This window comes from Chiroxiphia lanceolata, chromosome 1 (assembly GCF_009829145.1).
Source record: "Chiroxiphia lanceolata isolate bChiLan1 chromosome 1, bChiLan1.pri, whole genome shotgun sequence".
In the NCBI taxonomy this organism is placed as follows: domain Eukaryota; kingdom Metazoa; phylum Chordata; class Aves; order Passeriformes; family Pipridae; genus Chiroxiphia; species Chiroxiphia lanceolata.
The window spans coordinates 112,579,294-112,723,125 of NC_045637.1; the positions used below are offsets into that span (position 1 = coordinate 112,579,294).

The 143,832-nt window shown below is 41.0% G+C and overlaps 3 protein-coding genes and 1 long non-coding RNA gene across 13 annotated transcripts; 1 reads left to right on the forward strand and 3 right to left on the reverse strand.

The window, feature by feature from the left end:
- Positions 1–7,640: 7,640 nt before the first annotated feature.
- Positions 7,641–38,908, reverse strand: LOC116783122. 4 transcript variants are annotated; one of them, XR_004355484.1, is made up of 7 exons: positions 38,759–38,906; positions 30,738–30,890; positions 29,450–29,524; positions 25,152–25,206; positions 24,701–24,874; positions 16,468–16,589; positions 14,074–15,812 (listed from the first exon to the last, which is right to left on the reverse strand). It is a non-coding gene; the product is annotated as an uncharacterized LOC116783122 (long non-coding RNA). The 4 variants fall into 4 exon arrangements; XR_004355486.1 differs by lacking the exons at positions 14,074–15,812; positions 16,468–16,589; positions 25,152–25,206 and adding exons at positions 7,641–7,781; positions 8,010–8,083 and having other exon boundaries at positions 38,759–38,905; XR_004355483.1 differs by lacking the exon at positions 25,152–25,206 and having other exon boundaries at positions 38,796–38,908.
- Positions 38,588–90,555, forward strand: ZNRF2 (zinc and ring finger 2). Of its 3 annotated transcripts, XR_004355479.1 has the most exons (6): positions 38,948–39,976; positions 71,120–71,215; positions 87,202–87,307; positions 88,021–88,098; positions 89,236–89,865; positions 90,142–90,555. XR_004355479.1 is itself a non-coding variant. In XM_032680394.1 (5 exons), the coding sequence occupies exons 1-4, from the start codon at positions 39,229–39,231 to the stop codon at positions 88,076–88,078; spliced, it is 1,008 nt and encodes a 335-aa protein (XP_032536285.1). In that variant the 5' UTR covers positions 38,948–39,228; the 3' UTR covers positions 88,079–88,098; positions 89,236–90,555. The 3 variants fall into 3 exon arrangements, 1 of the variants encoding a protein (XP_032536285.1); XR_004355481.1 differs by having other exon boundaries at positions 38,588–39,976; positions 71,120–71,226; positions 89,236–90,555; XM_032680394.1 differs by having other exon boundaries at positions 89,236–90,555.
- Positions 90,556–101,355: 10,800 nt separating this feature from the next.
- Positions 101,356–127,211, reverse strand: NOD1 (nucleotide binding oligomerization domain containing 1). 5 transcript variants are annotated; one of them, XM_032680354.1, is made up of 16 exons: positions 126,867–127,211; positions 126,031–126,147; positions 125,773–125,865; positions 124,302–124,344; positions 122,006–122,057; positions 121,107–121,445; positions 119,086–119,260; positions 116,466–118,269; positions 114,323–114,406; positions 113,207–113,290; positions 111,612–111,695; positions 109,493–109,576; positions 107,336–107,419; positions 106,636–106,719; positions 104,486–104,569; positions 101,356–103,042 (listed from the first exon to the last, which is right to left on the reverse strand). In XM_032680354.1, the coding sequence occupies exons 6-16, from the start codon at positions 121,320–121,322 to the stop codon at positions 102,970–102,972; spliced, it is 2,856 nt and encodes a 951-aa protein (XP_032536245.1). In that variant the 5' UTR covers positions 121,323–121,445; positions 122,006–122,057; positions 124,302–124,344; positions 125,773–125,865; positions 126,031–126,147; positions 126,867–127,211; the 3' UTR covers positions 101,356–102,969. The 5 variants fall into 5 exon arrangements, with proteins under 5 accessions (XP_032536245.1, XP_032536256.1, XP_032536248.1 ...); XM_032680365.1 differs by lacking the exons at positions 124,302–124,344; positions 125,773–125,865; XM_032680357.1 differs by lacking the exons at positions 124,302–124,344; positions 125,773–125,865; positions 126,031–126,147; positions 126,867–127,211 and having other exon boundaries at positions 122,006–122,272.
- Positions 127,212–129,635: 2,424 nt separating this feature from the next.
- GGCT (gamma-glutamylcyclotransferase) lies at positions 129,636–140,306 on the reverse strand. Its single transcript, XM_032707722.1, has 4 exons — positions 140,102–140,306; positions 136,335–136,480; positions 133,017–133,152; positions 129,636–131,099 (listed from the first exon to the last, which is right to left on the reverse strand). Exons 1-4 carry the CDS (start codon positions 140,240–140,242, stop codon positions 130,950–130,952), a joined length of 573 nt encoding a protein of 190 aa, XP_032563613.1. The 5' UTR covers positions 140,243–140,306; the 3' UTR covers positions 129,636–130,949.
- Positions 140,307–143,832: the final 3,526 nt, after the last annotated feature.

Below are 143,832 nucleotides of genomic sequence, written 5' to 3' on the forward strand. Positions count from 1 at the left end.
GCTACTAGGGTTTTAAGGCTTTTAAATACCACAGACTGGTGGCAGAGCAGAAAGACGCCCCTTTCCTCTGAAAGGCAGGACCCTGTGTGCCTCACATAGCTCAACCTCTGCACTATAGCAGGGTAGAACATGTATCCATGTGTATCAGTCAATACCCCGCACCTCTCCCAAAGGCAGCAGTTGCCAGGAGTGGGTCCTCTCTGTTTTGAGGCAGGAGTGGCTCCTCTCTGTTTTGAGGCTCGAAGTTCAGCCAGCAGACTGGGGCTAACTGCTTCTGAAATATTTAGGAATTTCTGTTCAGAAGAGTTATAAATTAAGCTCTCCTTGGAGACATCATAAATCAGATCTAAGGCTGCCTGCTTTGAAGCAGCTTTCCAACACAGCAGAAAGACTCTCACTCATGGTGTATGTGAGCTATTGCTCCAGGATATACCCATTCTTCATCTGTGAAAGTTCAAGTTAATAGATGTAATAAAATAAATTAATAGGTGTAGTAAAATCAAAGCCAAATGCAAAGAGTTGCAAAGGGAATGGGCAATAAAATGGCATATAAAACTTAACACAGATAAATGCTTCTGGAACTCTTTTTCTGTGAAAGTTCAGAGAGGGATGCTAAAGGTCTATAAAGTCATGAGTGATGTGAAGGTGGAGAACAGGAAAAAGGTTTTAACTTTCTCTTCCGATACAGAAAGTAGGGGCCATCAAACAAAACTAGCAGAAGGTTCAGTTTAGTTCTTCACACAAAATGTACTCAAGTGGTGGAATATGTTACTTAACACAGGATGTAGGTGCCCACAGTTTAGCTCAGCTAAGCAAATTCATGGAAGAACAGATCTCTGGGGGGACTAGAAATGGCTGTAGTGCACCCCATCCTCTCCCCCAGCTCCTTCTCTTTTTAGTCTGTTGTCTTTCTAGTAGAAGAGGAGAAGCTGCATGTGGCCATCAGAACAGGAGTTACATCGAGTTCTGAACTGGAGAGACCTGTCAGCCAGAGGAAAAAAAAAAATCACTGTTCATATAATAAAAGTGATGGACTTACAACATACATCTCTATCACATATTGAAACCTCTGTTGTCAACACTTACCACACAATAGAAGACAAGTTGCTGGATCACTGTCCCCTCCTTATCCATCCTCATTCTCTCATATCTTCATCAGGGCACTGATCGCATCACATCAGGTGTCTAGGATATATGAGTGATAGGAGATACAGGTTTGAGTTGGCAATATCACTCACCAGCCTCAGCCTTCCACAGAAGTGTGGATCAGTGAGCAAGGTACTGATAGCAGTGCTGCAAGACACTGGGTAAATGTTGCTCCTGCTTTTTTAGAGTGCAAATATTGCAAAATATTGCAAATACAGAGTGATTAGCCTCTCTCCTGCTCCTGACCAAAGGTGCTGGCCTGTGAAATCACAGACTGGGAGCAGGTCTATGACACTGAGGTGCAGCAAAGGGGGCAGTAAGGCAGGGTCTATCTATCAGGACCCGATGTGAAGGGAACCAGCTACTTGGCTTGGTGTAAGGTTTCCTTACACATCTGTACTGAGCTGTCATCTCTGTGATTCCTGGTGAGATCCACCTACCACCATAGGACCTGCCTGCCCACTGCCTCTCACCATGCAGGAGATACTCCAGATATCCTTATCACCTTTCTCTGATACCTGTGTGCACATGCCAGTGTGTCTGCATTAACTACAGCCGTGTAAATACACCTATGCATGTATTTTTATACAGATATAAACAGCGTTTTTGAATCTACTGTTTTCAAAGAAGCTGAGGATTTGGAAAGAGTCTTTTCTTCCAGAGGAGGCAATTAAGTAGTCTACTTATTTGAATAGGGGCAGTATCCTGTTCTGCCAGTGAACAGTGAGGACGACTGCCACGACAGCCAAGTGGTGCAGCCAGCAAGCGTTTTGCTTAATCACTTTCTGGCAGGACCTGGTCTCTGTGGAACATTCATAAATAATTATGCTGGGTGCATGGGAGCTGGCTCATTGTTGTGGACCCACAACAAAGCAGAAAACAAAACCCCAACCAAATCCCAAATCTTTTCTAATTGTTGGTGTGAAGCTTCCTAGTAAACCGAGTTCAGAACAGAGCTTGTTGTTCATGGTGCAGAGGAGAGGGTATGGCATTAGCATCCCTGGGGACTCTTCAGTGACACGGAGAGGGAGGGGGGAATATCTGGAGCCCCATTGAGCATGGGTGGCAGGAGGTGAGTGAATAGGGACCTTCACTCGGAGGGTGACAGCTGCGAGGCTCCATGTCCCCTCTGCTCCTGACAGCAGTGCCTCCTGGAGCTATTGTTTCTCTGCAACCAAGATGACAGCCTTGTGCATCTTTTCACTGGGATACGCCTTCCTTCCAGGCACGGATGCTATACACATGGGATCAAGCATTGTCAGAACCTGATAAACAATAAGGCATTAAGGAAAAACAAAAGGTGGCTTTCTTCAAACCCAGACTATCTCTAAAACCAGACTTTCTTATTTCCAAGCTATCTGCCTTTCAGTGAGAGTGGCTTACCTGACTTGACCACTCCAAATAGTCAGGAAATATGCCCTGTGCTGGCAAAGATTAGAAAACAAAGTTACCTTCTCAATGCAAATAGCAACTGGTAACAAGGAAGCAATACGCTCAGAGCTTTCCAGGTCCCATTTTCTCATTCCCAATCCTGTCACCCTTATGTGCATCGGTGGCATCCTTCCTGCACTCTGACCCTGAGCTCATTGCTGTGACCCCTTTGAATTCAGTGTTGCACCTCCTGACCCAGCGCTGTGTCAGTGAGGGATGGAGGGGGCTGTGCTCAGCCAGGCACCTTGTGACAGTGCTGTGGAGACATGTGAGTGAGTGTTTGCTTTGCTGGCTGATTTCATGTCTGAACTGCACTCTGGCATGTCAGGAAAACACTCATGGAGGACTCCAGGTGTGTATCTGAGTGAGCTGAAGCCCCAAATTAGTTTGATCTTGTATGGCCTTCATCACCTCGTGGACTTGTTTAACACTGTAAATGCTGGATTAACTGCTTTGGGTTTGTCTGGAGCAAACAGTGAAAGCTCCAGGTTGGGCTGGGATGCAAGAGAGTGATTTGAGAACTGGCTGCAACTCTGATGAGAACTCTTACAAACAGCCTACAGGCTTCCCTCTGAACCACTGATACTTGCATTCCCATGTTCTTTTCCTGCTTTTCACAGAGTTCTCTAAAAGCAACCTCCTCTTGCCTGTTCCCACCCCCTGCCTCTGATCTGGAGAGAGACCGTACAAACCATTTTACTTCTGTAGCTCTTGGTCTTCCTACCCACCAGAAGCTCTGCAGAAAGACCTAAGGGTTCCCTAATGGGTTCCCAATTTAACATAAATGGATGATAAGACACTGTAGTGGAAAAGGAGAGACATTTGATTCACACAGGTAAGTGTCATCCACTAGACACTGAGGACGACAGAGCTGCTGGAGTCCTGTACTTGGCATCTAACAGTGCTCCAAAACAAAAGCAGTTGATACATTTCAGTAGTTTGAGGGAAAGCAATGAGCCAGGGTGGTTAGGGATGTCTAAATAACACCACCAGTAAGAAAAGACTACAAACAATCAGTGCTCAGTGAGAACAGAAAGGAAAACAGAAAATTAAGAATGGGGACTGCAGCCCTCAAACAGGCTGCTACTTATATGCAGGGAATAGTCTTTCTACCACAGGTAGGACAAGGAGAAGTGAACTTAAACTGCATCAAGGGAGACTCAGACCACAAAGTTAAGTTTCCTAACTCTAGGCATTGTGAGACACTGGGGGAAATTGCCTGGGGTGCTTATTGAGTCCCTGTTGCTGAAGGTTTCCGAGAACAGATTAGGAAAATACCTGTCAAAAAATGGTTTACATCTAATTGATTCTGCCTTGGAGCAGAAGGATAGACTAGGGGATACTAAAGGTCTGAGGTAGTCCTATTTCCTGAAGTGCTTTTAGATATGCTAATGAGCTAAGCAGTTCCTAAGACTTATTTGTTTTTAATACCTAGCATAGGTGGTATGTTTGGCATGGTCTTAATCATAGTCTGGCTAAAAAGAGAAGCTTCTCTTTCAGTCCACTAGAAATGTTCCAAGAAAATCATCTGTATTAAAAATGCTATTTATGCCACATATTTTAAGAGCAGCATATTCTTCAGATTGCCAGCCAGCCAGCTTCAGGACACAGAGCACATGAAATCCCTGGCTCACACATGACTTGTGTCCCCATGCACCCCTTAAGTTACCAAAGATCTGTGATTTATGACACAAAACAGCCTTGACTGGACTTGACCAGGTTGGAAATATTCACATGTGCAGGTAAGGTACCAGGCCGGAGGGGTTGGGAATCCCCAGCACAAGCTGGAACAAGCACCAGGGATACTCTGCTCTGGAGATTTCTAGTAACTTTCCAGTACAGCATGACCTAGCCTGGCTTGCTCTACTGTGCTCATCAAAATCATAAATGAGGCAACATGCTGAAATCCACATTAACCTGACACCCATGGAAAAATGGAGAACAAAAAGAAATAAGTGCTGGGGCACTGCAAAGCCAGCCATCTGCTTGTGGTGCCAGCCTGCTCCCCCCACGTGTGGGGACCCTGCAGGAATGCGGGGCAGAGAAGCAAACACCACTGCAGGGGAAATTATCTTCCATGCTGGTGACGCAGAATGAAGAAAACTGTATCTCCAAACCCGTGCTGTGAGTAGGATGGTGCTAAGCTCTGCCCCAAGTCTCCTTTTGTTGGGAGCACCCTGGCAGGATGGATCAGGGATTCTGTGGCAACCCAATTTAAACATGAAAACGCACAGAGTAACTATGAAAATTAATGCACAATTCAGAGCTTCTGTACTGCTCTGGGCCTTGCTTCTGACAGGCTTACACTAAGAAGCAATTAACTTTGCAAATGACCTGATTGGACCAAGAAAGCAAGGCAAAATCTTTCTGTCTGACAGCCATTTAAGGCAATTTCAGTTCTTTTATGCTATTTCAACATATTCTGTTTTTCATTTGCTATTATTGTGGTTTTCCCCAGAACAGTGCACGACTTTGAAGTTCCCAGCTTTGGGGATTTTGGGAGGATATGAGTGAACTCATTAGCAGGAGCAAAACTGATCACTGAATGAAATAATTTGCATAGACATTTAAATGGATACTTTTAGGTTGCAGAACTCTTCTTTCACAAAAAAGAGTAGAACGGTTTCCTTTTGAAGTTACTGCTTGAAACTATCTACCACTTTGGAGAACAACTTGCTCAGAATTTGCGTTGTTTTCTTCACATGTTTTTATTTTGAAAACAACAGAGGTAAAACTTCACCAAATGCCTGTTCTAACTCACTTAAACTAGCTCCTGAGCTTCTCTCTTACTGAAAGCTTTAGCTTCTTGGTCTCAGTTTCAACAATCCAGTTTTTCAGCAAGGTATGGAGAATTTAGCAGTTGCCAGCCATGCATAGAAATAAGGTAAGTATAAGTCTGTGGTAAAGGAAAGGAGATAGATGCATTAATTTACCTACCAGAATGGAAATGTACCAAGGGTGTGTCTATCTGACCCAGCTCAGCACCACGCTGTTTTGTGCCATGGAGATGCAACCAGCACTCAGCACTGGCACACCAGTTTATGGTGCAAAGGATGGAAATAATAGAAAAGGTAATAGCAGTCTTAGACCCCCTCCTGCTGCTGGAAGCCCTGGCTGCTGCAGCACAGGATGAGGTCCTCTGCTTTGATCACAGCATATTGGGATGAACCTCTCTGCCTTGGTGATGGTGCACTGGGATGAGCCCCTCTGAGCAGCTCTGAGTTCACTAGTGCTCCTACAGGGTGGTGCCCATGGTACAGATTCATCAGCTGCTGATGTGCTCGAATGCTCTTATCCCATTAATAAAATTGCAGTTCCCAAATGGGTGCATGTGATATTTCCAGTGGATAAGGTGATGTATTTGTTATTTCCAGTGGATAAGGTAATGTGTATGATACATACACTTATGCCCATTGAATACACATACATTGGTTAATAAGGCATTGATGCATGTGCATTGTTTATCCTGTTGATGAGATACACCGTGATTAAGTAGCAAAGGCAGAGCATCCTTGACACAGAGATTTACACCTGGATAGTCATGGTACCGCACGTCACTGGCTGGTGAGCTGTCACAGGTTGTTCAGCATACAGGGGAAGGCAGGAAACATGCAGATTGATCCTCCTACAACAACAATAATCCTTGTAAAACCATTTCTGGATCCCTCACAACACACAGAGAAACAGTTAAATAAGCAATTGGTTCTCATATGAAAATGAACAAAGTCAAGGAAAAATAAAAATACAACAACATTCATAAAGCTCCACACACTGAAGGGCACTGGGATCAGGCAACTCTGCTGAACTGAAGGGCCTTTCATGCCACTTCATGTGTGCGTGCAAATTGTACCCCCATGAATTGCTAACTTGTCCTTTAGGAACAAGTTAGATAAATGAGATTCTAATATCAGAGCTAATGTTCCTTTGAAGTGTCACTTTGCCTTTGTGCACTTCTGTTTCTGCATTATCAAAATGTCTTCCATGAAGCTTTATTATCACTGATAACACAGAACTAAGAGGCAAAATTTTCTATTCAGGGATTGAGTAGTTAAAAAAAACAATACTTCCCTGGATACTGGAAAATCAAATAGAAGACTCCAGGGCAGAAGGGCTAATTAAAAAAAAAAAAAAGTCTGCTTTACTATGAAAACCCTTGAGGGGAGATAAAAGCTGAAGGGAGGTGCATGCTTGAATAATAAAGTCTTAATGAGTTTGGTTCTGTGTCTAATACAAAGCATTGATTCTGACTGTTTGATGAAGTTAACTATTTGATTAGAAAAATTTAATTTAAATGGACACTGCCCACTAAGATCACTCTGTTGGAGAAGTCTGTATTGCTGTCATAAGTAACTACTATTTTTTTGAAGAAGAAAAGAGTCAAGAGAAAAACATCCTTTGGGCAATCATTTTACTTCATACAGCTGGCAGACTTAGCTGCATGTCTTAGCTTCTCTCTTCGCTGTGTCCACTCCTCACATTTTGTTTCGTCTTTTAGTGGCTCATAAGAGAAGATGGTTGGAGAAGTATAGTTTAAAAAAAAAACCAAAAGAGGAAGATGTGACTGTAAAGCATCGGCAAAATGTAGAAGCTGACTAGATAGAAGCCAGGGACAGGAGGCATTTCCATGACATTTTAAACACTTTACTTGAAACTGGGCTATTTCCAGTTTGAGACTGCCCTATTAAGTAGGTGGGAATCAGACACATCATTCTCAGGGGAAATGTATTGTTTTATTTAGAAAGTGTAGAACAGGAGTGGGACTGGGCCACTGACACACCTCAAGATATTAAGAATAGTGCTCAATTAGTCTTAATATCTTAAGGTGTTATCTCAGCTTGAGGTTTGAGCTTCCTTTGTAGTAAATGGGAAGAACATGAGTCATCTCACGCCAATGCAGACATTTAAAAGAGGGCAAATGACTCATGCCTTACAAGTACCTACTTCACTGATGACAAAGGCCAGCTCAGATGGAGACATCTGATGTCAAGTGAGATGACTCCCACCTTGACTGGGGAAAGTACTGATGCAAAACCTGAGGTTAGACAAATTAAAACAGACCTGTATAATATGTTACCCTAACTGGGGACTTGATGAGAAATTTTGTGTCCAATTGCTTTCTCACATCAATGTACATCAGCTGGAGAAGAAAGTCACCGTTCATTCAGGGCTCTCCTGGTGTGCTTCTGCCTCATAGGAATGAGCACCTGGATCAGGTTAGCAGAGACAAAGTTGTGGGTTAAACACATAATCTGTGGCACAGATTATGCAATTGTTCAGACTGGTGGCTGTAGCAGTTAATTTTAGTCTAAGCATCTGTGACAACTGTGCCAGCAGATACACCAATACATGATGTAGGAATATGAATGTCAGTAAGGCAGCAGGTTTTCAGAATTAAGAAACAACCAAGTAGTTATCTTCTTTTTCAAACCCACCTGTCTTCAGTTATCATGCCCTGTCCTCCACAGACTCTGACAAGCGGTGACAGTGGCCACTGGCTCATTCACAGCTGGTGAGATCCAACAAGGGTCACTGAAGAGATCATCCAGAAACTCCTGTTTCTTGGTGACTGTAACACCTTCACATGCTTAGAAGGCAACTTCTGTAGCATCACCCAGGATCTTAACCTAATCATAAGTATCGACAAAGAGGGGTTTCCCGCAGGGTCACAATCTCCCTGAGTGGCCAGGGCCAGTGGTTGTCAAGTTCATCAGTCTTGACACCATTCCTTCAAATCAGCAGTAAATGCTGCAGTCCAAAGACAAACCTCTCATTTCATCATCTACAAAGTTGTCTTTGGAATGAATGAAGGATTCAGGGCTCAGCCAAAATGACTGCATGTCTGATGCATGTTATTTCTGCTTTCCTCCCTGGATGGCAGTGTCAGGCTCTGTAGAGTTGCCTAACCCAGCTCCTGCCCATATTGGATTCTGGGTGTGTGCTACATGAATATGTCATTTACACTAAGACTCTGTCTTGCCACAGTCTCCTCAGTGCCACAACCTTATTAAGATCTCAACAGCACTTCAACACGCTTTCAGTGAGGATGGGCATCTTGTTTCACAGATAGTTAGCTTGGGGTAAAGAACCACTAGTGGCCAAGACAGTGCTTTCAGAACACCCTGAAATCACCCTGCAGAGCCAGTCAAAATCAGTAACTGGGCAAAACTTTGGACACAGCATCTATTGACAGATCTGTGACCTCAACTTTTGAGGCCAGCCCGGAGGGCAGAAGAGAGGAGAGGGTGCTTGAAGAGAATCAGTTAGCCACTTTTGCAGACATCTAAAATTCCTGTGCCCATCTTGTAGCCCTGAACAATCCTCACAGACTGGTGTGTTTTCATGTGACTGCATAAAGAGTTGATGCATTGGCTAAAATTAGCTACAACACAGCTAGGAAATGGGCAACATAAAAAAAATCATTAATCATAATAATACTTGTCATAGTTTCCAAAACAAAACGTGTTTAACCATTCAAACATCACAGGGAAATTCTGCTGTTAGGTTTCACCATCATTAAAAAGCAGACCCTGGTGCTGAAGCTGCAGGTGTTGTCACAGGCAAGCACATTGCTCTATCAACAGAAGAACAAATGGATATTGAATTCCTGCAGATTTGTATCATATTTCCCCTCATCTGCCTCCAGCTATGCCCTCCACAATATTTCCAGCTTCTGCCCAAGTCATCTGATAAAGTAACAAGGTCTATGGTGCTGTTTCTTCTGAGTCCATGCACAGATGGCAACTAGGGTTACAGAGATCTGATCTCTCAATCACTGTTTATCCATATAGGTTGAAATTTCACCACTTGTGGAAGGAGGGCACGACAAAGGGAAGGGTCATGACATGTGATTTTGCACTGCTACAGAATCTGATATGGTACAACACTGCAGACACAAGAAACTGAAGTAGGAAAGGAACTGTATGTCAAATTTTCTCTTTTTTATATCAATAACAAGTGTTTTGAAATCCTCTAATTTAAAAACACTTTGGCATATTTGTTTTCTCTCTCTCAGGTTTGTTGGTGATGTACAGTGTTGAACACAATTCTCTGTTTGCTCCATCCCTGGCAACTACTGAGTCCCACCTGCATGCCAGCAACTATGGACAAAAGGGTTAGAGATCTAACTTGCCAAGTCCTACATTGCTTTAGTTCGGGGGCTATCAATTTTTATGAGCACTCACAGACTGTTTCGATCCTTTTTCTTAGCTGTTCAAGTGCCTAAATAGCAATATTATTACTTATATTCATCAAGTCTCTCATTAATCCAAATCCTGCCCTCTAACAAAAAAAAAAGGCCTCCAAAGGGAGGAGATTTCTCTGAGTCACTGGCAGAACTTGTTTTCTGGTCTCATGGGCTCCCCAGCATATCTGGCCTTTAGTTCCCCCTCTCTCTGGTTTTATGAGTCCTCTCTTGGATTACAGTCAGCTGCCAGAGTCCTGCAAGGTGGCAATAAATGAACAAGAATGTCTGGGTACTTCTCTTAGAGCTGCCAATCAATATCAGCATTAAGTAAATGACCTGGTGCTTGTTCACACTGCCAAGTAGCACTGAACAGGAATTTGGGGCATTTCTCAGCAAAGAAAAGTAAAATTATGAATCTGTCCTTATTTTTGAAGTTTGAAGGCTGCTGGCCTGAAATAATTAAGCATTGAAATGTGTATGTTATAGCATGGCACAATAGCCAGCCATTCAATGACCTAGCTAATGAGGAAAGATGATCTCAATCAGTTTACGAGAAGCAAAATGCTTCCAGCAGTGTCCAGATGGCAAAACAACTTGCTGTGTGGTAGCATTTCACTTCCACATGACTGGGTGAAATCCTGTGTGAGAAACAACAATGTTGAGCCTGAGTCCTGGAAATCCTCACACATGTGCTGCACTGTCAGTGTACGGGCAATGCCGTCTCAGCCAAGAACAGAACTATGGCCTCACCTTTAAACACAGTAGCGACACTTGCGGTTGCCTACAAAGGCAAGTTACATTCAAAAGCTTCTTGCTGCTGGAATATGAGGATCATGGTGGGCCACTACTCTTGTGGTGCAAAGACTTGCCATTCTCTTGTGACAGTGATGAGTGTCTCTAATGAACATCAGATTTGCTCCCCTCCTTAGATGCCTGACCAGATGTGTTAGCATCACTGCTCACTTTCTGCTGAGCAGGACATTAACTCATTGTGACATTGGGAACAGTGAGATTGGGTTTATAGTTTTTGCTTGTTTGTTCTATTGTTTAAGTTGAGAGAACTGTAATGAGGTAAAGTACCCTCTGGAAACAGCTAATTGGATTTGAATAGCTTAATTAATGGAGACAGTCACCTACATAATCTTTTTTTTTTCCCCCAAATAATGGGGATCTGCATTCTGCAAAGAGTCCAAATCAGCACACTTTATGATACAGTGCTGAGGTATTGGTTAACCATAACATTCTTAATGGTTGATGAGGAACTGGAAATAGTTCTTTTGTTCAGGTAAGATATATTTACTTTCAAATGTCATGAGCCATACACCAAAATACTCACCACTAAGAACTGGGGAACTTTACAGTTTGCTTTTTATCTTTTCTAAAAAATACGACATGCTTATAAGCAAGAATTAAAATATGACAAAATTATCAGAAATCAACTGATGTCTACTTTAAGGTTGAAGTGCTGGTTGAAGGTCTTATGAAATGAAAACATTTTTTTAATTTAACCTGTAGAAATTTTTTTGCTATTATTGTTAATTTGGATAAAGCTGATGAATTTATGGTTGTAGCATTCTGGGTCACAGTTTAACTGCAGTGAAAGGAGAACATTTGTGCCACATTCCTGCTGCCTGTTGGAGCAGGAAAAAGGTATAGTCCAGGTATGGCTGTTCTCTAAAGTGTCACCTCCCATAGCATTCAGGAATCACCTGAACCAGGTAGTGCTTAGCTGCTAGTAAATTTGATAAAAGTCCTTCTCAGAATATACAGGGTATCCACAAGGCAGAAGCAGAATTTCCCCTCTCTCAGATTCCACAGGAAAGAGGTATCAGAAAACAAAGCCTGCTATTTTAGGAAGTGGGGGTGAGGGAGGAACAACGATGGGACATAGACACAGCCGCTGGTTTGGGAGGGACTTGAGAGCTGCTGAGAGAAATGCTGAGACACATTTTAATAGAAGCTACAGACTGTCCACGATTTCCTTTCAGCCTATCATCTTTCCTAAAAAGTATGCCTTGCCAGACTGGTATTGTGATGGACCAAGGGGCAGACTTAAGGTTTATAACACTGACAATTCTGGTGCTCAGTCATGATACTCTGTACTATTTTTATAATGTTACGTGGAAAGTTTCTATGAAATACAGATCTTCTGTAAAGTTTCATAGGGTCTTCTTTTAAAGGAGAGCCATGCTCTCAATCTTAACAGCATTTCCATGGAACCAGGACTTCACTACATTCTGAAGTCCCTGCTGACACCAAGGGAGCTTCAAGCTTTGAGTCAGTTGGAATACTCTCACCTCTTGTCCATGGACAGGTATTGTTTAGCAGAGTTGAAACACATTTGGTTTGGCACTTACATATTGCTAATTGTGGTGCTGACAGATTAGCTCTATCACCATGCTGTGAAATCAAACATGATCTTAATTGTCTTGCAGGACTTAGATTTTTTTAAGTGCTTAGTGCTTATACCCTCTGTATAGGTCTCTTTGGATATCAGGTTTGCCCTGAAGATCAAGATCAGGTCTCTTGCTTCAAGCACAAAGTACAAAAACAAGTTACTGTGCAACAGGGACATCTCCTCCCATTATTTTCCCTTCGATTAGGAGACAAAGGACTCTATGGCTGAACCTCTGCCACTTGCTGGATGTCTTTTTGGTTATCCTGCTAACCTGCACAAAACACACTGTGATTTAATTTTCTTCTTTTCTTTTCTTTTTTTTTTTTTTTTTTTTTTTTTTTTTTTTTTTTTTCCAGTTCTAGTGGCCTAGTAGAGGGAGGAAATAATTGAATTGGTTGTTCAGCAGACTTCTGGATATTGTAACAAATGCTTTGTGAAAAGTCACATTGGCCTAGTGAGGTGTAATCAAGTTGTCTTAATGCCCCTCTAACATTTCAGACTTCTGCAAGTCTGTTGAAACTGTATCCTCCTGCAAACAAGCTCAGAATCCCTTTAACCAATGTTATAGCTTTTTGAGGCAACAGGCGCAGTTTCTAACATACGTGAAACCTAACTTGGCTCCTACTTGAGGGTACGGGTTTTTTCCAAATCTCCTGATTAATTTTCACCACCGCATTTAATGCATTGGTCCTGAATAACCTTTACAGAGTAAACACGTTACATGTCTTCTGCTCCTGAAGCATCGTATCACAAAGAGGTTTTCTGTGGAATATAGCTGACATCTTCAAATTTGTCTTCTTTCCATAAATAAATCTATTCTAATGAGGTCTTTTGTGCCAAGAGCATTTTCTGTTCTCCAGTGTTAATCCCCTTGCAAGTCTCTTCGGGTCTGCAGAGGAATCAGTTGCATCATTGTTGGTGATCAGTCACAGCTTCTCTGAACAAACATGGACCATGGTGGTACTCAGACCCAGAAACCAATGTCAGGCTAATGAGGCAGTAAGAGCAGGGCTTTTTAGTTTAACTGAACTCTGGGAATATGAATTCCCTTCTTACCCTCCCTAAGCAACTTGGTTTTTGACAGATAATGCAGAGAAATTTTGTCCCAGAGATACAGCTCTCTTCTATATACCACCTGCACTTTATCGAGAACATTTGCCTACCAGAATGTCCAGGTTTCCTGCTGCAATGTGTATTCATAAAAATGGACAATCCACACTGGGACAAGAAACCTGATTGCACTGTACACAGAAAAGGGATTTAAGACATAAGTGGAGACTGAAGAGGCCAGCCAGCTGACCAGGAATTGTACATACAATTCCCAGCAGATTTCCATTTCCCACAACTAACAGAAATACTTGGGAAGCAGAAGATAATGTAGGACAGCCTTGAAGCCATCTTGCCTTAGAGGGCTGAAAAAATAAAAAGTATAGCTTTCCCCACCACCTCACTCCAGGTACCTGACTCAGTAGGAACAGGGCCTAGTTTTTACTTAGAAGGGGGCCTTCTTTTATATCCAGTCAACAAATTTATACAACTTATTTTGCAAATTTACCATCACAGAGATTAACAAAACCCAGAGGTTAAAAAAATTAATTTAAATGTAAATTAAACTCTTTCTCATCAGCCATTAAAACTACTGGTTTTCAAATGAAAAGTATAAGCACATATACTTGACTATGTTTGAGTATGTACAAGAATAGGTCCTATGTCTGCAAAATGTCCATTTGCATAACAGCTAACTCTTTTTCTGAGAACTCATATCAGGAAACTATTAAAATAAAGCACAAAATAAATAAATAATTTAGAGATCTCATTTGTATGAATCCAATTCATAAAATATGTGTATGTGTGAAGGGGAAGTAAACTGACCATAAAACAAAACAAAAAGACATGAACTCACTGTGGAAGGGCAGCTATTTTCAGTCAAATTTAAAGAAATGCATTCTATTCATTCAAGGCTTTATATGATGGTCTATTAAATTATAAGAGTGAAAACAGATTCTGATTTAAGAAGAGATAGCATAGCAAGACGTGATGTGTCAGAAATGTAATTGTGTACTGTACGCTGATGCTTCGCTTGTCTTCAATTTATTGGAGGCTGATCAAACAGGGAAGCTGATCATAGCCAGGAGAATCTTAACCCTCCAGAGTCCAATACTGTAGCTTTTATATACAGCAGTAGTATTTCCCCCTTGTGTAATCAATAGGGCAATTCACATTAGTTAAGAATTCACAGGAAGTAAATCCCCCAAAGTGCAGTTATAATCACTGGGGCTGGAGGAGAGATCTGCCTCTGAAAATTAGGCCATAAAGATCAAACTCACAAATAATATAGGCATGGAATTTGCCTTCTTAATGGCAAATGAAGCCTGGGTGTCTTGCAACTAAATATACATTGCAAATCTGGCTCCAAGTGTTGATAACACCAACCCCTACCTTACTGTGTTCCAGCAGAATTAACAACCCTTGTTCATCAAGTCTCTTCATTACCTCCAAGGAGCTTGCCTTGTCCCCAAGACACTCATGACTTCTCTTGTGGCACAGAGGCCTCTTTCAGTCTCAGTCCCACATGGTTCTTTTGCGCTTTGGTTGCCAAAATGTGACATTCAGGCAGCTTGAGGAGAGGCAAAGAAATGTATGTATAAATAAAAAATGAAAGCTATTTTGCAGTTTAAATGCTATCTCAAACATAAGGTTTGACAGCCCTGATATTTGAAGGGAAGAAAGGAAAGACAGATTTTGACTTCTGTGATCTAGAATGACCAGTCTTTGGCTTCTTACAGTGTCAGTGAAGAAAGGTAGTACCCAAGGAGCAGAAGTTGCAATACCAAATGAGGGGTTACGGTGACCAAGCTCGGTGTAGTCTGTGGCGATCATGCCCAAGTCCTAACAAAATCTTATCATGTAGGAGAGCATTAATTTTACCCAAATTTAGTCTCCTAGAAATCAAGCATCTAAGCAAACCTTGGCATAGAGCTTATCTTTATAATCAGTGGAGACTGACCACCACTGGCATCCTAAAACAGGAGTGTAAGCTGGGTGGGCTGAATGGCTTTTGGGAGATACCTATCAATGACCAGTGACTATAAACAGAGGCTGTCTACACCAGATAAGGTTAAGTGGAGGGTGTCAACCTTTTCTTCCTTAGTTTCAGGACTGATTTTTGTTCAGAAGTTTACCCTTCTAAGACTTTTAATTCCAGTCTGTAACACTGGAATGAATGAATGAATGCACAATGAAGGGAAAAGAGTGTACATTGCAAAACAGACCTCTTTGCCCAGAGACTTTCAAAATCACCTGAACCACAAGAAATTCAGGTTCTTCTCAAACTTTCCAGTATTGATAAGTTCCCCAGGTATCTCTGGAGTGAGGAAGGAGAGCTGAGCAGCCTACTCAAATCTTTTCTTCTCTACATGCTCTGAAAATGGACCTCCACACCGACAGGAAAGTGATTTATTGAAACCCACTTGTCTTCCATCCTTGTCTCAAGGTTTCCTCTGGTGCAGCAGGCACAGGCAGGTAGAGGGAGGTTCAGACTACAACTTGCCAGCAGAGGCTTTTCTGTAGTCTCTCAGTGGTTAACAACAGCTTGTACTCATAAGCTATACTGCTTCAGCCATTCCAGTATGAACACAAACTAGTATAGCCAACCTGGAGAGCATATGTAGGATATACATTTACGCTGCACTAAAGAGTATTGAAAAAATACCTTAATTGGCTTTATAGGTTATCCCTCTGTGTCTTTTCGCTGCTGAGTCAGAGAAACAACTCATTGATGCCCTACTGACAGCAGCAAGTGACTTTTCATTGGAAAAGAGATGCTCTCGGTGGCTTCTGAAGGGATTGAAGGAAAATGTTGGAAAACTAACAGGTCCTTAACAATTGTTTTCTTATGGTTATAACCATAGTGAGGACGACCTAAGAGAATCCTCACCATGCCAAAAAAACTCTGCAACTGTCCACGTTGCTCAGAAATTAGGACATATTGTATTTAGAGAGGAGTTGAGTAATGGACTCATTAAGCTTCAATTCATAATGCTTTGCTACTGAACTGTAGTGCTCAGGAATGGAACTGTTCTGGAAAAGTCACCCAGAAGAGCCAGCATGTGGTTCCAAAGGACTCCTATTTACCAAGACAAGAACAAATAACTATTCTGAATAGGTAACAAATCCAAAGAGAGCAGGGAAAATGGGAAAAGAAAGAAAGGAACTGAGCATTTAACTTGATAAACATCTCAGGAGGCTTTCCTGCGATTAGTTGATGAATACATGGGCTGGTTGGTGCTGTATTTACATCAACCCTTACTTTTCTTCTACGCTCTTCCTCTTATGACAGGGTCATATTTGTTCGGTGTTGTCCACAAGGCAAAGGGCAGTTGATGATGGATAAAAGATAGAGAGAAGACCTCAATAAACACTACTTGCAACCTGAGGGAGTAAATAACAGGCATGACTCACTTTGAGAACAGTGAACTTTCTGAGCCACTGTATCCATTTTACCTGTAAGTCTGACATATTTGGTCATCGCTACATAATTTTGCCTATGGTGGATGCTGACTTGCAGATGTCTGGGAAAATAAGCTGGAGGGAAAACCAAATCAGGTGGTTTTCTTCTCTTGCATTCATGCTGGAAAATATAAGCAAAACATGCAAAACCTCCCAGGAGCCCCATGTTTCTGTTCAAATGGCTTTGTGCTTAGCACTGGTGGTGTTCTGGAAGCTGTCTGCTGTATATGATTCAGTCATTTCATCACAAGCATGTATTTTACATGCTATAAATACAATTTTAATTCCCTCAAAGTTCTTTTTTGTCAAAGGGTTCACTTTTCCTTTAAAATTGTTCATGTCCTTTGAATGCTGAGCACTCTGTGTTTGAGTTCACTACTGCATTAAACATAGTGAGGGCAGATCTAGGGATGTAATGGGACAACAGATTGGCCAGTATGTGCACAGATTTGTAATTGCTTGTTCCTGCCTCCTCTGGAAACAATGAAGGAGCAGAAGCAGCTGGCATGCAGAGGAGATGAGGCGTAACATCTCTCTAGGAGTGATGACTGCCCAAGCACCTCTGGCCCTGCCAGTCCTGGGCTGCACACTGGCGAGAGCAGGCAAGCTCAGACGGCTGTTTTTGAGGCTGTAGTCTGTTCCTATTTGTCTACTATTTGTTACTATTGCCCAGCATGGTTATCTTGCTTTGATCCACAGAGTGTTGTTTGCTGTGTGTTGTCGTGTTCTCCATGTGTTGTTTCTGAAACTGGAGCAATGATGCTGACAGGGTTGGGTGTTAGACAACCTTGTAATTTGGCCCTTAGTGTCTTACAAGGGGAAAACAAACAGCATAAAAAGCACCAAAGTGTGGCTTAAACAAAAAGGGTTGATAAAGGCACATCTTCCTCCATGTCTTCAGCTGGACTTGCTGACTTCATTGACTTTAATAGGGTTATTCCAGTCTACACAGATGAGAATACAGCCCACTAGACTATGTGCTGCCATGTAAAATTCCTGTGAGTGGTACAGTTTATTTTTTCATTTGTTGGTTCTGCCATCTGGCGCAGCCTTCTTGCATCCTTCTCCATTCACTATCCTCTGAAGACTTATTTTGTGTTGTCTTAGTGACAGCTAAAAAGTGACTTCCACTTTTCCCTTGCCAAATATTAGCTTTATGACTGAACACTTCTTCTGATTCCTTTTGAAATCACTTCACAACATCACCTTTTCCCCCTGAGAATACCCTCAAGAATCTATTATGGTGTTGTATTATGTTTCCAGGTACACTATGAGTTAAAAGAATACAGGTCCAGTTTGGCAAACATTTGTGCAGCTTCACAGCTTTAACAGGTCCCAGTGACTATAAATAAAAAAGGGGAACTAAATAATACACTCCTTCCTGTGACTCACATGTAGGTTGGCTCCGTTTCTGAATTCACCTCCTGAGAGAAGAAGCTTTACCTCCATTTTAGGACAGACGTGTATCACCCTGTGATGGCACTGCAGGGTCAGACTGTAGTTAATGAAAAATTATGGATGTCACAAGCATCAGAATGAGATATTTAAACTGTAAACTCTCAAGATTTATACAAAACACGGTCTTTCATGAAGGCTTGTGCTCATCTACTGAGTGATGGGATTTGGAATTTTCCTACAAAGATTCCCACATTTAATTTCCTTTCACTGGATAGCTACAAGAGGTTGTTCAATGTACAAAAAAAAAGTGTACTGCTGACCTCTTCTCTCTTTGAGACACACCTGAAGAAATGCATTGGTCTAGTTGGTATCTATCAGCTGACAGTTACAAACAAGAAATGTGGGGAGCAGATGCATCAGGGTGAAGCCTTTCAGTCCTGCTCTGGCCAGAAGAGTTAAGGCACAGCACAGGGGGTTACTTTGAGCCTTCAGTTGTCATGGGAATGGGAAATGTTCAGCAGTTCTTGGGTGGTCCTCAGAGTGTTCCAAGACCAGGGCTTTTTTAGGACATTATGTATGGGTTAAACCACTTAGAGTGACTAAACAGCAACTTGAAAATAGATTATGAATGCCATGTTCAGATTAGGTGACCTCTAACAGCAAATAAAGCATAACTTTTGATCTTAAGATGAGTTCTTTCTCCCCTGGAGGGTGTCCTTTGATTCAGTCCGTGTAAAACGATTAGAGAAAATGGTTAGAGAAAATTATATATATTGCAAAATACCAGGACCAGCAAGAACCAAACACAAGAGAAAACATTTAAGCACAAAGGCAGGGGTGGCAGAGGTACCATACAGAGCGAGAGAGCTCTTCTCCATGTCATTGATATTTCTTTCACACTCGTACATATATCACTGAGAGATTCAGGGAATAAAGTAAAAACAAGGATGTGATGTAAAAAAGAGGAGCTATGATTCCCTAATAACTGACTGGCAAGCTGGTGTAGCGGGTCACTAAATGCCGTGAATCATTTGCAGACCAAGATCAAAGAGTAAAGAGGACAAAGTTCACCTAGCTGGGCATTCATGCAGGGCTTTGATTACCTGAAGCATTCAACAAACCACTTTTTTTTTCTTCTCATCTCTAACCTCTTTTCACCTCTGTTTCCTTCTAGACTCAGCCAGGTACTTGTTAGTCTACCTTGTCTATTATTTACTTTTACGTTAATGAAGAAGCCAAATTTCAGCTCACTTCAATTGTTTTTTACCAGGAGAAAAATCATGCCTAAGGATTTCTATTATTTTTTTGTTCCCTTTCTTCCAAGTGCTGAACCTTGTATTGGGTGAAATAGAAAAAAAAACCACCTCCTTTTGGGAAAAATAAGGAATGACTTTTCCTGTGGCTGATCCTATTTCATATTTTTGCCTCCAACTAAATGTAGTGTCTTGTAATTGAAAGACCTATGGAACTGGCAGTCAAATTATTCTGTATATACAGTTCATATCCAAACAGTCAGATATGGGCAACCCATAAACATAAATTAAATAAATCTGTTCAGCAGGAGAAATTTGTCTTATCCAGATATTCAGAGCTGTCAATATATGCCTGAGATCTTTACTAAAATCAAAGTATGATGCATAGCAAACATCTTGGAAGAATAGCAATCAATACATCAATATATCAAAGACAAGAAACAGGTTGTAAATTTAAGCATCCCTAAATGCCAGAATACTTCTGAAGCAAGTTTGACAGAACTCTGTTTTTTTTATGGATACAGCAAAGTCATGCCTGAGATTTTCAAAATCCCCACTTGAAGCTGGAGTTGTCAGAGTCTACCTGACCAAGACTGCTGTTACACCTTGACTACTTGCCCCTTTGCCTCACTACACTGCTGACTGGATTTTTCGTCTCTCCCTCACACTGGCAAAAACATACCTAATCCTTCAGTGAGTTTGTTTGGGAAGCTAAATTGGAAGGAAATACTTCTTTCCCCTCTGTCCCCCTCATGAAATGAGCTGCTAGTTTCTCTCCCTTAACTGGCTCCCTGTATCCCTGGTATTTGTGTTTATCCCTGATAGCACAAGTATCAGTGAAAAGAAGAATGGAGAAAGCATCTAAGGAAAAGTGGAAGTCATCTCCACTTAGATGCCATACTTAACTGCTGCAGAATTACAGCTTTAAGAACAAAATCCCACTCCCAGTCATGCATATGTGTGTATGTGGATATTTCAAAAGACGTTCACTTTACTGCAGTGATGTATGTTTGCTTCAATACAGTATTCTTGAAACACTGGGTCACCTTGCTTCATGAGTTAACCACATGGAATCACCATACTCTTTGGCATTTAATCTTCAATTAAAGTAAAAAAAATGCTCTTATCCATCATGGTTTTTCAGGAAATCTTCCTAGTAGGACCAAACTGTGCAGTGTTTCCTTTCTTCAGTCCAAAAATAGTCTGAAACGATACTGATGAGACATAAATGCTACCCAAATTGCTTGTTTCTATTCAGGCTTTGACTCAAAACCTTATTGACAACATTATAAATGTCAACATTTCATACATAATACATGAATGCATTTTAGCAGATGGAGAGGAATGGAAACGAAGCCAAAATGCAGTTGAGGCTGGGTTTGGAATTGCTGGAAGGAGCAGGATGAAGAAAGGGGAGATGCCAAGAAGGAAGTAGAGCAGAAACAGAGAAAGGAAGATGAGAAGGAAGAGAGGAAGAATCACTCCTACTCAGTTCTGCTGAATCAAATACTAACAGAGTGAAAGGATAATAAATAGTACATTACCTTCTGTAGCAAAAGATGAGGATTTGCCTTTGTTCATTCTTTGAAACTTTCTCTTTGAGACAAAATAAGAGTTGTACTGTGGACAGAATGCTCACCTATACTCATACTGTAGCCCAGTCTCCATATCCAGGGGTGGAGTTTGTTCTCTTCCACAGGATGAATAGGATGCCCCCTTGGTCAGAGACATCTGAACTAAAACAACCTGTTAACTGCCAATTTTAGATTAGCAAGAGTAACCCACTGCCTAGAACTAATAGCTTTATCAATACTACAAACTGCACTAAACTTCTGAAAGGGTTTCGCCATAATTAAAAATTATGATCATTCCAGATTAAATAGATATGTGATGCTACCATCCATCATTCAGGCTGTAAAAAAATTCAAACTTTTTTAGAAGGCTCATTGCTCTGCAGCAGAAACACATGCCATAGGGATGAACTGCCTGCAAAACATTTGTTCCAATCTAGCAATGCTAACTATATTTTTAGGGTCTAATGAAAAGATACCAGAGGACAAGATGAGACACAATGTGAAAGCAAAGGGTAAACATATTTTTGCACTCTGGGGACCAGGCTACGAGGAACTTTTATTGTTACCCATGCATCAAACAGGCACAGAATGCAATTTTCAGAAGTCCCTTTACATTTTCCAAAGAGGAGATCATATGAATCTTCTGTTTTCTTCCTTTTCCTATGTTGTTTATGTGCTGAATATTCACGCTTCTTTTCTTAGAAACAGAGTTGATTTGTCCCAAAGTGTCTATATTTAAAACGTAAGTGTACTAATTCATGATATACCCTCTTCTCATGCTTTTCTTTCTCAAAATATAAAAGAACAACAACAATTCAACACTAAGAACAAATTTACCTAGGAAAACAAGGAATCTTTTCTATTTTAGATCCTTGATAGCTCCATTTTCATAGAGTGGGTCAGTTGGTCTTCTTTTTGGTCTCAGAATTGCTTTCCTAGCCTTCAGCAAGTGGTATGCACAAGTATAAGTCTGACAAATTTGATTTATGTTAAAAAATAATTTTTCTGTTGTCATAGAAACAACTGCAAGATGATCCAGTCAAGAGTAAAAAGTAACAATGAAAAGCAGGTTGCTGGTTTCGCCAGTGAAATTCTTCTCTTTGTTGATGTCTCACCAGCAATTTCCTTGCCCCTTAAGGTAAAAAGGGCAGAAAGATGGTATCTGGAAGGATGGTTGAGAGGAAAAATTTGTCTAGAGGGTGGGTGACTTTAGTATCACAAGGCAGGCACATGTCCCAGCCCAAAGGGGGTGTGCAGCCAGCACAACTTCTCCTGCAATACTGCAGCATGGGAAGCAAAGTAAATGTTTCTTTAGAATGGGGAGCAAAGCCAGACTAGAAATCCCCCAAGCCTGTTATAGAGATGTCCATGGCATGGTGGAAAGAGACAGAACAATTTCCTTCTCTCATGCTATGGGTTTGCTTCCATCATCAAGAGTGAATTATATCCATATTTTAATGTTTACACAGATCTTGGCACTGCACTATGCATAAACAATTTCTACTTCACTAAGAGGAAGCATTCACCTGGACAGCAACAAATATAAGGGAGTAAAAGAATCAATGAACCCTGATTATCACGACATGTTCATGTAGAAGCATCTTCACCCACCCCAGCACTGCCTGCCCACGAGCTCCATGACACAGCGTAGGCAATTACACCCTGTCCAATACAAATGATCATTCATTGCCATTTTGGCACAGGGAGAGCACAGGAATGTATACTGTGTATTACAACACCTACACTCTTCTCAATTTCCACCATCAGTCACTGACATTTTAGGGGTGTTTATCCCCAAGATTTACAAGGGCAATGAACATTGCTAGTACTTGCCACTATGGCTGTCAGACTGACTTGATTTTATTTCCCAAGGGAAATCTGTTTCTGCATCTGCTACTGTTGGTTCAGTTTACAACAAGCTTTCAGATAAAAGGTTGTTGCTGTGGATCCATAGCCTCACAAAATGGCAGGGCAGAAGTGTTGCTACAAGAAAGTCAGAAAACCTGTAACATTTTGTGCAGCCTTTGAGTTCCTCTAAGTGAAAAGCCAGAGGATTTCAGTCCAGAATCCTCCTCTGCTGCAATTAGTACTGGGAACAGTCCAAAAAGAGGAGGACGTTCATAGATTACAGCTTCTTTTTGCTTCTAATGCTGATTAGTTGCAGTATGTCAATAATTAGAAGAGAATTTAGTGAACAAATATTGCCTCTTTTTCTGCTGCTGCACTGTCCAGACGGTATTATTTCCCCCTTATTATTTACCATTTGAAAATATTTACCAGACAATCTCTTCAAGTCCTCTCTGAGCTGAAGCTTACTGGTATTAATTTTGCAAGTGTAAGAAACAGAGGCAGGTCTGGCACTAGTTCTGACTCCTCATGAAGTGAAAGCAGCTTTTAGCACTGGATGTGTCATGGACTGTGGAAAGTGAATTCTGAACTGGTATTTTCCAATAGTCTCTGTAAAATGCATTCTTGTGGGCTTTCCATGAAGCATCTTCCTTGTTAATAAAGAAAAAACTACAGAATACAAGTGGCAGGAAGACAGCTGAAGCAAACTTGCCTGATGATTCAAGTGGATATTTGACAGGGTATTTTTGACAGGGACCACTGGAGCCTAGTTACAAGAATCTGAATAGAAAGCCTGGTCATTTGCTTCTTTTCTCCAGAGATGCAAAGGTGCGTGGAGGGTGCAAAATTATAACAGAACTTAGTTATTGTCATGATTATTGTTGCTAGATTATAAGAAAGTGCCTATCTGCCACTTCTCCCATATGTGCACATGTACATGTCTCTTTTTATGTTCACTGGCTGTCCACAGCTTGTCTCATACATGCATCTCTTTATGTCTCATTATCACATTTCATTCCCATGCTCTTTATAGTGCAAAACAAGGTGCGTATTTGGTTATGAAAACGCTGGAGGCGGTTGAGGGCATTTTTGCATCGGAGATGCTGTATTACCATGTCAATCATTGCTCCTTCTCTTTCTTAGTCTTTGCAGATTAATCCTGGATGAGTCTCAGCTGGGATGCTTCTGGCACAGGGGAAGCTGAGATTTAGATAGCAGGTTCTCAGCCCAGGTCCACTGGCACATGATTTACATGCTGTTATCAAATTTGCTTTCCTGCCACCATGCTGAACGTCGGGTTTAGAGCTAAGCATAATGGGTTGCTGGGGGAAGATGGTCTTTTCCAGTGGAACTCTTTCACTCTGGGCCTACACATAATCTTTTTTTTTTTTCTTTTTCCTGAAGAGGGTTGCTGGCTATTAACCAGCCTAGCTGCCATAAAAGAAGTAGGGGAGGGAGATCACAGGCTTCTTCTCCAGCATTACTGTATCCACTGACGCTGGCTGGGCATGTCATTTCTACCTGTCATCCAGGCTGCTGCTGCAGCTTGTCCCCTGTGAATGTGAGTACTGATAAACTTTCTGCTGCCATAGTCTGCTGCTGAGATGATTCCCACTTTCTCTTTTGGCACGAGTTGCGTGTTTGGACCTGTGTTCAGCAGGGGATACTATTAAACATTGGGACCTAAAGGCTGCCGGGGTCTCTTGGAGGCAGCAGGACATGCAGAGATTATAATGGGAAAGACCTAGGCACCATAGGAACGAGTGGAAGCAGAACTGGAAAAGCAGCATGGCAGCATGCTCAGAAACAGTAAAACAAACCCCCTTTGAACTGTAACAGCAACGGCTCTTGAGCAATGGTGATTGCTGTGACCTGAAGTGTAGGCATCATGTGTTCAGCTGCGTAACCTACGCTCCCCAAAAGGCAGTGATTCCTGAAAATGAGAGCTTAAGTCACCTACCTGCTCAGATAGCACAGCCTTGACTGCTGCATCCTGGGGCAACTGCAAATCCAGCACATTCATCAGCTGTTGGTAGAGGCTCTGTTACGGGAGAGATGGAACCGGAGAATGGTTGTGGAGAGGTGGAACAGGAGAATGCTTGCAATATTAGAAGAGTGACAGCAGCAGGTAGGTCTGTGGGAGAGAAGGGGTGTTGCATTTGCTGGGATATGGATATAAAACGTGCTGCTGCCAAATCAAACGGTTCCTCTTGTTTATTTCCTTTTTTTTTTTTATACAAATAACCAGTGACTTAAAGACAGGAAAACATAATAGTATGCCCTCCTTTATATTCCAGAGCGTCCCCCTTCTCCCTGTTGTTTGGCATTTCGCCCATTTCCAGCAGGCACTTTCAGATGCAGATTTCTCCCTGAATAGGTATGGCTGGGCTCTTTGTCCTCATCTCCACTACCTTCATTAGCGGATCTGCTGTTGTGGGTCTTGCTCAGCTATCGGAGAGACCGGGGCTGGGTAAGAAGCAGAGCAGAAAAGGCCCCCTAAATACTGATTCATTACCATACAAATGGAGGGACACCCCAGCTATGTAGAGGGCGGTATCTTTATAAAACATGCGTAAATAGCATACAAAACAATGATTACACAGCGCTTATGCACCAGTTAAAATTCATCCTGGGTAGGCTGGATAACGCATATCCCTATATGCTAAAATGGATTCTCTTTGGATCCACAAATGGTTTATAGATGTCTCCTGAGACAGGGGCATTGCCTGCGGCATGGTGGGCATATCAGCAGGGTAACATATTAGCAAGCCAGAGAGCCGTGACAAGAAGACAAATGAGGATAGGCAACTGGAGTTGATCCCCCATTTGTCTGTTATCCTGGTCTTTGGCTAAATATCGAGAGATGCCCGTTAAATGGCAACATCTGTGTACTTGTGGCTCAAAGGCCAGCCATCCCTGAGGAGTCACTCGGGGTGCTAGCTGGGTTGCTACATCCAAATGTGTGCCCAAATACAGACCAGTTCATCCGTGTGTTTCCTTTACACTGCACTAGGCTGGGTCATAACCCAAAATCCTTCTGCTGTCAACAGTCACACTGGCAACCTGAGGAGGGACATTTTGCAGGAAAACAATTTAAAATGAGTGGTTTCTAGTTATGGCCTGCAGTTCATTTGAAACAAATGACAGAGTATCTTGGGTTAGTATAATGCTGAGACCTCTGGGCTATAACCACAGCAGTTCTGACACCAAACAGAAATGATAACCAAATTGCTAACAATTTGGCCTAGGAAAACCTGGTTTGTCAATTCCAAATTCTTTCTTCCCACTATCAAAACATTTTCTGGGAGGCATTATATAAAATTTACCTACACAAACAGCCACATAACATGCTGGATTTGTAACCATATAATTACAGCTTCCAGAATGATATATTGTAGCCCTCTAAAGACCTGAACAGTTAGGTTACATGCACTGTGATGACAAGTACTCTGGAAGGACTTCAAAAGCACAGTCTGCTGTGGAGAAGAAGAGGAACTAATCACCCTTTCTATAACCTCTTTGATTTTTGGGGAGGAAAAAAAAACTTTTAAAAAACACCATGTTTTTTGAAAACCAGCATAAGGCAATACTTGTCTACAGAAATCTGCTTTATATCCTTCTAGGTTCTCACTTTTCAGGCATATGCATTTGCTGGTATGTGAAAGACATGTAAGCCTCTCAGCAACAACTATGCTTTCAGATCTTTATTAGCCAGAAGAACTGGGAGACTGGCACATTCCAGATCTGGAAGAGGAGGACAGGGAAAGGATCTTCTGAGCTCCGTGAGAACCAAAATTTTGAATATAATTCAGGATTTCTTGCAAATATTGACCAATTGACCTGCACATTGGTCATGTGCCAGGATGTAGCCTCATGAAGAGATTCCAGATTAACCCTACACCCCTCAAAGAGGCATCTTAGTGAGATTTTTCTGCAAAGACTATTAACATGGTTCCACTCTGGTAAATATAAAGGCAGGATTTTTAGCATATGTGTTACAGAAAGAGGTGAAGAGGTATGTCAAGCTAGTTTAACCACAATTTCAGCACCAGTCTGGCTAAATCTGTTTCTAAATCAATCTAGTTCTGTTCCCTCTATGACCAAACCACTCACAGAAAGGCCTTAAAAACTGAAGTGATAAACCCCCAAGGAACAGCAGTTTATAATGAAAACAACAGGGATGATAATTAAACTTCTACCAGTGGTCTGAGTTGGCAGTCAGTTCAGTTAGCAAGTAGTAATAGAGACACAGACCAAATTCTTTACTGCGTGTCTGTGGGTCTGATCAGCCTTGACAATGTTTCACCCTACCTCTCTAAAATGGGGTGAAAGACTCGATTCAGGAAACAGGCAAAGCTGTTTCCATCTGGCATATTGCTCCTTTCTCATGAGCTTTCTTCTACTGTTTATTAAGGAGTTGTTTTATATATTAAGGAGCTCTCCACCCCATTTGCCTCTGGACTCCCATCTCATTCTTGTCTCATTACTTCAGTTTTAACGCCCACAAGAAATTCTAATAAGAATTAATTTCCTATCTGAGAAAGCCCCAATACATACCACACAGTGATATTAATGTAAAATATTAGGTTCTGCACAATCTGATTTCTGGGCTTTTGTGATTAATTGTGACAGCAGCATTAACAGTAAACATGTTTGGTTTATGTCAGCTGCTGATTGGAAAATATATTTATTTATTTTCTTCCAGTATAGGTCATATCTATAAATTGCCAGGTGAACTGAGAAGTGGTTTCTCAGGCCACTACAATCTCTACATGATGAAGTATTTCTATGACTCATTTTTTCAGATATACCCTGCAGTATATGAACTTAAAAGGTATTTTTTCAGAAATATTTATTGCACGTTCTGTGCTTCATGGCTCTGCTTAGCAGGCGAGCACTAGTGGCAGTTTTTTTGTGACTGGTATTTCCATAACTTGGATACCATGGCTTTCCTGAAAGTTCTATATTTCCAAAGCTGTTCTTGTCATAGGGATCTAGTACAAAAAGTATTCACCTTCTGTGCTTATTAACACAGAATGTTATGTGTTAATGAAACACAGAATGTAATGTGTTTTATCCTGACAAAATGATAAAGAGGTAGGGAGTAGAAAGAGAGGAACTGAATGAACTAGAGTCAAAGTGACTTATAAGTTGTCCAAATAATCAAGCCAGATAGACGAAAATCAAGGACAGGTTTTCTTCTGACCAATGCTGCTGCTCTCCAAGCATTGTACCCTCTTTCCTGTTTCTTCCACTGGGAAAATATACTCACTTTCCAGTTTTTTCCACTGTGAAGATATTCTTCATGTAAATAATTTTTGATTTAACAACATATTTTTAATAATTTTTAGCATCCTTATTCAGCTTGGCTTTTTCTCTTCTCTTTGCAAAATGCCCTTCATAAAAATGGAAGTGCATTAAAATTTCTCCTTCAGTCTACACTGCAAATAGGGACCTGAATCAAAGGCCTGGATTGAGCACTATTAGTTGAGGCACATCAGATCAGGTGGGTTGCAGCTGATGAAAACGGCACTGCAATATTGTCAGACAGAACAAACTATCAGATCATCAAATGTGATTTTAAATGAAGTCTGAAATCTGAAAGGATTCTGGAAAGAACCATTTTCAGATAAAGGCGAGAATTATTCAAAATATAGCGAGGGAGTTAAAAAAAGATTAAAAAAGGCTCGTCAGCTTCTTCAGTTCAAGGGCTTTTATTATTATGCATTTGTGAATTTTCTAAAGCATTCTTTGCCTCCACCATCATTGTCTAAAACAACGTACTGCATAACCATCAGTGTGCATTTACATTTTTCTTTGTTGCTGAGGACAGTCAGCTTGAATTAGAAGCTGTTCATAGCCAAATTTTGAAGTATCAGGATATTAACTTGGATGTGGCAACAGAATAAAGCAGGGCTCTTTCACCCCTTCTAGCCTCACACAGGAGGGTGTTGAAGGGTCACACAGCTGCTTCTGAACTGCCACTGTTCCTGACTGACATATTTTTTGCTTTACTTGAACACATCAAGCTGTCTGTGTCCTTCTATCAGCTCCAGGCAAGGATGCCAGCCTCTAAGATAAGGGCAGCACAATCAGGCAAGGTTGGTAGTTGTGTCAGCCACCCCAGCTTGATCTGCTGCAGCATGGTTTTGTACACTGCCAAAACCCTGTCACTCCTGTCTTGTGGGCAGCAACTCTTTGTAAAACCAGTCTACTGCTTTACCAAAGCTACTCCTTTACCCCAGACTGGGCATTTGTTGAAATCCTGAGTCACTGAGTCACTAAAAGGGCCAATAGGGGCCCTTTGATTTGGGTTGTGGTCTCCCAACCCTTGTTGAAAAGTAGCCCTGACTCATGCTGGTTTTGTATGAACGGGAGTTTTCCCTTCACTAAACAACACTCCTAAGCACAAGGCAAAAGATCGGGTGCGAGATTTAATCTTAAGTATGCAATGCTAAATTATTACCATTCAACCTAACTCACTGGTCTCCAAAATATATTCAAAATTTCATTACAATAAATAGTGTTCTGCATAAAGCAAGTCAGTGCTGTTAGCTGGGGATGTATCTGTTACTGCCTAGTACCATAATGAAAAAAACACTGATTTCCATACAGTCTTGTTCCTAAAGGCTTAGGAATTAATGTCAGCTGAATATATTTGTACTGGATGTTCAATCAGTGCATCAAATATGCTCTATAAACTAGTCACCTTTAAAACTTTAGTGGCATCTTCTTGAATAATTCACTACCACCAGATTGCATGTCCTTTGGGTCTTCTTGGAAGCTGAACAGGAAAGGATGGACAGGAACATGATATGATGACAGCAGTGTTGAAGTGATTTAATTCTATTAATATACATTTAGAACTTCCCCCTCCATGTTTTTAAATGTCTTCAGGGAATTTTCCTAAATTCCTGCATTCTTTTCATGGCATTTCTTTCAGTGTTTCATTTTCTTTCCCTTTTCATTTCCTCTTTCCTTTGTCCCCTTCATCTCCTTTTCCATTTCCTTTTCCTTTTCCCGTTCCTTTTCCTTATTTTTCTATTATACTCTAGTCTATTTTACATTCTCGGCTTCACTATTCTACTGCTTTTTATTTCAAGGAAATTCTATACATGTGATACACTTTTGCATGCTTTGCATGCTCCTAATCATTGTTATGGGTGAAATTTTGCACCCTATAAATTTGGATAGATACATTTGGTACAATTCCACTGATATTAATGGAATTTAAACTGGCATCAGACTCTAACCTGACATTTTAATGATTGATTTGCATGGTCTCAGCTGCGAGACAATTTGTCTTAAGCCCCCATTAAATCAGAAAATGAGTGTTTCTGACTGAATATGCCAATCATTCTAGCTTATCTAGTGAGAGATGCCACATGCTTTCTCCTACTTTATCCTTATTTTTTGACAGCTACTTATGCTACTTATTGTCTAATTGGGTCTACCAATCCTTCCTGCACATCCCAATCTGTCCAGCCCAACACAAAAGTCTGAAACATTTCTAAAATCTGCATACTGTTGTTGATTACAAGAGATTGGGTGGGGCAGAATGCAGCCTAGATGTGACAACATGCTTATTTGTATGTAATTATTTCTCAGAAAAATTAAAAATTGCAAAAACTGAAGGAAGAAATTATATCTGAATACTTGGGCTTTCTGACTATAAGGGGAGGAAGGGTTTTTTCCTATGGACAGGAAAAACTATGTTTTCTTCTGAGACTTTTACACTCACAAGGCAAAAAGGGCTAAATCCTGCCATTTGTTGCTTGCCGTGCTGTGAAAGGTGAGGAGGTAAGAGCTATTCCCCAGGTAGTACAAAATGGTAGGAGATACAGCTTGCCCATGTGCCTCAATGCACAGTGTAGGGTTTCTGGAGGAAGAGGATCCCCTCACACATAGCAATGACTGGTAGGGTAAGACTTGCTTTGCCTCCATGCAGAGAGACAAGAAATCCCCTGTGCTGGGTCCCACTGTGAAATTGTACTCACCAACACCAGGATTCTCTCCATGGAGGATACATCTGGCAACCTCTGCTTAACCTTATGGTTGTGGCTTGCCAAATAGCACGCCAGCATTTGGACTACAGTTTTTCAGTAGGGCTGGTAGAGCTCTGACATCCTCTGGGACCTGATCCAAAGCTCCTGGGATTTAATGGGGGAAAAAAAAAGTCCATTGATCTTGGTGGCTTTGGATCTGTCCTTTTGCTCATCTCCTTTGATGATTTATACAACACTAACATGCATATTTCAATTCTGAAGCACACAGAGCACATGGTTTTAATCTAACCATTTCCCTGGTGACAGGGGAGGAACTGTGCTGGCAGCTAAGATACTGAAAAACACTCATTATTCTGTACATTATGATTACTTCTTACTTTCTCATGGAAGATAGAAATTACGATTAAAAAATCACAAATATTTTGCTTTAAAATCTTTACCTGCCCTTAAAGGCACAATAAAATATTATAAAGTGCAAATTTTTGTGTGTGTGTAAAAATGATGAGAATGTTTTGTATTAAAATTGAAAGTCAGAGAATATCAAGGACTAAAAGCTACTGTTAAACAAATTACCCCCTTCCTTAGAAAAATCTTAGAGTGTGGAATCTTCCAAATGTACCAGGAAATTCTCTTCTCAGGTTGGAAGGTGAGACCATTTCATCCTTGTGAAGTCTTTGTTTGTAAAATCAAGATTACCAGGCCATTGGCAGCAGTGGTCTATTAGTTATGTAGCTCCGGACCAAGCCCTACAGTAGCAGTGGCTAAAAAACAAACTTAAAATAAGTCACAGCTCCAGATTGCTCATGTCCCCAAGAGCAGTTTTCAGAGGCAGCCAGGGCTTGCTATGCTGTCTGGCTGTCAGAACTGGCACCATGTGCATTTCTCTAAGGGATGTCCCCATAGCACCCAAGTTCATGGAGCCAAGCACCTCCTGCCCACTGGACAGACCCACAGACTGTCACTTTCATAAAGCAGGAGGGATGATTTGCTATATTTTTAGATTTTTCATTCCAATCCAACATCTTTTTCTTCTTTGTTTCCTCATTGGCTAGTGCAATTTTTTCAGCACTAGATGTCAGTGTGGACTTGCAATACCAAATTGCTCTGTATTGTCAAAGACAGGAAGAATTGCCACCCAGAATGAATCCAAGTTTCTCCAGCCTCAGGATGTGCTTCCTACAAAACAGGTCTTTTGTTTACTATTTGAACTCCATGTGGAAGGTGTACAACTCCATTCTGTCCTTGACCGGGATCAATATGGCTGTAAAAGGGCCCTATCTATTTTGTGACCATATCATGACTGAGTTAAAGAGGAGCTACCATAAGTCCAAAGCAAAAGCTTTGTTTAGAAAATAACAAAGAATATAAGCGGTTCTAAGTTATCTTGATAAGTTGTGACCCTGCTAAGGTAGCATTGCATAGGTGCTCCATGGGGATGATTAGCCCTCTAACTAACAGTACACATCTCAACAAGAACCTACTGACAAGACTGAGTCTTTGCATTCCTACTGCCTAGAAAGACATTGCATAATCTAAAAATGTTTTGCTACACCAGCCTGTTGCAAGGACTGTTCTAACTGGAACTTGATTTACTATTTGCCTGGCATTTTCTGAATACTGAACTGAAACCAGCCTGAGGCAGAGCAACCAGCCAGGAAGTGTACATTGGCTTTCTGAAGTGGTGAAATGACTGGTTTCTACCATTCTTTGGAAAACATTTTCTTTCTTTAAGAATTTTAATTCCTTCAGTCTAAATTGTGAGTGGTCCCTGTGCCGTTATGGGAGGACTGAGGAAGATGCATGAAGCATACCCACTCCCCTCATTTTGCAAGCAGCAACTAGAACAAGACACTGCCTCTCTTGCTCCTGGAGAAGTACAAACCGGGGAAGGGCAAATTAGGGAGAGGAGGAAGTGGGTTCACAATTCTGATTTCTCATCTCTTATGGGTTCTGGCTTCTGTCAAATGGATCTGAGCCAACACGACAGATGGAGCCTTTTACACCACCCTCGTGCTTGGTTTACACCAAGCGTGATGCACAGAAGCCGAGGCAGAAAATGTTTCTGGCAGAGAACGCAAAGCAGAGCTCTCTGACATTCCTCCCGACTCGGTCTAGTTGCAGCTGTGATCTAGGCCTTCAAAAAAATTCAGTTATGTGCTTTTGTATTCTTCACTATACATTAGTTAATAAAGTATTACCCTGATGCATACATTAGTATGCCTTGCTTTTATTATACTTTAAGGTTGTCACTGTCCCTTTGAATTCTGTTACACAAAGTCAGTGCGATGTGTGACTGCCCAAGCAGCTGTGCTTAACATTCCTGTGAGTAACTGCCTAGGGTGTTTTTGTTTCTCATTATTAGGCTTATCAGTAGTAGACTGCAAGTAGGAGGCTATAGAATATTAATTAACAATTAGTAATAATATAAAACATTAGCAAATACTGTGCAAAAATAAGGACAAAGATAATTTTTCTTCTGGATTCTGAGAAGTTAAGGTAATATTTGGCAGATAATACAGAACCTGAGAGAATATGAATTGTACTTGACAAACCTAATGTCACATGGCTCTACCACCTGCTTTGATTCCTACATATTTCACTGTTATTTTTCTGTAACACTGTTTTCCATTTACTCACCTCTTCCTCTAGATATCTGGCATTCAAGCAATTAGTGCCAATAACGAAAGACGTATCCTGTAAAAGAGCTTCCTTGAAATCAGTTTCTGAAAACTGATTTAACTATGTCACATCTTGAAGTGCCTTCCTTATTAACTATGACAAACTGCTCTAGATAAGGTTCTCTGTAAAGCCAGCTGCCTCTCTAGTTGCAGAGGGGTTTCACAGTCACACCCTGCATTGCAAAGCAAATTAGTGTAGTTCAGGAATATAGCTTGAAAGACTACCATTATTTCTCTCTGCCCAAGTAAAGGGAGCTTAGGTGACCGATAGTCCTCCCCCAACTCCTGAATCCACATTCAGCTGGCATTGCTGGGCACCAAGACACGAGATCTGAAAATAAGAGAGTAAACATACTTCCCACATGCTGGTTTGTCCTCCACCCCCTCTTCTTAGAAATCACAGAAACAGAAAAATGAGCTCGATGCGACCTTTATATGTCAGCTCATCTGCCCTGGACTCACATCCCACGCCTTACCCAGATAAACATGCATTGATGTCACTTCATTTATGAATTGGTGCAAATGCCTGTAGTGTAGAAATGGGCATAGTCTAAGCAGCTATTTGTCTTCTGCTGTACCTTGAGTATATAAGAAAAATGAGCTGCACAGTAGATTCTAAAGAAAGATAGCATTGGGGGAGCTATAGCTGCATGAAAGGTCAGTAAACTACACAGTAGGATAACTGATTCAAAGATAATACCAAAAAATCCCCACCAACGAGCAAAACTAATAGAGTTTATGGGAGAACTGATAACAGTACTGGCCTGATCATGTACTAAAATGGCAAGTTCATATGAATAGCATTTGGTATTGCATTTGGTTACCTACACAGGTACTCCGTGGTTACAGTAATACAACTGTGAATGTAGAACAGCTTAGAAATTATTATGGTGAATGCCCTTTCCTATGAAAAATCTTAGACTGAAGTATATTTCTTAAAGTGCTACTTTGTAGCATGTGGTAATGAAGTGCACAGCAGAAGTTGCCATTTCTTGAAGTATGTTGTTTCCAAGTATTTTTTTCTGTACCAAATGGTCAATCAATAAGGCCAGTCAAAATGTCAGCTTATTTTTAAGATCAAGTTATCTTTTCTGTGAACATTACTTTCCTCTACGGGTACCTCTAGTGTAAAAATTCAAGCATACTGTCTGCAGTGTGATAGAAATTTCAAAAAAGCATAAACTTCAAACAAAAGGTAGATGGCTTTAACAGAATTTTTATAAAGCAAGGATAAACTTCCTTATCCTTGTAAGCATCACCACACATTTCCAGAATAATTTTATGACCTAAACCTTGAGCTTGAAAGCTGCTTATTTTTTTTATTCCATGAAGACTGATCACAACATGTTGCAGAACTGTTTTTCATACATCAGCGTAAGCATACGCATAAATCTCCATAGGATTAAAGTCAATACATACAAAAAGTTATTCAATGCAAATAAAAATCTAAGATACTGGATAACAGGGTCTCCTGCATTGAAATACCAGTCACTAGCTGGAGATTCACTGACACTAAAATATATCTAAAGAGATTCCTACAACAAGGTTATGTATACTTTGTAGGTCACACTGAGAGGGATAATATGGGACCTATTTCCCTTAGGATACAGATGTGAAAGTATAAAACTCTTGCCTGCTGGATGGCTTACTCTAGCTACAGATGGAAGGCATGTGTCTTTTACACATCTTATTTCAGAGGGACAAAATGTTCTGTTTTGTTTTCTCTATGAGCAACAGAACACATCAGAAGTGTCTATTTTCAGTATCTGTGCAGAAGCGGTGTGCAGCACTTTTTATTTTAAACAGATGAAATACACAGTAATATAAAAACTGCGTTGATCTCTTCCAACCACATTGTGCACTTCTAGTTTGGTAACTGCTCAGAAAATCTAGTTGGCCAAACCGTTTGAGGAGCCCACACTAGCTCTTATAAAATTAAGCTGCATGTTATGAGTTTGTGCTGCTACTTTTTAAATCTTTCTCCTTTAGAAAAGAGTGTCTGATCAGTTCTGAACAGAATGAAACTCTGGCTGGCTTTATTAGTTCAGGGTCAGATGCTTCTGTCAGAAATGAAACCTTGCTTAAATCCTTGTTTCAGTGTCCCTTTAAAAGCCACCAAAGAAGGGGGCAGGAAGGGAGAGGGGGGCTGATCTGTCTGCATAGCTCACTGTTGAGTAAAATGCAGACCCCTGTTCCATTTATCAGCTCACATTTTCCAAAATGTGCAATATTATGAATATATTGATGGCTAATTTTGTATGCCTAGGGCACACCTGCCACTTGGTATGTTCAAGGAAACTGGTCAAGAAACAAGTTCATTATTTTCAGTTGCTGATAGATGAGGTGGTGTAACCAGAACTGAAGTGGAGGTATGCAGCTTGTGACAAAGAACAGCAAGTATATTTGCCTGTCTAAACCAGTTTTTTCCCACTATCCTGGACAAGGAACAAGTAGTGCTTATTTAAGTATGAATAAGAGTCCCTAGATATGTTTCCACAGGAATAATAGCAGCATTCACCCATATAGGCCTATCAAAGTCAATTTTTATATAACTATCTGCTTTCCTTTGAGTCCTTGAAATCTGTGGAAATATGGTCAGCACCAAGATATTCTACTTTCTCTCTGTACTGTTTCCTCTCATCACTAGTTACTTTTTTTTAACTTAGGAATTTTTTATGCAAACTATTTCTGGAGTGTGTTAATGAACACAGGGGTGGAGGTTACAGTGCCAGGTACTTGCCTCTACAAGACTAAAAGACTAGTAGACATTTGTTAGAAGAAACGTTAGCCTGAAAACCTAACTGTACTGTTGCTGATATAAAGCAAATTTCGATATGCAGAAAAATCTCTATTCAACCATTTTTAAGAGAGACGAGGAGAACAGAGGGGAGAAAGCTGGCTCAGAGGCATGACACATTGCTTTTCTGAAGATCTAGGTGTTCTTTGAGATATGTGTCTTGTTTAGACTCACACTTGATAGTGCGAGCTGCAAATATGTCCTAGATACAAAACAAAAACTGAAGCCTTAAAAAAACCCCAACAAACAAACACATTGCACAGGAAATAGTCATGTTCTCTGAGAAGGGAACACAGGCTGGACTGTTGTTGTGACTTTTTTTCTGTGACATATCCTATGCTGTTAAAGGTAATTTTCTGACTGTTAGACAGTAACTGGCTAGATGTCTTAAGAGCTTTTTTCCCCCCATAGATTTTATATTTTAATCCTAAATTGAATAAAAGGTTATTCACAGTCAAATATAATCTGTATTTAATACCTGCTCAACTCTTAGATCCACTGTAAAAAAAATACAGAAAGTACTGTGGTACTGTGTAGCAATGTACTACTTTCAAAATGCTGTTTATTCTAGCAGCTGACCAGCTCTACTAGCACTCAGTAGTGGAAATTTTAAAAACTCCATAAAACTCTGAGCATGCTCCCTCTAAACCTGCTCCAATAGGGCTCAACATGCCACAGGCATTCTGTGAGCAGCAGAAATTATGAGTCATGTTTGCAACATCCCTTGCCTGAGCAGATTCTTGGAATCTAGCAAGATAGGAATTCCTACAGTAGCTTTCCTTTTGGTGGGAACATTAGGATCTCTACCTTCTACATAACCATTTATTTTCTATACTATTAATGTCTCTGAGATTTGGCTGAAGCTGGACAAGGATTTAAAAAGCAATCAGTGGTAGAGCAGACAGTGTATTCACACTGATTTTTTTTTTCTGTAGAAAACAACTAGAAAGTGCTCATGATTGATCTACTTTGGAGTATCTACCACTGCTAGGAGAGACTGCAGCTTATAATTCACAAGTGGGGATGACATAGCTTGGGACGGCAGATTATCGACCCCAGCTGTCTGCCCAGCACCCAGCACACAAAGGACCAAGCTGTTCATGAGACAGCTGTGGAATCACTGCCTCTTACTGAAACGGGCAATAGTTTACAGCAGCATCCTCTAAATGGGGTTCAGATTATTCACAGTGTCTCAGCTATCCAGAAAAGTGGTGTTGGAATGAAGAGTTGGGGCTAGTAATCTCTTGTGCCACCCCCAACTATGGTACCTCTTTTTGCAAATTCAGCTGTGAGCTGCACTGATGCCAGAACACGACCACATGCAGTTGTAAGAGATGGTGAAAGGAGGGGGAAAGGGAGGCCTTTGTGCCTATTTGCATCTGAGGAGGAACATCAAATATGCCGTAAGTGTACATGTAATGTTCCATGTAAGTGGAACATGTACATGTAAATGTTAGGTTTGTACCTTATATATACATAATACATGTAATAATAACATGTAATACAGAAAATGTTACATAATACTTTGTGTATTAATTAAGGTTTTGATCAGTTTTATTGTGTTAATTGTAAATCAGCTTGGGTTCTATGCCATTGTGACACAGGCAGGAAGGTAGTTGGGGTCCCTACCGAGACAGTACGATGGAGAGACCTGAGTTGGTGTGTAGCAGTGCTTCATGGTGACATACCTTATATTAGAACAGACGATAATCCATAAAAACAGTTTTCCTTGAATGAGTGATTGTAGGAATCATATTTATATAAATTCAATGTACATGACATTCAACATCACATACCTTTAAAGAACAAAATAATTTTATGTCTCTGATAATTCTGTCAGGAGCAAACCAAGCCTGTTATCCACATGGATATTATTCACTGGGCCAAAATTTTCAGGTTAGTCAATTCTTGTGTAAAAATATGAGTTTTTCTCTGAGTGAGAGACTGAGGTCTACGGGATTTTCCTGTATCGCCTGTGAAGCAGAGACATGAGATTTTCATCCTTCTTGTCCAGCTTCCCCATACGTCCCATAAGTCTCCTGGTATGTCCTCATTTCAGAAGAGCCGAGACTGGCAGCAAACCGCCCAGGCTGGAAGCCCCGGACCCGGGAGAGCTCCCGATGTGGCCAAGCGGCCCTTACACCGCCCGCTTCGCCAGCCCGGGACTCGGGGAGCGGCCCAGCCGAGCAACCAGGAGCCGCCCCGGCCGCCGAGGTCGGGCATCCGGGCATGCTGGAGCCGCAAGAGCAGAGAACCGGGCGGCAGGAGGCCACCCGCCGCCCCGGCCTTGTCCGCCCCGCCGAGCCGCCTCCCGCTGCACCGCTCCGCTCCTCCTTTACCTGCCGGGGCTCGAGGGGAGAGCGGACCCAGGGGCCGCCTCCCGCCCTCGAGCACCGCGCTCTTGCTCATTCACTCCTTTCCCGGCGGGGCAGCCCCTACGGGCAGGTGGACAGCGAGCCCCCCTCGTGTACGTGTGTGCGTGCGTGTCTGTGTGTCTGTCTCCAGCAGGTTCCCACCGAGGGGACCTCCTTACCCACCTCGGGGGGCACGGCCGGAGCCCAGGCGGGGCTTCACCTGGTGCTGCCCCGCACCTTGCGGGAGGAGCGGGGAGGGAGGCGGGGCAAGGCGGCGGGCCCGGCCCGTTGCGCCGCCGCCGGGGGCCGGTCTCCCGCCGGGCGCGGGGAAGGAAAGAGAGGCGGCGGCCCCCGCCCGCCGTAACCGCTCCGCACCCCGCCCGCTGGTGCCGCCCCCAGCATGGCGACACGGTAGAGGAGCGGCTGCGCCGGGCGACCGCCCCCTCCCGCCTCCCTCGCACGGGCACGGAGCGCCGCGGGCGAGCGAGCGGCCTCGGCGGCGCTGGTGCCGCCGGTGCCCCGCACAGGGCTCAGCGGCGGCGGAGGAGGATGGCGGCGGCGGTCGCGGCGGCGGCGGCGGGCACAGCAGCAGCAGCAGCGGCGGCGGGGCCAAGAGGCCGCGCGGCGGGAGCCAGCACCGTCCCGAGCAGCTCATGGTGGCGCCCCGGACCCGCCGGCAGCGGCCGCGCCGGGGCCGCCAGCTGAGCCGGATCCCGGCGGGCGGCTCTCCCCTCTCCACACCGACCCACCGAGCGACCCGTCCCCCTCCCCCGGCGAACCTCTCCCCTCTCCCCGGCGCGACCCGCGCCTCGGATCGCCCCCGCCGGGGCCGGACTGCCACCACCCCCGGGCGCCGCGGGGAAGGCGGCGGCGAAGGGCACCGGGCAGCGCCAGGCGGCGGCGGGACCATGGGCGCGAAGCAGAGCAGCCCCACCGCCGCCAATGGCCGCACCCGGGCGTACTCGGGCGGGGATCTGCCTTCCTCCAGCAGCAGCAGCAGCGGCGGCGGCGGCGCTAACGGGACCGGCGGGCGCTCGGCGGGCGCCGGCGGGCGGTACGCGCACCTGGCGGCGGCGCCTCACGCCGCTCCGGGCGGCGCGGCGGCGGCCGGAGGAGCGGCGGCGGCGGGGGGTGCCGCGGGGTCGGCACCCCGGAGCAGGTCCCTGGGGGGGGCCACGGCCTCTGGCGCCCGGGCGGCGCAGTCCGCCCTAAACATCCTCCACAGCGTCGGCCCCTACGGCTCGCAGGACTCGGTCAGCAGCACCCCGGAGGAGGGCGGCCGGGAGCGGCCCGCGGGGGGCGGCGGCGGCGGCGGCGGCGGCTCCACCGGCAGCTCCTCCGGCGGGCCTCGGCTGGTGATCGGCTCGCTGCCCGCGCACCTCTCGCCGCACCTGTTCGGAGGTAAGGGGCGGCGGCGGGGCGGGGGGGTTTCGCTGCCTCTGCCGCCGCTGCGGGGCTGGGGGCGCGGGCGGTGGGATGTAAGTGTAGGGGGGTCTTTCCCCGGCTCTCGGCCCTGAGGTGGGACTCGGGGACATCACTCGGAGGAGAGCGACCGCTCCTCCACGCTGGTGTCCGCCGGAGGGGGCATGGTTTTGGAGACGGGGCTCTCGGGCCGGCGTCTCCTATTGTCTGTAGGGAGGGCTGTGAAGGGGGGAAGTTAAAAATGAGACGAGCCTGGCGGCGGGGGAGGAAGCGGAGCGTCTCCAGCCGGCGACTTTAGGCTCTAATAGCTGTAATCAGTGCCTGTGTAAATACTCTTGCCTACTACTTACATAATTAGAATTTAATTGGATCATGTGTCTCCGCCGTTTATTCTAAAATCGGACCAAACTCCTCTTTAGGTACTGATTTACGTGTGACTGATGCTTATTCCTCTTTCTGAGTTCTCGTGTTCCCTGTTCAGAAAGTCAATGAAGAAAAACAGAAGTTAAAATAAGTTTCCTTGTTCCTTCCCCCCGCAAGAGATGAGTAGAGCCGGATAGCCGCCCGTGCCACTGGAGTACAGGCTTGCAGCACCGGTACCCTGTAGCCTTGAGGATGGGCACATGTGCTCTCGAGGCATGAGAAACATTCGGCTAAACTGAAATAACCAAGCTGAGACCCTTTAAGAAGCATGTTAAACGTGGAGCAAGTAGTAGGTTTTTGTCTCTCCTGCGATACCGAGATGAATTGGGCTGTATAGAACGAGCATTTTGCTGCCCGTGTTCTTTACCTTAAAGTTAAAAATCTTCTTGGTTAGTTGCCAGCTGCTTTCAAAGTTGCTGACTGCTTTCAGTACTGCTTATTCTAAAGGTCGTTGCTTATATAGGTCAAACGTTAATGTGCAAGTTGATTTTTTTAATGGATGCATTGAATTGATAATTCACATATATACACATCTATTTTAACCTTTCTAAATACTAACTAACTTCCCCAAATGCTTTTTTTTTTTTTTTTTGCGGGGGGGGGAAAGAAGAAGCTAATGTAAAACTCCTATGTTTCTGTGTTCTCGTTGATCCGTTTGTGAATACTATTTGTTGCAGGTTGGGTTTTCTTGTCTTCTGTAGTTCAACCAGTTTTTAGCCAAAGCAGAGTTGTCTGGGGTCCAACCCTCGCAGGGTATGTGAGGTTTTAGTCATATGGCCTACCGCCTCTTGTTGGTGTGTTGATTTTGAGACACATAGCTGTTATTTCCTATTTCTAAAACTGCCTCATCCCAGTGGTCAAACCTTAACAGAAAGCTGTCAAACCCTATTATAGTAATATTTTCTCTTTAGAAATTAAACGTAACTATTACCATAGTACTAAGCTACTCAGTAGGAGTGCTTTGTTGGAAGGATGCTCATTACACCATCAAGGTAGCTTGAGGAGGAATAAGGTGCATACCTTTCTTTTTGTGATGAAAGGATGCCCCTGTCATGGAGCATTGTGCAGCTCGGGCTAAGCAAAAGGGAATTATTAGAATGTGCAGCCAATTGTTGCTCAAAGGTGAAACTTTTTTTGTCTCCTGGCTTAAACATATTACAACCTGACTTGCTGCCAGGAGTGAGTTGTTTAAATGTAAATGTGATGAGGATCAATAACCTTGAAAGTTTTATTCAGATACAAGAAGGTCTCTTCAAAGTAACTCTGAATTTGATTTTTTCTATGGCACATAGTAGTTTTATAATTGCTCTACTACAGTGTATTTTGTCCTTTGCAAATCTCTGACATTGTTATATTAAAGACTATAGAGGCTGAAATGATGCAAAGCTTGTTGTTTTACCAGTGCAGGAAGAGTACCAGGAGGGGTGTACACTCTCTTTATCTACTCACTAATAAATAAGGAGTGCTATATGTGAAGAGCATGAGTAGCAATTTTCAAGATACACTGCCCTTATGTGGTCACAAGATGGTCATGAATTTACTTCTTCATTAAAAATTTCAGTATATCTTATTGGGATGAACAACTCTTTAATCATATAACACTGCAACACCTATAAAGAAGGACTCACTTGAAACATTATTCATTTTTTCAATTTAAATATTTTGTGATATCGATGATACATCACCCCACATCACACTTAGTGTTGCCATCCTTATTTAGTTGCATGCTTTGTGCTTTCTTGATTCCTTGTAAGAACTGGATGCTTGGAGCAAGTAGCCCCACTGGAGATCATACATTAGTAGCATCAGCATGGTGAAAAATAACTTGAAGCATTGTTTTTGTCCTAGTGGTAACTAGCTCAAGCTTGTCTAGGTGTGGTGTCTGGCATTTATCTTGTGTATCATAAGCATGCTTGAAGTCCCCTCCCTTGTTTTGTAACTTGCAAATTAGCTGAATTGTTTCTTTTAAATTCTTTTTATCCTGAAAACTGCCAAAATTAATTTTGAGGATTTGTATAGCAATTCTATGAGAATTAAAATGAAAAAGAACAAGAATAACTTCTGTAAGTTGAACTGAATCTCCAGCTATGTGTGTTTCTAGGCATGCTGCTTGGCTTCATCAGTCGGTGACACGTGGGTGTTGCATTTGTTAAATTACTGTCATTAATTTGCCATTAGTAAATTACACTCTATTGTCACTTTTACTAAGTTGTTTTGCATGCTGAAGTAATGTATAAATACTAACCCTCTGATGTAACACACTTAAATTCATACTATCCTTGTTAATATGCCATTTGAATGAAAATATAAAAATTATGTCAATGTATTGGAAAGCATGTTCAGTTATTGTCTATGTTCCTTTAATAGGAACTGTAGTAATAAAAGCCTTTCCTGACTTGTGTTCCTGTCTGACCTCAGGCTGGTGCAGTTTTATGAACAACATACAGTAGAGTAAATACTGCTCTGTGATTTTATGCCTCATCTCTAGGAGAGTTCAATTCACTCAGGAATTAGGGGCCTTGGTCTCACAAAACAAATATATGTGTGTTTAGCTTTGTGCTGTGAGCATACCTGAAGTAGGCTTAGAGCATTAAGTAGAGTGAGACCCAAATTCCATAAGATCTTATGGCACTCCCAGATGCAGGGGCCAAACCTGTGCGTGACATTCAAGAGCTTTCTTGCAGCACAGTAACAGGTTCCAGCTTCCTTTAAGGTGATAACACTTATCAGGAATTTTGACCAGTAGTTTCCCTTCTCTGTTCCTCAGTGAATGGGACTTCCCCAAAGTAAATATTCTTACCTTCTGTTATGAACAGTGTGTAGAAGAGTTGACCCTGAGATCCACAGTTAGTTTTTCCACTGTGTTTTTAGGCATTACATAGTGGTGTGTACACTGTGAGCACTGCAGCAAAGCTACTGCTGTAGTTACAGTATGCCTTGTTTTTGTCAGTGATGCTTGCAGCAGTTGGTTCAGCTAAAAATGGATGGTCTTTTGGAATTTTTTTTGTTTTGGGTAACTGCTGATGTGTTACTTCCATCGCTTAAAATGTTGACAGCTCCTCAGAACCTGCTTTGTGTTTGTGTTCCTGTTTCTGGGTGGTCATAACTGGGAGAATTCTTGGTGAAAACACCTAGGTGTTCAAATTTAAAGCTGCTCTTGGGAATGTTGTTATACTACAACAAAGGCTTTAAACTTTTTTTGTCTGAAGAGTATCTTAGGGAATAATATATAAAAATTCAACCGAAGATAGCAGAAACTCACACTGAGTTTTTTAATTTCCACATCAGTTCTTTATTCAAGTTGATTGAGCAGAGACTGTACGAATATTATCAAAATCTCAGATCGTGTTGTATACAGTCATATACAATTTTTTATCATGTATTTATAGACAGTTTTTTAAATATATAGTGTTGTCAGATACAACTGTTAACAGCTTTCAGGCATATGCTAAGATTTGTAGTAATAATTTAGAGATTAAGTTACATGTGCATAAGAGTTGCATCTCTTATTAGGAGAAGGAAGTTTGTTATGTACTTCTTAAGCCAAATAATGATCAGACATTTTTTTACGAAGTACTTTACAGTGCAGGATTTATCACTAGCTACTGAATATATGTTGCACAGTATGGGTAGAAACTTATAGATATGTTATAGTAGCATCTATTTGTAATAATAGCTGGTAGAACTAATGAATCGATTCTTCATTCTATAAAAAAAAGTTTATGAAAGCCTCAGGTTATAACCTGAATTCCTAACTGGATTGTAGGAAGCAGGTATCAGTAGAAGAATGATGTGAATTCTCAGAAAAGAAATTTTTTAGACATCTCTCAAACTGACTAGAAAGTCACATCTTGTTTGGTTTCCCATCAGATCTGTTTAGTTATATGATGCATTTGGGTATGTTCCTGAGGTTCTCATCTTTCCCATACCTTTTTTTGGAGAGTATGACTATCTTCTGCTCACTTTCTTGCCCTTCTCTTCCAGTATGACACAAGTACTATTGCTTTGAGAAATCATGAAACTTTTAAACAATTCAAACATCAATGCTGCTCCCATTTTACCAGCCAAAGGAGTTGGAATAGCTCTGAGGTTTTCGCCCCCTGAACTGGGAGAAGTGCTGTGAAGTGAGCCTTGCAGTGAGACTGTTGGGATATCCTGTCCATGTGAATCACCTTAGAAGCAGTGAAACTTGCTATTGTAGTTTCAACCTGTATGTCTTGGTACCACTAGATATATCTTCCTGGCAGTTGGAATTTTTTTTATGTTTGAGGAAGGCCAGTGAATCTTTGATGTATTTCTATAAATTGTTTCCTAGCCATTCAGAATGAGGAAAGAGTGTAAAGATTTAGTCTAATGAAAGCTATAACAAATTCCGCCCTTTTTTAAAGGTATGATAACATTTCTATTTGCTGTCGTGAACACAAAAAAAAAAAAATCCCATGTGCATTTTGAGATAGTTTTGCTGTTGTACTTCATAGGTCTTACAAGGTGTAAAACAGTAAAAGTGAAGGAGCTGTCTCTGCTTTGGTGTTTTGACTTGTTTTTATTCACTTAGCTGTGCCAGTGAAACACAATCATATCCATGTTTGTCCACTTGGGAAGAATTAGAGGCTGGCTGAAGTGTGCTGATTGCAGAAGGTTAAAATCGAGACCAGTGTGAAAGTTGAGAGAAATACAAACATGTCTGTATGCATACACATAACTTTCCAACCACATAGCTGGAGAGGGAAGAGATAGATGTGTGCCTCATTTTCTATTAGTTATACCAATGAGTTGACTCCAAAGGAGAGACAGGAGTCAGTTTTGATGGGAGATTTTGGAAATGTATTAACATCCCCTTAACCAAAATACAGACTGAAAAATCCAATGTGCTAGGAAGGCAGTCCAAGGACAAGTCTATTGATAAGGGGCTTCAGAAGAGCTATTCTGACAAAAGGGTTTGAGGAATCCAATCCCTTTTCAGGGTCTCACTGTTCCTGTGTTTAGTGGGCTCTTCTGTTCTGCATGCATTCAGTGTGTAGCATACAGTTCCTGGTTGGCAGCAAAGGTATAAACCTTCCTAAAGAGGGGACAAGAAAAAGTAGCAAAAGTTCCAAAACCACCAGCTGCCTCCTCCAGCTCAGTCTAGAGAGTGCTTTTGGTCTCAAATGTTAAGTCTTTGGACAAAGTGAGCTGAAAGAACTGTTTGGAGCTTCTAGTAGTGCTCCTGAAGCCCCTGGGAGCCATCTTTCATTTCTTTCTGTTGGAGACAGGTCTCTGTGATAAGGAGCCTGGGGCAGTGAAGTAAAGACTGAAGTGTATGATAGAGGCTCTTTGAAGGGCTTCTTTTTTTTCTCTTCCTTCGTGGTAAACGGAAGGGGTTAGAAGAAGCCAAATAATAAAAAATAGCAGCACTGCATTTGTGGGAGAAATGTAAATAGTTAACCATCTGAAGAAAAGGAAACTACCTAATTGTAATGGCATATATAAATATTTCTTTTGGCTATCAAGGCAGTGATAATACCTGATGGAGCCTTTGCAGTGCCAGTTCAAACAAAGGCCTTCCTCTTTAATGTCTTCTGAATACCTATCTTACCCAGATATTCTGTCAGGGTGTCTCTCTTCATGTTTTGTCACCTAATTGCAGATTAGTCTCCAACAACCTCCCAAGTAATTTCTTTGTCTTATAAAGAAAGCCGTTTGTCACTGCTAGAAATTCAAAACTATTTTTAGAACACATTGCCTACACATCTGTTTGGGTAAGTTCTCCTCTCCTGTTCTTGCCAGCTGTTCATGGAAAACTTGATCATGCAAATGTTCTTGATTTGCTGTCTTATTCTTGCAGGAAACTTTTAAGTTTTGAATAACGTTATGGAGATTTTTGGGTAGGTTTTCCCTGCTATTTGCATGCAACCTGTCTTATATTTTTTTAAAATATTTTCTGCAGTGTGTCTGCTGCCCATTAATAGCTTAATTGGTTTCAGGGGAGACGTATGGTAATTTCTACAGGTTGTAGAAATTTACTTTGGTAGCAGAGCGTGCTTTTCTTGTAGATGTTTAACCCATGAAAAGAAAGTGAGAAACCTTTGAATGCTCTTAGTTTTTATTGTGAAATATCTTTAAAGACGTGCATCTTACCAATCAAAAGAAAACAATTTGTATAACCAGAACAGCACTTCTTAAGCATCTAGGAAAGTGGTTTTGCTGTCTGTTATCCGGGGTTACATAATCTCTAAACAAGTGCCTGTGTTCCCAAAGCCACCTTTCCTTTGTAAGTGATCATTATGACTTTCATAAGGATGTCTCGGTGTGTATCCAGATCTCTTTGATGTCTGTTGTTTGGTAGGCTTCAAATTCCTGATGCTTGCAAAAATGGGAGGGTAAGCCATAGAAAGAATGAGGCTGGTTCTCACTTTCACTCAGGACATGCTTCTATTTTCTGCGTGGAAATTGAATAGTATTGACCTAGAGAGATCAGGAAGCACGTAGGAAAATCTCGTAGGGCTTAGGGTGTCTGACTGCCTGCCAAACAGAATACCAAGTGTTGTGTGGGATTTGACTCTTACTCTTAGTTGTCTTTAGGAACTGACCTACCTGGGTGTTTTCTTTTTGCTTGTCTACTCTGTCTAAAAATCAGACCACCACAGCCTGTGAAGTGTCCCTAAAGGGTGGGTGTGCTGCATACCATTGGGGATATTTTTAGTAGATTCTGTTTGCTGACTGACTTAGTGTGCTATAAATACAGAGTTCTCATCTGGCATGCACTATGCGTGTCTTCTAGTAACTTATAATAAATTCACCTAAGAATAATGGCAAGAAAAAACAAACTGTTACAATTTATTTGGCTTTCCATATGAAGTGTCATTTGTATAAAGCAATTATATGGTAACATTTTAACTGTAAATGGCTTTTAAAACTAGTGGTATTCCAAAACACTTCCTCGTTGGGCTCCCATAATTAATCCTTTTGTCAGATTGATTTATACTGCATTTTCATTATGGTTTTAAAAGTTGAAGGTGGAGTTTTTAGATAGGGAAGTTAGTTTAGCATCTGGAATGCTATCAATACTAGTAAATGACAACCTTTGATATGTCAATACTAGCACATTGCTTGAACATGCATAAAGGCTATTCTCTGGGGAAAAAAATGAAGCCTAGTTATGATTCTCCTGGATTTTTTTTCCTAAATATTGGTGTATATACAATTTTTTGAGTTGAAATGTAGTTAAGGCATTTGCCACATTTTTCAAATTGTCAGGACTCAGTGCAAAAAGGGGAAGACCCCATATCTTATTAAAATACAGATGCATCTGTCTTTTAGTATTGAATATGACACAAAATTGAAGGATGGGTTTTTGCTGAATTGTGCTGAGTGTAACCTAAATGAAGTTTTTCTGTACTGCTCAAATAAAAACTGCCAGAGCATAGGGTAATAGATGTGAAGTTTTCCATGTGCAGCAAAAGAAAAGTCTGCTTAGAGGTGCTTTCTGCAGGTTGCTTGAACACACAAGCAGTCTTTTGAGAATCTTAAATTTCTGTTATAATGAAATCCAGACCGATCCAGTGATAGTTTTTCAGAAAACTTACAAAATAGATTGTCTCCCTGTCAAGAATCAAAGATAGTTCCCTAAAAATCATGTTGCTTTTTAATCCTGACTTCCTGCAGCTATTAGAAGCTTTACTTATTGTGGAATGATCTTCTTATTCTTCAGTGTAATATGGATTGAGTGTGAATATGGATTGAAGTTCCAGTTTGGGGAAAAAAATCTTGCTTATCTTGAGAAAATGCTGTGATGCTACCAAATAGATCAGAGCATCAGCAGTCAAACAAATTTCAGAAAGATAATGATGGATGATCTCCAGAGTATAAAGAACAGTGACAATAGTAAAATGCAGTTCTCTATGGTCATTTAACTGCTTGCACTGTGAGCAGTCCTCTTCTCCTTGTTTTTGCTGTATCAGCAAGGATGACCAGACTACTCTAAAGCAAGGATGACTGAATTAGCCTAAGATGCCAGACTTGAGAATTTGCTGTCCATTTTCTTGTGTGTGGTGTTGTCCTTTGGGAAGGAGTTTAAAGTCACACACCTGCATTCTGAATACTGGAAGGTGTACTATGCTTGTGCAGGGGGGGCTCAGGGCTTCTATAGTTTTTTAAACTGGATAATCATGATTCATCTTCAGAGCTGTTTGTGATGAAGTTTCCTGAAAGGTGGTATGACTGAGTTCAGATATAAAATGCCTAAATACAGGGTCAGCTATGCAACTGTCTTCATTTTAATTTTTGAATGTTGTGATTTTGCAACCTTAATGGTAAATTAGGGCTGGCTTGAATGTTTTGGGTTTGGGATTTTTTCAATTCCTTATCCATGTGGGTATAGTTGTTAGAGGTAGTCAGATCAGTGTGGATTGTTTTCATTTTATTATAGGAGTAGTGCTATGTGAATGATAATTAGCTTGACTGGCCAAGTACAAGGCAGAGCAAAGAAGACCTGGCTTTTTGTTAAAGCTCTAGTAATCTGTTAATGAATTACAGTTCCAAAATAATAAAACATAATTGTAATACTCGTTCTTTATTTTTAAAGTACTGTGTAAAGAAAGAAAATACCTTTTCCACCCATGCAATACTACCATAAGGTTGTTGTTGGCTAAAGAGAAATGATCTACTAGAACAGCACATGAACGAAGCCAGCATGAAAATCACATATGTAAAAGAGCTGCATGCTATCAAAGAAACACCCTTTGAATATCTAATTTGGCAGTCCTAAGATTTGCATGCTCGATGAGTGACGTTTAGATACTAGATGACAAGTGTACAGGCATTGCCTCGCTTCTTAAGGACTGAAATACATTACTCTTAAGTTAATTTTAATTGTATGTTTGCTACAGCTCAACCTTGGATTAGTTTATATCCGAGTGTCTCATATCTGTGAATTTGTGTGTTTTGTAGGTGATAACATTTTCAAAGACATGATACCGAGCTTCTTTGTAACCATGGGTGTGAAAACCCAAGATTTTGAAAATGCTATTGAAAATAAAATACAGTACTGAAATAGCTTCTGGTTTGGAGAAAATACAGATTCCATTGCTAGCATAATAAACTGTGTACCAGAATAAACTAGTTTACATGCACTTGATAAGATCAAGATCCAGTGACAGCATAAAACTGGGGAGTGGAGGAAATGTTCTGTGGAAGCATGGGACTAGGTCTGCTGCAAACAAAGAAGTAAGGAGGCTAATGCAAATAATGTGTTTTATGTTGTGCAAATGGGGGAAATGGATGACTGGTTCGGCCCAGGTTGTAAAGCACACAGTTGTGTTCAGCTGATCAGATCAAAAGGAGGTGATGAACACATTTAGAGCTGGAGGGCAAAAGTTCCTTCTAGTGGGCTGGGCTGGTGTGTATGACTTCGCTCTACAGGTGTGCAGGCAACCAACCTTTTATATGTATTTAAAGATTTTGCTTTAAAGCTTTATTTCGAAGAAATGTGTGAAAGAGTTTTAAGCTTGGATGATGTAATTTCTTGATGTTAAACTGTTTAATATGTTGGGGAAATTATTAATTTATGAAAAGAGAGCTAGAATTAAGTCTACTGAAGACTGCTTGGACTGACAGCAGTGTTGAGATTGTTTCTATCCACACGTACTTACGCTGTCATAGAATCTGAGGTCATGGGGTGGTTCTCAAAAGCATTCTAATTTTTAAATTCTGGCTAGTGTTGTTTCTCTTTAGGGGTTGGCTAGCTGTAGTTTTGACCAGTGGCTAAATCATTCTTTAAAAAACCTGTTCAATATTTGACCTTTTAACTTACTTACTGTCAGAGCAAAAGGTTTCCAGGACCGTAGCTGTAGTCCTTGCTTTTAGAATAGTCAGTAGAAATTAATATCTGTAATTTCTTTCAACTCTTGGAAAAAATTCTGCTCTGAATAGTCTTTATCAATGCTAAGAATGACTTGCCTTATATTGTTGTAACAGACGTGTCAATCTTTCTCTGCAAAATACTTGCTTATATATGGCTGTTGCCTGATTATTAATAATAGGTTAATGATATTGACCTCCATCTTAGGTGAATTGGTATTTACTGATGAAAAACATGTACTTGGCAGCAAAGCTAGAAGTAGCCAAAAGCATCCAAAAATGGATCCCCGTTGAAGTGCATTGGAGAATTGATTCTTGTATTTTGCTATCCGAAAGTTGTTCCTTCCATCTCTGCCATACCACAAATTGTTCTTTAACTAATGAAAATGGCAGGTGTAGTATGGAGGGTATAGACTGGTATTGAAGGAGGATGCAGGGTGGTACTGAATGCCGTTGGTTTTCTGAGTCTGAAAAGCTATACAGCCATGTTTGTTTGGTGATACACCTGGATTGCTAACTATGCTGAGAAACAGGGTGCTGGGCTAATGTAGGATCATGGATCCTACATTGATGATCTTAAAGATCATCTAGTTCCACCCCCCCTGCCATGGACAGGGACACCTTTCACTAGATCAGGTTTCTCAGAGCTCCATCCAACCTGGCCTTGAACACTTACAGGGATGGGCATCTGCAATTTCTCTGGGCAACCTGTTCCAGTACTTCACCAATGCTGAAAACGTACACTGGAGAATGTGGGATACGTGGCTTTTTTAGTATTGGAAATTACTGCTAGCTACTAGCTCTCCTATACTACTAGCTCTCCTAAAATGAACTGAGAATGGGAGACCTCAAGGTATTCTGGTCCAGATGACATGACAACAATTTGGTGATTATTCTGGTTTTCCCCTTATTTTGTTCAATAAATACCTTAGCTTGCAGGTTAAGAATGCAAGAGTGATGCATAATTTGTCCACATGAGGAAGCCTCTTCAATGCTTGGAAGTAGTCAAACGTTTCTACTTGTATTTAGCTCAAATGTTTGTAACATGTTCTGTATTTTCCAAAGTGCTGCAAAATATTGGTTATAAGATGCACCTCTAGGGATTCTATTTCTCTTCATTTTCCCATCATGGATTTGCACTATCTCTGGGCTGTTTAACAGTATCCCATGGCAGCCTATTCTTAACTGTAAAACTTTGTAAGCTGTAGCATGCAAGCATTCTTTGAAATATGTTTAAAAACAAATGTTTGTATTCAACAATGGCCTGACACTATCAACAAAGTGCAGAATTAAAATGAGTGAAAAACATAAGCACCCCAGCAAATGTTACCCTCACAGGAAATCCTTTGGAAAGGATGCCAAATTTGTAAGCAAGAAAGAGGAGGAGGAAAGGTCTCTATGGAATGGTGGTGTTTGTTACATTACTCTTACTTAAAGGGAATCAGGATACATGGGTATGAGTGCTGATGCAGTTGTTTTCCAGGCTCTTAAACTATGGTCCTGTGACACTAAAGCTCTGTTTGTGTCACTTCCCTCTCCTCTTTTCTTCCTTTTCCCTGCCCTTATGCTGTTTTCTGTGTGGATGAGACATCTTAGTTGCAACACCTTTATTAGTAACTGAAGTACTGTTGAAAACAAAAATAAATGTGCAGAAATACTGATTTAGCTGGATCTTAAAAATACATTTAAAGTCAAAACAGTGTTTGAGTTTCAGACTTGTTTCTTTTTTTACTTGAAAGACACAATTTTGGGTGTTATATCCAATTTGGATTTTAACAGCATTATCCTAGTTTTATCTAGAAGTTGTTACATACCTGTAGTGCTAATGGAGGAGTGACACTGAAGAGAAACACACTGAAATAGATAATTCTAAAGTTCTATATCAAAGAGAAAAGAGGCCATTTTGATTAAGTTCTTTAATTTAGGGATCTATTTTTAGGTATTTTCTTGTCTCCAGTTTTTCTAACTTGCATTTCCCCAAGATTGAAAATTGTGATGTAAATTTTCATTAGCAGTATTTTGAAGCACAGATGAGTTAAAACTGATTAAACTTGCTTCCCCAAAGATCTAACCATGTAAATATACTGTACATATAGCACAAGGCATTAAAGCCTGGAACTTAAATGTCAATGTATTAAGTTCTAATCCTATTGGTTTTCTGTTTATGCTTTAAGGATTTGTAAATTTGCAAAATTACACACTTGCAATTTGATTTCAGATGTGAAATTTCATATAGAAATAGGAAAGGAAGAAAAGCCTCAAGACAGTACCTTATTTTTCTTACATTTTTCCTCCTGTAGTTTCTCTCTGACATATTTAGCCTTGTGCTCCTTCAGGAGGTGATGATAAATGTACTAGGTATGATGTTTTTAAGCTACTGGTACAGCTAAAACACCCTGAAGACAGCTTTACACAAGTCAGTGAATCTTACACGTGCAGAACTTTTGATATACTCACAAATCTGCCTTGAAGAGCAGAATCCCACTTGTTGTCTATAACTGACTAGGATTCCTTCCTCTTCTGAAGGGAAGGAGCTCTTCCTGTAATCTCAGTATTCAGATCCTTAAATTGTTAGATTTGTAGCTCTCTGTAGAAGGAGCTCTTCCTGTAATCTCAGTATTCAGATCCTTAAATTGTTAGATTTGTAGCTCTCTGTAGAAGGCTACAAACTGCAAGCAAATTTTAATGGTGCTTTCTTATCTCTGAAAGTCAGTAAATGCTATGGCAATAACTGAGGAGTAGGAGTATCACCACAAGTCCTTGTCCGTAGAGAGGTAAATACAGAGGAAAGATACAACTGTTATTGTTGTATGCAATACTTAAACATTGCATGTTCCTTTCTTACGAGTGTGTTGGAAAGTCATTGGACATTTTAAATTATTTTCATGGTTATTTTTAGGTTAGTAGGCATAGAATGACTTTCCCCCCAAAATTTTACCCAAAAAGGGTTACAAGAACAGATTTAACTCTAATGAGTGATATGTGGGCAAAAGCTTCCTTGTTGATGTTCTTAGCACTTGAAGAGAACTTGGGGTTAACAGTTCCTTCCTGGCACTGGGATGCAGGATCAGCTATGTTTAGCCCATTCTGAGTGATGATGTTTGTCTATTCTTTCTTATTTTCTTAATGGAAAACCATTTATTTCCTCAGGTATTTTATTTTGACAACTAATTTTGCCATTGGAAAAATTCCTAATGAATTAGTTACTCTTAGTGTTTCACAACTGATTCCCAATTTTGAACGCAGAAATTTGCATTTGATGCATTTTTATTAACAAGTAGCTCTTTCTTCATTACAAGCGTAAAGGGTTCTTTTTTCCTTTTTAATTGTATGTGACTCTTTCTAGCTATTAGATACAATTTCATTGAGGTATATAACTTTGAAATGTAAGTGAAAGGGCATTTATTGCACTGTTAGAGTTCAGTATCTCTAATTTTTTTTGTCCACCTACGTTGAATTAGGTTTGTAGAAAGCTCCAGTTTGCTATGTATCTGACAGAAAAGGATCAGGATGGTAATGAAGAAAACATTATTGAACAATAAAGTAACTGTCTTTAAAAACTTAAGTTGCTTGTTTCTATCAGTGGCTGCCTACCTAGCCAGATTCAGGAGGATAGATTGGTAAGAGAATTCATTAAAAACAGACTTGTGTAGAGAGTGATCTAGTGTTATTGTTTCTGTTAGCTAGTAAACTTGAAGCTGCTGCTTCTTGTATAAACAAGAAAGCCAGAAGCAATTATTCTTTAAAACTCAAAGCAGCTGTTTGGGCTGTGAAAAACCTTTCCGTAACACAGACAAAAGTACCATTGTGACTGTTTATACAAATTGGCACTGGTGCTGTATAAACAGAGGGGAATTTCAGGGGTTTTTTACATTTGCATATACCTCACCATCCTGGTACACAAACTGAAATTTTTATCTTTGTGCTCTTGAGCCATGAATCTTGCCCAAAGGCCTAGAGTAAAAACCATTGAAAGGGCTTGATTCTGACCTGGATGGAGAAGACAGACCTCATATATTAATATATGTTTGTGTCACTGCTGTGGTATTTGGCTAACTGCACTTAATAGCAGGATTAACAAAAGACTAGTAATCAAGGATAAATTGTTCGGGGTTGAATACACCCTCCGTCGAAGCCAAGGAGAGGAGAAGCCGGCGCCCCGGGGGAGTCCCTCCCCCGGCAGAACCTGTTCAGCACCCGCGCCCTGGACAGCTCAGGCGGAGCCTCGTCCCGCTGCCACTCCCGTCCAGGTGCTCCCGCCGCCCCGGGTATCGATAGCCCGCAGGGAAACTGCGGCGATTAGAGAATTGTACGTACCATGCTGGCCCAAAGCTTTCTGGTTAGGGTACTGAACTGTGTTTAAAAGACCAAGAGTTTGTGATAGACTCTCATGTGCCCCAGTACCTTGTGGTACAGAAAACAGCTTTCATAGCCTTGAGAGTAGACCAGATACACTTCCCTGGCTGTCTGTAATTCTTTCTAAGTCTGACTCATAGGCCTGCAGTTCCTCTGTGTTGCTTTTTTTTTTTTTTTTTTTTTTTTTTTTTTTTTTTTTTTTTAGAAAATCTTATTTGGGTTTCAGAAGTTCAGTCTTCATCTGTTTGCTCATTTTTATCTTAGAAAATAGATTTCTTGTCGCAGCTTTCCAAAAGGGTGATAAGCTAGCTTCCTTGTTCTTAGTTTCATATCTGCTGTTTATTTTTCATGTGGTTTAAGGACTTTCTGGAGCTAGTTCTCATTTTCTGCTAAAGTTTTGTTAGGCTTGTAGTTTCAACTTGACTTCCCTGCTTGGTTCTTTACAGTAAGTGGAAGTAGAAAAAGAAAAAGCAAGCTATGCAGATCCTTTCTGTTCTCACACTGTCTGTTCACTTTTCTTTTACACTGTGTGACACTGCTTTTTTAAAATGAGGTGATTAAAGTATTTGATCTTAAATGTTTAAAATCTGGAGAAACTTCTGATAATTCTGAGTTAGTATTAGAAAGATGCCTTGAGTAGCAGGAGGCTCACTGAAAGATAACAAAGATTAACCTTTTGAAATAACATTAGTTTTTCTTGATAAAAAGATAAAATCTACAAGATGGTATTCTTTTGAAAAGGGATAGTTTTGCATCCAGTAATGTTGAGCTAATAAGACAAGATCCATCTTTTGTGTGGAGGAATAAGAACAAAACATGTAAATAATTAATTTCACTTAATGGCTTTCAAAGCCAAGATGGAAAACACAGTAATACTTTGATTCATGTGTGAAAACAAGTTTTGTAAATACTTTAGTGACCTTTTTCCCTTTTTTTTTTTAATGACTCTGCTGCAAAGAGCTATGCACTTTGAATATTTTAGCTATGCACTTTGAATATTTTTTTCATATCGTTAACTTCAGTTTATTTAAGATAGTATGTGCTTTTTTTCCTACTTACTGTTATCTTTTTACAAATGTCTTGCAGGATTTTCCTTGGGGGTAGGAATCCTAAGTAAATATTAATTCCTTTTTATGCTGAAGATCTTTCGGTATACTAACATACCATATACCAGCTTCTATAAGAACATTGGCAACTTTATTAATTTTTCAACTAAACAAATGAAAAAGGAACCCATGTGCATTTCTTGCACTCCCTCCCTACTGGAAGAAATAAAGTGAAATTCATGAAGAAAAGAAAATAAAGTGATTTTGCTATTTCAATTGTAGGAGTACATTTTCTAAATGAAAAATGGAAATCTATCATTTAACAAAAATTAGTGTTAGGGTTTTCTCCATGTCCTGGAAAAGATGTGTTTCCAAACCACTTGTCCCTAACATGGGTAACTTTGCTTTGTTTAGTTTGGACCTCTGCCATATATCTGGAAAGTGTGGCAAGTTGTTGGGTAATTTCCAGGGTTGCATTCCACCTTTCAATATTATTTTTTTTTCCTCCCCTTAAACCTGCTTCATTTGAAAGATGATATGTAGCATGATTTTATTTATGTGTCAAAGGTTTTTACTGAAGTCACATTCTAGAAGTTATTTCCCTGGTGTTCTGATTTCTTAAGTTTGGTATAAGGACAGCTTATTCCCTGGGTAGTTACAGAAACATGTGGAGATTGGAACAGTGAATGAAATGCTGTGTGTTTGCTTGGTTGGGGATGGAACCCACCATGTGCATTTACAATTAAATAAATTTAAAGCCTACTTTAACAAATTAGCCAGTGCAAGACAAAAGCTAGTAGTTTAAAGGTTGTTTTCTCCTTGCCTCACTTTAGTTTTTTTTTTCTCCAAAACTGTCCCTGTGGGAATGGGAATTGATAAGACAAGTTGTCATAACTGGTAATTTAGAAGACGTTCCTATATCTTTTATAATTTGCTTGTGTGCAAGCCATTGGTCTATGAAAGAAAGGCAGCTTTGCAGCTGTCTGTATTAATACATTTGAGATCAGAGTTTTTGTTTAAATTGGTTTGAAAGATTCAGTTTTGTGTAGCTTCTTGCCAGAATACTGATAGATTGGAATACTGTATTGTTCTTTTAGTACTTGGAATTGATTCCAGAAGGCTTGCTGTTTTATTTCTAGATGGTACTACCCTCAACTTCTTGACATACCAGCCTAGACCAAGACTAACAATAACATACTTGCAGGATTTATGATCCTGCCTATGTTGTAGGTTAGAAACGTGCAGCATTGACACAAATGTGTCTGAAACATTTGATTTGGCTTTTAAGAGCCTTAACTGTTTCCCCTTGAAGCTGTCACTGTATCATTCTAGAGGGTGAAAGTGTAACAAGAGCAGTCTGTCTCAAGTTTTAGTGCAACTCGTATGAATTTTGTTGCAGGTAGAAACCTGGGTAATGAGTTGAAGTTTTTATTTTTCTTCTGGAAGTCATTGTGTAGATGTTAAGTGCTGTGAACGCCCTTCCTTAATTAAGAGCTTAATTTTCAGTATTGTTTTGAATGTGTCAATAAAAATTGTCCTACTTACACAATAGTGAAGAAGGACAATTTTCATGTTTATGTTGACTTCTACCCAAAAATGTATTCTCAGTATAAAATAATTTTATTCTCATGTGTATGACATAACCCTTACAACTGGATCTATTTTTCCCTTTTAGGCCAGCTTCTGGACAGTTTTAGTACAGTTTAACTAAGGACTAGTTTTACACCAGGAGCAGAATTTCAATCTGTCCCACCACATTTTTGCAAAGTACCTGACAGACAGTGTGTCAGGCTGAAGTCTTCTTGTTCACAAAAGAAGTTCAGCATTCACTCATTTTTCAACCTAGAGCTGGAAGAACTCCCTGAAGGATTAGGGAGCTGTTAGTTTTCTGTAGCCTGCCCACTACCCTGCAAAGATATCTTCCAAACCAGAAACTGTTGTTGTAGATTATAGGATTAATAGAATGAATGGTACAATGTCTACACACTTCTGGAAAGCAAAGACATAATTTAGTGGTTTAAGTGGCATTCTCATTGCCCAAAGTCGGGAATTGTATTGAGTATTGCTTCATCTCAAAGAAAAAAAACCATAAAAGTTGGTTTCTCTTATTGACACATCTCCCAGTTTAATGATATCTGATTTGATATAACAGCTGTAAAGGACAGGTATGGCAAGACCTCCGAGAGAGAGAGGAAAAGTGTACTTTTGTGATGACCGACAGGAATGCCAGGCTTCCCTTAGGAGCTTTTATTAGGTGTTTTTGAAAATGGTAGTTAAGGCAAGTTTTAAAAAAGTTGCAAAGATAAAACATCAAAGCCTGGAGGCAGAGGCTGTTCTTTACATGCCTATGGCTTACTTCTCAGAACTCTTTAATATGGATAGACTTTGCTCTGGAAGAACAGAAACAAGTCTGTCTTTTCACCAGTGCTGGCTTAATATCTCTGTTTTATTGGTGGTCATGCTGTGAAATTTATCACAGTTGCTGTTACTGCACTCATCTGTGTGCAGTGGACTTACCTGCCTTCTGAGGGCTTCTTCTGAGGGGATTTTAAGCTGGTGTCCATGAGGGAAACAGCTCCTTTGACCTCTCCTAAACTCCAAAATAAGAAAGCCTTCTTAGAAAACTGGTAACGAGGTTTAAGTGTGAGAGATTTATCCTTCAAGAGCATCATGGGGACTTCTATAAGACATTTAAAGTAAATCTGTCTACTGAAACTGGAGTCTTTTTGAGGGACTAATGTTCCTCTTAGGTAAAGGAGGAGATCTTATTTGAAACAACAAAATGCCTATAAATTATGGTAATTGTTAATTCTTAAAAATTTGGTTTGTGAAAAGTAACAATGTGACAATTCATTCCCCAAATACTTAGCAGTATAAAATCTTTCTTGTTTGGAAAATGGTTAGCTTAACTGCAAGTGCCTTTTGAAAATGATAGTTTTCTTCACAGAAGATTTTGGAAACTTGTAATTTTTTTCAATCTAGAATGAAAAGCTACTGTGGGAAAATACATATAAATGTGTGTATCTAATAATTGTGATATTTGGTTAGTAGTGGTAGTAGTAATAGTCCTGAGTAGTGTCATCTCAGGACTTTAGATGTATAAAGTGATAAAAGATTTATAAATTATTTTTTAATGAGTGCTTTGCACTTTAAAAAAGCTGGAGTCTAAACAGAATTAAATCCTTATTGTTTGAGAGGGCTAGGTGTTGGGTTATTTAACATGCATCATAGAAGTTTTATTTTCTCAAGTAAGGTTTTTACTGCTGAAGTAGGTGTATAGTACACATTTGGGGGTGCATCCTTCATTTGATTGTGACTTTTTCTAGAAGTCCACAGTCTTTTGGTGTGGGTATTTTTTTGTTTGGTTTGTTTTGTTTATATCATGTAAGGGTTTACTTAAATGGAACTTATTGGTCTTTGCCCTCTGGCTGCTGCTTTGATCCTGTCAGTCTCTGAATTGTTTTATATACTCCTGGCAGGCTGGCTAAGAAGGTGAAGGGATGAACATATAAATAAGTCGGGGGGAGTGCAGGCTCAAACTCTGGCATTCTTTATCCTGCAAAACCCAGAATTTCTTCTCTTTTCATTGAGCATTTTCTTATAGATGTTTTAACTGCCCAGTCACTGGATTTAGGGATCTGTGGTAGAGCCTTGCTAACTCATTAGATAAGGCTCTGGTTAAGAAGGCAGTACCACATGGAAAAGCAGAGCAAATTTATGTCATGGTTTACTTTTTCTGTGCCCCTTTCTCAATGTCATTGTAGGCAAATAGGCATTTTTATATAAAGTGACACCTAGAGACTTAGGAGAATTGTTTGACTTTCTGTGTAAGGCAGGGCGAGTCTTATTGCCTTTCTAAAGTATATAATGGTGACATTGTTTCCATTGTAACCATTGCTTTTCCGTGTCTATTTTGGAGCGTAAGCTCTTTGGAGGAGGGACTAATACATATATGTGCACAAAGGTATTTGCAGCACGTGGCATGCTGTGATACTGATTTAATAAGGACATTCCTGAAATAGGAGCAGTCATAGTCACTAAAAAAACCAAAACAAAAATCACAAAACCCAAACAAACCGCAACACCTTTTCTTCTTAAAATATAATTTATTAGCATGTTGCAGTTGCGGGCTGTCTTGGTATTCAAACTCAAGACAGTGTCTCCTTTTTTTTATGAGTATTGCTTATATATATGTATATCGAAACAAATCGTGATTGTATTTGAACAGGGAAGAACAAAACATACTTCTTAAATAGCTGCAGGTTCTCTTACCTTCAGTAGCCTTATGGATGAGTAAAGCAATGAAAGCAGATAATATTTTACATAAAATCTGTAATTAGATAAGTAAAGGCATTTAAGATGTCATTTTACAAACTGCTGAAAAGTCAAAATATCATTTAGTCTAATTTTTTACAACTGTACATCCTTGTTAAAACTTATTTACAGTCTATTATGCTCTCTGTGTGTATGCATGCATATGCGCATCTTATTAGCATGTCTAGTTAATGTAAACTAGATGTTTCTCTTCTAAGCATAGATGTTTAAAATAGGTAACTAATCAAATTTGTCAACAGTTTGACAGATAGACCAACGCAGTAGTGGTAAACAGCAAAAAATAGAAAATACTTAGTAGCATTCTTTACAAAGGTTATTTAAAATGTGAGTGATACAGAAAATATTTCTTAACAGTTTGCTCAAACAGTGACATCTTACACGTGAAAAGGTGAGAATTACATTGGTAATTGCATTCCTACCACTTAATTGCTGTGGTAGGAATGATGCAGCATGTCATTGGAAAGTTGTGTTGTTTGTGATTTATGGATGTTCTGGAAGATTTTGCAGAATATGTTATGGGTGCTATGTACTTGCTTAAGAGAGGTAAAAGAGTAAATAAAGAGAAATATGTCATGATTGATATGTTTAAAGCATGTAAGTCAATAGCTTGATTTTCTTCAGCTTTTATTGACAATAGTTAAGAAAACTTGGTTGGGGGATTATATCTCTGACTTCAGTTCTATCTTCTTCTGAACTAATTATGCATCTTCTTTACTGTTCCTCTTATTAGGCATTTTGTGTCTTTTCTTCATGATGGTGCATCCACAAATGTTCTTAAAAGGTTCTGTCTTAGAGGAACTTTTGCAAAACTAGTAATTATATTACATAAGTGTGTATCATTCAAACTCCAGAAACTGCTCTCACATTTTGTCAAAATTTGTACATAATTCATGTTAAACACTTAAATTACATTAATACTGAGGGATTTGATGGTATAATTCCAGTGTACGCTTTTGAAATTACGTGTTTTGTAACCAACCCTTAGACCTTTCCTCATTTTATAATATTCTCTTTAATTATGTTGAAAGGCTGGTTTATTCCGACACCCTAGTTTCAGCAATAGTCCATACACTAAGGTAAATATTTTCCACGTTTGAAGAATAGGGGGGTCAATGCAGAGTGAAATTCTCCTAGTTGAATTTTCCATTTAAAAACAAAAGGCTACTTTATGATAAGCAGAGACGTCAGTACTTTTAAATAAAAAGTTAATCCCGAAACAAAATTCCTTTGTGCTGAGGATGAATGGTATTTTTCAGCCTGGACTTTTCTAATAAGCTCAGTTCTAATAAGCCATACTTTTACCCTGGGAAAAACCCAACCCAAACAAAAAAACCCCTCCAACAAATCCAAATAAAGAAAGGAACAACCATACCTACTCTACTCTCACCAATTTCAAGTGAATGAGTCCACAGGTTAGAAGTTTCCCTGCTGAATTAAGAAATTGGTGTCTCCTGTAGAGGACTGGTATTTTGGAGAGTTAGAGGGAAAATACAGAATATAATAATATAGGACAGTCTGCTTTTGTGCTTAGATAATAAAAATTCTGGTGTGTGTGATTAAAAAATGAGATGAAAAGCACAAGAAAACAAATATACATTGAAACATTTGTCCTTGACTTTCTTGAAACTGTACTTTTAATAGATAAAATTTTTCTGTTATACTGAGTAACAAATGTACTGATAAGTGTTTTTGGTATATAATTTAATGTTGCTGTCAAAAATTTAATCATTATTATGTTTAGAATTAATAAATACACTCCTGGGAACATCCCACATACTAATTTAAGTTTTTACTTGCATATATTCTTCCCAGATGTAATCTTTTCTATTTTGTACTCTGACTTTTTTGTCATTGATTGGTTTTCCCCTTTTTTTTTTTTTTTTTTTGCCACTGCTACCTCTATTTCTGCAGGAACAAGTAGGTTATTGGTAAGTATTTCAACTAAATCAGACTTTACAAAGTTTTGCCTTAGTGAGGACTTATTTTTTTTGCCCTCACTTACTTTGGTAAAAACTTTGTAGACAACAGACCAATTGTCTGTAAATGCTGTGCTTTCTCAGGTCTCCATTATCGTCTTGTTTGTGTAGTAGAGTAATAGTTCTCAGATTCTCCGAGAGACTTTGTCTTCTGCATGCTTTCAAGCAGCATCATTATCTGTGCTGTCTTCTAAGATGCTGCCTTCTCCTGGGGCTTGCTCCTTTGTTCCTGTCTGCTGCGTTTCAAGTGCAGTGTTTACTTTGTCTCTCCCATTTCTTTTTTTCATAAGACCTCGTATGCGTTTTTACCAGTTTGCTCAGAAGACTTCTCTGCGTCCAACAAGATGCTCTGTTTCACGTGTTCAGTTTAGTCATCCTTGTTAACCATTATTCAGCCATTTTCACATCATACCTCTTCCCTTTTAGCTATCATTAAATATATTCTCAGCATGGTATAGCCACTCCCTCCTCTCTTATCGTGCTTCGTGTAATTTTGATCAGATTTGTTGCGATGTACGGCACAAATTTTCAAGATATTTACGTCTTTGCATTTTGAAAAAGTAGGATTATTGCTTCTGCTCTTGGAGCAGCTCTTCCTATATTCTCTTTTAAATTATGTGATTTCTAATGGAAACTCTTTCTTTAACCCTAGTATGTTTTTGAAAATAGTGACTTTATTGACAGTGCCAAGTAGGGCAGGGGAGTGTAGACAAACTGGTTCCCTGCACTTCAAAATTTTTAATTGTCTTGCCAAATTACTCAGTTACTCAAGAAGTACCTTTTTCTGACAATAGAACACAGCTGTCCTTTGTGTCTTCCTCAACTTGCGTTGTGAAATGATGAGTGGAAAGACCTTTTTCAGGTGTTTGAAGAAAATGTTGCTCTGGGCAATAAGAGAAAATTGAGGGAGTAGCAAAATTAAGGAAGAAAGAAAAAACAAGTGTATAGGTTCAGGAGAGATGGGGAATGAGAGAGAATTCTTCCTCCTTCAACTGTGATGGGTGAGTTATGAGGAAAAAAACAATGGGAGTATGGGATATCTCTGAAGTAAGAGTTTCCAGGCATTTCATTTGCATAAAGTTTTCAGACCTCCAAGCTGGCCTGCGGTGAGTTGTCATCATCTGGTAATGCAAGAACTGAGCTTGTTTGACAGGTTGATCTTGTCTGCCGTGTGTAAATAAAATACTTTTGTGCCGCAAACTGTTGACTATGCTTTCTGGCTACTTGTTTTCTTATTAAGATAGTCAATTTGGCTCCGAAATGTATCACCCCTGGCTGAGCTGAATATTCAGACAACAGCTCAGGTCCATAAGATTTCACTGCAGTGGCAAGAGCCCCCCACTTGTGTACAGAAGCCTCTGAATTGGTGACAGGATTAGTTTCTTCCCATACTACTGATATTACTCTGCCGGTGTGACTGGAAGGGGACTTTGCTCTTATCTCTGCTTGCAGAAGATCTGACAATGAACAGACATGAGAAAGAGGAAAAGCATCTTTCCTTTGTTGCTCCTGAATCATTTTGGAAGAGACTCATCGCACCCACATAAAAGAGAGAGAGGAAGTGTGTTCCCTTGGGTTCTCTCCCCTGCTCCCCTCCCTTGGGAAAGATGCAATGGAAATGAATGGTATTCTTCTGTGGAAAGTCTTGTTGTTAAGTGGAGTTTTTGGTTGCTAGTTGAAAATATACTTCTCGAGAATAGCAAGCAAAAAGCTAAAATCATCTGGTTTTAGGGTGTGGGTGGAACGTTTTTGCATGAAAACTGATGCTTGCTCTTGCCTTTAAATCTGCCAAATGCAACACCCAACATAGGCTTATATTCACACTTGTCTGTCTTCAGCTGCTTCTGGTCCATTGAGAAACTTCTGGTGTGGATCTGTGATGGGAGGGGTGTGACTGTCTGAAATGCAGGTAATAAAGTAGAGTGAATTAATAACTTATAAGTCACTTTAAAAACTGTTCTTGTTTATGTGCTTGTCAGTTTGAAAGTGCAGAGACTGTGTGAAGGGGACTCGAGCAACCTCTCATATAGCTTGACTACAGATCCCTGTGGGTGATGGGATGGCCAGGTAGGGGGGCGTGGCACTCCCAAACACAGGTGGTGCTAAGAAGGTTTTTCCTCCTCCCATTGGGTGCTTGCATCAGTCTGAAACGTCACTCTTAAAAAGCTGTTCCTCTAATAACAGCTCTTCTTATTTCTGTATTAAGAGTTGAAATCAGTCTTTCCACGGGTCTTTCCCACCTGTAATTTCATCTCCTGTTTTGCAAGATATTTTAGAATGGGCCTTTTTTTCTCTCTTTTAATGGAGGTATTTATTCAGTTTCTAAAAGTGTGCAGCTCTCAATTATAATCATCATCACATGTTACTTTTACATTGATATTAGACACTCAAAATTGTGCAGTTGAAAAAAGGCTTTATTTATGAATAAAAAAATGTGTCTTGTTCAATTTCTCTTCTTCATTCTACACTGCATTATTTTTCAGTAATTCCTACTGAAGATCTCAATTTCCCAATTATGAAGATGAAGTAAGCTGAAGAAGTTATATGATTCTGTCAATCATAACTTTTTTGCTTAGGAGATGAATTATTATCCAAACATATCTTATCTAATTATTCTGTGGGCTCCTTAATTAAAATAGTTCAGGTTTGTTTTTATTTCCCACTTTATATATCCCCCCTTTCCCACTGAATGTTGTGGGAGTTTTAAGTTGGAACATACAAGAGAAAATACTTTTTTTCCCCTCAAGGAATTCACAAGTTTGTTTACTTTAGTTTTATGGTACAAAAGTGGGGAAGAAAACCCCAGTAGATCATGAGCCCCAAATCACTAAGAGCTGAGAAGAAGATATTATTTGTGCTTATCCTGATTCAGTTTTCTATAAAAGACAGAACTTGGAACATTTGTATTTTGTTCCTCATCTCTATTTGATTTCCTATTCTTTCCCAAATTGAGGGGAGTATTTCTTTATTTCTTTTCGTCTCCAGAAGTCTTTCCAGATGGTGCGTGTTCTCATGGCTTAGACAATTGACAACATAAGGAAGGATGGAAGCTAGAGAACTTGATGCATCTTTTCACCAAGACATTTTCTTCCTTAGCAAAAAAACTTCTGTACATAAAACGGCAAATTTTTTTTGAGTGGCCACTTGTATTGGCAGCTACAGCAGCTAGAAATCACCTGTAGAAGGTTCCCTGGGAGTTGGTAATGCTCTTTGTTTTTCCTTCTAACTTAGACATTTTTTAAATGTTAGTTCTTTGTTCTTGAATTTACTGTGAAATAATTTTCATATTCTCTTTGATGGTTAGGGTAAACTTGCTGGGTAAGATGTGAGCTGTGTTAAAGTAATACGCTTTCATGTGCAAGGCTTCATGGTTTTGAGCTTACAGAATTACTCATTCTATCTTTCCACTTCAGCTTTCTGATGAGAAGACAGAATTCTGTACCTTATAACTGATAGACCATGTAGTCTTTACTGAACCTTCTTTTTTTTTTTTCCTTCTTTAATTTTTACGAATTAGTTTCCAGAAGGGAGTAACAGAATTTTGGCTTGAACAGGACTGTTACTTTACCAAGAATGTGAAGTATTTCCATTTATTTTTCTGCTGTTCTACGATCTCACTTCATAGTCTTCTATGCAATTGAATAGAAAATGAAGAACCAGAAGAAGTAGAGGCATTATACTTTGCCTTTTAAAAAATGTTTATGCTATTTTGCTTTATATTCTTATTAGGCAACTTAGGGAACATGGTCTAGGTGAAAAAGTAGGTGGATGCTGAAATGGTTGGGAAAAAAGTCCTGCAGCTGCTCTAGGAGAGCAATTCAAATGAAGTGTCACAGTGGTCTGCTTTGGGTCTGTTTTCAGTCAACTTTTTTTTGTGGAAGCATTGCTTTTAGCATGCTAGCATTCTAGCATTGTGTTTAACATGCTAGAAGAGTGTTCATAGTTGATTAAAAAAGACAAATGAGAATTACTAAAGGTAAGCAGAAATATAACACTATATAACTCGGGACTTGGCTAGTACCAGTTCTGCTGAAGATTTAGGGGTTGTTGTGGGACATGAGAGGAATGAGCCAATCACCTGTCGATTTGTTTAAAATGTACCTACCCTCATACACACACATAAAGGAGATATCTCTATGTATAGATGGATCTCTATATAGCTATCTAACACCAGATGTAATGGAATGATGTGATAGGTAACTATTAATTTCTGCTTAGGACTTGTGAAGTCTTAGCCTGAGAGCTCTGCCCAGTTCTTGGCAATGCAATACGGTAAGGTTGGAGGGAGGCCACAAGAGGAATAAAAGGTTTAGACATCAGGGCCTGTGAGGAAGGATTAGAGTAACTTGGTTTTTTTTCAGACTATGGGAAAAAGATGAAGGGCACACACTTTCTGGTGTGAACATGTGTTTTATACTGAGCACAGTTGCTGCCTGTTTTCCATGTCTATTGAACACATAAGAAATAGTGAACTTTTTTTTAATGTGTTGTGTCGTTTCCTTTTAGCATTACTATGCAGGCTTTATTTGTGTGACAGTAATTTTGCATACCACCCTCATACCATCATATTTACTGGTTGCTGTGCTACCAGATTGTCTATACCTCTTTTTCTAAGTGCCAAAGAAGAAGTCTGAATATATAAGTAACATTTGTCAGGCATCTTATTGTGATATGCATCTTAGAAAAAGTGTGTGGATGCAAGGATTTATCTTTTTCTTATAACTTCTTTAAATGCAAAACAAAGTAGATTTATCCATCTTATTTGAAAACAAAAGGATATAAAGACTTAAAATACTAATATATTGCATAATTATTTTAAAGGAGCAGCTGCTCTCATTATACTTTTAGGTTGGCTTTGGAAGTGTTCCGGTTGATGTTTTCTGCTGAAAGGTTACTCTGATCAGGCTGATTCAGTCTTTTGTGTTGTTGCAGGTTTTATTTGTGCTTACTTCTTGCTACAGCTCTTTAATATTGGCAGAAATAATCATCCATTCTTCTGTGCAAGTCTAATACTGCTTTAACATGTTTCCTTCATGTGCAATTCTGTGACACACTGCACTGTGTTGTCTGGAAGCTCTTAAATCTTCTTTTTTTTTCACCACAAGCTAGATATTCCAGAATAAGTGCCAGTATGATTTTGCAAAAATTTATAGGTCCAGGAGTTTGTTATTTGGATGCTTTATGTTTGCTCCACTGTGCACTGAACAGGAAGTTAAGCGGCCTGATGTTTGCAAAGCATGGCAAACACAGTAAGGTATCACTAACAGGTTGAAACTGGTACGGATAGAGTGAGTGGCCACCCATTGACCTGTCCATGTGGATAGTTTCCAAACCTGCCAGAGAATAGGTTTGGTAGATGAATGTGAGAGAAAATGGGATTTCTGGGCTAACTAGAGGTTTGCTTGCAAAAGATGGTGATGTTATCAAGAAAGTGATGCATTCAAGAGAGAATGAGAGACAGAATTCACCTCTGATATAAGTCCTGATACTTAGGCAGGTTTAATTATTTCAAACTTTCTGTTCCACCTTGGGATTTTCTAGTAACTGTACTGCAGCTTTCTGTTCTGTCTTCATTTCTTGTAACTGTACTTTTTTCCAGGATTTTGGTTTTGTTTTATGTAATGTGTTGCTTTCAATATTGTAGTCAGCGTTGTGAAACTAGATGCTGGGAGCCTGTAAGAATTTGGTTCCCTGCCTGTTGAGGATGCAGTTGGAAAAGTCAGCTAGAAGTGTGTGTTTGCTCAGTTTTGGTGCTCAGTTCTTTCCTGCTGTACTTCTGTATGTAGTGAGAGGTGAGAGGCATTTCTTCGACTGATTTAGGTTGTATCACTGGCAATATGTTCTCTACTATGGTAGAAGGAAGGACAGCTTTGCAGTGATATGTTGACAGTGACAACACTAATACAAAGGTGACAGTTTGTCATCTTGGGTTTCATAAGAAATGCTGTGAAACCCACACCTTCATAAGAGATGGATATTTACCTAGAACTGTGCGTTATCTCTTGTGCTCTCCTCGTAAATAGGGTGAGCAAGTAGTTAAGTGTCACAATTTTTAGAAGACACTTCACATGATAGTACCTCATCTGATAACTACTCCCTCTTTGTTTTCCAAATGTCTGTGCATGCATTGTTTATCTACAAAACTAGTAAAACAAGTCATGTAGAGTGCAAGTTATTTCTGACCTGCTGTTGATTGTTAAAGTCATGTGAAACTTTCTTTAAGTTATTGGAATTGTTCCGTGAGACTGATGGTAACAAACATAGGCTATAAATGTTGTTAGCCTGCTGGGCAGGATACAATAGAATCTTTGTTCTTACAAAGTACTTAATTGTAAACTGGGTCATGAAACTATTGCCTTCTGATTTGAGAAAAGGTGGGAAAATACCAGCTTTTTTTTTTAAGGACCTTTAACTGGCTTGTGGACAGCATTGATTTTTCACTTATTTATATTTTTCAAATACAGTTTAAAAAAAAATAAATATTGTCTCTGCAGTCAAAATAATCTGTTCTTTGGGATTACTAAGCGAGTTGGAAATATTTATTTCCTTCACACAAAACATACACTATACATCTTTTAGGAAAGATGGCTAAATCCAGGAACTGGTTATTGCAGCAGAACATTGTGAAAGAATGAGAAATCGGATTTCACTTGTATTTGAAAAATGTTTCAGCAAGTGTTGTGACCCCAAGGCTCTTTTTCTGCTATTATGCTAGTCTTTGCCATGCAGCTGATTCTGGACACTGGAAAAACATGTTTTCCACGAATATACCTTTACCCCTGTCGCTAAGTTGCTCCTTAAGGCTTAGTTAAGTATGATGTCCTCTACTCTTTGGGTTCTTCAGTTCCACATACTGAGTAGAGCTACAGCAGTCAGGTATCCCAGACTTGCTGTGTCAGGAGGATATTTGTAGTTGTTTAACCATTACCTTCAGATCCTCCTTGACACAGGACAAGCCACAAATAATTTATTGATAAAATATTTACTATATTGATAGAATGTAGGATGTGTGTTCTTTATTAATAACACTGTTAACTTTAGCAGTGGTTCTAAGGACCTGTTGGTGGTTGTTGTTGCCCCCTGTCACTCCCAATTACGTGTGTTGATGACCCTGGGAATAAACTAGAAGAGTTCTGTCCAGAAAGCAGAGGGAACCTGTTAATGACTGTCTCCATGCTTAACTAGCCATGAACATAAATGTTAACTTGCTCTTAATGCAAATACTCCCTTCTGTCACAGCAGGACTCTCTCTGCAGCATAGAAGGAAGTTACCAGCTTTTTCACATCAAACTATGTTGTCAATTATAAATGAGAATAATGCGTGGGACTTAGGTCTAGTCAAAGCCTGGTAATCAGCTGCATTAGGCTGATAAAGATGGAGAGAAAATTTACCCGTGGTCACTTTTTGAGGAAACCCATAACAAAACAGTAATGGGAGGTTTGGGTGTTCAGAGGACTGAGATACTAATTTCGATTTTAGTCATGTTGAGATGCATCCTTGGGGAAGGAGGCTACACAGTAGCTGAAATTTCACAGATAAAGCTTTCTACAAGTAAATTAATCCTTTCAAATTTTTTGTTTGGTTTTTTTTTCCAAAAGATGTGTTTGGCTGTTGTATGCTTACTAACCTGTTTGTGACTATTGTTTGTAAAGATGTGGGTTGGGGGAGGAGGATTAAAAATATGGAGAGAAGAGCAGTATTTAAACTGAAGTGTAAGATTGACACAAAGAAGAAATAGATATGAATGGCTTATGACTGAAATGGTAGGAATCAGAACTGTACTTTACCTCAGGAAGTGGCTTCCAGTACATGTTCAGCTACTGTCCTGATTTCCTTATGGTTATGACCAGCTGTCCTCTTTGACTTGCTTCTAAAGGAATAAATCATTATCTTGATAAAGGAAGTGCAGTACTTCTATCAAGTGCTAATGCTTCAGATTAGTTGCTGCATAATAATTAACAGTAAAGATGAAAATTCTCAGGCATCAGTAACTTGAAAGTGCAGCATCAAGTTTCTTGTCATCCTTGACTGACTCGGTTCACTGTGGATTCCCAAGGTTAAAAGTACAGAAGTAAGGGGCAACAAACTAAAACACGTGGAACAGGCCCAGACGGGCACGTTGCTGGAAGGAGCAGTGGCCTTTTATACAGGCTTGCATCGTTACTTTTCAACAGCATGAGAGAAAAAGTTGTGCTTGTGCATTGAGTGTGGACATAGATTAGATATTTTTTGCCAAATGTTGTCCTATTGGACAACCTACCTGTAAGTATGCTCCTTGACAACTGTTGTGGATCAAGACCCCTGTTGGTGGCTTTTTGTCTCTCACTTGTGTGTTAATTATTCAACAGATCAAAATCAATCAGGCTTTTATCAGACTTTTCTGTGGACTGTAAATCTTGTCCAGCTGATCTTGTCCTTTAACTGGAAGACTGCTGTCTTTGGCAATGACATAAATTTAGGTATTAAGCACTTTTGTCATAGACTATTATGCAGTTGCATCACAATCCAGATTGTCTTGGTTATTCTTTACCCCATGTTGCCTGAGGCTGTGACCTCAAAAGCTCAACAAGTCATGCTTGGCTAGGATGAGAGAGTCAAACAAAGTCAGTGCTACAGGAAATATTAGTGATTCAGTAAGTGAGGCAACACCCCTGAGTTAATGTTTTTCCAGTGCCCCAGCCTGGTAAAAGATGCTGCTACTTGTATGATGAGATGTAAAACTGAGATCCTTGGTTAAAGTTTCAGTGCAATTCCTGGTAAAAACAGACATGTTAATTCAGAGGTCTTACCCAAGTTCAGATTTTCATGGCTGTGTCCTCTACAGATTTCTAATGTCTATTTTACTAGTCATATTATCCTCTTGCTCCTGTCCTAAACTGTTCTTAGGGTTGTTGGGAAAGTTTGCATTCCAGAGGTGCTGACATGTTTGCAATTGGCAAGAGAACAATTTCCGGAAAAAATGGTCCATTTTGAGATCTTTTGAAATCAAGGGAATTATACTCCTGTAAGAAATATCAGGTCAAAACTGAAAAGCTTCCAGGATTTTTTTTCTTTCTTTTAATGTGTGCAGAATAACTTTTTGGCTTGAATACACATATTTGCTACATGGTTGAGTGTACTCACACTTATATATTTTTATTTTCCATAGGATTCAAGTGCCCCGTATGTTCAAAATTTGTATCTTCTGACGAAATGGATTTACATCTTGTGATGTGTTTGACAAAACCAAGGATAACCTACAATGGTAAGAAAGAAGTAAGCCGATAATTATTTATTCATTTTAAACATTACTGTGATAATAATTCTTTGCATAATAAGATACTCTGGTAACTAGTTAGTGAACTCAGAAATTAGGTATGTTTTTTTGCTTGTAGTTTTTTCAAATTAATTCTTAAGAACTCGGTCTTTTTATGCTGTGTGCCAATATAATTTGCACTGTGTTCTGAAAATATAAAATTATTCTCGTTTGATTGTATGCATTCCATTTTTTGACCATTGGTCAGTGTGCATTTAGTGTCCACTTGAGATATGTGTAGCTTACATGTCCTCTCATGTGATTACCTCAAGTAGTGAGGTGGGTCAGTCAAGTCTCCTGGGGACTTTATTAAGGACTGTTACTTGACACACTGTGCATTTGCACATTATTCAAGAAAATGACCCTTTCTTGAAGGAAATAAAGAATTTCCTCCTTCTTCAACTGATTGCATATGTGATACTTCATAAGGACTGGTAGATATATGTGTTTTTGTTATTTTGATCAAACTGACCAATATCAAATGAACCGCCTGTAGTAGCCGTTTTTCCTCTACTACTAAGCTCTCCTTCTAGGCAACTTTTGATGCAAGGCAAACAGGACTTTTGCCACTGAGATCAAACCTTTCTATCACTGTAGCTTAGGCTGACACTCAGTTCTATGGTGAGCACACAAAAAGGTTTCAGGAAACTAGGACTTCAAATTTTTACTGAAATCCTAGCGCCTGCTTTGGCAGAGCTGCCCTACTACCAGAAAATCTTACAGTGTCTCTTCGATGAGATTATTGCTCACCAGTCATCAGATGTGAGAACAGAATGCAATTAGAAAGGAATTGTAGAAGAGAGGGAGCTGGAGGTTTTTTTGGAGGTGCTGATGCTCGCAAGTTGTATCAGGGAAAAATCCGATTCGATGTAAAATAGAAACGTCACATAATGAGGGTGGTCAAACATAGTAGCAGACGCTCGAAGAGGCTGTGCAACCTCCATCCTTGGAGATGGTCAGAAATTGACTGAGCAAGGCCCTGAGCAACTTAGTCTAACTTGGTTGTGCTTTGAGTGAGGGGCTGGACCAGAAGACCTCCAGAGGTCACTTCCAACATAAGTTATTTATTGCATAAATAACCTGCAGTATTATGGCTCTTTGACCCTCCAGGCACCTTGCTGTTATGGTACTCTATACTGGACTTCTTTATTGGAACAAGTCTTGAAGAATAGTTGGACCCACCTTATTCTTTATCCAGACAGCAATAATTGCAAAAATAATTTGAAATCATATGCTTAGAGAGTTGTGAAATCCATTTCACAGCACAGCACTTGAGAAAAGTAAATATTTCTTTTTTCCTCCTGTTGTTACCACATGTATATTTGAGAAGGTTGACTTCATCTAACAGCGAGGGCTTTTTTTTCTCTTTGTTTTTCCTTTTTAAATTTTGGACTGAATGTTATTCAAGATAAGTTGTGTACTGGGGGATGTTGGACGTTGGAGAGAAGAGAAGCAGGTTAGTCACCCCAGTCAAGGTGGGATAATGCTCTTGGAATCAGTTAGGGTGGAGTAGGAGGAGGCAGACTGGCAGAGAACAAGCACTGGCAGTAATCCAGCTGATGGGATGTGCACAAATGATGAGTTGACTGACTGAAATCCTTTACCCCTGCTGCTTTCTACATGTACATATGAGTGCACTCAACTGACTAACTTTTGTTGAAAGATACAGCAATTACGTAAGGTACTCTTTCAGTATCGTTTATGGTGTGTGTTTGTATCACAGCAGTGCTGTGTGTTCAGACTCTTTTTTTCGTTCCTGCACTGTTTCTCTCAGCTGGCACACTACTGGTTGGAGCTCCTTTGGGCCATCTTGTTAACTTTGTGCAGTTATTACCAGCAACATGTCATTTCTCAATTTAGGAGTGTGTCTGCTGTACAGTGAGCCTCAGAAACTCATTCTAGGAAATGGTTATATAAACTTGGAAGAAGAAAACTGCTAAATTAGGTAGGCAGGTTTGAGAGAGACACTTACTTAGAAGTATGGTCTCATTCTCATAAACACTTAATAGAAGTGTGCATTGATCCTTGTGACTCCAGTTAGTTAGCTCCTGGACTCATGGACTAAATCTTAAATTATAGCCTATAGCTGGCTATTCAGATTACTGCAACACAAAGAAAACAAGAGTATGGCTTCAGAGTTGTGCAGTGCTCAATTGCTACTTTGTGGTATGGTTGTAGTCCCTTTAATCAGGATAGTAAAAGCAAATTAACTAGCAGATTGGTGACGTAATGCTGCCGTGATTTCAGGACCAGAACTGCATACATGCTTTTTCTGCTTGTCTATTTTGCTGTTTGCCATGGTGAGAATAGTGATGAATCTGCCTTTTTGTCATAGGCCATAAGGAGGGCATCTCAAGTTTTGTTTGAGAGAAGAAAAGATGCTGCTCAACTTTTGATACCCTTTTCCAAAATGGAAGGCATTTCTTTATACTTTACTTTCTCATTGTTTTCTTGGCCTTGTGCCATACATACTCAACTAGAGCCAACTAGGCACCATTTGACTGTGTTGGTTACTGATCATTCCCAGTCCTATTACCACTAGCAGGAAAAATATCTTTTTTTTTTTTCTTTCCTTTTTTCCACCTCACCTTCTTTTGTCTCTGAGTTTTGTGTTGCACATTGAAGGGAACCTTAGACTCTGCAGATGTTGAGATATTTAGAAACTGAGCAGTTGGATCAAACTGTACTTATGTCTAGTTCTGTTCTAGATGTGTTTCCATATGATTCTGTAAATGTATTAGTTGTTCTTTCTAAGAAACACCAGGGAGCAAATTCTATGCATTTTGTCATTCTGAGAAGACAAACCTTCCTTCTTTTTAAATATGAGTCTGAGGTATATAGTCTCCCTCAGAAAAATGTTATAAGACTGTTTAGTTGTGATTTGAAGTTTAAAAAAATTAATGAGTCCTCCCAGCCAATCTCTAATTGCTTTCTGAGCTACCTTTGTGCACTGCATTTGGCAGTTGAAAGGGTCAGTGAACTGCAAACTCGGGCAGCTGTCTGATTTACATGTGTTTTCTGAAAGAGAGTGGTCACAAAATTGTCCCAGTTCTATGCTGGAAGTTACACTGATTTTCATATAAATAAATCGGTACATTTTATTAGCTTTATTCTTTCAAAATCACATGACTTGCCTGCAACAGAGATCTCATTGCTGACTCAATTTGGCATATAAAAAGAACTCTTTCTTTTTTCTGTAGAACTTTGTTCCACATCTCTTTAAACTACTTGTGGTGCTCACATATGAACCAATATCTAGGAATTTTTATACAAAAGCTGGTTAAATCAATGGTATTGTGCAAAAAAACATTGTACTGTTTGGTGATACTGTCTTAAAGAGTCTTCCTTTTCTTAACAGTTAGAAAATACTGTTACTTGCTGAGTTGCTGGGAAGCTAGAGTAGGTCCTGTGCACTGGTTAACCACTTTTATGAAGAAAGTGGGTTACTTGCTAGTTGACAGGGGTTTTTAAAAAACACTGCTAAAATATTCTGTAGCCATACCTATTTCTTTGAGCTTTTCCAAAGTGTTAAATGAGGCCCCTTGCACCACCTTGTTCAAATTTGCCATGGTGAGTTACTCAGGGAGCCCACTTCAGGACTACTCTGCAGAAGGTGTTGCTTACAGTGTAGCCCCATGTTTTGGTTGGGCTGGAGCATTTATGTGAATTTACTCAGAGCTTTGGAAGCAACATGCCTTTGATTCCTTGCTGATGATTAGAGCTATCTGGTGAATTTTAGGGTTTGGATATAATTGTTGTGCATTTTGTGTTGTTACAGTATTGATTCTTCTTTCACTGGAAAGTGTTCTCTGAAAAATTGAGAAGGCGCAGGAGAGACTTGTGACTTTAGAGGCATCATTTTTAGATGCTTTGCAACAAATGCACCGAATTCCTTCTGAAGAAACCTTGCAGTTCGTTCTGAAATAATTCTGATTTTCATTTTAAAATTCCTTTGTTTGTTTCTCAGAACACTTTGCAAGACAATATTATTTTTGTTATTATTAAAGGGCCCCTCTGAGAGCAGGGACTAGCAGCCTGGCACCTGGCCAGATGGGGAAGCCAGTGACCCCAGAGAGCTGGGGAGAGCCAGTCAGCTCACTAGACTGGTTGGCTGGCTTGGCAAGCCGGCCTGTCCTCTTTCAAAAGTTTTGATTGAATTAGCACATTCCTGTGGAATATTTTGGGTTTCATCAAGTCAGCACTTTCTGTTGGAATGGTGTTCTACTGGAAACTTTCTAAGCCGATCACCTCAAAGCCGCTTGCTCAGGGGTGGTGCTGCTTTGACATCAGTGTTGCTTTCACTCAGACCGTTCTGCATTTAATTCACATATGGCAGTGGGTCTGACTGTTGGCCAACATATTTACTGAGGTTCATTTTGAGGGGAAAAGCTTTTACTAGTGTAATTCAAAGAGGAAGAATGTTGAGACACTCAGTGCATGAACTGCTGGAGATTTTTTCCTTACTTGAAGTAAGGACTTTGTAATTTTTCTTTTTAAATTACAAGTGAATTTTTTTAGACCTATCATACTAAAAATGAGCAGGAGATCAGACATCACAGATAGCAGGGATTACAGATATAATTTTATATTAGGAGTTTATCCAATTTCTTTGAAAACAAGAATTAGTTTGTGGAAAACTGTTACAGACATAATATTGTCTGTATTCTGTCTGTAGGTGTACCTACAGACAGATAGGTGTACCAGAAGGAAAAACATGAGCAGAACTCTGGGTGCTCTTCCTATCTGGCCGTGTACTTTGTTTTCTGGGGTGTTTGATCTAACACCATGCACAACTATCCAAGAATTCCCGTGCCGTCTAACTGAATTCAAATTGACCTGGGCCATAGCACTGCAACTCATTCAGATTAGCAAGGATGCAAAGGGTTTTGTCATGATTTAAATACACTGTTTATTCTAAACCAGTTTGAGGTATTGGGTTGTATCTTGCGAGGAAAGCATTTCTTGCTGGGACTGCCACATGCCGAGACCTGCCTGTGAGCAAGTGTCAGAATCTTGAGCTGGAATCTGTGTAAGCAGTAATCCTGGTAGAGAAGTTGTCAACATCGAAATGACAGCCATAACATTTGCATTTTGATCAAAAGTAGAGACTTAACGACTGGCGTGAGTCACTTGAGAGACTAATAAAAATATTTTGGAAATGTTCTTCGTGAATGGGGCTGACCTAATTTTTCTAACACAAGTTATAAGCTTTATTGATTGCTGTCTGCTTCAACATCTTTGGGGCAAGATACTTATGCCAGAACTTGATGAGTTTATATTGCTCAGTAGACCAAAATTAAAATATTGCGCCTTAACCTGATGTTTGAACCACCAAAGTACATTATTCTGGCAGTCCTGCCCACTGCAGTGACTTGATTTCCTTGGTCACTTCTGTGCACCCAAGAGTATTTTACTCTGCTGGGATGATGCTCTCAACTATTTTGATTGATGCACTCAAAACTTCAATCTGGAATGAAAGGAATTACCAACTTCAAATTCATTTCTCTTCCAGGGTTCCTGAGATCATACCCTGAAAGACCTTGCAAAAGGGCATCTTGCCAGTCTGCTTGGAAAAGCTTAAGCTTTCCTCTTTGTCTTCATCCTTTAATAGGACTAGACTTTCAGCAGAGCAGTACAAAATAATACTAAGGCAGACCAGTTCTTTCCACTTTATCCAAGGTGTAAAATTCTCCATAGAATTTCTCAACTCTTCCATTTTTAAAGTTTAACAAGATTCTCCAGAAGTTTCTAGCTTCTTGCTCTGCCTTATGTGGTTCTGTGCTCTGTCCTCAGGGATGCAGAGGAAGAACCTTTAAAAGATAGTTTAACAGAACATGTAAAAAACCAAACTTATCCTGTGCTTACAATTAAAATAGTGATATTTACTCTTTGTTTTGATCTTATGTACTCCTGAACATCCTCCAGAGTATGTAGGAGGTTCATTCAGTGTCCCTAATGCTTTAAAACTGTTTTCTTCAGTAGTTCTTGAAATTATGTAGGGCTGTTTAACTTTGAGATTTTGTTTAATGTGGTGACAGTAGAACATTACTATAACAAATAAAATTTTCATCTCAGACATTTACACAGCTGTTCTTCTGTGAATGGATGTAATATCAGCCCAAACTTTCATAGCTTGTCTTGTACATCATTGTTACATTTAAGGAGGGAATTGTCATTTTAAGGAGGAAAATTGTGTTTGAAGACCTTGATTAAAATGTATTGACTGATTTATACTTTATCCCTTTGGGAATTGTTGGTAATGTTTGAACAAAGAGGAAACTCACTTATGTTCACCAGTGTATGCCATGGATAGCTACTTGTCCAAACCAGACTGCCAAGAGGAGCAGTGTCAAACTGTAGTTCTTCCTCCCTTTGTTCAGTAAAGCTGTATTTCTGTCCCACCATCCCACATCTCTCCTTCAACAGTTTGTGGTGCCTCTCAAAAGAGCATCACTGCAAAAGCAGCCTGTTACAGTTCAGCTTTTTGTGAAGGGAGGTTGTTCATTTGAAAGAGTAATGCTGACAGATGTCACTAAATAAAACCACACTCCATTTCAATTTGTGCCTGCCTCCTAAAAGGGGTAGGGCCTGCTTCAGTGACCCCATTTCAGCCTCAGTCACTGGATGAATTGGGTCAGTCTGTGATAGTGTGGAGCTGCAGCACTCTTAGAGGCCATAGTCTCATCTCTTTCCTCCACACTCTTTTCTATGGAGTCAGGAAAGTAAGCTGTGTGTTTGTAATGGTGTGGCTGTGAAGAAAGCTCATGAAATGGGAACACAGTGTAACTGAGAGGGAAGTGCTTTGACTGGCTGGAGTAGCGGTTCCCAGAACTGCAAATTGCCCCATTTATCATGGTAAAATATAATCTCAGAGGTTTAGTGGGGGTGATTGAGGTATCAATATTGTTTATTATTTTACTTTTCACACAAGAGAAGGGGAGGTATAGATTTGTAAAGAAGGTATGACAGCTCACTTTCGTGGTTCAAGTTGGAGATGCTCAATAGGTTATGCTGCATTTTCTCTCTGTAATGAAGTAAAGTTGACATGCTTGGATCCTGCTGAGAAGGACACACTGCAGAGATCACACCTATTAATATCTTAAACTTTTCTCTGATTTGCTGTGCATGTGACTTACTCTTTAATGAGCCTTTGAAGAGAAGGATATTTGGTTGGGTGATTCTCTGCATACTTTCCCTTGAGCCAGGCCTAAATCTGCTAGACTGAACTTCCTGTGACAAAGCCATGGCCAAAATAGCGGCAATGTCACCTCATACTTAGTTCTGGAGAGTGGGACAGTAATTTTTTTTCTCAGTACACTGGAATCGCCTTTATATAAATACATACCTGTGTCACGGGCATATTTTATATGCAGCACTGGATAAATACAGTAAAGCTTTTGACAGCTATAGAACAACCCTGCTTGTTTCTGAAATAAATAAAGTGGGATCATTCATGTGCTGAATAGCTCAAGTTGTTTCTTTTGCTTATAAGCTACTCCTTAACCTCAGATATTGCCGTTGTCTTTCTGTTGTACTGACAGTGCTGCTCAAGTCAAATGACAGTTCTTGTCCTAGAAAATTACAGCTACACCTGTACCACAAAGAACATCTGCAGGTGACACGGGGAGTGATTCAGATGGGGGGACCCGATACTCTGCGCTGTCACTGTGTTTCTCTTACATAATGCCTGCGCAGTGCTGCCTGCAGCAGAGAGCCGAGGGACGGTCCTGCGAGCGCTCGCTGTGCTGTGACTCCGCATCATGTGATGCGGGCAGACAGGAGCTACCTTCCATGCCTTACACTTAATCAGTCTTTAGCTCTGAGAGGTCATTCAGAGGATGTCATAAATCGTGTCTGCAACTGCTGCAGTCTTGTGACTGCTGGGAACTTAGCTCCAGGGGAAATAACGTTCCTAGTTTTGTATGGTAATTCTGCAGTCTTTAAAGCTGATACCTCTAAAACCTTAAGATTTTACTCATTTGCTAGCAACAACCTGCCTTCTTTTTCTTTTTTCTTTTTTCTTTTTTTTTTTGTTAAAGTTGCTCTGTGGAGACAAAACCTTGAAAATACCCCTTTTCTAATCTTAGAGAATGGGTTTCATTGGCTGGATTTTGAAATCAAAGTACTTCAATTCATTATGTTTTAAAACATAAATGCCAAACTACATCTCACTGAGACTGAGTGATCTGTGCAGGAATTTCATGGTATTTTCTTCCCTAAATTCCTCACTGCTTTACAGGGACTAGTACAGATTGTTTGCAGACCAGGATATTTTTTTTTCCTAAAGAAATACGAAAGAATAAGGGGCACTATTCTTGCTCAGAAACTACCCCGAGGGCAGATCAATTTGCAAGTATTGCCTGAAATGTCATTTGTAGTTTATTTTTTTTCTTCATATTAAAGTCTTGCTTTAAAACCGGCTATCTTTTGATTACTTAAATAGTCTTGTTCTTCTGAGTTGCAGACTCAGCTCTTCAGTGTAGAAAAGAAGTCCATCCAGCTTTTGCAGGGGATTTCAGTGATAAAACAAGCCTAACTTCAGAAACAATCTGGGTGAAAACATTGTTACTGTGGTGGAGTACTCTTATTTCCAAACTGGGGATTATTATTACTGCTTACACAGGGGAAAAGATTACCCATTTCTAGTATTTTTAGCAAAATCCAGTGATTCTAGACCAGGCTCTAAATTGCCTACTGACACAGGTACAAAATACTAGACTTGCCTATTGTAGCCTCCCTGGTGGAACCTCCTTGCTCCTCGAAGTTTGCTTAACTTTGTCTCAGGTGGCTACAGATTTGCTTGGCTACAGAAATAACCCCAAGTTTTAACGTACAGCTGAAACACAAGAAACTTCATTCTTGCTAGATTTAGTGCTGAACTATGTTAACACTTAGGAAACCTTGTTAAAGTTTCCTCATAAAAATATCAACTTCCATTTTAACGCTGCACTAACAGCTATCTGTAATTTAAAACCATGTCAAATTTTCATCATTTTGACCATGTTCCTCGTGCCCTCTTTCCTTGTGTGAAGTTTCATTAGATAGTCTTCATGTAATGTTAGGTATTGGATAGCCTCTGTGTAGCTAAGCAATAATGTAGTATTCTTTGATAATTTTTAGCCCGTAAATAATGTTTATTTATTTGGAATCAAGAGATGGAAGGAACAATTGTTTGATTAACACTTACCTTTTTTTTTTTTCTCCCCAGTTCCAAGGAAGTCTATTTTAATCTATGGCTTTATTACTTGAAATACTTTGTTTTCATAATGGCATCCAATTGTTTTGCTAACCTGTAAATTGAAAAAAAATAGGAGAAAAATATAACTTTAATATGGTTGTGGAACTATACTGCCAGATTGTAGGCATATAACTTGGAACAAATACTGGACAATTGTCTTCGGGGACTTTTGTTTTCGTAAACACATCTCCTATGTTAATCTTTTTGTGTTATTGTGAATGATCATAGTTGCTGAATACTGTTGAAATTATATAGGTGTCTTGTATTTCAATTAATTGCTTTAAAATTTAAAGGAAAGCTTATGGGTAGTTTGGTTTTTTAGTGGTTTTTTTTTTCCTCCTCTTGCAATTAAAGACCCATATACTCAGCATCTTACTGGTATAGTAATAACCTGTAGGTATATGTTAGCACCAGAAATAATGTATCTCAGTGCTTGCTGGAATAAATTATAATAGTGGATAATGGGTTAGTGTAGAGAAGAAAAATGGAGATAGCTTTGAAAACTCTGACTCATTATTTGATGTTATCAGAACCCTTTGCATTCAGACATGTTTTGCATTCCGTCTATATCACAAGGATAATTGCATTTAAAATAGGAATAGCTTGGAAAAAGCAGTCTGTCTGCTGAGAACACTAAAGACAGACAAGTAAAAATTATGCAGTGATTTATATCCCTGTCCCGTGTATACATGTTAACACCAGACATTCAGTTTTAACTTGGAGAAGGCTGATCTTGAGCCTGCTGGGAAAAGCACCCTGTAGGCCTAGCACCTGGCAGTGGGGTTAATAAGCCAGACTTTATGCATGCTGAGTTTTGGCACCAGTGTTTTCATTGTTTGTTGCTCAGTAATACATCATATCTTCCCTAAGAATAGTGTCATAGTCACACACAACTGTTTTTTCTCCCTTCCTCCTGTTTCGACCTTAGGCTCATACTTTCATCTTTCATGCCATCTTCCTTAGTGGTGCTTCCTGTGCGTTCATTTTGCATCAGATCAAACTAAACTTCTCTGCAAGCTTGCAAAGAAATGAGTCAGTTACTTGGCCAGTGTTAAAAGACTGGAAAAAAGATTTGGCAAAACTCATTGTGCTCAGGGCACCTGTAGGAAGCCTGGAATAGGAACCTGAAAAAGGACAAAGTGAACAAAACATGGAATCAAATCCTTCATCCAGCTTCAAAACAAGTCACTATTAAAGTAACCAATGTTGCCCAGAGTAATAGGATAGCTAATTTGATCTGAGCTGCTTCTCTTCATTCCCTCTCTGCCTCTGCTCTTCAGGGACACTATTACCCTATCCTTTCGTTCTGTGAAATTTTCTAATGGGCTTCCTTCATCTGCCTTCTGTCAGATGAGAGTTCTCACAGATTTCATTAGGCCAGCATGTCCCCATCACACTCCTGGTTCATTGCAGACTACGAAGAATGAAACTTCTTAATTGAAAATCATTGCAAAGCAATTTCTCTGGCTTCTGACTGTAGTTTCAGTGATGGTGAATGGTCGAAGACTTGCCATTTGGAAAAACTGTGTTCTGCAATCTTTTCGGTTTCCTTTCGTGTTAGGGATAAAATAAATTTAGCCACTTAAAAAAGCTGACAAAGCAAAAGGTATTTCCTAACCTCAGTGGGGATCTTTTTGAACAGCCACGTCCACATCCTGCAATTGCAAGATCTTATCCAATTTAGATCTTTTCTTCAGCTTGATCAGAGACACTCATCCTCTGTTTTACTTACTCTGCCACAACCATGCTCTACCTTACTTGCCCAGTTTTTATGAATGCTGTTGGCGGTAGCATCTAGTTGTGATTTGGAAAAGTTGCTCCTTTTAACAGACTTACACGTCTTAGTTAAGTCTTCCTTTCAATTGTAAAGCTATTGGAAGAGATCTGTCTCTACACAGTATGAAAGGAATTCTTCACTCTCCTTGTGACCACAGAGGGATCTTTTCCTGATGAAATCATTAACACAGATTCCCATACTACCATAAGAAGCTACTATAGGTAAATATTCTTGGGGTTATATGCTTGACTGGTTGTGTTGTGGCTGACGGTTTTGTGTTTGTTTCTGGTTTTTTGTTTGTTTTGTTTGTTTAGTTTTGGTGTGGTATGGGGTTTTGGTTTATTTTTTGTTGTTTTGTTTTTTTTAACTTTTGATGAAGAAATTATCTGCTATGCAAACCAAGCTGGACTTCAGGCCTCTCATTTCCCTTGAATGTACCCTGCTTGGTGACAGGACCTAATCTCTGCCCATTGCTCAAGGGGAAGCTGTATTGTTCAGCCACCTCTGAAATAGATCTCTGGATTACAGTCGCAAATTTTCAGCAGGTCTAAATTGATTTTTCACCTATCATAGTTTCTTAGTACTGGTACGGATTGGCAAGCACATATAAGTAGTGCTTAAATATTTTGCTTTGGTTTACACCATGAAGAACAAAAATAATATAATTTATTCTAGCAAGCAGAGAGATAGAGTATTTCTTGTACTAACAAGTACCTACCTACAGGTTATTACTATCCCAGTAAGATAATGAGTATATGGGTCTTTAATTTCAAGAGTAGGAAAAACACCCAAATGAACAAAGATCTGTGTGTTTGGATCAAACACTGGTATTCCTTCTTGCCTGCTTCTGTAAGTTTCCTTCATCCGATCTCTCTCCAGCTCCCTGTAAGAAGCAAACTCTTTGTCAGCAATACATGCTGGTTGCCTCTGGCCATTTAATCAACCACTCCTCCGTTTGTAGCATATTTGTGGTGTAAGATCCTCTTTGATGGTAAACTCAGCCTTGAGAAGTGTAAATCATTCTTACCTGATGGAGCCAAGGAGGACGCATTCCCCAAGTGATACTTTCTTACGCTGTTTCCTAAGGTATCTTATTTTGCTGCTGCTTTGTTTCTTGTGGGTTTGTCCCTTTACATGCTGCTTTTAACTCCTGACATTCAAGATTGATTCCCTATAACCTGAGAGGTCATGTAATAATGATGAAAACCCAAGAAAACAACTTGAAGACAGCTTCTTTATTCCGTGTGTTGCAATAAGCAGCTTTCTTTCAGAAAGCATGTGTTAGGGTACACCATTCATGATGGAGTTTCACAGTGGGGCACTAGTTTGGTACTGCTGCATTCAAGACTTTTTGTCCCAGTTGCCTCCTGATGAGACAATATTTAGAGGTGTTATCATTTCCTGGGAGTAATGTTTCCTAAGGGAGAGGGGGAAGCCTTGGGAACAAAACACAGCATGCCAAGGAAGACTATTCAAGAACAAGATATTCCTTGGGTCATTCAAAACACAAATATACGTCAGTTCAGTTGGAATGGGGACTTAGTATGGAATGGGTAAGGTTGGCACACAGTGTCTTTGCATCATGTTCTGGAGGACAAGACTATTTATTTGTGGTTAATTTATGAACAGGTACAGCTCTTTGGCCTGTATCTAGACTAAAACGTGACAATTTAAGGACATGGTACTTACAAATGTGATGAATGGAACTTATCTTTAGAAATCAGTGCAACAGGAGAAAGTTGTTTAGCTATCTTGAAAAGATTTAATGTCTAAGGGCATCTCAAACTGCAAGCAAACCTAGTAACAGAAGTTGGAAAGACTGTAGCTTAAGCAGAAGTTTCAGAGTCAATCAGATAACTGTATTGAGAGCAAATCTGGAATCACTGTAGAAATGTATAGACACTCTGGCAATAAATCTCAACACAGGAGCACAAGGCGTTTCATGTCTAATTGGGCTGATAAAATTTATCTTGTATGAATACGTATTTCACCCCAGCACTTTCTACCAGCAGTACAAACATGGACTGAGAAAGCTGTTACGCTGATCCTAACAGCATAGGAGTGGCTGTGGATGTTGTTGCTTGGAAGCAAGGATCTTTATTTCACTGACTACCTGGCCTTTTTTCAAAGCCTAGCTTTTCACTGCGAGTCCTGGGATGCAAACATGGCTTTGTCTAAGACCAAGGTATCTTAATTGGACATTGTATTAAAGCTGTGTTATTTAAACTTGGGGTTTAATTTTCTATCCCATCCCCCCCCCCCGAACTGTAACTTGTATTGATTCTATGTATCATACAGTTGCAGATAGATTTCCATTGTGGCCACTGAAGCAAAACTTCTTTATGAAAGAACTGTTTTCTTCAGTGTACAAATCCTTCTCCCCTCTATATTAATTAGCTACCTGGATGCATTTGTAAACTAGACTGTTTTATACTAATCCTGCTCCCTGAAATGTATTTCTGTCACTACTATGTCAGTTTCTGTCTTTATTCGACAAGAAATAAGTGCTTTTTCTCCACCATACACCTGATCATAATCTGTGAAGAGGATGACGGGAAAGCAGTTCACACGAGTGCTTCATTTTATGAACTGTATTTTTATCAGACAGCTTTTTAATTTCTGTTATCAAAGCTTGACTAAATGCTTCCCTCTTGAGAGTGCTGAGGGAGCAGGGCTGGGGTTTAATACACTGGATGTATCTTAGGGCCATTTTGTTTTAGGTAGCAGTTGCTGATCTGATAAAGGGACTCCATGGAAAAAACCTGCTTTTATTAAGTATGCTTTGTGTACATGATACATGCTTGCATTATTAATGGTGTTGCTTCCTGCAGCCTAACTGTGGGAAGAAAGCAGATCTGCCCATAGGACTTTTGGCAAAGTTCTTATGCAAAGAGGCGGTCTAGGAGGGTAGTGTCTGAGAGCCTCAGGCAAAGATTAATATCTCTGTAGCAGGACAATGCTGTCTGGAGAGTATGTGCCTCCTGGTGTCAGAAATTGGAATATCTTTTTATTAAAAAACAAAACCAAACAAAAAAACCCAACAGCCACCAAAAAACAACCTTAAGAAAGTATTTATCCCAAGCACCCTCTTCTGGGCAAGTTGACAGAGTTCTTAAAATCTTTTGTATTGTTTTAACTTACTTTATCTCTGAAGTATCTCTAATGTTCTCAGAAGCTTACAGCTTCTGATAGAACAACAGAAGCAATTTTTTAATACAACGCCTTCTAATAATGTTACCACATTGAAATACATTTTTAAAATTTTCTTTGTTATTTTGTTTTGAATATTCTTCTTTATAACAGTTTGCTTCATGTTATATATTTTTCACACCTCCTCAGGAAGGTGACATTATATGGTGTTTTTAGCATAACCAATGAATATAGCAGAGACTGAAATAAGCACTGTTTTAGAAACCCAAGCACCTGCAAGACAGCTTGCTGTCATTTAATGGAAACAATGTAGACCTAATTTCCTCTCACTTTTTTTGCTACCATGATAGCTTTGTGGTTGTCTGTTATTTTCTGTGTTTGGAAAGCCAGTGGTGAGTATTGGAGCCACTGGAGAGAACAGCATAGAGTGCTGGTTTCTCAGTCATGCCTGGAAACGGGTATTCTCCATAAACAGTCGCTTTAGGTGCTTTTGGTAAAGAAGGGGAACCTTTTCCCGTGAAACTGTGGAAACTTGAACACGTGGGCTTTATTTTGCCAAGTGTGCACCTTTCTGATTGTACCAGAGACTGCATTGCCAGCTTGGTTGCTATGTGGTCTCGTATTGGGAGTGCTCTGTGGGCTGTGTGAGGTTGTGTGTAACTGGGACTTTTAATCTGCTTCTGGCAAACAGGGCCTTACGTGATCTCCTGTTTTGTGTCATACTAAGACTGAATTCTGCATCCCACATTCTGGCTAAGAGAAGTGTCCAAGAGAGAAGGTTTTTATTAAAAATAATATGTTTTCCCAGAAACTTATTTTTGAAAGCCAACTCTTTTGCATTCCTAGTAGCTTACTTTTTCCTCCTTTGTTAAGGGACTTGATAATGCTGCAAAAAATTCAGTATCTTCAGGAGTTTAGGGTCATTGGAGCCATACAGCACTGATCTTTCCCTGATGAAAATCTCCCATTCTTACAGCTAACAGTTACACTGTTAGCTAACTGTTAGCTAACTGTTAAAGCTAACTTTACACTGAAAAAAAGGTGGATGCGATGTAGAACTTGCTACATGGTGAGAAGAGGTGGAGGATGTGAAATATGAGCAAGGCTGGTAAAAGAATGCCAGATGGGTAGGAGAGTAAAAAAAAGAAAAACAAATGATAGACTAAGTGTTTAGAAGTTAGGAACAATTTTATCTAGTTACTTACCTACAGTGCCTTGTCCAGAGAAATGTTACATTCAGGCTTGAGCTTAGCCTCCATGTTGAAAACTGAGCGTAAGGAAGAAAGTACAGCTAAGAAAAACCCAGTCCTGGAGGCATTACATACCACCTGTATCCAGAACCCAGTTTCTCCGATGTTCACGTCTTGGGGTTGGCAAACACAGTGTTTGTCTACTGTGGCTGTGTGGTTCAGAACCTGTGAGATGCTGTCACAGTATAGATCTGCTGTCACAGTATAAACTCCAAAGGAACGCTGACTGTTGGTTATGGGTACCCTTTTTCTCCATATGGGTGTCTTCCTACAGGACTTCATTTTGAGCTATGGCAGTATTGTTCAGGCAAGAAATGGAATCATAGCCATATTTTAATTTGAGCTGCTAAGAGGTCTCTCATCATGAATCAGCTGGTGTGTCACTTAACTTTACCTTGACAGGACTTTCTGCAGAACAAGAAATACCTTCTTCTGTAGCTGTCCTTGATGTTCTGAATAAGGAACATTTTGCCTGTAGTAGTCTGCTTTTTAACCATTTCACTTTGTGCTCTTTCATCAGAGGATGTGCTGAGTAAAGATGCTGGGGAGTGTGCAATATGCCTGGAAGAGCTGCAGCAAGGAGATACTATAGCACGGCTGCCTTGCCTCTGCATATATCATAAAGGGCAAGTATTCCTTGGGATGGATATAAAATATGAGAAGGTTGCATTTACTGGGTAACTCCTTAAGGGGTGCTTAAAGGAGCTTTAAAACTTAGTTGCTTTTTACATTTGAAAACAAACAACAAAGAAATGAGAGCAGCAACCCTAAAGATGTTTTTTAAATGACATCTCTCTGCATCTTCACCATGTATTTGAAGTTATTTTTCCCTGCTATAATTTTCTCATTCTTGCAAAATCACCTGTGTGGGGAAGGAGTGCACATCATGGCTGAGGAGCTTAGCGTGCTTATGTTTTGTCAAATGCTAATAGATGTGGGCAGGGAGGAGGGGGAATGCTTTTTAAACCTGTTTCATATTTTATTTTCACAAGTGTCTGTAACTACGGGAAGTAAAATGTCAATGAATTATATCAGCAAAATGATGATGTTAATAGTGAAGTAACCTGTGTATAAAAGCTGGATAGCAACTCATAAAATGCTTCCTGAGAAAATTTTAACACTTAGGAAATTTAGTTTTTCAACAGTGTTTAATATCTAAATATTATTGTGGTTTGGGGTTATTAATTTTTCCAATTATGTGTGTGTATGATACACTTTGTATAATATAAAATCCTACTAGTCATTGAAATTATGAGAAACCAATTTATATTCGTATGTTACTGCTAAATGTTTCTGATATTCATGTCAATTGTTTTCATTTTTGTTTTGTATCCAACAGCTGCATAGATGAATGGTTTGAAGTAAATCGATCTTGCCCTGAGCATCCATCTGATTAAGACAAGATTCATGTTTTTAGGTAATGTTTATTTTTAGACATGTACATTTCAACATTAAATATCTTGATTATCTGGAGCAACTCTATGCTAATTTTTTTTTCATTTGTGAATTTACTACTATGTCTCAGAACTATAATATTAATCAGTAAGCATTGACATGCATTGCAATATAGGTAAAAGGTTTCTGCATCCTAACATGGCATGGTCTGAAATATTATGTTCCAGTATTAGTACTGGAAAGCGGCAAGTAATGGCAATTTAAGCTTTAGCCATTAACTTCTAAAGAATATTTTTCCATGGAAATGAAACAAAATTAAAATAATATAATTGTGTAATTTTGGATTGTTTCATGAGTACTGGCATTTATTTCTGACACAAAGCTTTTGGAATCATATGAAAAAGTTAAAACTAGATGTTTTTAGAACTGCTTTCATGTTAATGCATTCCAGAATGTTTAAAATATATAAATAAATAAAAAATGTTGACCTGTTTCTAACCATCCCATCTCACGCGTATTTCCAGCTCATGTTTTGTTTTAATGATTGCAGATCTGCAATCAGTGTCAAAAGTTTAAAGGCTAGGTTTATTCTTTTTGTTGACTAACTTGAAAACTTTATCATACATTAAGCCCCTAAGCATTGCAAAACACACTAACAATCATCATAATTCTTAGATACATAGAGATATCTGAAATTCTAGCTGGTGTCTGAGGGTTTGGTTTTGTTGTTCTGAGGGAAACTGAAGTCTTCATCACTGGCATTTATTTGTGCATTTATTTCATGTTGCTTCATGAGTCTGTGTTGCAGGGGTAGCAGAGAAAACCTGAAGGAAGGTATCCTGCTACAGGGATAATTGTTTTAATCTTAGGGCAGTGTTAGCCAAAATTAATAAACAAATGCATTTCCTGTATTGCCCCCAACTACTGACTGTGGCAGAAACCTACATGCTGTTCATGAATACCTTTGTCTCTGTACATGCTCATGGGTGTCTAACCTCATATTAAATTCTATTTGCTTTGTTTACAGCAGAGATGGTGATAACTAGGGGCTTAGGAAAAAGGGGAAGGAAAACACGGTGGTTGTGCTCATGCTGTTTTAAGTGTGTTCTGTACTGAAATAGCTGAAATGATGGTACTTTGTCTTCTGCTTTTCCAACAGCTGCTTCCACTGATCAGAAAACATAGGAGATGTGAGGTTCCCTTGCTGAACACAGCATGCCTGGCTTGAGACTTAGAGTTCTTTGTGGCTGAAAAAGGCAAAGATGGACAATGACATGGGAAAAACATTGCAGACACCAGTTAGTTACTTGCCAGTAGTGCTCAGTATACCAAACACTCATGCAAAGGACATACAGGGATTTTGAAAATGCTGCACATCCTGTAACAATCGACTCCCCACAGACATTACTGACACTATTTTGTATCGAAGGCCAAAGTTCCTAATTTCAGCCTAACTTCTGGTTCTGTGAAGAAGCGAGTTATTGGACACGTTTCCTACTGTCTCGAGTGGAAGCGGAGATGTTCGATACGTGCTATCTGAGACCCTTGCAGGAGGATGGCCCCGGATTTGAGTGGGAACATTTTCACCTTCTCGTTGGCTGAAGAATAGTAAATGGCAAACTAAATAAATTCTAATAGTGTGACCTTAATTTACTGAATTCACACCTGGTTTTATGTTCTTCACTTTTTTCAAGAACAGAAAACATAAACTGCTCTGCGTAGGAATATTTCAAAATTTTGTAACTAAACCTTTGTCACAATGCAGTCCAAAGAGTAAAAACCAAGACAGGTAACTAATTTATATTGATCAAACTATAGAGATTGTTGAGATCTGCACATTGTATTGCTATTTAAGTAACTAAAACATCTCTTTTACTGCTTGTGAGTAAAAACTACAAAAAAAAATGCAGCAAAGCAAAATCTTACAGCTATGCAACTTTTTTTAAAATAGGAAAAAGAAAAGAATTACCAATTTTAAGTGCTGCCAGTTAAGGTAATTTGTTTAACGGGTATTTTTTTAAAGATGTTTCAGGTAATTATTTTATTGTACTACTCTCATCTCCAGGCTGCCTCCTGAGGTGTAAATGAATAACTGCAAATGTGGGCACAGCAAGAGGTTTTTATAGGCACAGGCGAGAGAACATCGAGGTGGGATTTGTGTTTAATTTTTAAAACATGCGCAAGTTCATGTTTCCTTGTTTGAATGTTTTTTTGGTGGCAGGATCTGTAGTAGTTTGCATCTAAACCCTTGGTCTCTTCATGTGGAGACCAGCATTTGACAGTGTGGTTTGTTTTGGTTATTGTTTGTTTTTTTTTTTAATGCATCTGCATTTGTTTAATTTATTATTATTTTACTGTATTATATTGTTATAACCAAGGCTTCACGAAACACAGGATGTCTCTGGGTGTGTACATCAAGTAAAACTGTGTATAAATATTAGTTCCCATGAAGTATCACAGTTAAAATAAAAGAAGACAGGGAAAAAAAGACAATAAACTGGAACAGATATCAGGGCTTAGAAACATGCTTTTTATATTGAGAATTAATTGTAGTGGTTTCTGAATTTCACAGCACAGGGAAGAGTTTATGAATATTTATTAGCAACAGCATTCTTAGTGAGTTTCAATAGTTAAAATAAGTTGCACAACACTTCAAACATTTTTCTTGTACATAAATAATTCTGGTTTTCTTTTTTTTGTTTAAGTACACATTTCTCTCTGTTGCTACTGTGATTCATATCAAAAAGGGCAAAGAACAGGAGCAACTGCTGCTATCTGGAGAACAAGTGCAGTGCGTGTTCTTAAACTCTCCCATCTTGCTTGAAGAGCAGTTCTTCCCTGGATAACATTTTCTCCTGAATGTTGCTCTGTAAAATGCCTTTGTTATGCTGCAAATCTAAAGGAGTCCAAACTAGGTAATTGTCATAGTTGCCAGTGCAGTTTCTACATTTTTGGGCTTGCATCACTGGTTTCAGCGGAACCTGTAACTATGGGGCCCTGTTGTATTCTCTTTTTCAGTGGGAGCAGAATCATTTTGTCACACGTTCAATTCCGTAGTCACATCAAATGTACAGTTGTTCCCTGTAAAGAGCCCTTTCTCAATGAGAATATTTGTGTTGCCTTGTATTATCTTGGGGAAGGGAGGGAGGGGATGAGGAATTACAGCACCTGTTATACTCAAATAGTGGTGTTGCCTGCAGGCCCACTTTTTCAATGTTTTAAATTCCTGATACCTTCTGAAAGTAAAGCTTTTGCATTTGCATTGATGTAATGTTTGCTGTTGGCTTCATGCCTACAGAAACCTTGTAGCAACGTAAAGGGGGTAGGTAAGTGTTTTGATGTCCTGGGCTCTGAGGTCATAGATAGCCTTTGGCTTGGGGATTAAGTAGGTAAATATTATAAACATGAATCTGTTTACAACTTGAGCTCAGTTTTGGTAGTTCATGGTAGTAGCTGATTTAAAGACCATTATCACTGTTGTCCCATGTTTAGGAACAGTGTTAGAAAAGCATGCCACAAGCCAATGCACTGTGCATGGTTTTGCAGGCAAGAGTCCATCGCTACTTCCATCAGCACAGTAGAGCAGCAATACCTTGGATTATTTGAGGAACTGACATGAGGTCAGCCTTAGTTTGACATTCTTGGTATCCATGAATCTCTTCTGAAAGACTATGGGGGGTTTTCTTGTATCAAAACCTGTAATAGAGACCAAGCCTAGAATGACCCTGGAAGCATGGCAGTGATGCTTGGGTTTGAAAACACCTGTGGAAACTCACCTAGGTAAGCTTTCTGTCACCATCAGTTGCTGATGACCATGCTGTAGGCATAGCTCTAGTCATAGGCAACACCTTCATTTTGAAAACATCCTCACAGGGGTGCTGAGTCACTGTGCTTCAGAAGGGGAAAATAAAACACCAAACAAGTCCTGTGTCTTGATCAAGGAATACCACACTTGTCCACAAGAAGCAATAACTTATATTATGGTGCGATATGCTTCTTTGCCTGTAAATATCTTGAGATTGCCAATTCTGTGCTGTTTCAGAGTATTTTTCTGTCATCTGGCCTGTATCTTCCCTAAGTATGTAAAGGTGTGAAATAATTCCCATACTCAGGTCTGCCATAAACATGCTGCTTGCCAGCAGGGGAAGAGTGGACTCGACACTGTCTTGAAATGTGAGATTTTTCTGAACTTGTAACATACCCATGTCTCTTCAGTAGCAACTTGTGTTTTGAAGTTCATAGTGGAGGTGGCTGTGAGTTGAATTGTATATAACCATATCCCTACAATACCAAGAGAGTCACACAGCTGTTGGCACAGGGCACCCTTTGGCCTATCTCTTATGAGTCAGTATATCTATAATAACACTTCCCTTTTAAAGGAGGTAGCTAATTTTCTTTCAGTGTGTGCATTCAATGATGAGTTCAGTGGGATGTAAAAGCAAAAATACAAAGCACACCACAAATTTTTGATATTTTATTTTTGGGAGGAATAAGGCCAAAACCAGATGGTCTTATTTGTAGTCAAGGTAGCTGTCATATTCAAGGTTAAGTGTACTGCGGTATTTTGAAATGGAAAACATATAGGTGATGTACAAAAACTTGAGTATGTACTTTTGACCTTGGTTTTTTTCCTTGCTGCCCCTCTTTTATGATGTAAAGGGGGCTTATGACTGAATGTCAAGATTCAGACATTCATCCTACTTCCTAATGTTAGGAGCATTGGCTTTTTAAGTCTTTCCTGAAAGACTGGAGAGCTGGTAAAATGGACTCCCAGAAGACTAAAATCTCAACAAATATGAGAAAGATAATTTTTATTCAGAAATGTGGATATTTGGTGTTTCTGGATGCTTAATGTCTAACACGTAAGATATGCTTATGGATGCTTTTGACATGTTGCCTTTTCCATGTGTGGGCTTCAGAAACTTGCTCCATTTCTTCCGTGTTCCAGCAAAAGCAAGGAACTTGGTGGTTGAATATTACTATTCTCTCTACAGAAACAGCAGCAAAACACATATTGATACAAGCCATGATCTCTCTGAATTTCTGTGGATTTTAACTGCTTTCCCACATTGAAAGAGAACATTCGTATGCAAATTTGGTATTGCTTTGTATCTTCTAATTTTGCTGGACAGTTGGGAGTTTCCTGCTGAGAGACTCCCATATACCTGGGAATGCAGAAGTGCTACTATGGGATCTTCCAGCTCACCTTTGCCAGTGGAGGATTATCTCATTTTTTGATAAGTGCTATATTTTATGATTTACTTTCCACCCTTCCAAGCTTAAAAATCATTTTAGTATCAATTTCTTCTCAGCTGAAGACACGTTATATTTTAGGCCATATTCCCTCAGTCTTTGGACAGGCTTTCCACTGGCATCAGCAAACATAATGTATGAGGTTGTAACTGGAAGGGGAGGCTTGTCATGGGTTTCCTACAATCCAGCCAAATATGATTTTTTCATGCAGCTCGTACTGCTTAACTTTTTGTCATTCAAAACATTCTGTGTGACCAGGTCACGACAGAACCATGTCCAGGATTTGTTTCCTGAATGTAAAACTCTTGATGTTTCTGTTTCCATATAAATTAACCTGCTTGTAAAATCAAGTTGAAGATGTCGTAGCCTGTTGGGGGTTGAAAAATCCAACCCAGTCCTTACTCTCAGATTGCATTTGGTTATCTTACTACACATTGTAGGCTAGCTTCCCAAGCTGCTGTAAAGTCATGTCTCAATTACTACATCAGAGCTGATAATGGGATAAGCTGTAAAATGACCTCACTGTGGGGCATTATTAGTTGTTGAAGACTTGCTCAGGTAAACTACTGGAGGAATATCCTGCACCTGAAAAAGGTTGGACTCATTCTGGTTTTGATCTAATAAGTTGCCAGTGTACAAGAAGTAGAAGGCAGCCAGCCCACTAGCTGATCTTTCTGGCAGCTTTTAATCTATGTGTGTTTGTCTGAGAGAACTTTTGCCCTTGGGTGTGCTTTGGCAAAGATTTTGCAACAATAAATAGGATTTGCTCGATTCTGGCAGAATTTCAAATGTAAGTAACCCGACATTGCAGGAACATAATCTGTTGCTGAATCCTGTTCCTCTTGTTTTCCCTCAAATCTGTCCCTTTTATTGCTAATTTGTTCTATTTAATAGTAAACACTTCTCAATATGACTGGTCACAAGCTCTCAAGGTGTGAAATGCTAAGAGGAAGAGACATCAAAGCTTGATTCTGTGCTCTACTTGTATATATTAAGATGAAGCCTGGAGTATTCGTTACCACACAGTCAAGAATTCTCCCCAGTGATATTGCCAAAACTGTTATTTTCAAGGAAGAAGGGAGGTGACTTAGCTGTAGAGGGGATGCTTTAATGAACTACTTAAAATCTACTTGTAACAAAGTTTAAGAGCTCAAATGTCACACTGACACAGTGGTGATCCAGCGTTAACCTTATCACTTGATTGTGAATCTCATTCTGGCTCTTCCTAGGCTTTGGCAGGTGCCTGCTGGTAGGGAGCAGAGTGTGCATTCCCTTTTTTATATGCCTCTTCCTACAGAGCTAACCCTGCCCACAGCAAGTTAGAGGGAACTCCATGCTAGCTTCTGAAATGCCACCCGTATGTGCAGTGGTAATGGAAAAGATATGTTCCTTCATTACCCAGAGCAGAAATTGGAATGTAATTTGCAATGTCTAATGTAAAACATGTTTGTTTGTTTTGTTCGGGTTTTTTTAATTGAGCAGTATGATTGCAAGTTGACTTAAGTTGTTCTAAGGTACTCTTTTCAGTGGTTTGCCAGTACGTAATCATGAATGAAAATATTTTTTTATTGATTTTTAGGTTGTATGTTTAACATTCCATTCATGTAAAATATGTACAAATATATGTAATAAATCTTTTGAAGCACAGTTTTCCTCACATTTTCAGGTGGTGGGTTTTGGGATTTTTTTTTTTTTTAGTATTAGTAAAAGAGGCACTGCTGTGGGACAGAGCTTCTGTATGTCTGTGCTGGAGACTGAACTGAAGCAGAGGAAGGAAAAGCAATGCATGGTGTAGAGTCACAGCTAGAAAAGCTTGGTATCTCACCTGTCTGCAGTCCTGCAGGTAGGAGTGCAGACCCTCTGGGCCAGCCTCTGGCTCCTCCAAGTCCCTCTCACTTCACCCCTCCTGCAAGCAGTGACGTGACAGGCATGTATCCATCTGGCCAAGGACAATCTCAACAGAACAGAGCTGATGTAGCTCCTATTTTCCTGGGGTGGCTGGAGGCAAGATGTCTCTGGTTGATGTGTCTTCTGTTGATCTTCAGCAGATATGATGGCCTTAAAGGTTAGCATATGTTAGAGATGCCAGGTCTGAAGGTGGGGAATCTCATGGGTGGTTTCAAAAGAGAAAAAAAAAAAAAAAGAGTGAGGAGAAGAGGTTAGCAAACAGCCCTTTCTCATCACCTGAGATCTGTGAAGATCCATCAGAGCATCAAGGTAGCTTAATACACTCCTCTTTCCTTCAGTTTCCTCTACCCAAATACCACTATCACTTCCTCCCAAAACACTTCATAGTTTCCTCTTTAAAACTGACTCCCTGCCAGCTTACCCATGGCTGGGCAGTGCATGGATTTCTTCGTCCCCGATGGTCACCCAGACTCTCCTGTCTGTCCCTAAACAGTTGGGAGGAGGCTACTATAACAGGCTCCCACAGAGACGTGGTGCTGGAGGAGGGAATTTCTGCCCAGAGCCGCTGAGGACTTTAAATCATTCTCTCTTGCAAGGGTGGGGCACTGCTATGGCAACTGCCTGGAAACCTTCTGCTGGGGCAGTGGCTGCAGCTACCCAACGAGTCGGGTTGCCTCCAGCACTGCCTGCAGCAGGGAGCTGGGGGTGTGAGAGACCTGGCCAGCTGCGTTATCACTCCAGATCTTCCTGCCTGCCCTGGCACCAGCTAAGGACCTCCAGCCCTTGTGCTAACAGTACATGAGATGAGGACAGGAGTACAGATGAGCCATGTGGTTTTAGATAGTATACAGTGTAAGTCTCCTGCGGGGAGAGTGAGATTTTAACACCTCTCCACCTACATTAGTTGTGAATGGATCTGCGGGTGCTTTTAACAAAATGAAAGCATGTTTCACCAAGGTTATGTGGAGAACATGGGAGAAAATGAAAGGAGTTCACTCTCCAGGAGGGAAATGCCGCCTCTTACATTGGTGTGTTGCATCCCGATCCAACAGGGTGCTGGTCCCAGCCAGGGGGACTGTCAGTGATGCATGGATTTATGGCTCAGGTTTCTCCAAGGCTGGGTGTCCATCCTTGCTTGCTCCACTTTTGAGATAAGCCTTTTGGTGTGGCTGGGGGTAGCCGAATCTATTGCTAGAGCACAGTGACAATTGGACCATCACAATTCTCCCTGTGGGAGATGATAGTTTTAATGCATGAATTATTCAAATCTGCACTGAGAGACAGTTGGATGTAATTATTGAGGAACATGTTTGTATCTCTTGTTAGCGTAACTTTTTTTCCACCACCCCAACCCCCCCACCCTGATTGCCTTCTGGAAAGCCTGAATCCCTTCACTGCCAGTAATTTCTGTGTTTTTCTCCTCAGTCTTGAGCTGTATTATGGAAGAAATTGATAACCAGTTACAGCCGAGTTTGGCTTTGCATCAGGAAAATCTGCTGGAAATCCTTCTAGTTCAGTAGGTACAGGATTTCATGTGTGAAATTTAAATTAGTGGCATCTGTTGGTATCATATCCTACCTTCCTGCCTACGGTTGGGACATGGGACATGCCACCTCTGCCCCAAGTTGCTTGCCCTGCAGGGTGAACTGGGATGCTGTGCTGGCCTCAGGCTGTTCCTGGGAACTCTCGGCAATAGATAGTGATGGTGCGTGTGTGTGTGCGCGTGTGTGTGTGTGTCTAACCCCAGCTACCACACGCTGTTGGTTGTCCATGTCCACTTCTGGATGCTGCACTGCTTTCAGCAGGAAGGGGAACACAATACACAGCCTGCAGCAAAGAGAGCAGGGAGGGGGTGAGAGTCCCCTGCAGCAGCTAGAGCTGAACGGGGAAGTTTTCTCCCCTTGGCTTTTGATTGTGCTGTGCTGGAAGGTCTTGTTCTCCTTCTGAGGTTGTGACACCTGAGCACTGTCTGTGCCTGGGGAGGTACAGGCTGGAGCCTGCTAGTCTTTTCAAACATCCCCTCTGTGTATTTATTGAGTAGAGGAGGTTCCCAGCTCCTTCTACCCTGCAGGGAGAGGGATGTCTGTGTCCAAAAAAGCCAAACAAGGCCGTGAGTACACTGCTCGTGAGGTGCTGTGCAGCTTGTGCCTGCTGTCTCCTCACCAGCCAGCCACTGGACAACAAGGAGCCTTAGCAAAAGCCAAGTGAGATGGAGTTTTCTAGCCCTCATTTAATAAAGCATCTGTTTTCTGAGGGGGATGAGATCAGGGATGCATGGAGGCAGGGAGGAGGGTTTGACATAAATAAATAATTGCATAAACCCATCCTCAGTTGACGCAAGATGACTCATTCCTCGTAAAGGCAGGAGCGTAGAGAAGGCAGATCGCAAGCACAGGGACGTGTCCTCAGCTAGCTAGATGGAAAGTGCAGGTGCTTGGTACCTCTGCATTTGGCCCGTTATCTTTTGAGTCATGTTTTGTGCTGAGCTTCTGCCCTACTTTCGTTTTCACCCTGTTTACAGATTTCTTTGTTTGAACCTGCGTTTAAATTTTAACAAAACCTCCCTCCCCGCCCTTCCCGTCCTAGTTGCTTCTTTAAGCCAGCTTCAAACAGCAGGAAAAGCAAACAAACTCTGCCGAGCCCCATCAGGCTTTGTCACTGAGGAGAACCACCGTGGGGCTGTTTCCCCATCTGGTGGTGGGGTTTCCTCACTTGATTCCTGCCTCAGCGGACCCAGGTGTCTTCTAAAGGGAGCAGTTTTCCTCTTCACAAGTCACCCGGGCCAGGATTAATATCTGCTAAACTCAGGATTAAAGAATCTGGCAGGTAATGGGAGCATGAAAGCTTGACAGCTTCATTTGCTCCAGCCCGTGAGGTCCAATTCTCCCAGCTTGCGAGGCTTTAGCAGATAATTGTTGCTGCCTTCAGTGTATCAGATGAATACCCAGATGTAAGAGGTTGGGCATAATTTATTTGTTTGCAAAGGGTTTGCTGGAGCTGGAACTCTAGCTCTCTGGCCCATGGGAGCAAAGGGGATGCTTCCACACCAGGGCTGGTTTGTTCTTGGGCACAGCCATTTGCTCCTGTGGTGGAAGTGGCCCATCAGTTGTGCCACTGGCAGCCACCTCATGAGCCGGCCTACCTATGCTGGGGGCTGGGATGGGGAAGCATGGCACCTGTCTCAAGGTGCTCAAATCCAGGCTCACCTGCACTGCACAAAGCACAGCCTCCTGGGACTGTTGGGAGCCCCTCTGTCAGCAGTCCTCGTGCCAGCCATGGCTGCAGGCCCTGTGCGTGGCAAGAATTTATGTACTGCCACCATAATGGGTTGCTTGACCCCTGCAGACACTGACCTCAGGTGGGTGAGGTGGCATCAGCCCTGCCCGAAATGTGCTGCTTGCCAGTGCAGTCACCCCAGGGACTCCCAGTTTGCACAGGAGTACAAGGGCACAGGACATCTTCTGCTTTCCCATTATAAAGCAATGGCTGTAGTTTTTGCCCCTGGCTGAATAAGACCAGTTTTTATTCCTCAACCTGCCTGCAGTGATCTCTCATGACTTAATGCTTCTGAAGCTGCTGTTTGCTCTGAAACATCATCCCTGCTTTCACGTCCCCCTGCGTACCTGAAGGCAGTTATTTCAAACCTTTGCAGTTCATGCCCTCAGCTCTCCTTTACCTCTGGGAGTGGAGAATGAACACTGGCTAACCTGGCACTGCCAAGCTTTGCAGGGTATTCAAACAGCAATTTCCCAGGGTGAAAGGGCGGACTCCCCAGTACCTGTAGTGCTCCCTGCATCCTCTCAGTTTGTCCCCGCTCGGAGAAATGAGGAAGGACTTGCCACTATTGCTATTTTGTGTTTTTAGAAGCCTCACCTATCCCACAGAGCAACAGAGATCCCTCAGCAAGCAAGCAGAAACCACCTTCTGTGAGTAAACTTGGAGTCCTTGAGTGCAGCAGATAGTTCCCAGCCTGGCCTCCATTTTCATCTAGCACAATCCTGACATTTTGTTTCTACCTACTAAAGCAGCAGTCAAGACCTTTGCGTACAGCTGTAGCTTTTTCCTGCTGAGATTACTTGTTGCATCAGTTGAAAACTGAGCAGCCTCTGTAGTGACCCCTCATTCCTCACAGCAAACCCATCCCTTGCTGCTGTTGCCTGGCTCCAATGCCTTTGTTCTCGACCACAGCCATTGGTACAGCTTTGCAGCAGTCTCCTGTTTTCCTCTGCTGAACTGAGGTAAGGGAGCAGAATGAAGCTACAGGGAAAAGGCATGGGTGTCTCACTCTCTGCAGCATCAGTGCTGCTCCCATGGCATGGGATTGGGATCCTGCACTGGGTGTGGTGGAAGAGCAAAGGCTGCACCACCCTGCAAGTCCAACTGGGGTCCAACACCTGGAAATGCATGTCTGGCACAAGTAAGCAGCACCAGGCTCAGAAAAGCATCCTTTCCTGAAGACCTGGTAGTGTGCGACGGGAGCAGGACTGCACTCCGTTGCAGCAGGGCTCCCTTGAGGGCCACTTTGTTATTCTGGCACCAGTGAACACACACAGCTTGCACCAACCACATACAAGTGGTAATACCTCAAGCCAGCAAGTCTTTGCCCACAGCAGTGAGTGGAAACACAAAGAGCTTCTGCCGTCAGTGTGGCCAGAGGACTGTGGAAGCAGAGCATGGCAGCAGCATGTCCCAGAGCCACCATCATGGTTTCCCTCAGTGCCCCTAACTGGATTGGCATCAGCTGCTGGAAGGGTCCCTTAGGGGCAGTGGCAGCTGTGAGTGGCCTTCTCTAGCTGCATCAGCTCCTCTTTCTCTTCTGCAGCCAGAATTAGTTAGGGTGTCGCTGTCCTGTCTTGATCTAGCCAAGTGTCTACTTGACAGGGCTTAGCAAAGCCAAAGCACTTGCAGGCAGCTTTTTCTTTACAAAGCTGTTTATTATCACAGTGGATGAGTGGAAAAACATGACGCAGTGTACAGAGATGGCTTCAGCAAATTACAAATTAAAATTAAAGTTACAGTTGTCTTTGAATTTGAATGAACGAGGCTCTCGCTGCAAGCTGCAAATGTGTTACTCCAAGGCACTCTATGAACAGGCCAGTAAGGCTACAAAGTGCTTCAGCCAAAAATGCTGTGCTGATAAAACAAGGAGTGTCTGGCTGCTTCCAGAGCAGCAACCAGTTTCCCCAGCATGACTCCCAAAGTTGTGATGTGCTGTGTGAAGCTCTAGGTGAGCTGGGAGCTGGATGCTAGGAAACCCCTTGATTTTGTCAAACCTGGACTGAGCTGTGCTCAGACCTTCAGCCCAGTCCAAACGAGCACTTGCAGCTGCCCAAAATCACCTCTGAAATGAGTGGCTATGACTGGCACCGTAATCAGTGCCAAACTCTGTCTTACATGGAGCTGGGCTTGATCCTGCCACTGCTTACCCTGAGGCTGCACTTAGCTGCTGCAGCGCCGTAAATGCTGCTGCCCCTGAAAACACCACCCTGGATGCCTGGCTTGTAACAACCAGGTATAGAATGGGATTTGCAACAGGGCTGAGAATGTTGTGCAACAAACAGCGCCAAAGGCTGCTCTAAACCAAAAAAGGGGCAGATATGTCTGCATTGGAAAGCTTGGGGGAGGCTGTTTTAGTCAATCAGTGAAATAAGGACAGGAGCTGGAGTTTTAAACTATTTTCTACCTGGCAAAAGAGCAAATAATTCTGTGATTAGATCAAACTGGGAGCACGCTTCCCTCCGACACAGGCAACTGATGCCTCCTGTGAATGCCCTTCCTTACACCAGTGTCTTCTCCTTTCCATCAGAGCAGGCTGGCAAAACACAACATTTTGACAAGGTGCATGAGTGTCTGATTTGTTAAAGTCACTGAGAAGTCTTTAAAGGCTTTGCTTTGGCAGATGTTTTGGCAATTGAAATCCAGCTCATCTGTAACTGTGTGCCCTTTTGCTTCAGTAAACAAATGTCTCAGGTGCAGAAATCATTCAAGTTAGCTGTCTTTCCTCTGGCATGGTTGAAAAACTTCATCTGTCTCCCTGTGAAAAATCAGACTTGATACCACAGGCACAGAAGAGAAGACACTGAAAAATAATAAACACTAAGCTGGTGTTTTTTTTTTTCTTTTTTTTTTTTTTTAGCTGCAGGTTTTGTGAAAAACTTCATGAGTATTTTAAAATGTGTTAGGGAGCTGAAGGGAGTAGACAGAATGGGGAGGCTGGGAAAGGTCAGCTACCATGTAGGAAATGGAGAAGGTCTGACCTATAAAGTGAGCCTTTTCTCATCCTTTCTTTCATGAGGCAGATTTGAGACATGGGAAGGTGAGGGTTCACTGGTTTGGTATTTTAACTGGAGATTCTTCTTCCAGCCTACCAAGATTTTGTGGGTTAGTCAGCTACTGGAGAATTGTTTCTCAAAGTTTTGGCAGGTGGTAACACAGGAGAAGGCAGGAAAATGGCTCATGCTTTTCCATTTTAGGTTCCTACACCATGGGGTAGTTTGAATTTACAAAGCATGCCTAATTCCCCCCCTCCCCCCAAAAAAAAAATCCAGTACCTCACTCCTTTGCAAACTGGTTTCTTTTAAGAGCATCTAAAGTTACACTCCCTAAAAAATAATTATTTTGAGGGGGATAATGTTTTCTTGCCAATCCTTATTATTACTACCTGCCTCTTGCCTTGCTCTTTCCCCTAACTCAAGCTTAGACTAAAAGCTTTCCAAGCAAATCTCAATCCTTCTTTGTGCTTACATGTTGCTGGGAGAAGGGATTTTTACTTGACGCTAGTGATTGTCAATTGTCCTTCCTCCCCACTGAAGCTGGGCAACGTAATATTGGTGTATTGCCACCAGCATAGTGTCTAGGCCAAGAGCCAAGGCAATGAACAGCCTGCTAATTAATTTTTTACATTTATCTCCAGACCCCCTCCCCAGAACAAACACTGTGAAAACAGGAGGTAGCCGTTTCCATGCAGCCCTCTGGAAATTTTAAGCAAAAGTGGTTTACTGACAGTTTTATGGTTTTGCAGTGAAGGCAGTAAAGACTTCTGGTTGTATAAAAGAAAATGGATTGCCTTCAATATGGAAAAAAAGATTACTGAAAGCAATCTGAGCCTGATGTATCCGTTTCTACTCCCCCCCAAAAAACCCAAACGAAAAAAAAGCGCAATGTCTACAATGCTGCCTGTAGTCAGTGGAGAAATAGGGGCCTAATTTCTAGGCAGGAGGAAGGTATTCATGTTGAAAACATTCATACCAGCAGTATAGATACTGTTTCCAGTAAAGCTACAGATATTAATTTTCAGTTCTGAGGCAGGTAATACTGTGAGCTGGTGGAATTTGTGCATCTTGCACCCTTTCTTGCATATATATACGTGTGTGTGTATATTTACGGATATAAATAAGTTAGAAATTATTTACATCACTGTACAGAATAAAACTAAACTCAGTTATCAAAATGCATATAACAGTGGATTTACTCTGTTAACACTTTGCATTTCATCTTCAAAGCACTGTACAAACATTAATTATTTACCCAGGCAACTTCCCACTCACCAAAAGGATTAGGAATAACAAGCAGGATAAGGGATGGAGCTGAGGGAGAGCAGCATGTTCATAAAAAGGCAGCTAATCATGTATGTCTCTCCTGCCACGAGCCCTGTAGATCTCTGCCTTTATAAACTCTGTGGTCCAAGTGTAGGAGTAACCTTTGTTAAATGAACTTGGCAAAATGTCCTCATTCAAAAGCAAATGATCCGTTCTTCATTTTCAAAAGCTTTGGACTCTTCTTGGCTTATCAGGTTCCCATTCAAACTGGAGGGCAAAAATAAAAGGGATGTGAAAGTAAGGTAGTGACTGTTGCCCATCTTCTATTTTTCCAAGGTTTTGGAGCAGAGATCACAGGTTTGCAATGCTGTGTGAGCTGCATGCTTCTCAGAGGCATGCAACTGGGAACTGGCATCAGACAGGCCGGCTACAGCACTGCTGTTCCCACTGCACGTACTGGGAACAAGGCTTCTCCTTCAGAAATAAAAACTGAACACACACATAAACTCCAGTAACTAAACTTGGTGTTGGAAACCCATCTGTTTGCATTTCAGCAAGCACCATTTAGCTGACAAAGGTTCTTATCATGCAGTGGGCTAGTTTAAAGAAATTTAAATAGTCCTCAGAGGATTTTCTGTCTTCCCTGACAACAGGGGAAGAAAACTCTGTGAAGTACTCAAGCATTATTAATGTGAAATGACCAATAGAAAAATCTTCAATTCTGGCTATGTAAAGTGAATCTACACTGATATTTACACCCCTGAAAATAAGCAGCCTGGTTAAGTGCTGCTTACAGAAATGTTGAAATCTATTAAACCATTAGACTTATGAAATTGTTTGGGTTAATGAATGCCTCTGAACAGTCAGGCCAGAATCAAAAGACAGATTTCATTTTGAACATTTAGAATTATCTGAGTGGGAGTTGATGCCTCTTCTACAGACAAATACTGACAGTGGCTTTTGAAAAAAGCACCTCTTCCACATCTCTAGGGAATACACCAGTCAGACAGTGAGTCATTGTCTTTTTAAGCAAGAATTCAGTGTCCTTTCAGTAAAACAAATATATATATTTAGAAATAAATTTCATATTCAATAATAAAGTAACAGTGCTAAAACCAGCTCAGTTCTATTGACTTCTGAGCTCCCTGAGGTGAAGAAAGGAATGTGGTATTTGGCTTTCTGCCTTAAATGCACACGTGTGACTATGTGATGCCCACCTAATCTAAAACAAACAAATCCTACAAAAAGTTAATCTTCTTGTAGCTTAGCACTTTCAGTGTGTTTGGAGCACCGCCCAAAGAAAATCCAAGCACAAATTCTACAAACCAAATTAGTAATGCTGATTAAATATAACCATCTCCTGCTTGTTGGGATTTAGGTCCTGAAAAGCACGAGCACGTTCAGAAGTTTAAAAGTGAAAAAACAGGACAAACAAAACTTGGTCTATAAATTTAGGCCCTGGTTCTGCAAACCCACATGTTCTGCAAATCAGTGGTATGTTAACTAAGAAAACTGCTTGACATTCATTAAAAAAAAAGGAAATGTTTAAACGGTAGCAGCTTTTTACCCATTTGAAATCTACAGCTGGAACTACAACCCCTGCCTCACGTAAACTTGCTCTGAATTTTTTAGGCTGGAAAATAGTAAGGCCAGTAGTGTTTCAAAGGGAAAGAAAGTTTACAAGTGAGCCTTTGAGGAAGGGATCTTTACCAGATTTCTTTAATGGTCGTGTTCTCCTTGAGAGCTTCGCTGAGGCACTTCACCCCTTTGGCTGTAATTTGATTCTGTATAAGCCTAAAAAGAAAGCATTTCATGTCAAACTAACATGCAAACTAATTTGCAGCACATGCATAACCTACGCTCAGCCTGACATCAAGGAGCAAAGCTGTCTGCCACAAGAAGATGGTTATGATTTTATCCATGAGAATGATACACAGTATTGGCCAAATGCCCTACATTTGAGTATTAGTCTTTTCCTTTTAATCTTGCATTCTGGAGATACTGAGCTTAATTACACAAATTTCTGCTATGAACTGTTCACTAGTGATACGAGATTGTGGTATTTGGACTCTCTGAAACAGATAAACCTCTTAGCTCTTTTTTCTTACTAAAAACACTGTGAGACATTTTTAAGTGATGTACAGAAAATTCTGACTATAGACTCTGTGTAGGCCTAGTGTTTTAGCAGTTATGATCCAGAGGCTGCCAAATCCTCCTGTCTTGTTTATCAAACCAACAAGACCTTTGAAAAATAAAGCAATGATTTTGATTCCAGTATGAGCAGGTGCCAGTCCCAGTGAAGCCAACTTAGCAGCTAAAAATTATGTCTCATCTGAGCTTAGGGAAAAACAAAAGACACATAAAATCCTCAGGTAGCCCAAGTGATGAAGCAGCAGGTAACTTTTATTAACCACTGTAGACCATCTCCGAGTTAAAAATGAAGAAAGGCTCATCATCTGCATGAGTATAAAAAGTCTCATCAGTCTATCCTAACTCAATACTCATCTTTCAGTCTACCATGGTGAGCCCCATAGCTGTACCATTCCATGTGACTGGTTGCATGAATCCCTCAGGATTCAGGATGAGGCTGAAAATTGGAGTGTATTGAACAATCTTTCAGGGAGGGAGGAAGGGAGGGAGGGAGATGGGTTTTCCCATTAAAGGACTTTCTGCACTTGGTAAATGAATCAAAATGCAAAGGGTTCCAGTAGATTCTTTCAGCTACTGGAAAAAGATTTTTATTCTGCCTCAAGTTCAACTATCTATCTAGGTCACTGCTTTTGGAGGTATCCACTGGTGTAACCAACAAAGTAGGATATAAATTTATCTACTGTCAGAAACCCATGGACAATACTGAGAGTCATGGTAAAGACATGTATCTAGATTATTATACCTGCTTTGATTGGGGAAAATTTCATTATGAATTCAAACCAAACTACTCAGTGAATTATATCTGCAGCTGTGTGCAAAGAAATCAAGCACTTCCCCCCCTCCTTTTTATTTTCAGGGTGATGGGCACCACAGCTTCTGCTGCTTTCAAAAGAGGCTGCAAGTACTTGGCACCCATGACAACCAGCATGCTTCCTAATGGGTGGAAACTAGGATTAATACAGGCAGTGTGCTAGAGTGTGGTTAGCAAAGTCTTTGTAAAGCCTGTAAAGGGACTCCATTTCTTATGTTCTCTTGATCTCTTGAAATGAATGGATGGCTATTTGTTTCACAGCCCACATCTGCCCAACCCCATTCATTGACAAATTCTTATGAACCTCTGGATTAGAAAAGCTAACACTATGTTTTCTTAGAAGTGTAACAAGTCTCATTGTGATTGTTAGAAATAATCCCTGTTTTCCTGGGGATTTGTGCCTTAGAGATGAGTGTCTTGCATGAGTGTATTTCTAGCCCTAGAAGAAAGCATCAGACAAATGCAACATGTATTTAAGTGTCTGTCATGTAAGTTCTTGGTTGAAGGGTAAGAGCTGAGATAGCTATTTTCATAGTATGATGATAAACAGAAAGAATCATAATAACCTTATTCTATTCTAGCTGTCTGGTTATGTCTTTTTTTTTTTTTTTGAAACCTTTGAGTTTGAGGCCAGTACTGTTGCCTTAATGAGAGATGAAATCAATCACTAGTTTGAAAGTTACCGTGACACACTAACAGCTTAAACTTTACCCTCCATAAAAGCAGATTGAAAATGCTAGACAGTAGCTTTACTAACTTCCTGTTAGAACTGTCTACAACCAGTCAGCTGCATCCAGACCATGGACAGAAAGCTTACTGTGACCTACATAGCCTCGGAAGGTGAAGCTTTAATGTAGTGACTGCCAAAGAGCCTGTGCCACTGTGGAATGTAACTCACCATAAATGCACCAGTTTCTTGTTGACCTTTAGCATCTCTGCAAAGCTCATTGCTGCCTCATCATCCAGCTCGTTTTTAGTCAACCTAAGTGGGAGAAAAAATGTTCACTTAGGATGTAATTACTTTTCGGCCCCCTGTTTTTCCAGCTTGACTGTGACTTAGATTTAGACAGCCAAAGGGCTGTTCCTGCCCTGAGCAATTTGTAAAGGCTGGACACAAAGAGATACTGAGGAGCCCTGGAGGTAAAAAAAACAAGTATCAGATCTTAGTTTCTCTGAGCAATGTTCTAATGATACTTTCTCAAGATGCTTTAGTGTCTAAAAGGTGGAGGAGGTGTAATGGGAAAAGGTAAAGAGGTAGAGACAACTCTTAAGAGGTGCAAAAACTGGGGACAAAGAACTTAACTTCAGATGATGGAAATGAGAGAAAAAGGGGAAAGCAAGATGAAGGGAGCAGAGTGAGGCATAACATTAGGTCATCAGAATATGTCCCAAAAGACAGGTCCTGCTGATCCATTACTCATGCCCACATTTTTCCAAAGGGATAACTTACAGCTTGCTGGTAGTGAAAGCATACCGGGTGAGAGAAGGGAGAGAAGAAAGGGAGAATAGCAGGAGTGATGCAATTGGAGGAAATAAAATTAGGCTGCAGTTTTCTCTGGAGAAAGAAGAAGAGGAGAGGAGACCACACTGTCAAATACCAGAATATTCTCACGGAGTTGTTGTGTTGCATAGCTTCAGCAATACTTTTGCCTCCCTCTGTTGTGATGCCATTGAATGCGAGACTGTGAAGTAAAGATACAAATGTGTAAGAAACAGCACGACTTGGCCCTTCCACTGCCAAATACTCGTGAATATCCTGGATGATCTGCTTCCCAGTTGTACAGTTCAGCATTTGTGTGTTTCAAAGGCTCACATACTTTGCAAACCAGTAAGTCCTTATGATTTACAAGTGAGAACAGTTCACAGGCTGCAGCCTGAGTGCAGGTCTATCATAGAGGCCATCAGGTTTGCTGTCAGTGAGTGGTGCTCTTGAGACTGACAGAAGAGTTGCACCCAGTGATTTTGAGAGTCAAGGCTTTTAACAAGGACAAAAAGTTACACTTAGCAGTACATAGGTTTTTACATGCTTTTTTCATCCCAAGTCCCTGTACAAACTGGGCACTTTGTCCTTTCAGTCCTTCAGATGCCCCAATACCTCATTCATCTTCCAAATACAACACCTTCTGCTGTGTATGGAGAGATGAGCTTGTAAATACTTTCCATTACAAACCACAAACATTTCTTAGTCTGCCCTTCATTCCTTGAATAGACATTGGCAAAATCATCCAGTTAAAGTTATGTTCCAGGCTTCCAAAATTCAAAAAGCATCTCCCTTCTCAAAATAATTCAAAGTCTCAAAAAAGGTATAAAATGGAATCAAGTAGAGCAATTACACAAGTATGTATTAGCATGAGTCCCTCCTAGCTTCAGCTGAAACTAGATATTCTCAGTCCATAATGACTGGGCCTAAAAAAGGCAAATAAAATAAACCGATGCAGTAGGGATTATCTTCCCTTAATCTTCACATAAAGATACCACTGGTGCTAACTATGAATTCTAATCATGGAGCAAGATTAACCAATGGAAGATAAGAAATAAACCCAAGTGCAAGTACAATACAGAGCAGAGGATTCACACTGCACAAGTGCCAGCAAAACCAAGCTGGAGACAGCACACTTACTCCTCCTTGTTTTTGCAAACACATTCATCAGCATATTTGCTCTCTGAGAATCCCTGAGCTCTGATTCAAGTTCAAAATGTTTTGTTTCAAGTCTGATGCGTCCGGATGGATTGTGCAATTATGGGAAGATGACTATTTCAGATGGCTTTTAAGTTCAAATATATTTAGGTCATTGCACCTGTTCAGCTTTTAATTTTTAAATTCGACTACCCGATTGCAGAAACGAGGACAAGACACCAGCTCTGAAATCCCTGGATCTGAGGTGGCAGCAGTAAACTCTCCAGAGATCACCAAACTCACAGAGTATTTCTAAAGAAACTAGTGCCATGTGCCACCTTGTGGGGAAACTAAGGAGCCTTGTTTGCTCCTTCATTGTGAAGGCCAGTGGACCTGGGAGACAAATGGAAAGGATCACCCTGAACACAGTGCTCCAGCTGTGTGAAGGGACTCAAAACGAGCAGCAGCTGCCACAATATGCATCTTTAAATCCCCAACTGGCATTTGGGAGTCAGGAAGGGGGTGGGCTGTTTAACAGTGCTGACTTCTCCCTTTGCTGTACTTCCAACTTCTCCCACGTTAGGGCTTCCAGAAGGCTAGTTTGAGATGCTTCACTGTACTCCAGTGAGAACTAGCAGTAGCACTGAATATGTGGTGTTGTAGCTCCACTGGAGTACAGGATGAGGCCAAATGTAAGAATGTCCCAGTCCTTATCAAGTTTATCCCCCTAAAAATTCATTTGTTAAAAGCTGCTGCACCTTCGCAATAGGAACTGTTAACACTGAGCTCACTTGGAGCCTGATTCTGTGACATCCTTCTGCTAGTGCTCCCAGATCAAAATGGCACCCACTGACCATGTGCTTTCACAAATGCCAAGAACTCCGTGCAGCATGAGGGGAAGACGTGCAGATAGAGGAAAGGATGCCAGTCCTGCAGTATTTTTAACTTGCTTAATGGCTGCACAGGGCTTTTTGACTCAATCTGGACTCTTGCTTGCACCAGAAACCTCTTGGTTACAGCAAAGGCTGCAATACCAGATGGCATTCCAAGCTCTCAGTTGGTGGGGAGAGTCATTGCTTCAGAGCATGATGGAAAAGCCACCCCTACAACAAGCCCCCTGGTTTTGACAGTGTTTTACCTCACGTTTGTTAACCTGGGGTGGTTCCTCAGGGCCTCTGCAAATGCCTTTGCTCCTTCGTCTCCAACTCGATTACCCCACATCCTAGTCAAGAGAGGAAACCAGGAGATATCAGTTGTGCTGCCCTACTGACTACTGGCATTGCATTCTCCCTTTTTCTCTCCTCTCCCCTCCTCCCTGATTACTTCCCAGTCTTTCAGGATTGTGAGACACCTGGCAGGTACCCTCCCTGCTGAGCCAGGTATGTTCCACTCCCTGCACATCACACCACCAGCCTCTGCTGACTCACCAGTACCCTAAGGCCACAGCACAGAAGCAGCTCTAGGAGACAGTCTGCTGCAGCAGGAGTGCTTTTGGGATCACCTTGCTGCACTGGGAAAACCCTCTGCAGCCCTCTACCCTTATGGGGTAAAGGTGTCTTGAGGTCTTGTACAGCGAGCTGATGTGAGAAACACACCAAGTCCTAAATCCTATCATTTTCTGCTCAGTGTTTCCTTCCCATATCCTGGCTGTGATTTTTCTGTTACCTGTTGGGCACAGACTGGCCTTTACACAGTGCAAAGTACAGGTCCTGGAAAGACTCCCTAGATGCACAACTGCATGGGGACCCACAGCCAAATAGGAGATTTTCTGAAGTGAACTACCCTACAGGCTTCTCTTCTCCTTCAAAATAGTCTGGTAAAATGGTTACTGTCACTTCAGCATTATACCCAAGTGACATCTCCTCTCCCAACAGCTGCCAAGAGAAAGATCAAAATTTCACAAAGACAGTACAACACTGGGCTCTTTCACACATTTGTGGAATAGTGTTTCCAATGGCAAAACAAAGCAAAGGTTTAAGAGAAGGTAACATGGTACAAGCTGGGGAGATTTGATCAATATTTACAAGGAGTATCTGATTAAATTCTTTCTAGGCAGACTAACCACTTTGAAAATTCACCCTCTATTACGAGGTTTGAAAGTACCTCTGCTGAGGTCTAAGTCTTTGGATTTTTTACAGAGATCATGGCTTGATGACTCAGAGCCACACTCAGATTGATGGGTAATTAGTTGGCAGCTCTTTTAAAATCAATTGAGCTTTGTGGCATCTAAACACATGGACTTCCAGTAAGTTCCCCAGAATTTCCTTGTCCTTCAGACCCAGTGCAGTTTGCTCTGTAAATGTTGAATATATCTGTTTAAACCTTTCTGTCCAAGCTATCCTAAATCCATTTGGAGTGATTATTTCCTCTGCAGGAGGAAATAGGAGTTCTTCACTGAAATTGCAGCAAGTACAGAACAGCAGACCCAGCTGTATGGAAGTGTGCAGGCTGTGCACTGTATTTTGAAATGCTGTAGAACAGAATTAAAGGCCAAAAATCTGATTGTTCAGATCTGATTTTCATATTTCAAGGTTACTGTGATTTTCACAAAGGCCAAACAGAGGTTTTAATGCCATGTATTTAAGTATTAAATTTTAAGAAATATGTTCTCCTGTAGAGTGAAAAGAGAAACTGGGATTTGTCAGAAGGGGGAAAAAATAAATAAAATAAATCAAACCTAGCACCTTTCCTGAGTAAGAGGGCAGGAACTAAAGGTTTAGAGTACGTTCAGACCTACAGTAATAGCAGACTCTCCAGTTAGGGACAGACTAGAGATGGATGATGTGAATTCCTTTTTATTCTCTCAGCTCACAACTTTATCAGGATGCCATGCAGAAGGTTTGACAATGTAACAATGACACTCAATAACTAGGTACAGTGCCAATAGTCATAAACCCACACAGACTTAAAAATAGCCAGGTATCTCTAGAGGACCTGTGTTGCCATAAAGTGGCTATCTTTACACACTGTCCTCTTGTTTGTCTCTCCTTTAAGGCTCTGACAGAGCAGTGAAAAAAACCAACCCAGAAACCAAAACCCAAACCAAACATTGTATGAACTGAAGAACAACAAAGCAGCTCTCCTTTTCCATGGAAAACGTGGCTGTGCTTCTACACTTGTTTGTTCTAATGCTGTTGTTGAGGGGTGAAGGAACAGCAGGAGAAGAGAAAGTAAGAATGAAAAAAGGAATCCTAATGGATTTATAGATGCCCTGCCAAAATCAAGCCCCAAGGTCTGCTCCTTAGCACCAAACTTACCCGATTTCAAACATTGTCTTGCTCTTCTGGATGGCCTGGGCAAGGCACTTCCCTCCTTCACTTGTTATTTTGTTTGCTCCTATTCTGCACAAAATACATGAATTGATGAGGTACATCACTTACAACTGTACAGCTATTAGAACATCAGCTCAGAAAGCCATACAAGTAATTAAGACTAATTAACTCCGGAGGCTAGCTACAGTTATCAAATATTAACCTAGAGCAAAAAAATACTGCAGACACTTGACTTTTGATTAAAAGACATAATTTTATGTTGTCTTTTGTTTATTTTGTATGTCAGTGCTCCAAATCAGAAATATTACAGTAGAATCTTGGATTTGGTGCTCAGTGTGTTAGAAATGAGCTTTAGGAACTGATCCTCAAGGCAAGGACCCTGGCCTAGTTTTTAGTATAGTTCATAGTATCAGTAGTTGCTACAGAGCACATGAATTACATGCAGCATGTTTCATGATGCCACAGGGAACAGAATATTTCGTGATTGTGTGGTTTCAAGGGAGCCTGCAGCTGACAAGCACAGACTGCGATAATTTCGCGTCTTTCTGTTCTAAGCATGGGCTGTAGGCAGTGGCACAGGTCAATGCAGCAGTGAGTGTCTCTGGCTGGCATTCTACAGAAGGCCTTTTCTATTTTTAGCCTAAGTGGATATCAAATGGCTGGAGTTCAAGGAAGGGATAACTGCATATAGATGGATGTAAAGAACAGACCAAACTCCGAAACTCCTCAAGTTACTACACTGACATAAAATTGACTTGTTTGACTTCAGGCACATGAACATGCACTCTGTCTCAAAATAATTGTTAGGATTACTATGAGAGTTGAAAGTAACCATCTGTCAACAAGGTTTTTTTGTGAAAGTGAGATTAAATAAGCAAAGCACTGTGTCAAAGCAGCAAAAGAACCAAAGTGCTCTTGGGTTTCAAAACTCTGCAAATATTTCAAGTGTGAAGGATGTGGCTATAATGGGGTTTCAGATCAAGTTAGTGGTAGAACAAGGACTAGAACTCAAGAGTCCCTGGCTGCCAGTTGCTACACTCACACCAATAGCTGACATTGCTGCAGTTACCTCTGTTTTCTGCTATGGTCACAATTAAACCATTGGTTAATGATCTACCTTTATGTCAAACCAGTGTTGTGCGTGGCCAGATGCTCTTATCTGGGGAAGTTCTAGAAACTAAAGGGAACAACTCACCATGTGAATTTGAGTTGAGCTATGACACCAGCACAGCCTGACTCCAGTGGCCCATGAAAAAGCAGATACTAAGAAGCTTGGTACTAAATCCAAGGGAATTTGCCTACTGGAAGCGGCAGCAAGGTTCATGCACAACTTATGCCTTGCTCAGGTGCTCAGATTGGATTTAGGTAAAGAACAGGTCTCATGCACTCCTTTAACTTACTGCTATATTCCAGAAAAGACTATGGATTCAAGTGTTTCCCCTGCTGCCATCCCCTGCAAAAGAACATACAACTGCAGCCTAAATTATATTTTATTTCAAATACAATTTTTGTCTTTTGTCTACTCTCCCTCGCCTTTCAAGCTGCTTTACCTGGAGAAAAGAAAAAAAGATCCAACATACTTAACATATTCCAGGCTTGAACACTCTTCAATTAGTTTTGCAACATATTTGGCTCCGACATCAGTGATTTGATTGCTGTATAAGCTTAAAGAAAAATCACATTGGTAAAAATAGGTTATTCCTGCTGTTAAATATTTAAAACCTGAATATTTTATGATGCACACATAGCATCTATCTTTTTTGTATGGCTTTGTACATATTCACAGTTGCTTGCATTTCTATTTTGATATATAATTCATATTGTGAAGGGCTAGATAAAAAATACAAGGAGACCAGACTGCAAATCATGAGAAAATATTTATATTTTTTTAATAATAAATCTCCCCAAGCAAACAAAGCTTCCCTTTATTCCTGTGTTAGTACAGAAATAATATTGCCAGAAGATAAGTCGAAACAGGAAACACTATAACGTACTTTTGGTCTTTTAAAAGTCATAAAATCCCCTTGTAAATATTACTGAAGATCAGATACCTGAGCAGTTGTACTTACATTAGGGCACTTGAGGAAGAAAGCTATTCTTGGTATTCATGTTCACCTTTCAAAAAGTCATTTTTACGTAGCTACTAAACCAAGAGCTGGCAGTCAGAGCTAACATGCCTTCCAGCTTTAACTTGATTAAGGACTAATTAAGTTCTTGAAAGAAATTGGTACCATGAGCAAGACACATGAAAATCTATGTTCCTGATACTACTCCCTACCAAGCTCTATCTGCTTTGCATAGTTGAAATAAATCAGTAGAGAAAACAACAGGCTCTAGCTACAAAGCACATGCTCTCTTGCTTATACTCTCTTTCCCCTCCACATCAGAAGGCTTTAGGTATAAAACTATGATGCCCACACAATTCAGTAACCTGACAGTGGTCTGCACTGTGTCACAGAAGGGTCTGATGTCAGCAGGAGGCCAGCCCATGAGGCAGTGTGATGGGAGACGAAGCCGTGGACCACAGTGAACTGTTACAGGGTGGCATTTTGACACAAAATGCTGCTTTGCTTATGGTCAGTTAACGAGGAGGTAACTGTAGTTTCCACCCCACCTCTGCTGCATTAGTACTGTCAGCATTGGATTTTTATTTTCTAGTTTCAATATCTAGCATTCTGGTCCGAAATGGTACATACCCCAAGAAAGACACAATTCGGTACTTGGAGAGTTCTTCATACAAGATCCTTACTCCATGATCTGTGACCTGATTTACACTGAGCCTGGAATGAGGGGAATGAAAAGAAACTTTAAATCAATACAGATTACAAGTGTTCATCACCCATGAGTTAACAAATGACTGAAGATCTATGCATTTTCCTCTGATATTTTAACAGGTCTGTATTAAAAGCCATTAAGGGAAATGTGAGCTTAGTTTCATATGGCTCACTTCAAAACCAATAAAAACCAGAAAGCTTCAAATCTCCAAGGTAATGCTCTGGAACCTTTCCATAGAACTGAAAACAATAAAACATAGGAAGTCAGACACCAGATAAACATCTCACCTCCTCCTGCGCTTATTGTGATTTCAGGAAGAAAGTCTACCTAACATCCTAGCAAAATCAAGCTGTGCAGACTACTACTCTTGCAACCTTCTCTCTGAGTACCTAGTGAAAGCCAGGCATCTTGAAAGTCTCAACACATTCAGGCTTCACAGAATAAAGATTGTGAAAAGCCCTGGCCAGAAAATAGAACTGCAGTCCCATGGGTGTGCTAGACATTTCTAATTTTGTTGTCCCAGCTAGACATGAAACAAATCAACGCCAGTCATTCACAGAATAAAAATACTTCTCCTCACAGTTGGGGTTTTTTTGTTGTTGTTGTTTTTGTTGCTTTTTTTGGTAACTTCTCAAGCTTTTTCACCTTGACTAAATGGACAAGTTCAAGTGAAGTATTCCAATTCTGATGAATCACATTTTGTGTGTAAAGCTGTCCCTGTGAAAACATTTTGATCAGCTTTAGTTACTACACAAACAGTAGCTGAACATTCACTGCTGAGAGTCCCCTATCATCAACAGTCTCCCTGGCCTTTGCTAGTTAGTAACTGGGTCCCTTTGGAATGCATGAGCCCGTAGGAGAAATTAGCCAATTTCTATAGATCAGAACAGTCTGCTTCTTTGACAGGGATAGTTAAGCTGCTGAAACATCATTTCCTGGCCTGCAGAAATTGGTCATTAGAAATAAAAGTCCTAACATCTGAAGATCCCTAAAGACAAAAAGGCAACCTAACAGATGCGTTTGGTGCTAGGTATGGTGCTAAGATCATACTGGGTATGGCATAATCACACAATAGGGACAAAGAATGAAAGGCTGGCCTTTTCTTCTTTTTTTGTTTTACATACTTATGCATTTTCCCCAGAAGTTTCCTTATTGCTTTCTCTTGGGAGGCCAGTCAATTTGCAACTAACCGGAAAAAACAAGAATCACTTGCTTTGATTTAGTCTCAGAGGAAAACAAGGCAGAGCACAGCCAAACAGGAGGAATAAATCCAGTTGTTAAAAAAAATAAATTCTCATGGGCTGAAGGAGCTTTAAAAAAGATATATATGAAGTTCCTGATTTTCTGCACCTAAATGTTTGGACAAATAAGATATAGTTACATAGCACAGCCTCAAAAGGCTGGGGGTGAAACAACATGGTCTGTGATGTTAGAGGTGGAGTTAGTTCTCCCTGATCACACCATGTCCTCCTTGATCACAGTCATGTCCTACCTCCACATCACCTCAGGGAAGTACCTCACCTACAGACTTCAGCTACATCTTTTCATGCAGTACTACATGATAGCTTTTTGTTCTGTGAAAGCCAGACATTTTGGCAGGATGGAAAAGCAAGAAATTCAGAGCTTTTGATCATGGGTTATTTTGAGTAGTAGATCTTTTCTTTACCCCATATGACCAAAGAGCAGAGATAGGCTCAGGCAATCTTCAGATAATGGGGGATGCACTTCTGTTTCCTTTCTTCTCCCCTAAGCACTTTCATAAAAATCCTCTTTTGAAACAAAAGAATTTGAGATGAAGCTGACTAAACCTACAGGTTTAAACCTACAGGTTTAAACAGTCCTGGCTTCTAAGGACTTCTTATCACCCTTTCCATTTCAGTTTCCAAATTCCCAGAGTATCCCTGCTCCTATGACTGGATGAATGAAGATTTCAGAAGATCTGCAGTTTTAACTTCCAGCAGCAGTAATTCCCATCTTTTTCCACTTCCTAGATCAATTCCTTCAGCTCACCAGTTTGTGAAATTAACCAAGGATAAGAAAGGACCTGCTTACAAAGACTCCTACCTGATCACTGCGAGCTTGCTGAAACAAGGTAGTAGCTGTTTTATTCCATAGTCATTGATGTTGTTGTTGTCCAAATCCAGAGCTAGGCGCTTCTGAAAGTGATGCACCACAAAGGAGATGGCACTGCAGTCGGCAGAGTAGGCATTGCAGTACGCCAGCTTGATGTAATTGGCGTGCATGCGTTTGGCAGCCATCTTCCCCACCTTCTCACTCTGAGTCTCGTAAAGGCACCTCAGCATCCAAACAAAGTTGGGCTGGACCTGGATCTGATTGTAGCTTGTAAGCCTGGACCGAGTGTAGCCTTTCAGGTGGGATTTCATGTTCTCCCCAAGGTATGTGATGAGTGTTTTTCTCTTCCTCTTAAGGACTGCAGGTGAAACTAAATGCCTGAAGAGCTTCTGCTTGGATCCAGAAAGAAGGCCACAAAGAAACATGTTGGTAAAATTAAAGTGTTCCTTATTTCCGAAAGGATCCTCCCCTGCTAGTTGTTTCTTCAGCCAAGGTATGCGAAGGCAAGTAGGCTGGGCAGTCTCAGCGAAAGAGCATTCATTGAAAAACTCAAGTAATTCCTTGGCACCCACTTTCTCCTCAATAACCAAAAACAAAGCTGTGAAAAAAGACTGAAGGGTTACGTGCAAGAACTCGTAAGTGGCCTGACTGTCACAACCACTGTAACCTTTAACTGTCCTGAGAAAGCCCAATTGCAAATCTTCTTCAGAGATGTTCACTGAGGAGACCTCTTCCTGCTCAAAGATAAAGAAAGAGTTCTCCAACCCTTTGTATGCCATTTTACCCAAAGCTAGAAGAGTTTCCTTTCTTGATTTGAACATCTCTGCTTGGCTCCTGATGCTGTTCTTCAGCAAACTTGTTTTCAGAGATCGGTTCAGATGAACTTCAATCATGAGCAAAAATACATCTGTCAGTGTAACAGAACTGTCTGGAAGCTCATGGCTGTCAAGCACGGAATGGAAGTGTTCATAGCATTTAAAGATAATCCAACAAAATAAAGGCACTGAACACAAACTGCAAAGATTGGGGTTAGCTTCCAACTGGTTCAATACCAGTGTTCGTTGCCGCTCATCTTTGAAAAACATAGCAGTGTATTCCTTCAGGTTATTGCTGGAGAAACCACGGAGCAACACTTTCTTTTTAATGATGTTTCTTTGGATCTCAGTTCCTGTCCTCGCTGTAAGAATTTTCTTGGATCCCTTAAGAAGCTTTCCCCTGAGAAGGCTTACCAGCAGTGCCAAGGGGTGAATGGGTTCATGGGGTGAACATATCTCAGGTACACTACTGAGATCAAAGTTGGCATAGATCTCATCAAAGCCATCAAACGTGAAAAGAACTGTATGAGGGAATTGCAAGATGTGATGGAACACTTCTGTGGGGTCCTGGTCTGGGTAGCAATTATATTTGAAGAGCAGGTCTTTCAAACATATGGCTTCATCTTCCTTAAAGCAACTAAACATCCTACATCGAAAACGGAAGAAAAATTTGGCCCCTATGTCCAATTCTTTTCTGGCCCAAAGGCTTTGTATCTTCTGCAGCAAGATGGATTTTCCAATTCCTGCATCACCATAAATATAAATAGTCTCTCCATCTTCATTAATTAGTCCAACTGTATCATCAAAAAGGGCTTCTAATTGACCCACCTGGCCAAGACTCTCATTGGTAAAACTGACCAGCTCCATAATGCTGTTAGAGTAGATTTCTTCAAGCAGCATTTCCTCCCTCTGAGCGTACGACATAACAAACTTGGAATCCTGTCCCAGTTCACATCTGAGTTTCTGGCAATACCTGCTAACTGAAAAGACAGTGAACTACTATTAAAAAGCCTATGTACACGATGACCCATCTCCTGGGAACTCAGAGTGGGTAATAAGCAAAAGGAATTCTCACGTAAAAACAGTTCTTTGTCAGATTAGTTCTATTTGTGCTGCCATCATCACTCATTGGGGAAATTCAGGTGCTAATGAAAGGTCACTTGAGTCGCCACTACCTGAAAGCCACTACTGACGCTGCATTGGCTTAAGGGGCTCCTATCTTTCGGCTGAGATTCAAAGCCAAGCCCCTGATCCTTTGTTAAAGGTTGCTTTACTTGCTGCAAAAGCTTGTTCAACTTGTCAGTCACTGATTAGCCTTTTCACTTTATTTATATTCTACCTGCAATTCTATCCTGACTTGTTTGGTCACTTATATTATTGTAAATAGAAGGCATGCATTTTAGAAACCAAGTCCCAGGCACCTCAAAAGATTTTTTTAAGATGACAAAAAACCGAGAATCTCAATTATTGTGCAATGTTGGCTTGTGTTTTTATTGCACCAGAAACTTTACTTCGGATGGGGACAAAGTAAGTCTTGTATTTATGTAGTAGGAAAAAACCTCTCAGGAGGAAATAATTTATTTCTGCAGTATCTAAACTCTGACTTTCAGTATAGCTCATCATTTAGGATCACAGAATAAATCAGGTTGGAAGAGACTTCAGAAGATCTCGTCCTACTTCCTGCTGAGAATAGGGTCATTTATGACATCAGATGAAGTTACTCTTCTGTCACCTGATTGGAGCTTCCTCCATAGCGAGGTAGTTCTAAGGGAAGGGATAGAGACGTGTGACCTTACCTGGATCTGTATTTACCACAGGTTTACTACAAATATTCTCTGAAGGCTCGTAACCTATTTCGTCCAGCCAAGGCTGAAGTTCATAGTAAGCATCAGTGACTTTCTGCAGGACATAGATGAAATATTCTGAAACTTCTTCTCCCTTGCTTTGAACCAAGTCTAGAATTTTGCGAACCTGAAGAAACACCATGTGAAAGATCGTTGATAACACAGCATTTGATGACGGTAACACTTGTGACTGCTTTAGGATCCCTTCCGGACTGGAGCAGGCGACAAAAATCAAAACTGGTACTTCAAAAACATGAATGCAAAATCTAGCTCTGAATTTGAACCATCATAGAACTCAATCGCTGCTTGTATTTGGATGTTGCAAGAGAGTTGGCTCTGAAGGTCTGAACTTGTAGCTAAATCATATGTTAACCAGAAGCAAAATGGATAAATACCACTCCTCAAGAGGGAACCCAAAGGATTTCCTCAGCTTGGCTAGATGGTATATTTAAAATCCTTTGCTGGTTAAAATAAAAAAAAAAGGTAGTGGTTTCTCAATGCCCTGAATTCACCCTCTGTTTCATAAATACTTCAGTCACATTTGGGTTTACCTCAGGATCCATCCAGATCCAGAGCAGGGTAGGCAGAATTCCCCTCCGGATCTTAACGCTGAGCCAAAACTCTACAGCTCTTCCATTTAACACAGTAACTTAATTCTTCAGGCTCGGTCTATACAACAGCCTTGCAGCTGTCACCAAAACGAATGGCTACCAGGCAGTGGCTGGAGCAGTTCAAGACTAAGTGTTACCTCTAGAGGCAAGGTAGAGTGTGATCTCTGTGCACCAAAACATAGCAATCCTAGTACAAGACCCTCCGCAAGACAGAGCAATCATCTGGGGGCACATTTGGAATGTCTTGGTCCCCTTGCTGGAAATGAATGAAGAATTCAGTCCTAAACCACACAGAGGGTTTCCAGAGACTGTGGTCTCTTGTGAGCTTAAAGCAGGGTGAGGTACATGCAGCACAGCAAACACATGGAGCTTTTTCTGACAATTTGTATGCTCTAAAAAGCAATTTTATGCCTTCCAGAGAAGTTCCCACAGAGTCTGCTTCACTTACGCTACTGTGGCCTGCTCTCTGTCTCTGCTTAGACTTCTGATGCGTGGCCTCCCCCTCAGCTTTGCTACAACAATCATGCATATTATGCTGAACAATAAGAAACTGAGATAATCATACAGTGTGCATTTATTCAGCTTTGACCCTATACACAGAGTGAGCACTGTGTTACCATTTCAATGTGCCAGCAAGAATGATTACTCTATGAAAATCTGCACTGTTAGTGAAGTCCAAGGTCTCTGAATTTTTTATGATTTGCCTGCCCCTAACTGTGACAGCATTCAGAAGCTGCATGATTGTTTGGTCTGGGAAACAATCTCCTCAGCTGTTTCAAGTTATGATGCAAAGAGCAATTGTGTACATGCTAATTTTCTCCTAATGAAAGACCAGGAAATAATTTTTGCTACTGATGTCCAAAGATGAATTAAAATCCCAAATGTGCCAGGATATATCAATTTTCCATAACATTTACAATATACATAGGTCTTTAAAGAGAAAGGAAGGTGTGCATACAGACAACACAGTCATTAACTTCTAAAACAATATTTAATTTCCATCCCTCCAAAACCACGATGATCTGTCCCACAGCATCCTAAAGCAGATTCTCCTTGCAACACTCTAATAACCATTGAGGACACCTCCTTAGCAGAGTACAAAGCTGCAGCTGGGAGGGACAGAACAGCAATTATCACCTTGTTCATTCTTACAGCTGCCAGTGGGCACTACAAGCAGTGCCAGCCATGTTGGAAAGAGATGTGCTGGAGACACGCATCCAGAAAGAACAGGATGGGGCAACTCCAAAATAACAAAGAGTAGAAAATACACTGCATGTAAAATTGCCAGATACACCCATAAAACCTGGTGGTAAAACCAAAACTAACCAAAAGCTTCAGTGGCTAGTGAAATAAAAATCACACCTTATCTGCTTGAGTAGGAAACTGGACAGCAATCTCTGCATCTTCGGTGGAGAAGTAGTCGTTCTTAATCAAGTTATCAATCAAACACTGAGTGTTTCGGATTCTACTGACCAGGAGCTCCCGGTGTACCTTCAGCAAAGCAATGAAGGACGGAGGGCTCGCTCCTGGAGGTTTTTTTGCAGAAATGTCCAGGTTAGCACAGAGCTGGCCTTCCATAGTTGAGGTAGTGAGAAGCTGCTCCACCAAGCCTCATCTTTGAGAAACTGTCCACTTGCAGTGAGAGGTCAGCTTGGAGTTAACTTCAGGTGAACAGGATATCTGCCTTTCACATTATTGAGCCTGTAAAACATAATTGCATAGAACCTCAATTTAAACCTTATCCTATGCACATATACCCTTCAGCTAGACATCAAAGAATGCTTCCAACCTTTGAGTAATATCATGACCAACTTTTTAATAAAGTTTCTTCCTTAGGTAATTCCATTTATTTGGCCAGGTTTTGGAAAATAAAATGTCTACAATAGGCAGTCTCTCTTCTGTACCAGTACTTTACTGTAGCTTGCCTCAACAATACCACTGGCATCTACTTTATTAACTGCCTGTTCTTAGTGCATAATTTAATACTTTTTATTAGCTTTTCATGTTTCAATAGACAAAGGAGGGCATCTGTCCAAACATAATCTGGACAAGGAAATAAACAGAATAAAATTATACTCCATAGCAATTAATTTTGTAGGAGGAATTAATTTATAGTAGCAATTAACTCTGATTTTAGTTTGTTACAACAACAGACCCTGTATACAGTGTTGACAATATGATACCTGTCCCTGAAAGCAAGGCCTTGTGAACTCTGAGACAGTTTTAGCTAAACTAGGGAAAAGAATTTAGCTTCAGGGCACCTGGTTTGAGAGGTAGTAGTGAGGCTGTGGAAAAACCATCGATCAGCTGTTCCTGTTAAGAAAGCAAAGAGTAAAATGCTGCTAACAGTGAAAAGGCTGCTGTAGATTTCAGAGCTAATACACCTCTTAGGGGCACAGAGCACTTCATGACTCCTAAAGCTATTGGTTCTGATGTGTAAAACAGAGAACGTATCATTGCATTGGTTACTCTCATCAAGTTCAGGTGAGCAACTATAAAAGCTAAAAATAATTTTTCAGAATCTGAAAAAGAACAGTGTTACAGAAAGGACTAAAATAAGTGATTGTCCATATACAAGATCCCATCTCTTATGACACACAAAAATTCTGGACCTCTCCCTGAGCAGGAATTGCACAGAATAACTGAATTCAGAGACTTTTTCCTCATATGATGAACTAGACCTAGAAGATGGTATCACAGCTCACATTCTTTGGGCATACAACACACCTCCATCTTCATAAAGGGAAGAGACTGCACACAATACAGCTTGTAATGAAGACACCAATTTAAACCCTGTGGAAACACTTAGGTTTGAATGCCTGACCTCAGACCCTGTATGTACACCTAGAGATTAAACATGGTCCTTTAACTCAGACAGCTATGGGCTCAGGAAACGCTTTCATTGCTGGAGAGACGTTGTTTTGAAAACCACACTCTTCAGCATGAATGCTCTCTCCTTGTCTACAAATACATATGTGGTGTATGTCCTTATTCTCTACACCATCTCTTCGGAGCTCTTTTTAGATGGCCATTTATTCACATTTTTCTCTACAAGGCAATAAAGCAAGAGGAATCAGGATCAGACTACTCTCTATTGTATTGTTAAAGCAGGGGTTTTTTTTAATTGCAGTTAATATACCATATAGCAGGCATGAATTTATATTGTAATTACAATTCAACAATAAGTTCATTTAGGTACTATTTAGGTACAAACTTGCACATACGATTTCCAATGAAAAAATCAAATTTCTTGCAAGATCACAACTGAATCACCTCCACACAGACAATGAGAATTTGAATGATCAACACAAATTACTGTCATGCTCCAATGACAGTTAAAACATACTCGTGCTTCAAGGGACATTTGGAAGAATATTTTTAGATTTTGATTACAGTCAGATCAATGAAAACAGAAGATGAAGCCCTTCTTCTACAATTCTGTAAAGGTACTAACTCTGATGCAATAAAATTCTCACAAGACGTTTACAGTGATGGCAAACTTTCCAAATGCTGCCCAGATAAGCTATAACTGATCCCTGCCAGCTCACAGATTCTTCTAGGTGACCTGTTACTGAAACAAACTCATTTCTATGGGTTTTCCATATCAGAAGCTGCAGTCTGCATCAGTAAAGCTTCTCCTGCTTGATGCTGGAGAAAGACACAATTTATGCATGTTTAGACCACATTTTAGTGATACTACCTACCTACACCCACAACTGCAGGGCAAATTAGCTTAGCTCCTCTGAATTTCTGAGACGTCCTAACTTATGGTTGCTGACCTGCACAGATGCAGATAACTGCATTAAGAGTTGGGCTCTCCAAAGTCTGCCAGAGCAAGCACATCTCCAGCACAACTGCTTTGGATCACATCCAGCTCCAAAACTGGCAAAACTCTTTCAAACAAATGGAATGTAACCAAGTGATCTGACTTTCTTACCACTTCAGTAACTGACTGCATCTACTCAGACAAATCAACCTTTCATTACGCCATCCATATGACCCACCCAATGAAGTGACCGATTGCTGAGTCACTCAGCTTCCCAGAAGCCACGCTGGCACATCTCTTTGTTCAAGAAAGTTCATTCTATGAACGAACTCTACCACGAAGGTCAAACAATGTTGAAAACATCATTTACCCTAAAGATTTTGCAGGCTTTTAGTTAAAGAGACAGTCACCTTAAAACATGCAATAGAAATATTGACCCTTCTCTTTCAAGATACTGCATCTGCCCAACATTCCCTGATTACTTTGGCTGTTCTAGGATCACGTTATTCTAATGCATTTTCTTTCTTCCTACTTTGTGAGAAGAACTGAGACAAACATTCAGAAAACCATAAGAATGAACCAAAGCTCTATCATGTGTACAAAACAAATAGAAGTATTTTCTTCACTCTTTCAGTTCCACCTAAAAAGAGGGTAAGAAAAGAAAGAAGAAATACAGTAGCAGGACAGAACATAGAAAATACGGAATGATCAGAACATCTCAAAGATGTCTGCCCTGCAACTAAGCTCAAGTCAGTACAAAACCTGGTTGCAGCTGGAAGGGGTGTGCATACATATGCTGCAGGACAGAGCATGTTCCCTTTCACACAGGATGATCTGCAGGAGAGTGAAGAAACAAGAAAGCAATCAACGAGGTGTGCGTATATATATATATATGTATATGTATATGTATGTATAGAGAGTAAGGCTGAACACTGAGGAGAAAAGGAGAAAGAGGAAAAATGCCAAGCAGGGAAGTTAGAACTGGCAATATGAATTCTGTGTACAATGACCTATTCAGTGATATTTCCAGTGACAATATTAAGTTTAAGGCAAAAATACACACCACCCAGTACTGGAGTACATTGTACTTTTCATCAGTCCTTTTTAATAAGAAAAAACGGAAATTTCCACCATCCATAGACTAAGAAAATGCCATATCAGATGAACAGCTGAACACCTTAATCAGTGCTGGAACAGAAAGACTTTCTGCCACATGTAGTTAAGAGCAAGGCAGGTATGTGCATGTTTGTAGCAAAGTGTATCAGCTCTGTGAAGAAACTTCAGACTACTCAGACTAAAGAAAACACAAAAATTTTCTACAATAGCAGTTCCAGGAGCAACAGCATCTAAAAGTTCTTCCTGATCAGCATAAGAAATATGCTTGTTCTTTTAGAGAAGCACACTGCCTGTAAGATTCTGACATACATATGATTCTGTTTTGCTAGGGTGTGGGGGTTTTTTTCATTGTTGGTTTTGGTTTTATTGTTTGGTTGGGGGGTTTCTTTGATTTTTTGTGTTTTGGGAGGGGGTTGTTTGTTTTTTTGGTTTTGTTTGGTTGGTTCTTGTTTTGTTTTTTAAACATGAGCCCAATGTGTGACACCATGAGTTCTCCAGCTTATCTGCAAGTGCTTCATCTTTTTTTCTGCAAAGAGTCCCAGCTTCCATAGCACTTTAACATGAGTTATTTCAGTAAAGGATCACAAGGTTACAAAGTACTAAGTCTCTTGTTAAAGGATATGTTGGTGTTACAATGCTAGGTTATACATCTAGTATGTTTAAAGGTAAATGCTTATGCAGCTTATAAATAGGCATTGAAAACATTTCCTTGGCAGAGTGCACACGGTATTCTTTGCCTTATCTTAGGCACTCCAGATGCTGGATTCAATTCCAGTGCAATTCTTGTGACTGATGTTGCATCAGTCATGGGGATGCTGTTAAAAAAGACTGAGACATACACTAATATGAGACACATTGGTGCACTGATCAAGGTCTAAGAACATCCACTGTTGAGAACTACTGCCTTATTTCTGGAACTGTTCCATTTCTGAAATGGCTAAAATGTATAAAATAATTTTTTGAAAGCCACCTTAAGGCTCTTACAAGTTATTGTAAGGACAGATTACCTGCTCTAACAGCAATAGCTTGTGAACACATCTATTTAGAGAAATGAGCAAGAGAAAGGGAAAGATTTGCAAGCTTGGTAAAGTAGCGGAAACAGCAAAACACCTAAAGGAGAATGGAGACAGACAAGAGAGATGATACTTGAGCAAGGAGGGCATCTAATATGGGGAGACAGCATGAGAAACACTCATGGGGAAAAGCCTCCAATCTGAGAGCAGAATGGACTTCTTGTTTCTGAGAGGAAAAATAAAAAACAATTACTTACTCAAGAGGCTGCCAATGATGTTGGAGAGGCAATTCAGTTAGCCCTTTTGAGGACAGCAATGTCGGTCAGGTGAAGAAGACAGGAAATAGAGTAGAGGAGATTAAAAAGAACCAGAGAGCAGAGTGCTTACTCACCAGCTGTAAAGGCAAAGAAGGGCCTTGACCAAATGGGGTCAAGTGTTGATGGGGTTTGAAGTGATGTGAGAAGCAACATCAAGTGTGGCAAGAGATGCCTATCATAAATCTGCTTAACTGAGAATAACAAAGAGGAAGCAAGATGGGGGGCAGGCCAGGGATAAGGAGGGAAATGAAAAAGGGAAATGAAATTTGTCACAGCAAGAGGTACGGTAAAAGCACCCGTTCTTACAAGCAAGGTTTCATATAACCCATGTGAATAAGCTGCAGTGGTGCTGATGGCCTCTTCATGAAGGCACTGGCACATTTATCTAGCATTCCTTCTGAGTTCCCTCTATTCTCAGCATTGTGCAAGCATATATACCTTCTATCTTTCCTGGCCCTGCCCCCCTAACATCCTCTTTTCACAGAGCTCTCTTGCTCTTCTTCTAAGAAAACTGCTATGCTTTTTCAACTTCCAGTGCTGCTAGCCCCCTGGCAGCAAAAAATATGCTGGTTTATCACAACAAGGTCTTATCAAATGTAAATGCTGTAGATAAAGAGGCTGAAGGATCTTATAGAATAGCTAAAAAACATTTCCACTTCTGTGTCAACTACGGAATTGACTCCTTATTGTGCTGGCTGCTCCCAAGGAGATTGTGTAGGATGAAGCAGTAAAGGCAATACGAGGAGCAAATTGGTAAACAACTCTCCCTTAAAGCAGTTGATTTAAGACCAAACTAGAAGATATCTGAAGAGCTGAAAACTCAGTTAATAATACTTCTCCTGTAGTCTTGCTATTCTGATGAAAACGGTTCCTCTAAATGATACATGAAATAAAGTCCTATGCTACTTACCTAGGTATCTTGCAGCCAGTAGCTGGAATATCTTCAGGATTTTCACAGCACCTTGTAGCCAGCTCTGGCTGGACAACAGTGAAGCACACACACAGAAACCTCAGTGCCAGTCCAGGGCTAGTGGAGTCCCTGTTGACATAGCCTTCTGTCTGCAGTATTCAAAATGCAATTATTCTTTGAGAGGTAGCTCTATGAAAACAGTGCTCCATTTCATATGAAAGTCTGTGCCCTTTGTGTCTCCAAGTCAGATTTGTTTCCTGAGAAAAGCTATTTCACAGTGACAGTTCCCCACTGCAGAGTCATTATAGCAAGAGGAGGAATGAAGACTTTGCCATGCTTGGTAATCTGGACTCTGTCAGGTCAGTCTAAACTCAACCTTTTGCTATCACTGGTAGAGACAGAAGAGAGGCTGATTTTCCACATCTTATTTTATGTGTGCCACAGCAGTCAGTCTTTGACTATAACAACTGAATAAGACAATCTATTTCTACACAGCAGCTCTCACTTTTAGAAGAACTTCAGCTATTTTACTATTTTACTTTTACCAGTAAAACATGAAGAGATTAGAGGCAAATGGGCACATAAAAAGTCTGCATGCTCTGATGAGAAGCAATGCAATGCATTTCCCAGAGGTATTAAAAAACCAGCCTTTTACTTTTATAGTAAAAATGGTGCACTGGTAGAGCTTGTACAGAGTCCCTGTACTGATCTTAAATTATTCTATTTCTGTGAGTTAAAGCACACTCATCATACCCTAGTTCACAATCTCTGTGTAACTATCATCACTGATGCTACACGTCAATAAATGGCCCTGGGAGCCATATGTTAACATCACGTTAGTGTAAATCCATTACAGTTCGTGTGATCTTGCATTGCTCTGGGGTCACAGAGATCAGCCTCTTTCAACGGGTTTTTTCCTCCCTCCCCTCTCTCTCTTCTCTGACTGTAGCATAAGCTTTAGTAGCCATTCCTAGGTATTTGAAGAGCAACAGATATAAAAGAAGAAATTCTTGCTGCCTCCACCTGGTAAAATGACAAGCTCTTCTCTAAAAGGCACAGGCTTTGACAGAAATATTCGTATCCCTCACAGGTTTTGTTACTACATATTGTAACAGATTACTTTGTATAGAAACAGAACTTTATATACAGTGCTTGGATGCTTTAACAAGCCCCTGCCAAAGAGATTTTATGTGGTTTCCTGATAACTCCTTTCTGGTGTGAAAATTTCAATAAATAATGAGAAGCCACCACTAAAAAGGAAAGAAATTTTCTCTAACCAGAGAACTCTTGGTTTTGGTTTTTTTTTTTTAAGAGATAGAGGAGGAAGGGGCAACTCACTGGTGTCTATAAAAGTGGAACCGCTTTTCTACTGTTACTTACTATTTTCACATTCAACCAGCAGTGAATTCTACCACGAAAGTTGCAACTGATGGAATCACGGCATTGATGGAATCATGGCCATGCCACGGTCTCCCCGCAGCCAAGGGGCACCTCCCTGTCCATTTGAATCGCTCCCTCCTCCCTCAAAGCACTGGGGCCTAAACGACTCCCGCGTGAGTCAGCGCATGGATTCGGGGAAGTAAATGGCTTACTTTACCCAATTACCGTCACTCACGGGGAAAGCGAGGCGGCGCAAGGGCGGGAGGATCCCACCTCCTCCGCCCGTGGGATCTCGCCACCCTTCCCCAACAGCCGTCAGGAACACCACATCCCCGCCAGCCTCTGGAACACCATTTATTCCTGGTAGCGCTGCTGGGTTTTTTTTTACGAAGGCGTCGTCCCCCTGGCCCAGTTGCTGCGGGCGCTGCTCCTCGTCCCCCTCCCCACTCCCTGTGAAACACTGCCTGCCGCCTCCTCCCCGCCGCGGGAGGAACCGTCCGGAGGAAACGGAAAGGATCCCTGAAGTTTCCAGTTCAGAAGCGGGAGCCGTCGGGGCGCAGCCCTTTCCCTCCCACCTCGCAAGCCTTTCACGCGTTAACGCAATCTCTGGTTTACAGAAAGCAGAAAGTTGGGCTCACACCCTCCATCCCTGTCCCGGCACGGCCGCTGACCCGCAGCCCCACGACCCTCCTGCGCCCCCGGCCCTTCCCCGGCACTCACCGCGGCGGAGAAGGGACGGCGGCCAGCCCACGGCTGCTTCCCTGCTTCCCACCACCCCCGCCCCACACACGGTCTCTCCGCCCCGGCGGGAAGCGGCTCCTCCTCGCGCAGGCATGGCCCGAAGGCTTCCCCTTCGCCAACACCTCCCTTCCCTCCGTACGCCCAGAGAAGCGCCAGGAGTCCCTCTGCAGCTCCCACCATTTTCCTCAACAGGAGGCATTAAGTACCTTCTGTCAATCCCCATTCCCCACAAAGAAAACAGAAATAATATTCTGGCACCCTCTTCTTGCAAGGGTGAAGCACACATTTAAAAGTCCAAAAGCTCAAAGGAGCACGGTAAGGGTAAAGCAAAAGAAGTGGTGCTGATGCAGAGGGGTGTGTTCACACAGTTTTGCCCCCCCTACTGACGTTATATCCATTAAAAAAACACAGAAAAGGGAGGCTTCAGTTGCATCTCCACATCACCAGCTTTTACTTATATATGCAACACAGGCTGCCCAGGGAGATCATGGAGTTTCCCTCTCTGAAGACACCTGGGTGCATTTCTGTGTCACCTGCTCTAGGTTACACTGCCGTGGCAGGGGAGTTGGACTAGGCGATCTCCAGAGGTTCCTTCCAACCCTAACAATTCTGTGATATTCTTGAAGCATGCATTGAACAGGCAGGGGAGGGTTTTGGTAATCACAGTTTTATTTACTCAGTTTCAGACTAGACAGTGCTAATACAGAAAGTACCATGTTTTACAGTAGCCATCATGCCCAAATCTGGAAACAGGCATATGACATCAGGGCAGCACCTACACATACCTGGCAGAAGTGTATTTTATACAGAGAAGACACAGTCAGTCTGTTGCTTTATCAATTGTTTATCTAAGCAGTCACATGGTGACAATGACTGTATCTTACATCCCTCTGTATATCAATAGAAAAAAATACACCCTAGAGAAGATAAACCAAAATTCAGTGATTTGACATCTTCCAGGTTGTCAGTTTCTCCTTGTCGCCCATAGACTAACTACAGGGGTTGCCAAGTACCATGAAGATAAGTACCCTGTATCTTACAAAAGCTTTCAGTTTTGCACAAGATTGTCAAAGCTGTAGGGAAAAAAAAAAAAAGCCAAATTCTGTTCATTTGGGGTTTAACAGACAAACAAAACCACAAAACAAATGTGCTAGGACTCACAGGAGACTTTCTGATTTCACTGGACATGAGACCAAGGCCTAGATAGGTACAAAAAGGTCATTTAAGAAAACTTGGAAATATTTAACTAAAATGAATTCTTTATAAATCTGTTGGTTATAGCTAACTAGTTCACCTATGATGACTACTAAACATAGAAAGGAGGAGGCCATGATGCCTTGACCCAGATCCTTTGCTGAATGCTGTCTTCAGGCCTGAGTTTCCTTTTGGACTAACACTTAAACACATGGAGGGAGTTAAAAAAATATTTATTTTCCTTCTTGGTTAACTATATAAACAGGAACTCCACAGCATCAGATAGGCTGGGCTTTAAACCATTAGGAGAAGTAGCAGAGAAAAAGGTTTAGAGTTTTGAGTTTACTTTACACCTAATAAATCTTTGAAATTCTTGATATTTGTGTATACATCATTTAAAAACAAAGGGCCTGATCCTGCAGCCCTTATTACTCAGAAAGTAACAGGTGCCAAAACTCATCAAGATGGCCTTTTTCTTTTTAAAAGGTCAGTAAACAGGACATGAAGCACAAACTTGTGTGCAGCACTGCATGACAATTACAGAAAGATAATTTCTAAATCTGCAAAACCTTCAGCATGTACTCAAGCTATACATACAAAAAGAAGTTACCAATGTCAGCAAGTCTTCAGACTGCAAATTATATCTAATGATTTACCGTAGATGCACAACAAACTCATCTTTTCTTGATAAATAAAGAAACTGCTGATCAGCACAGTGAGGAGAGGTATCTAAATCAAGGTGAATGGCCAAGCAAATGCAGAGGTATTCTATGCAGAATTTATTTTCTCTGCTTTAATAGCAGCTTCAATCTCTTCCATTATTGGCACCGGTCCCGCATAGTTATTAGTTTCAATAGCTTCTAATTTCTCCAGGTAATCAATTGGCAAGCCATTCTGTTTTGCACCCATGCAGATAACCTATAATCGAAAGGGGGGAAAAAAAAAAAGACTTCAGTAATAATGTTAGAAAGACTCCTCCAAACATTTAGTCATATGGAAAGAATGTAACAAGAGAATTACCCCCAAATAACGCTATTTGTACCCAAGGATAGCCAAAAGCTTCTGGGAAACCACTGAACACCTGAACAGTGTGAACAAAATTACTCTGAAAAGGCTTGTACTACCGCTAAGAATCTGAAGTGTTACTAATGTGCACAGGATTCTACAATTAAGCTGTTATTCTGTTATTTCATTCTTTCTTTCAGTGAGGATGAGAACTACTTTTTAAGCCTTTAGCCAGCCTTAGTATCACACATGAGTGAGAAGCAGCATATATTACTGAAGCTATTTTTAAAACTAAGCTGTTCAAATCCATAGTGCAACAGTGAGTACCTAGACAGGTATAGGAGTAACAGAAACAGACACTTAACTTTGTTAGTTTGTTAGATTCCTTAGTTTGTTACTGCAGCTTTCCTGCCACACACAAAATAAACTTAAGTATTGGTGCAGAAGAAAAGATGTGACAGTGAGAGCAAAAGAGGAAGTTGTAGGAACCAGGGCTTGAAGGAGACAGCAGCAAGCTTGCATATAGAAATGAGTATTCTAAATACTCTTTCCTGCATTTAACAGCATGAATTTAAAGGATGAGGTGTCTAGAAAGAATGAATTTTGCCACAAAAAGCACACAACAGAAGACGGATGTAGTTTGGTCACTGTGTGCTGATGCAGTCACCTGTATAAATTTTTAGCTCTCCTGCCTGGTTAACTTAAAAGCTGGGGACAGTAGGGTAAGAACAGAACTAACAACTGATCCTGAGAACAGCAAGAGAGATGTTTAGCTAGATAAAGTTGCCAACAGTGGAAGTCTGCTCTTACAGAGCACCAGTGAGAGCTGCCACACAGCAGCAGACTATGTATTAACCTCCTGAAAATCCCTGAAGATCTGTCTTGCCAAGAGGTGGGTTGGCAGGGAGGAGGTTTGTGGAATAGCAGAGCTTGCTTTCTAAGCAAGTTTCTCTTCAGCAGTCCCACAGCAGCTGGCCTTAGCTATGCTCCTGGAAGCTGATTCATAGGAGCAAGTTTCTCAGTTCAGAGAGGGCGGCACACTTGGAATTTAACAGGCTCAAGCCCGGTTTCTTTGCTTTAGGTAGAAGAAGCCAACATGCTACAGCGATATATATCTACAGTTGCCAGTAGCTGCATCACTCAGACGTGCAGTCATGCCACCCAAGCAGGGCCCACATCAGATCTCACAAGCTAAGCAGGTCAGGCCTGCTGCGTGACTGGATCATGTGTCCCTGTAGAGTAAGTCTATTGCGGAACAGTGCTGAAACACTTCTGCCTCACCAGCCATCAAGTGGGAACCCTGCAGTGCTCTGCAAGGCTGCTGGAGTCCTGCGATATACTGATGATGCATCTGCTAAAAGGCAGCAAGTGGACTCCTGTATTAAATGGTAGCAACTGCTTCACAAGACAGTAAGGATAATCCACGTCCTTGAAACTACAAGCCAGGTGCTGGGTTTTCTCCACAGAAGCTTCCCTCTGTCCTTTTAGTGGAGTACATTAATTTTTCAAACCCAGAGAATTGCTGCATATATGTAAACAACATCCTTCAGAAATCCTTGTGTCAGTCATAACTAATTCACGAGGTAAACAGAGGCTTCATGTAAGGCATAGCTAAGCCAAAAAGCCAAACTGATTTACTAGGCTTTTAAGAGCTAGCAATCTTCTGTGAGCATGACTACAATAGTACATTGCACACCAACTGTTATACCTTTACAGTAGAGTAGTCATGCCTTCCATCCACTGTAAGCAAAGTACTTGTTAAATAGGACAGAAGTACTGCATTATAAATTTCTGTTCATTCTTCCAAAATTACAGTGATGTAACACCTACCTTTTTGTACTGCGGAGAAGGGGGACCACAGACATAGTCCTTCATCTGGTAGCTTCGACAGGTCAGCACCTTTCCTGCTTGAGTGTAGACATTAACTTCTATTGGGACATAAAAACCATCTTCAACTCCCTCTTGCCTGTAAAGGACATATATTCCTTTCATGCCAAGTAACTCATGCATCTTTCAAGCAAAGTGTGCAATTAAACACATGGATTTATTATAATAGAATTTAAGGCAGGACATTGGTCTGTGCTGTTAACAGACAAAGAAAAGCAAATAAAGCAAAACATATTTCAGTACTTTTTGTGCAAACTTGTTTCACATTTGAAGACAAGTTTATAAAGAAGCAGCAGCATTCAATTTTATCATTTCAGGTCTGTAAGAAAGATGACCAGTGGGTCACTTGCAAAGTTAGAGAGAGAATACTTGTAAATTAATTACTCTAGACTGGTAGTCTGAAAGAGAAACACAACCAAAATTAATGAGTCAGGCACATATTATTCATTACCTGCCACTCAGACAAAGAAACAATTGCAAACTATCTTGCCCATTGTGTTACATTTTAATAAGGGGAAATTTGCACAACTCTTGCAATGCACTTTCCAATGAATAATCCAACACACTCTTTAATTTGCACAAGACGTGAACAGCAAAAATGAGATAGGTCAGGGCAAAAAACATGGTTATTTTTTATTAGCAAAATCATGCTGTCTTAGAAAAACAAAAGCAAACTCAAAACCAAGGCTACTTATTGTCCTTAACCATTGGTATTCAGCCACCATTAAAAATCTGAGGAAATAGTAAGAAGTAAACAAGAAGCTTAAGCAAAACAAGACCGACTTTACAGCACAATTACCTTTAGATAGGAGTCATAGCATGGTTTCTAACCCTGCTCGTCAAATATAATTTTGACAATTCATATTTTTTTCAAAGACTTACTACCATTTCAAGTTATTTAACGTACATAACACAGGCCACGTTATGTGAGTAGGTTAAGTGCAAGTAGAGACTGGAAGCTAACTGCAGATTCAAGGCCAACAGACTATAAAATAAGTCACATGGTTGTGTGAGAACAAGAAAACTGTTAAGTAACATCCTAGGACCTATGAGGAATAAATTGGGTCATGATTTAGTCTGTAACTTGTAGATTTGTGAAGTATGGAGGACAAAAAAAAAAAACAAACAAAAAGTAATACTGTCCGTGGGACAGCACCTAAAAGGTATTTGAAGCCAAAGGATTCAGCCATCTAAGCAAAAGGTTCCTCTCCCATATTTGTTTTCTACATGTTACATTGTTTTACTAGTATTTCAATTAGTTACATGCAGCATTAGTTATACATTTCCTCCTCTGCTTCTGGATAACAAAGCATAGACTTCTTTACAGAGATTCGGGGATAAAAAAAAAATTGGGGAGGGGACAATAGTGATTTTTTTTTTTTTCTTGACACATGGCAATTCCAGGAAATAACTTGCTTCAGGACTTAGAAGTATATCTGCTTGCATGCAGCCAGAGAATCTCAAGACCTTCAGCAAGAACACATGCAAGCTCATTTGAGGTGGGTTAGGAGCAAGCCCTAGAAGAACGCTTTGGACTATCACTGTTAAAGCCAACAACACATCCCATTTCCTTCCATTTCCAGTTCACCTCCATGGCATCAGTGAGGCAGCTGGGAAAAAGTAATCTTTAGTGTTAGTGTCCATCCTGCAGCTTTTTGTGATGTTACAGCACTCAACTCTTTAGCATCTTAGCAAGCATTAGAGTTTATCCGCTGTCAAACAAATGCAAGGGATTTGCAATTCTGCAGTATGTCAACTCTAAACAGTATGTAAACACTTCTGGAAATCATAATACTACCCCCATGGAAAAGCAGCAGGCTGCTACTATCAAAAGCAGATGTTGTTGGACAAGATTATCATACTTGTGAAGTTTATGCTTTATGAAAGCATAGTAAATGAGGAGATTTCAGTAAAGATCAGCAGAAAAGGGGTCAGGATGTTAAGTGTTAGTGCAAGCAACAGTGGGGGAACTCAGGAGATCATAAAGCACAGACATGTGAAGCCCTGCCCACCAACTAGATGCTCACCTGCTCTGCTTGGGATTAACACTCCCAGTCAGGACAAGAATGCTGAGACTGCCCATTCTCATAACATGCTAACAGACCTTGCAACAGTTTCTGTATTTCAGGTTCACTGTAGGCAATGAAAAGCACATTGGAACCAAGTTTCATGGCCAGGGTTGTAGGCAGCTGTCTACACAGCACAGCGCAGCCATAACCAAAACTGCAACAGTACCAGAGGCAGGAGAACAGTAATACTGTAGTGCTTTCACTGAGTTTACTATGCCCTGCTTCCTTGTTCTCACTCGCCCAGACTTCTACTGGAATTGACAGTGATGAACTGCTCTGAACAAACTATCCTTGTGTACCAGAAGCATCATACTGTGCAGGCACTTCCCAAAAGCTGCAACAAGCACATGGCACCAGACAAAGTTTTGGAGATTACCTTCTTAGTCCTGCCTGAGACCCTGAAAGAAGTCTTGCTACTCCTTGCTTTGTTTACCCAGGTGGTCCTCCACACTTCAGCCTGGGAACAACTTGCTCAGTTTTGGGAGCCTTAAACTTCTCTCAATTACCAGGCACAGACAGAACATTTTCCACCATGCATTGTAAAGGTGCAGGCAGGCTCTCCCATTCAAAGAGGGAAATAATTACAGCCCAGCTCCCTGCTTAGATCTTCCTCAAGCTCACAGAATTTTGAGTCCTTAGAAGACATGACATGTTAAATAACCTCCTCAAAAGGTCCCTTTGCCTGTATTAAAGATCTCTTTCTCTCCTGCAAAGGCTTGTCCTCATTCCTTCCTTTTTTGCTATAACTGAAGTCTACAGATGTATAGAGATAGAAATTGATGTCAGTCTAAAGGAAGGAAATTCTCCCTAAAGCAATGGGAAAAATGACATAGGACAAATACAGAGTTTAGAGTCATTTAAGGGGCATGAAATTGAGAAGACAGAGTTTGTTGGCTTTTTGTGTTTGTTTTTTTTAAAAAGGGACCTGACCAATATATCAGCTTCAAATCAAGGTCCATAGCTGCTCATTAAAACACCCCTAAGTAGCTTTAGCTTGAAAATAAAGCCATGTTAATCACAGAAGTGGTAGAAGTCAATACACATCATGACAAGTGAAATTCACAGATTAAAATCAAAAGCGTCATCTTGATTCCAACACCAGAGCTTCCACAGAGCTCTTTATCAAAAATTACCTATGACTTTTCAATCGCTATTCAAAGCAGTATAAGACAGCAAAAGTTAAGTCACCTACTTATCCAGCGAACTTAAATTGCAAGTGTTCATTTTCCACACTATTCCCCATACTTCGTCTCCAGGGCTCTGAACAATGGTAGCTGTACCTCCATGCCAGACAGGACTTGTCCTGCCTTGATGATGGCCAAACTCGAGCTTAAAATCCTGCAAATGAAACCAATGCAGAGAATCAATTTTCACTTAAGCTAAGGGCTGTTGGCTACTCTTGACGTGAAAAGGGCAGCTAAAGGACAGTCTACGAACAGTCAGTTGGGGCCACAGAAGGAAGAACGGACAGGCGGGACATGATCCAGCTCCCACCTCATGAGGGGCTGAAGTCAGCTTTTTCCACCTCCCCATGAGAAATGGCAGCCTTGGGACAACGGGAAGAGAGGTTAGGCAGAGAGTACCACTGATAAAAAGACTTAGTCTGCAGAGACCTGCATCAACACCCAAACCTCCTAGTTGTCTGGCCTAAACAGCAACCAACCTCTAGCAGTGAGAAGAAAGTGGAGGCAGCCCTTTCTCAAGAGTAGCACACATACCTAAATTTCCAGTAAACACAGCAGTGCTGAAGAAATGTCAGCTTGACTTTTGTCCAAGCTGGCAGTGACAGGACTGCTGATGTGCTTACCAGAAGGAGGGAACTGTCTACTGCCTTCTTGTTCCCATCAAAAGAAGTGCCTACCTGGTGCCCATTCTTTTGCGGCTTTTGGTGCTCTTATGAGACTTAAATGGTATTATGCAGGATCCAGGAAAATAAGTCTAAAAGATGGTGAGCTCTGGGACTTGTCCTCATGCACTAATAAAATTACTCAATTATAAAATACATCCCTCATCACCCAACTGGAACATTTTTGGGTATTTTTAAGCCAAGGCAAATGCCTCCTTCAATGAGCTTATTCAGGTTTTCGCAGGTAGGAAACATTCTTTTAGAAATCAAGTATCACTTTTTCTTACAAGTATACTTCAATATTATTATATATGCAAGAGAATAATGGATTCTTGCATTTTATGAGTGTAATTTCCTATCTGACTCCATACACTCAGTTTCTTTTCCTACTTATTAGTCAATTTGTAGGTCCTCCCCTAGCAGTAGAGAAGAGGAAAAAAAAATATCAACCCAAATCAAAACCCAGCAAGCTTTAAGGAACGCTACCTGCTTAACTGCAACAACAAAATCTGGCAAAGGCAAAAAGGACTAAGAACAACAACAAAAATAAAAACCAAACCTACGCAGCCCCACAGCTTTGCTTATTTCTCTTGATCACCATGCTTTAAGCTAGGAGATAACTTTGATTTGAAATATACACATGTATATATCAATATTCCCTTTGAGACATATCAGTTTCTTGTTATATATCCTAATAGATATATAAAGGTTGCAAAAAATTGAGCAGTTGGAGGCTTACACAAAGAAGAACAGCACTGATCAGGACACAATCAATTAGTGTGTGTGTGACAATCAGCAGCCTGGCAAAGCCACACTGTTTACTCCATCAATAGAGACATCTTCCTTCCCCATAAAATGTCCCCTATTAAACTAATTTCACTAGGAAGAAGGTTTACTTAGATGCACTAAGTTATTTGCACACAAGTAAATAGTCCAGTCACATCACAGACTGAAGCTACAGATGCGGACAAGTGCATGCAGGGCAGCACCAAGGAAATACTTGGATAGAATCAAATACTCTCACAGCAGTCTAGGTTGGTGGTGGTTTTTTGTTTGTTTGTTTGTTTTTTCCTCACCATGTGGGCAACAGGAGTAGACACTGCTCGGAAGAGAGAAAAAAAAACACACGAGATACTTTCTTGGGTTAAGAGATTGGTCCTTCTTCTAAGTACCAGTGTAAAACCCTTTCTGTGCTTGTTACACATCCCATTTCTTAACAGCTTTTTGCTGAAGATTAAAAAAACTGTAAAAAGTAAAACCAGAGGGAAATTAATTTAATACTTTAGTTTAGCATCCAAAGTACTCTGGTTACAGGCTGATTTTCCTTTTTTTTTAAGGCCATGTAGCACTACCGTAGAGGAATTAATAGGAAGCAGCTCCAACCTTTGTTCACTTCCTCACTCCCAAGCATCAGTGATTTTCCAGCTGGATGCAAGGGATTGAAGCCACCCGGTGTTGGCAGGGAACACAGCAATTGGTCAAAGGCTGGCTAGAGAAACCAGGGCCTGACTGTCTGCTCTGGAACAGCCAACCTGCAGCACGACAAGAGGTGCTAACTGCGTAACCTGGAAATCGACCTGAAAGCCAGGAGGAGAGCTGAAGCTTTCCTTTTTTCAAAGATAAGTGTGTAATACTCCTGCTTTCCTTCTCACTTTCAAGGTCTAATCCGGCAAGGTGCTGGGCTCCTGGCACATTCGGCTCAGTGGTATCTCTAAGTACCACATGCTTTACAGGTGCAGGCCTCACGTGCCAGGCTGACAGTCCCAAGAGATACCAACTATCTGACTGTAGGGAGTTTATTAATGACAAGGTTTCAGAACTTCTTCATACACTCCAACATAGACTATTTCCTGCCAGCTACCCCAAGAGAACCTTCAGGTTATCCTTAAGTGGTATCAATTGATGCTATGCTCCTCCAAGGATCCTTCCAGTTGTACAGGTCTGTGTATCAACAGCTTAATGACCACAAGCTCGTGTTTCCAAGCCTACACTAAAGCCAAGCTGATGCATTAGCATTTAATAACTCAGACTGAGGAGAACTGCCCTATAGTGCATAAGAAGGTGTCAGCTGCAGATGTGCAGTGCTGGATGAAATCATGACATCTCACATGTGCCCGATATATCTCACAAGGGAGGGCTCCTCACCTGTACCCACAGTGGATGACAGGAAGGAGAGATTTTGATTTTTTTTTTTTAACAAAACATCATCCTTTTAAAACTGGCAGAAGCTTTTCCCATAAACCCAGCTGAGCACCTAGAATCACAGAATACTTTGGGTTGGAAGGGACCTTAAAGACCACCCTGCCATGGGGGGGACGGGACACACACAACACCTCCCACTAGATCAGGTTGCTCAGACCCCCATCCAACCTGGCCTTGAACACTGCCAGCAATAGGGCATCCTATCTGGGCAACCTGTGCCAGTGCCTCACCACCCTCACAGCAAAGAATTTCTTCCTGTTTCTTTATGTTACCAGGTCCATAGTGCTTTACACTCAGGGTCATGGCTGGCAGCCTGGAAGGTTAATCCCGGTCAGATAACCCCGCAGCGGTGGGACTATCCCAAACGTTCCTTTGGCTGCAGGCAGCCCTGGCAGCGGGCCCCAGGTGTGTCAGGGGCGATGGGACAGAACCGTTAGGGTAGGAAGGGACCTCTGGAGATCATCCAGTCCAACCCCCCTGCCAAGGCAGGGTCATCTCGAGCAGGTGACATAGGAACGCGTCCAGGTGGGTTTTGAACGTCTCCAGAGAGGCAGACTCCAGGAACTCCCTGGGCATCCTGTTCCGGTGCTCTGCCACCCTCAACGCAAAGTTCTTCCTCATGTGGAGGCGGAATTCCTTGTGTTTTAGCTTACGACCACTGCTCCCCGTCCTGTCGCTGGGCACCACCGAAAAGAGCCCGGCATCACCCTCTCGACCCCCCCGCCTGAGCCGTGCTGGGCTCCCCCTGTACCCGCAGGAGGGACCGGGCGGCTGCAGCACCGGACCCCACGCAGCCGTGGGGGACGCGCAGCTCCAGGGAGACATGCGGGTATCCTCGGGGCATGCGGGCTTCCTCAGCGCCCGCTCCCCGCTCCCACCCGCGGCGCCGCCCCGCCGCCCCCCGCACGCACCTGCAGGCGCGCCAGGGCGCAGAGCGCGGCCGAGGGGTTGCGCAGCACCAGCCGCTCCCGCAGCAGGTTGCTGCCGTACGCGTAGTACAGAAAACAGCTGCTTTCGCCCCCCGGCTCCTCCGCACCGCCGCCCGACTCCATCGGCCCGGCCCAGCGCGGCCCCGCTGCCGCTTTAACACCGCCCTCCCGCCCCGCCTGCCTCGCGGCTTCCGCCGCCGAGCGGGGCCGTGACGCAGGAGCGGCCGGGAACGCCTCGGGAACGCCTCATGCAGGCTTCTGGCGGGGCAGGGACGTGAGCGGGGAGGGTGCCTCTCCTCCATCCAGCCGGGAGCAGGGAAGAGTGGTGCCCCCGCGGCCGCGGCACCGCGGGATGCGGAGCGGGTGCCGTGGAGGCTGCGGGGACTCGGTGTCCTCGTTCGTCAGTCACCAGACTTAGCCGTAACATTTAAGTCTCAGTTTGAACAGCGTGCAAAAGAACAGAAGCTTGAGGAGAAAACTTTCACCTTGTTCAAAATCTACATGCTTTTGGAATGAAAAAAACATCACAGTTGCTGTTGAAACTCTCGAGTGTAGAGAAAAAAATGGCACTTTTTTTTTTTTTGTGCAGAATGTCAAAAGTTTTAATAATTTTAAAAGTATTATGAAAGGCTGGTTTGGGTTTTTTTTTTTTTAGAAGGCGGCCATTTCGAGATTAAAGAGTAATGATTGTTACATGCCTCATTACAATTCCTGTGTAAGATTTTTCTGTTTAGAAAGAAATGTCCACCTCAGCTCACAAGGGACAACTTATAGCAAGCCCAAACAGGTAGCTGGAAAACGTCCCGTTCAGCTGCTTCCCAAGGGGCATCCTCTGTGGGGAGGGACATGCCATCAGTGAGCAGGGCCTGTGGGCCCTGGTACTGAAATGGGCATCCTGGCTGCCTTACAGTGATGATTTGTAAATGCATTCAGTGAGAAGCAAAATAGTGCAGCTTTTCCCAGCTGGGAGTGCTCAGAGCAGAGTAAGCTGGGAACATGCAAGAGTAAAAGGTGAGAAGATGGGGGGTGTGTGCAGGTAGAACTGCAGACCCATGCACAGAGGCACTTCTTCCCTGACATAAGCAATGCTCGAATGGGACAGGAGGAGCCCTGATTGCTGGCTACCCCGAAGCATGAGCTGCTGAAGCAATACATACATATGTGTAATACCACCATGAAAGGCTGTAATGAACAACAGCTTAACAATTAATGGTGAGGCACCACTCATTAATGCTGTTAAAGCAGCCCTCAGCCTGAGCTTGCTTCCTGAGCAGAGGCAGCTGGTGCGGGATTTGGCACAGGATCCCTGGCAGCACAGTGCTCAGCCTCTCTGGGCACATCCTTGCTCATGCAATATGGAAGGGAAAGCAGCTACTTCCTTTAATGATGTGTGCAGCACTTAATTTGAGTCCCTGCTTTTGCTTTCCCAACAGAGGCATTGGGCAAGGCAGATTCATCATAAAGCACATAAAGTGATAAATGTGATTCTGATCCTTCATGACTAGCAGCTTTCCATTTTTAGGGATTATTTTTCTTATGTAGGAACAAGTATTGTAAAGTGAGAGGGGTTACAAAGCTCACAGGATTATATAGCAAGACTTCTTCACTCTCACTCCTTACAACAAGCAGTAGCTGATCCTATCTTTTGAAAATCTGCTTCTGGTACATGCTTTTAGCTCCTTTCCCCTAAGGAAATGCAAACTCCATAAGAAGTGTCTCTCTCTCATCTTCCATCAGCTTCTGGACTGTTGGCTAATTTCAACCAGAAAGGAAAAGGTTTCAAAGATAACTACGTTTCTGCTGGTCTCAAGAAAAGAGGCAGGGGACAGCTGTGAGACAGCAGAGATCCCACGGGAAAGACTTCCAGAGGGGCCCCTAAAACCCCAGAGACCAAGCCTGCTGGTGGGCACGTTTTCCAGGCCTTAGTGTGTACTGTGCTACATATCTGGGCTTGCTATGAGCTGTCCCTTGTGAGCTGAGGTGGGCATTTCTTTCTAAACAGAAAAATCTTACATAAGAATTATAGTGAAGTATGTAACAATTGTTACTCTTTAATCTCAAAATTACCTTCTTCTAAAAAAACCCCAACCAGCCTTTCATAATACTTTTAAAATTATTGAAACTTTTGACATTCTGCACAAAAAAGTGCCATTTTTTCTCAACACTTGAGAGTTTCAACAGCAATTGTGATGTTTTTTCATTCCAAAAGCATGTAGATTTTGAACAAGGTGAAAGTTTTCTCCTCAAGCTTGTGTTCTTTTGCATGCTGTTCAAACTGAGACTTAAATGTTACGAGGTAAGTTAGATGACTGACAAATGAGAAGACCGAGTCCCCGATCCCATGTCTGGGTTTGTGCATGTGGAAACCTTCATTAGGAAAGACAGCAAAATTACAGTCACATTTATGGAAGGAGAATCAGTTTAAAACACTGCCACTTACAATGCTAAGTATTTAATCCCTCAAGAAGACCTTTCCAAATTAAAATCTGTTGAGGTTTCCATTTTCTGTAGTCTGTACTGAATACCAAACGTATTCTATGACAAAGGAGCAGTAGCCAGTATTTTCAGGAGCATGATTTTGGTATTGTAGTGGTTTGGACCTTGTTTTCCCCAGAGGCTAAGAAAGTGGTAGACCCCAAGGGGTGGAAACCCCTGGAAGTTTTGAAATTCTGTCCAATGAGCGCTCCTGCGAAAATGTAAACATATCACAACCAGACCGGAAGAGAAGAGTTGTAGTTTGAGGTTAGAAGAAGGTGGCCATGTTGTGAGCCACGAGGAAGGGGCTCTGAGCCCCACAGGGGGGCTTTGGCCCCCAGCCCCAGCGGGGGGCCTGTGGGGACCTGGAACAGCATAATGCTGGGCTAGGTGCCTATAGTTATGCTGGGAGATGTTTTCTCCATCGTGGGCAGTGGCCGTGGCAGTGGCCGGAGAAAGCAGCAGCTGGCACTGACCAGAGAAACGGTGGCAGAGAGCCAGAAGAGATAAGACGGAGCAACAGAGACATGCAGCACCAGAGAAAGAACTCCTGGAAGGAGAGCTGAGGAAGAGAGAGTCAGCAGCTGAGTTCTACAGAGTTCTTGGGGGTAAGAACTGATACCAGACCCCCCAAAACTCCTCTGAGACCTCCTGGAAGGAGGAAGTTGATAGACTCTTACTTGAAAGAGCCTTGAAGTGCAACATGCACTGCAGAGAGGAGCTGAGAAGCTCGGACGTCCTGAGAGCTCAGCCAGGACGGAGTGGGGGAGGTTGGCCTTGAGGGCCCTCCCTTGCTGCAAACTACAAAGAAGCTCGCAGCCTGAGACAGGGCACAGAGGCCCTGCAAGGAGCTTGAATCTCCTGAAGATACCAGACCGTCACGAAGACCCCCTGTGCTTCGTGATATGACGTGGTGATACGACCTTTGTCTGGGGTGACGAAGCCCACGGAAGACCACTCGTTTGGAGAGACGAGTGGCCGAGGGGGATACCCCCCCCCCCCTCGTGTGTGCTGGCAGAGATCCAGCTATCAGCTGCTACAAGAAACAGAAGAGAGAGAGAGAGCCTGCTGCCTTAGAAGATGCTGCTGCTTAGTGACTGCTACTCTGAAGAAGCTGCTGCCGAGAGACTGGAAGGGATCTGTCTTTCTTCCCTCCTGGACTTTTATTTGGAGGGGAGAAGAGATCTGATCCATTGTAAATACTTATGTCATGGTAGAGATAGTTGTAGTTGTGTGTA

Coding starts and splice junctions, on each gene's coding strand:
- ZNRF2 (XM_032680394.1), top strand. CDS start 39,229: ATGGTGGCGCCCCGGACCCGCCGGCAGCGGCCGCGCCGGGGCCGCCAG. Junction 39,977..71,119: donor CTCGCCGCACCTGTTCGGAG/GTAAGGGGCGGC, acceptor TATTTTCCATAG/GATTCAAGTGCCCCGTATGT. Junction 71,216..87,201: donor ACCAAGGATAACCTACAATG/GTAAGAAAGAAG, acceptor CTCTTTCATCAG/AGGATGTGCTGAGTAAAGAT.
- NOD1 (XM_032680365.1), bottom strand. CDS start 121,322: ATGGAAGGCCAGCTCTGTGCTAACCTGGACATTTCTGCAAAAAAACCT. Junction 109,577..111,611: donor AAGACAATGTTTGAAATCGG/GTAAGTTTGGTG, acceptor TCTCTTGACTAG/GATGTGGGGTAATCGAGTTG. Junction 107,420..109,492: donor CCCAGGTTAACAAACGTGAG/GTAAAACACTGT, acceptor TTTACTTCACAG/TCTCGCATTCAATGGCATCA.
- GGCT (XM_032707722.1), bottom strand. CDS start 140,242: ATGGAGTCGGGCGGCGGTGCGGAGGAGCCGGGGGGCGAAAGCAGCTGT. Junction 133,153..136,334: donor AATTTAAGTTCGCTGGATAA/GTAGGTGACTTA, acceptor TGTCCTTTACAG/GCAAGAGGGAGTTGAAGATG. Junction 131,100..133,016: donor CTTCTCCGCAGTACAAAAAG/GTAGGTGTTACA, acceptor TTTCGATTATAG/GTTATCTGCATGGGTGCAAA.